Source organism: Dama dama, chromosome 3 (genome assembly GCF_033118175.1).
Source record: "Dama dama isolate Ldn47 chromosome 3, ASM3311817v1, whole genome shotgun sequence".
Lineage (NCBI taxonomy): Eukaryota > Metazoa > Chordata > Mammalia > Artiodactyla > Cervidae > Dama > Dama dama.
The window spans coordinates 63,554,067-63,698,245 of record NC_083683.1 but is presented as its reverse complement, the minus strand read 5'-3'; the positions used below and the strand labels follow the sequence as shown (position 1 = coordinate 63,698,245).

General features: G+C 40.0%; 1 protein-coding gene and 1 non-coding gene across 2 annotated transcripts; both read right to left on the bottom strand.

Annotated features, from left to right (window-relative positions):
- Positions 1-32,262: 32,262 nt before the first annotated feature.
- On the bottom strand, positions 32,263-113,254 carry WIF1 (WNT inhibitory factor 1). The gene is made up of 10 exons (XM_061123241.1): positions 112,847-113,254; positions 112,156-112,295; positions 61,784-61,892; positions 52,715-52,855; positions 51,773-51,868; positions 47,565-47,660; positions 42,965-43,060; positions 36,946-37,041; positions 36,335-36,430; positions 32,263-33,042 (listed from the first exon to the last, which is right to left on the bottom strand). The coding sequence occupies exons 1-10, from the start codon at positions 112,989-112,991 to the stop codon at positions 32,921-32,923; spliced, it is 1,137 nt and encodes a 378-aa protein (XP_060979224.1). The 5' UTR covers positions 112,992-113,254; the 3' UTR covers positions 32,263-32,920.
- LOC133049261 (U6 spliceosomal RNA) lies at positions 44,509-44,613 on the bottom strand. The gene has a single exon (XR_009691258.1). It is a non-coding gene; the product is annotated as a U6 spliceosomal RNA (small nuclear RNA).
- Positions 113,255-144,179: the final 30,925 nt, after the last annotated feature.

The window sequence follows — 144,179 nt, the reverse complement described above, 5'->3', positions numbered from 1 at the left end:
ACATTTCCCCCAGATTAATGGCTTTAGATTGAAGTGTATACCCCAGTGTATTAAATTTTTCCTTTTTTTAAATAAATATGCAAGTTTGCTAGTGTTCTGCCGTTAAAAAAAAAGCTGCAACAAATGTCTTTAGATGTACCTTCTCATGTTTTTTATTTCTTTTTCACAATATCCCCAGAAATGCTCTTCGGTGGTTTGTACTAAGAAAGCCCATTCTAGATTTCAGGAGCAGTGAAAAATGCGTCCAACAAAAGAGCCAGTGTGGGATAGTGCTTCGCACGGGGAGCAGAGTGAGAGAAGATTTGAAGTGGGTCCTGAGCCGTGTGCTGTGATTACTGTGTGTTGGGAAAACCTCCATGACTTCATTCCTTCCCTTGAGATGGAATTATTCATGCTTTCCTTGTCATCAAAATAGCTCCTCATTATTTCTGCTGTATATAAAACATTGCTTATTTATCACATATACATGATTATACGTCTAAGACAAATGACTGCTGGCTCAATGACTCCCACTCACATTTCCCCTAAACCATTTACTTTAAAAATTTTCCAAAGGGATGCTTATACGTTGCTCAGGAAGCTGGCTGAAGAAGCTTTGTGCTCACTTGCCATCACGAGGGGACAGGGGCTGACTCCAGATGCTCCATGCTTCCAGTCCTCTCAGTCCCTAAAGTCTCAGGATCTGCCGTCTGCCCTTGGGACCCCCGATGACTCTGCCATGTGTAGTCATACAAGGCTTTTCCTGAACTGCGCCCGTGACTTTCTGGCCCTCTTGTTTCTCTAACCACTAGGCCTCAAACTCAAGGGACTGGATGGAAAGCAGTCACCAAACCACCCTTTCTATTGTTGATTTCTTCTTTTGGAAGCTCTCACCTTTGCGGCAGTCTACTGATGATGTCCTGTTCCAATACAAGTTTCAGGATAAAGGTTTATAAGTGTACAAGAGGAAGCAAATAGATGCATTTAGAGGAGGAGGGCAACCTATTCCAAATGCCCTGTTACATGCATATCTACAAGGTATAACTATGTTCAGTATTCTGAAACTGAAGTATTCTGTTAATTAAATATGAGGGTTTTATGAATGATGAATAAGAAAAAAAGAAAGAAAGAAAAGAAAACCCCAAATGGAAATTGTCACTTTTACAGCACTTACACAGGTGTAGGGCTTATTTTCATATTTGGTGGGGTTTCATATGCAAATGCATATATAGTGAGAAAAGTGTAAAGAAAAAAAGTATAAGAAGGGATTTTTGAAAATCTTACTTATTTGTATTAGGAGGATAATTGTTTTACAATATTGTATTGGTTTCTGCCATACATCAACATGAATCAGCCCATAGATTTATGTATGTCTCTTCCCTCTTGAACCTCCCTCCCACATCCTACCCCATCCTACCTCTCTAGGTTGACAGCTTATTTCTGTTTAGTGCCAAATAATATCATGTTATGTATCCTGTGTGTATGTGTGTGTGTGTGTGTTAGTTGCTCAGTCATGTCCAACTCTTTGCAACCCGATGGACTGTAGCCTTCCAGGCTCCTCTGTCCATGGAATTCTCCAGGTAAGAATACTGGAATGGGTTGCCATTCCTTCCTCAGGGGATCTTTCTGAACCAGGTACTGAATCCAGGTCCCCTGCACTGCAGACAGGTTCTTCACCAATGAGCCACCAAGGAAGCCCATTCTTGGTGTACTACAGTTTCTATATCCATTCACCTACTGAAAGGCATTTTTGTTGCTACCATGTTTTAGTAATTATGAGTAAACCTACTATAAACTTCTGTGTGTAGGTGTTTGTGTGGCTATCAGTTTTAAATTCCTTTGGGTAAATACCAAGGAGTGTGATTGCTGAATCTTGTGGTAAGTTATTTGTGCTAGAAACCACCAAACTATCTTCCAAAGTGGCTGTTCTACTTTGCATTCCCACCAACAGTGAATGAGAGTTCCTGTTGCCCCATATCCTTGGCAGCCTTTGGTGTTATCAGTGTTCCTGATTTTGGTCATTCTAAAAGATATGTATGGGTATCTCACTGCGGTTGTAATTTGCATTTCTCTGATGATGTGTGATGTGGACAGTCTTTCTCAAGTGCTTATTTGCCATCTGTTTTTCTTCTTTAGTGAACTGTCTGTTAAAATCTTTGGCCCAATTTTTGATTAGATTGTTTGCTTTCTTACTGTTGAGTTTTAAGAGTTCTTTGTGTATTTTGGATACTGTCGTTTATCAGATGTGTCTTTTGCAAGTATTTTCTTCTATTCTGTGGTTTGTCTTCTCATTCTGTTAACACTATGTTTCACGGAGAAGTTTTTAAGTTTAATGAAGTCCAGCTTAAAACAGTTATTTCTTTCATGAATTATGCCTTTGGCATTATAACTAAAAAGTGTTTAACATACTCAAGGTCATCCAGGTTTTCTCCTATGTTATCTTCTAGGAGTTTCATAGTTTTCTTGTTGTTCAGTTGCCAAGTCGTGTCTGACTCTCTGCAACCCCACGTACTGCAGCACGCCAGGCCTCCCCGTCCTGTACCATCTCCTGCAGCTTGCCCAAGTTCATGTCCATTGCGTCAGTGATAGTTTATAGTTTTATGGTTTACGTTTAGGTCTATGATCCATTCTGAGGTAATTTTTTTGAAGTGTAGGTCTGTGTCTAGATTCTTTTTTTTTTTTTTGTATGTGGATGTTCTGCACCGTTTGTTGAAAAGACTGTCTTTGCCTACTGTATTGCTTTTATTCCTTTGTCAAAGTCTTCATCTATTATATGGCTCTATTTCTGGGTTCTCTATTCAGCTCTATTTATCTATTTGCCTATTCTTCCATTAATTCCATGCTGTCTTGATTACTGTAGCTTTATGGTAAGTCTTGAGGTCAGATAGTGTCAGTCCTTCAACTTTGATCTCTTTCTATAATTATGTTGTATAGTCTGGATCTTTTCCCTTTCTGTATAAACTTTAAAATCAGTTTGTCATGTTGTGAAGTAATTAGCCTCCGACTAATAAAAAAAAATAAAAAAAATAAAAAAAAAAAGAAATGAAAAGAAAAAATAAAAAAAATAAAATCAGTTTGTCAATATCTACAAAGAGACTTATTGGGCTTTTGGTTGGGGTTGCATTGAATCTATAGATCAAGTTGGGAAGAACTGACATTTTGACAATATTGACCTTTCTTATCCATAAACAAGGATTATCTCTCCATTTATTTGATTCTTTGATTTCATTCATCAGAGTTTTGTGGTTTTTCCACATGTGGATTTTGTGCATACTTTTTATATTTATACCTAAGTATTTAATTTTGTGGGTACTAATGTAAATAGTATTATATTTTTAATTTTAAATTCCACTTGTTCATTGCTGGTGCAGGCATACCTTGGAGATATTGTAGATTAGGTTTCAAACTACCACAATAAAGAAAATAAGACAATAAAGTGAGTCACATGAATTTTTTGGTTTCCAAGTGCATATGAAAGTTATATTTACAAATTACTATAGTCTATTAAGTGTGCTATAGCATTTCTTAAAAATAATCTATAAAAATACCTTACTGCTTTAATTAAAAATACTTCATTGCTAAACAAAATGCTAAACATCATCTGAGCCTTCAGTGAGTCATAATCTTTTTGACTCTTTTTGCTGGTTGAAGGTCTTGCCTTGATGTTGACCGATCAGGGTGATGAGTGCGGAAGGTTGGGGAACTTGTGGCTGTTTCTTAAAGTAAGACAGCAGTGAAGTTGGTCACACTGATTAACTCTTCCTGTTACGAATAGTTTCTCTATAGCATTCTACCAACAGTAGGGCTTGTTTCAAAATTGGAGTCAGTCCTCTCAAACCCTGATGCTGCTTTATCAACTAAGTCTATGTAGTATTCCAAATCCTTTGTTGTCATTTCAACAGTCTTCACAAGCGTCTTCACCAGGAGTAGATTCTATCTCCAGAAACCGCTTTCTTTTCTCATCCGCAAGAAGTGTCTCCTCAACTGTGACAGTTTTACTATGAGATGGCAGCAATTCAGGCTCCAGTTCTAATCCTAGTTCTCATGCTGTTTTCACCACTTCTGCAGTTACTTCTGCCACTGAAGCCTTGAACCCCTCAAAGTTATTCAGGAGGGTTGGAGTCAACTTTTTCCAAACTCCTGTTCATGTTGATATTTGACCTCTGCCCCTGAATCAAGGGAAGTCCCATAAATGTTCTTAATAGCATCTAGAATGTGAATCCTTTCCAGAAGTTTTTCAATTTACTTTATCCAGATCCATCAGAGGAATCACTATCTATGGATTCTATAGCCTTATGAAATGTATTTTATCTAAGTAATAAGGCTTTAAAGTTGAAATTATCCAACTGAATCCATGGACTGCAGAATGGATACTGTGTTAGTAGGCAGGAAAACAGTGTTACTCTTGCACATCTTCATCAGAGCCTAAAACAAAGATACTCATCTTTATGAAGTTAACATTCCTAATGAGGGGCGAACCAGTAGACATAAAACATAAGTAAATTATATAGTATACAAAAAGTTCATAAATGGTACTGAAAAGGAAGGGAAGGGGAAGTGGGGTGGGGAGTGTAGGGCTGGAAGACAGGTTGCTGGTGGTTGTGTGATGGTCACACAGCCAGGAGACCAGCCTTCCAGGGAAAGGAACGGCAGTGACTGCCCTAAGAGAGCTTATGCAAACGGGGCAGGATCACGTAATCATCTGTAATCATTTTATAGAGCTCATTTTACCATCAAATTTTTAGCTCTTTTAGCCAAAGTATATTTAATACTTCTTTTTTTGCTGGCACTGGACGCATTCAGTAAGTACTGATTTTTTAAAGTAAAAACATGTTATTGAAGTATAGTTTATTGCCAGGAGCCGGCACATGAAATCCCACCCATGACAAGGTCATGAGGGAGAAAACCTGACAGGCAAGGCAGATCAGGTTTTCAGGGATTCCAAAAAGCTGCCCCCCCACCTCCGGCGCTCACCTTGAAGATGATATCTGTCTTTCTGATGCTTGCTTCAATAGACTACTCCCTAATTTCTGTGACACACGCAGAAGGCCTTCCCTGATCTCTTCCCAAATAAGAATCAATTTAGAACTTTAATCAATAAGTTTCCCAGGTGGTGGTATCTTATGAGATTATCCAGGGTGAAAGGAGTGTTTTAATTTAAACTCCTTTGCTGGTATTTGAGTTTTAGTTTGTTTGGCAAATGCGTTTATGCCCTTGGTACTAATATGCATGATTGCTCATAATACCCTAATCATAAAACAGCAAAAAGAACCTGATCATATAAAGGCCCTAGTAGACATATAGCCCTTCAGGGAGTGAGGAAGTCCTATTAGAAAACATAAGAAAAATTATTCTAAAGGTGGCTATCGGGTTGACGTTTGCTTGCTGTGTTTTTGCTTTTAATGTGCTAAGTTTGTGTTATAGAAACCATTGTTAATATAGTTAACGATCTAGAGAAATAAGAGCTTAGCCCTAGTGTGGTAACAATGAGACGGTTGTTAATTGTCAGCCAGGAGTGCTAGGCAGAAGCTGCCTCACCAAAGTCGCAGAGTCAGTGTGGGGTAAACTTCTTAGATAAACGCAACTGACAACTTCTACAGAAGAATTAATTTTTATATTAACAAGGTTATACTTCCACTCTGTACTGTTACCCTATGAGACTGCTACCTTTCAGTTAAGGTCACCATAGAAATGGAAAATAGGTTTACATTCACCTGACCTCCATAAAATGTTAATAGGCCCCAAGGCCAGAAGATAATGTACAAGATCCTCATAAACAAAGACGTATGCAGAAAACACCCTGGTTTCATGAAGGACAAGCTGATGTAATGTTAAACTATCTTCCCCTTAGAAATGTACTAACTTAGGTTATAAAAGCTACGGTAAAAAATAAAACATTGCCAGACCCTGCGTACACCCCCGTCTGGTTACACTCTCCCTCTCTCTCTCTCTCTCTCTCTCTCTCTCGTCATCCTGAGACTTGGCCCCATCAAGGCTGGTCTCACGTGTCTTCTCTCTCTCTTTCGCCGACACCGTTGATGCTGAGGGTACCCCCTGGATCCTGCCGAGGCTGGACCCCGGCAGTTTATTTACCATAATTTGTTAGTTTCAGTTGTGTTGATTCCAGGTATACAACATGGTGACTCAGTTATGTACACACACACATATTCCCTTTCAGATTCTTTTCCCTTGCAGGTTATTACAAGATATTGAGTCTAGTTCCCTGTGCAGTCAGTAGGTGTTTGTTTATCTATGTTGTATATAGTAGTGTGTGTCTGTTAATCCCAATTTCATAATTTATCCCTCCCCTACCCACCTTTCCCCTTTTGGTAACCTGAAGTTTGTTTTCTATGTCTGTGGGTCTATTTCTGTTTTGTAAATAAGTTCATATGTATAGTTTTTTTTAGATTCCACATATAAATAATATCTATGATTCTTTTTTTCTTTTTCTGGCTTCACTTAGTATGATAATCTCTATGTTCATCTATTTTGCTGTTTTTTTTTTTTTTTTTAAGTTAAAAAAAATAAACATGGGGGTTTTATTTGAACATGGGTCTAGAGTGACAAAGTGACCAGTTAAGCTTTCTTTTGCAGTTCTACATATCTTTAAATTCTGGACAAGGGTTGCATTTTGTCTTGAATTATGCTGAAACATCTTCAGTTTCCATTCAGATACTGTGTTCTGTTGGCAGAGCCTCAATGAGTCAGGGTGGAGCAAGAAGATACTCATTCAACATTGTGCCTTTATTCCATAAGACACTCAGGGATCACATTTCAGGAGATAAAGAAGTTATCCGGTTAACATTGGCACTTAGCTCAAAGGCACAAAGGCTCATGGGTAAAATGTTTTTGCCTAAATAAGAACACTATTCTTATTTTACATTTAGGTAAAGAAGACAGCCGTTAATGGTCCTTCTGATAAATTTATTGCAGGTCATTCCTGACCTGTCCCACAGAGACACTTCAAGTCATTGATATATATTTTATATCTTTGGAATTGACATCTGTATAGCAAATCTAACAAAAAGTAACAGGTGCTAGTCCTGTCCGGTTGATTAATACAATGTCTGGCCCCAAATCCCATCTTATTATTAGAGTAGATATTACTTGTTTTCTGAAGGGAATCTACATAAGAAGCCAGGAACTGAGCATCTAAAAAGTTCCTTTTCTATATTTGAACAATTAGAGAAATGTAATGAGCATGTTGGAAAAAGAGGATTGCTCTTCAGTGTCTGTTGAAAATTAGCTGTCTTTGTACTGCATACAAGTACAATCTGTAAAATATCACATTCCTCAAAGGTGAATTAATGAAATTCTGAAACCGTCTAAATATGATACACCTCTTGGGTAATCTTACATGTATTAAAATTATTAGAGACATTTCTGTATCACTATACATTTCTGTATGACCATTTGTGTGTGTGTGTATGGAAAAAAAAGGGAAAGAATTCATAAAAGTAATATTAAGTCCTCAGTATGTGGTAAGTCCATCAGCTACATGATACATCTTTTTCAGTGCTATACTCTGTAGGGTGAGAATGCCTCTTCTGCTACCTGGCTGTCAAAAACCCAGTACTTCAATGTAAAATTGAGCTTTGCAGCAAAGCAAATTTCCAAAGGCCCCCAGTGAGCAGTTTGTTCCTTGCTGAGTACACTTTAAGGTTGTATTTTGATTTGTTTGCCTTTCCTGCCCTCGAATGCCATGAAACAGTTTACTAGAGCAGAATTGCTTTTATGTGTTCTTTCTCTTTCATGTCCCTTGCTGGCTGGCTCTTCAATAGTGTGGCCGTTGGCATGAGCCATAATGCTCGGTAACTGGGCAAGCATTTAGTCGAGTCAGACAGATCTTCCTTTTTTTAGCCAGGCTCTCCTGGCTTCTCCAAACACAGCCAGAGAAACAAAGACCCTGGGAAGCAACCAAACAGTAAGTCACTTGTTTCTTTAAGAGAAACAAACTCAAAACATCATTCATTGTTGCCATTTTGTAGTTGAGGACAAGCTGCCTTGAGGACGAGCTGCTTCAGCAACCAATGCCATGAGGGTAATGTTGGAGGGGATGGCTGGATGCCATCCTAGCCCAGACTTTCCTATGCTGACTCCTTGGTGCCACCCTGCCTCCACTGTAGCACATTGGCTTGGGAAAAACATTCAAGATTTCACATCAACCTATGGCTAGTGGGAGAAGCTTCTGGAAATCTCCACAGACATACGAGAAGCCAGCTTGAAAGGGAAAAACTGTGAGACACCTCTTCACACATTTTAGAAACAAATGCCAGATGAGTGCTGGAGCTGTTCTGAGAGCCTGAGGTTTATTCCATCCTGGAAACAAAACCAACTAGAGGAAAGGGGGAAAAAATCCAGATGTAATTTATAGACACAAAAGGAACAATTGAATTAGGAAGAGTAGGCAAGAGCTCAAAGGTAAATCGGAGCATGCATTCTGTAGGCACAGGATCAGATGAAATGTATTTTTTTCCAAAGCTTTCCAAACCTCTGTTGCTTTTGAAACACAGTTGACAAAATGGAAAAAGCATAGCTAGAAGCTCAGTTGAAGCCAGGAGAGTAGAAATTCTTGGATCTAGCAGGCTGAGCTCATTTCAGGGATGGGGAGGGAAGAGCAAAAGGAATTGTGTTCCCACATCGTCCCTGTGGAGTACACGAGAGCTGGAGCCTCACCCGTCATCTTTGTAGACACCATGTGGGATCAGTCTTGGTGATGACGATAAGTCCTTGGTGACTGACATTTCCCTTTAAGACCATTCAGATTTGACACGAGACTGGGGTAGAATGGAAGGGCAGAGAAGAGGATGGAGAGAAAGGGATCATTGGGGATGAAAGAGGGTAATGAATTTCAAACACACCGCAGAAGGACAAAAGATTGGACTCCCCAGAAAAGTTTCAACACTTCCAAGAAAAGTAAGTTAGGGAAACCTCATGAAATGTGCTGCCCATAATTTAAGGTAGTAAACGAATGGGTTCTTTTGTACTGTGCTTTCTGAAAGCTGGAATGATTCTGGTGGATACTTTCGCAAATAATGCTGTAATTCTTTCTTTCTCAACTTGCTGGTGCTTGCCACCAAGCAGCACGCCTAGGACGAAGCTGCTTTGTATATTTTTCCAGTTTACGAGAGCACTCATGAAGGGAAGAGCACTAGGTTAGGAGACAGCAGATCTGGGTTTCTGCCGTGACTTGTGCGACCTTAGGCTAGTCAGGTAGCATCTCTGAACCTGCTTTCTAATCTGTAAAATGAAGGCTTTGTGTTGGATGACCTTTCAGCACCCTCTAAGTTCCTTATGCCCTCAGATGTAACATTCTATGGCTTTATCTTATACCTTAGTCATCCCTCTGGCAGTTTCCTCAAGATTCTCTTGAAAAGGAAAATTTTGTATAAAGTATTTCTCATATAGTGATGGCATCACCACTCAATGGACATGAGTTTGAGCAAACTCCAAGATATAATAAAGGACAGGGCAGCCTGGAGTGCTGCAGTCCATGGGTCACGAAGAGTCAGACATAACGACTGAACAACGAATAACAAATATAGTGAACCACTTCCAAATATGCTGATCTTGCATATTGGCTATTTTGAGTTAATGGCATTTGAAAAAAATCTGATGGAAGAAAGGCATTCTGACCTTCCTTTTCCTTCCTGAAAAAAGGAGATAAAACTTGCACATGAAAGATGTCCTCCATATACCAGGAGGAAAGAAACATTTTTGTCACCAGGGATGGAGAGAAATTTGTTCAAACAAACCCTGCTACTGTCATCCTTAACCTCCTAGTCACTTCTCCACAATTAACTATTTAGTCCAAGCCCCTTTGCCTTGTCATATTTTCATGATATACTCCAATTTAACTGTCCAACTTAACATGTAAGCTTTCGGCTTTGGCTGTTTCTTTGGATCTTCATTTCTCTTCTGAGGGCTCCAATGTACAAGTTTAAAAAAATGCAACTTGTGTGCTTTTCCTCTATTAATCTTTTGTAATTCTAATTATTTAATTAGACCCAACTGGAGACCCAAAGAGGGCAGGGGGGAAATTTTTCTTTCCCTTCAATGGGCAGTGTATGTCTCTAGTTTTTATTGGCTAAAGACATGTGACATACATTGCCATCCATAGGCATGTGGTTCTCTTCCGTGTCTTTCTTCTGGGGGCCAGCCTTCCTTCCTTTCTGTTAGCAACTGCAAATGATGAGGTCCAAGTAGAACCCTTTAAAATAATATAGAGTGAAAGAAAGAGAAAGGAAGGAAAGGAAGAGAAATGTGAAAAGGAAAGTCTGGTTAAGATGAGAGGAAAAGGAGGAGGATACGAGGGAGGGTCTGGTGAGGGAAGGAGCTCCCACCCCGCCCTAAGGAATGGATGTGGTCCCTGGGGACCCCGCAGGATGAGAGGCTCTCCACAGTGCTGAGTCCAGCAGCTCTCCAATGGGTCAAAATTTCTACAAAGAACTAGAGATGCTTTAACTAGTCTTGTTGTTGTTCAGTCACTAAGTCATGTCTGACTCTTGGCAACCCCATAGACTACAGCAGGCCAGACTTCCCTGTCCTTCACTATCTCCCAGAATTTGTTCAAACTCATGTCCATTAAGAGAAGATGCCATCTTACACTGTTGGTGGGAATGCAAACTAGTACAGCCGCTATGGAAAACAGTGTGGAGATTTCTTAAAAAACTGGAAATAGAACTGCCATATGACCCAGCAATCCCACTTCTGGGCATACACACTGAGGAAACCAGATCTGAAAGAGACACGTGCACCCCAATGTTCATTGCAGCATTGTTCATAATAGCCAGGACATGGAAGCAACCTAGATGCCCATCAGCAGATGAATGGATAAGGAAGCTGTGGTACATATACACCATGGAATATTACTCAGCCATTAAAAAGAATTCATTTGAACCAGTCCTAATGAGATGGATGAAGCTGGAGCCCCTTATACAGAGTGAAGTAAGCCAGAAAGACAAAGAACATTACAGCATACTAACACATATATATGGAATTTAGAAAGATGGTAACGATAACCCTATATGCAGAACAGAAAAAGAGACACAGATGTACAGAACAGACTTTTGAACTCTGTGGGAGAAGGCGAGGGTGGGATGTTTCAAGAGGAATCGGGTGGAGAGGGAGGTGGGAGCGGGGATTGGGATGGGGAAGACGTGTAAATCCATGGCTGATTCATATCAATGTATGACAAAACCCACTGAAATGTTGTGAAGTAATCCTCCAACTAATAAAAAAATTAAAAAAAAAAAAAAAAAAGAGAGAAGATGCCATCCAACCATCTCATCCTCTGTCATCCCCTTCTCCCCCTGCCCTCAATCCTTCCCAACATCAGGGACTTTTTCAATGAGTTGGCTCTTTGGGGGGCTCCTAAGTCTCATGCAAGCCCCCGAATTACCATTGGACCCATGGATAAAGCTCGCTCTGCCTCTCCATTCACTTTCCCAACCCAAACAACTCACACACTCAGGGTTGCCACTAGACCTTTGTGTGAGATGGACACAGGCCGGTGATTTAGTAAACTGTCCGTCTATTTTGGTATCTCTGCTATTTTCTCATCATTAGATTTGGGTTACCATTTTGGGCAGTGAAATTGCAGAAGCGAGGCTGTGTTCCTCTCATTGCAGCAGATCAGAGGCACAAAGACTTGAATTTGTCCCATGATTGCTAATATTCACTTTGATCACTGGATTAGGGTGCTGTGTGCCTGGTTTCTCCACCATATGGTTGCTTATAAGTATTTTGAGGGGAGATCATTTGAGACTGTGTGAAACTACTCCATTGAAACTATCCCATTCATCGTCAAACTTTCAATTTATTCATTTATGAATTACATCTGTGTGGACTCATCCTTTCTGTCCTCTTTACTTAGTGGGCATTGCTATCATTGTTCCTTTAAAAGCTTTAATTTTGAGGTCCCTCAATTTGATCAGTGGGCCTCCAAGCTGACTTCGGTGTCCGTTTGACATGTGTTCATCATTCTTTGAGTACTTTCGTATTTTGGTGTAACTCTCGTTTCTTCTGGGCACATCTTGTGTTTTTTCCCCTGCTCCAGTGGGGAGTATGCCTTTTCTCCCAGAAACAAGAACAACACACACACACACACACACACACACACATCTTTATTTCTATGACTTTGTGCTGGTGCTAAGTCGCTTTAGTCATGTCCAACTCTTTGCCGCCCTATGGACTGTAGCCTGCCAGGCTCTTCTCTCCATGCGGTTTTCCAGGCAAGGATACTGGAGTGGGTTGCCATTTCCTCCTCCAGGGGATCTTCCTGACCCAGGGATCAAACCTGTGTCTCTTGCATCTCCTGCATTGGCAAGCGGGTTCTTTACCACTAGCGCCACCTGGGAAGACCCTTGTATGACTTTGTCTGTGGAAAACTACAGACAGACAGTTCACATCTGTCAACTAAAAAATATATTCAAAACCTAAAAGTTGAGAGTTAAGTTTTATTCGGCAGGAACTTCTAGGACTTCAAGCCCAGGAGGCAGCATCTCAAGTCTCCCTGAGAGAACTGGTCTGAAGAGGTGGGGCAGGGAGGGGGAAGCTAGGATATAAAGGAGTTTTGCAACAAAGGGCACATTAGTCTGAACTAAATAAAACCAGATATCTCAAGTTAAGGAATTGAGTGCTTTTCTATGTATGGGAAAATGCAAGAGTCTGGGCTCACTGAAATCATTCCTTTGATATTCCCTCAGCTTTCTGGGGCCAGTATCCAGTGTTTTCACATCCTGAGTTTCCTCAGGGTGTGGCTGAAGTCTGATGGCTGCTGGATGGCACATATTCTTTATTTTCTTCCTGCATTCCCTCAGGGCTTATGAGCTCACCGGCTCACCTTCAGTGGTGGCTGCAGTCGCAGATGACTGTGACATCCTTTGTTGACGGACAAGGCAGGAAATACTCCATGCATCATGTTCATGCCCCTAACTCTAGCCCAACACCAACATCACACGGTTCCTATCTGTAGTTTCCCTCTCCAACAGTCAGAGACTTGACTCATGAGCTTTAACATGTTTGCTTATTTGATCTATCTTCTTGAAGATAACTGATCTCCCTTCCATTCCATCTCCTCCTCTATAGGGTACCCCTCCAAACCCTCACACCCTGCCAGGAACCCCACGTCCGTTGCTGGGTCACCTCTCCACCTGGCCCTTCCTCACCCTTCTTGGGCTCTGACATCCACACTAAACCACCTCACATGGGATGCCCTCCTGTGCGACTCCATCTCTGGCTACCTCTGCTGCCCCCCATTTCACATTCTCTGCTGGACTGCCCTGCATGTGGGGACGCTCCTCACCCCATCTGAGCGATGACGCCCTGACGTAGCTGCACCCACATATGGCGCAGTCTCACCCCACCTGGACCCTGACCCTCTGCTCCGGGCTGTGCAGCTCCCAACTCTCTCCCACTGCCAGTGTGGAAGTGAGGCGGGAGACAGGCGGGCCCCCAGGGTAAAGCGATTGGAGATTCATTCTCCATTGACCAAAACTCCAAGACAAGAATAGCAGGGCAATTAAGAGAGGAGGCTGGGCCCTGCCCGGACTACATATTTCTTTTCTCAGAGCCAGAAGACCACCCGACCACACATGCACAGAAAAGGCTCCCTGGAGACCAAAGAGGAGCCACGTCAAGAGATGTTCTACCCAGATGCCTTTTTGGTTGGATCCATCTTGGCTATGAGAGGCTTGGACACACATGGGAGGATCCAGAGATATACCAAATACGGGCTGTGAACCAGACAAATCAAAATCATTGGCCAAAGGAAATCCGGAAGAAATGCCCCATAAAAGTAATTCAAACTGCCACGAGGGCGTGACTCAGTAACTCAGGGACTCTCCGTCTGAGTCCGCTTGTGTGTCTGTCCACACATACTGTGCTCTTTTTCCTCCTAATAAATACTTTGCTTGCTTCACTACTTTCCATTTTTGTGGAAATTCTTTTCTGCAAAGTTGAAGGGCCAGGGCCCTTGTCACTGACCATTGGTCCAGTGGCTAGGATTTGGTGCTTTCACCACTGCAACCCAGACCGTCTCTGGCTGGGAACCCAAGCCCCGCTCCAAGCCGTTGCAGCTGAGAGAACTTGAGATCAGACGCCCGCCTCGGTCTGCCCCACCTAATGGCTTTAGGATCGAATTCTTCAGGAAAGGAAGGAAACAGAAATGAAGGGGAAGGGGAATTGGGGAGAAGGAGCGCTTTCTCCTAAATTTTGGCCCCCCCCAAAAAAATTTAAAAATGTGTTCAGCATAATTGTTTTAACAGCATATTATATTCTATTTAGATACTGAAGGAGGAAACAGAACAGGCTCCCTCTTGAAAGCAGGACTCCATCTGGGGCCGGACTGTGGACTCTGAGCTCTGTGCCCAGTATCTATGGAAACGATACACCAACTGGAAATCCCGGCCCCCTGGATGGAAGAGCCCCAGGGCTCCTACCTAGACTCTCCCGTTGCCTAAAAGAATACCCTAATTATTGTGTAACCGAATAGAATCATAAATTCTATTATGCTTATTGGGGTATGACCACAGGCCTATTGATAATTGTCCACTGTTAACTACCTAGGCTTAAGGCATATGAATCACAGGTTAACTTTGATTGTATCTTTCTTTTCCTTTGTTAGACTAGTTTCAGAGAATTTGGGGAGGTGGATTTGAGCATGTACACTTAGGGTACGTAAGGTTTTCACAAAAACTGGTCAGGGTCCTTGGCTAAGAGGAGACTCTGCCTTGGGCCCGCCGGTGTAATAAACTGCACTCCACTATCTGCATTGTCCTTCTGAGTGAGTTTGCTTCCCGGAACACGTGGCTACAACAATACTTCACTCATATATTTTGACTTATAACTGAGAAAGAGGTATCTTTTCAGACTAGTAAGGAGAACTATCTGATTCTTTTTATCATACTTTTCAGAAAAGTATTTACCATGTAAGTCTTAACTATGATTTCAAATAATCCTGATCAATCCATCCAGGCGGAGAAAGATTGAAGAAGTAAGTAACAATTTCAGTAAGAGCAGAGGAAGATGTGGCCTTTAATGTGTGGCTGTTAATCAACAGTCTCCAGAACCCAGCTGGCCATCCTTCCTTCTCCCAGAGAGATCCTGGTCACACCACAGAGTCTGTAAGCATTGTCTGGGTAGGAAGCGGGTGGGGTGAGAATGGGGTGGGGTTCTGTTCCCCTGTACCCAGGGATTGACTTCGGGGGCATTCCAGTGGCACTGCCTTCCCACGCACCTTACTTTTCCCTGCTTCTCGATCTTGTTCTATCTCAGAAAAACCCTTCCCACCTGAAGGCACTCCCAGGAGTTTGGAGCCAGCTTTTGGGTCTTTTTTCCCATTTGAGATGCTTAATTTGGAGTCCTAAGAAAAAATATCAGTAGCAATGCCATTATCAACATTTCTTCCAGAGATCTTTTATGCCAAAGTTCTCCTGGAGACTTGTGCTAGTAAGCCAGAGGATCACACTGTCTTCTCTAACTCTCCCTGTTGTTGTTTAGTCGATAAGTTGTGTCTGACCCTTTTGTGACCTCAGGGACTATAGCCTGCCAGGCTCCTCTGTCCATGGGATTTCCCAGGCAAGAGTACTGGAGTGGGTTGCCATGTCCTTCTCCGGGGGATCTTCCCCTTGATCAGGAAAGGGTCAAACCCATGTCTCCTGCTTGGCAGGCTGATTACCACTGAGCCATCTGGGACGGTTGTAACCCTCCCTACTTTTGTAATAATCAGTAATATCAGTACTGGTTTTAAAAGATGCAGAAATGATGTAGTAAGAAATCTCACAATGAATAATAACTTCATGGAAATAATACCTGCATGGAAAAAATGCAGGTAGAATGATAAGTAGTGACCTTGTTAATGCTTATTAGTTCCTTTTCCTTTAAGCCTACACGTAACTAAAAATTGAATTCCTAACCATTTTTTTTTGGACTTATAGCCATTGCTATGCATCATCTCTCCCCTGAATAAGGTTACATTGGGTCCATCACCCTAAACTTGTTATAAGAGCTTACCTAATTATAGTCAATTAGTCATACAATTGTTTATTTAATGGCTACGTTTTCTACTAGACTTTAGCCTTCTTGAGGGCATGAATTTTATTAGGCTTATTTACCACTTACAATCCCAGTGCTTAGCACAGCACTTTGCCCATAGAACTTGGAAAAAAAATACTTGTTGAATGAACAAGTTATGTTTTCTGAGCTATGATATTGTTGCAGGAACCAGTACTGAAGAAACCAAGCACCACACTCAGAGTTGGAGGACTCAGGTTTACTACGCCGGCGGGCCCAGAGGAGTTACCATTCCAAGCTCTGAGCCCTGAACAAAGGGATTACAGAGTTTTTATAGACAGATTATAGTGGGCAACACTAGCTGTTAATAGGCTGGTTTACACTAAGGGGTTTCACGTGCACGGGAATAGCAATCAAGATGGAGGGGGGATGCCTGACCTTTACACTGACAGGCATGATTAAGCACGTTTGCAGGGGCCGGGTGATTGCAAAGAGCAGGACAAGAATGAGTGAGTTAAACTCCAGTTCCTAGTATTGCAAGTCCCCACTTTCTGAGACTACGTGACCTACATGATCTAGACTTTGCAAGGGGCAAGCTGAGTTACAGAGGCAGAAGGGGGTTATGTAAAATTTTAACTTTTCCTCTTCAATATTACTGACTTCACATTATTTAATCCGAACAACACCCAATTTTATAGATTGGTAGACAGGCTCTGAGAAATTAAGGAACTTATGCAAGTATGTGTAGATTTTAAAGAGTTGACTCTGAATTCAAACCCACTTAGAAAAAGGATAACTTGTAGTAGTTAAGAGCATGGGTTCTGTAGCCACTGCCTGTATTCAGGAACTTTACAGGCTGTTATGAGGACTGGATAAACTAATGAAGGCAAAGCATGTAGAAGAGAGCTTGGCACAGAATCAACAGTCAGGAAACATTAGAGATTAATATTATTTTGCTTCTTACCCTGTGTCTTTTCTGTTCTAACATGTTGCCTCCTCTCCTTAGTGAAGAGACTAGCCCATGGGCTAAACCTCCTCTCCCTTATTATCTAAAAGACTAATCAAAATTAATGTAAATTAGTATACCATTTATGGACAATAATCGAGAAATAATTAGAGTCTAAGCTAGAAGATGGAGGGAGCCTGGGTCCCTGAGTCACTGTGTGTAGGAAAATTGCCATCCAAAATTGCCCACCACAAATTAACTTATACAGGTCTCTAAATTTGTCAGTTTACTTGTTACAGCAACTAGTAATACCCTGATTAATACATCTTTTTTGTACAAACAATGGGGTGGGTAAACTCAACAATAGTTGCTTTGCAAAATTTATTATTTCTATCTTTATTTCTCTCTTCCATTCATTCTCTTTGTCTTTATCTTTGTCTCAGTTACTTTCCTGTGGAAATCTCACTTGAACATTATTTAGATTTTGGAGGAAGTGGAGAAAGTAAACAAGAAGTCCTATATAAATTTTCACATCCAAACAAACCCTATATTGGAGTATTGGGACTTGCATAGATTTTGTTCCAGTTATTAATTTTTTACTATTATTCCATTAGTATGAAAATTCTGCTATGAGGAAGATGGTGGTTAGGGAAGGATTTGAAATTCCTGGATCTCCATTGGTAATATGATCATAAAAACTCACCTCTAAGCTCCACAGGCAGAGAATTGCCTATAGATTCCAAAGAGGGAATTTCATATAAAAGCTTGTTGCTTTCTGTTTCAATTAACCCCACCTATAAGAATCCTGGCTGTTTGGGAAAAAAAGATTATGAGATGATCCCACTTGTAGACTAACAACTCAGATTAAGACCATTGGAGTCTCAGGCTTAGTGAACTACAAGAGTTTCATACTTAGCCTGAATTATATTTATAACCAGAGGAAGAAGCTGCTTTCATAAAAACAAAACAACAGCAGTAACAATAAACCCAGAAGTATCAGGCTTATCTTTGGAATGTCTCATGTTAGACACTGAAAATCATCCTATTGCCTTCTTTTCCATCTGTCTAACTTGTTTAGGAATTAACTTGATTGATGGACACACTTCCTGACATTCACCATAGAAATTACAAGGAATACCATGTGGTTATGGTAGGTTTTTTAAATTGATTATAAATATGATTATAAAACTAATACATTATTATTATTTAAAAAATCCGTAAATAGCCCCAAAATGCAACAAATACTATAAAAACATCTGTAACTTCACCACTTACTTAAAACCCTTTTGTATTTGATATCTCCCTGTGGTTTTTAATTTTTTTTTTCAAAATCTGTTTCTCTATTATACATCTATCATCTAGATACCTACCTATCTATTCAAAATTGGAGTCACAACTTACATATAATTTTTAACCATATTTTCTCATTTAATATGCACGAGAAGAATTTTTCCATGTCCCTGAATGGTTGTGTAATGTTTCATTATATATATATCTGTTCTCCAAATATTTTCTGAGCTCCTACTCTGAGCAAGCAAAGATTTGCTGTAATTTATTTAGTCATTTCTCTGTTGTTTGAACATTGTTCAAACTTTTAAAAACATAAGTCAAATCATATCTGTCTGCTCCAAATATGGTTCCCCATTTTGCTAAGAGTAAAAACTTATGTTTTGAGTTCCCTGGTGGTCTAGTGGTTAGGATTTAATGCTTTCACTGCCACGGCCAAGGTTCAGTCCCTAGTCTGACAACTGAGATCCTACAAGCTGTGTGACATGGCCAAAGCTTAAAAAACAGCCAACATTGCTTAGAAAGCTTACATCCTTATGATGGTCTTTGAGGCCCTTCACCATTGCCCCCAGTCCTTACCTCTCTGGCTTCTGCCCCTCTCATTGCCCAGCCACACCAAACGCACTGGACTCTCTGCTCTCTTTCTAATTGCCAGACAGGCTGTGCTCCTGGGCCTTTGCACTAGCTGTTCTCTCTGCCTGGGATGCCCAAGGCCCCACCACCCAGATTTCTCACCTCCTTAGAACTTTTGCTCAGGCATTCTCTTCTTAGGAAGCAAACTGTTCCTTTTTGTCTTGCCTCTAGCCACTCCTGATCACTCTTGCTCTCTTTTGTCTTTTTTATTTTTCTTCAGTATCTATTATTTTCTCACAAAGGATTATACTTCATTTATTCAGTTTACCATTTATTGTCTTATCCTCCCACAGTAATGTAAATTCTATGAGGGTAGAGTATTTGTCAGTTTTGTTCACCAATACATTGCAGGTGCTCCAAACACTGCTTTGCACATAATAGTTAGTTGCTCAATAAATATTTGTTGCATGAATGTATAAATGTTTTTGCATTTTTAGCTACTTGTGAACAATGCTATATAGGGCCTAAATCTTTAACTGAATCTCTTGTGATTCTGAGATTTCATGGGGTTACTGAGTCAAAGGAACAAATTTTATGGCTTTATGATATATATCATTGAATAGCTTTTTAGAAACATTCTGGTTTATGTTTTTAGCAGCATAATTGTTTATCTCATCACATTAATACATGCAAAAGTTAACCTGTGTTAATCTGAATGCTGAAGAATGCTACTCATTTTAAAATTTTACATTAAAAACTTTCACAACTATCTGACTAGTAGTAAATTTAAAGATTTAAAATTTAGCTTATTAGTTATTGATCACCTGATCACATTCCTTATTGATAGCTTGTAGCTAATATTAGGATTTATTTTCATTTTTGTTAGGCATAATATGTGCACACCAAACGAATATATTTAGGGGAAAAAATACTCTTAAACCCACCACCCAGTTTAAGAAGTAGGACATCATCAATTCTTTTGAAATCCCCATGAATGCCTCCCAGTCCCATTTCTCAACATCTTTACAGAGAAACATTGCTTTTTTTATGTGTCCCAAATGGTATATTGTTTAGTTTTGCCTATTTTGAAAATGGAGTCATATTGTACTTCAACATTGTGTTTCTAAAATGTTTGATTTCTACAACTGCAATTCATTTATTTTTACTGCTTTATCCTATTCTCTTATGTATATATACCACCATTTATTAATCCAGTGTCTTATCAATAGGAAGTAGGGTTGTTTCGAACTCTTTAGTATGATAAATGACACTTGCCAGTTGATGGACATTTGGGCTGCTTCCATTGGGGGCTATTATGAATAAGGCTGCTGTGAACAGTCATGTGTAAGTCTTTGTATAAGCACAGTTTCCATTTCCCTTGGGTATATACGTAAGCGTGGAGTTGCTACATCATATGATAAGTCTGTGTCTAACTTTTTAAGAAACTGCCAACTGGAGTGGCTGAAACATGGTATCTCATTTTGATTTAAACCTGAACTAACTTTTCAGATGATTATTGGCTATTTACCTTTCTTCTTCTTTTTATTTATATTTAAAGAGTGATGGTCACTGTTGGATGGCATCACCAACTGAATGGACATGAGTTTGGGTAAACTCCGGGAGTTGGTGATGGACAGGGAGGCCTGGCGTGCTGCAGTCCATGGGGTCACAAAGAGTTGGACACAACTGAGCAATTGAACAACAACAACAATATATTCAGTTCAGTTCAGTTCAGTTGCTCAGTCATGTCTGACTCTTTGGAAAAGTTTCACACTTTCACATCAGCCGTACCATTTTATGTTCCCTGTGATTGACTTCTTATGAGCTCTGTTTCCGTTTATAGGCTATAGTTTCTTGGGGACAGCACTTCCTGCCTGTAGCTCTGGGCAACCATAATTCTCAGCATAGAGTAGTCTGTGGTCCTTAATGATGATCGCTGTAGTGGGTTGAATGGTGGGTCCAAAGATATATTCACATTGTGATTCTTGGAATCTATGAATATTACCTTATATTGTTGCAGGAAGGGGGATCGCTTCCAGGACCTGAGAGTGGGCTTTTGTCTAAAACTTGGAAATGAATTGTCCAAGGAGACACATGTGCAGACAAAGCAAGAGGCTTTATTGGGAAGGGGCGCCCAGGTGGAGAACCGCAGAGGAAGGGAACCCAGGAGGACTGCTCTGCCGCGTGGCCACATGGACAGGCTACGGTCCATGGGGTCGCAAAGAGTCAAGCATGACTGAGTGACTAACACTTTCACATATAAAGAACGATAAAGGCTGAAATTAAAATTTTTTCTTTATTATTCTGGAAGAGCCCTATCACTAACCTCGGATCCTGTCTTGTTACCAGGAATGATTAACTGCTGTTAGAAGAGACCCATATTTAAGGGCATGAGCACCCAAGAACAGCAGGGATTTAGAAGCAAAGTGAAGGGAATTCGAGCTGCTCCACATCTTTATTAGAGTGCTTGATGCATTCAGAGCACTTTGGGCTTGAGAGCCAACTCTTAGGAATAAAGGAAGGGCCCAGAGAGGGGCATAAGTAGGGCAACATCTAGCTTAAAATGTGCCATATTGGGGATCTTGGGGAAGAATGACTACCTAGAGAGTGACAGAGCTGGAGCTTTTTGTTCCCAGTCTATTAATCTTTAGATAGACTTTTGTTCCCTGTCCACCCCCTCCACCTCTGATTTAAAGTTGACTAATTTTTAAGAAGCAGTGTGGCGATTAAAAATTGATGAATCACCGTAAACAAAGTAGCAAGGCAACTGACTTAGAGACATGTGCTTTAGCTAGGTAATTCACACAGGCTTCCTGAATGTTGGATGTTACTTAAATACCTAGAAAATTAACTCACGATAGGGATCCATTTATCCTTCTGTTGATGAAACTAGTTCTGTGAACTACAAACTTAAATCTAAAGTTTAAAAGTACTTATAGGAATGGAAGTGTCTTTCAATAATCCTTTAAATGAGTAAAGCCAGAATGCTCAATTCATTCTGGAAAACATAGTGGGAAAATAAGCAAATTACCTAAAACCAACTGATTTACAATTTAAATTGCAAGTTCTTTGTGTTGTGAGCTTAAAATTTCAGTTTTCCTTGGATTACCTTCAGACAGACAGAATAACATTAAAAATTCTGAAGGAAAAAAGGGTGTGGTAAAGAGCCCCCCTCCGGAGACTTCAATCTGTTCTAGGGTTTTGCTCCCCTAAGTGTGTGTGCTGTGTGGAATTTTATTCCTGGGAAATGCTTTAGAGCAGAAAGATCTCTGAATAAATAAGTTTGGTGACTGCCACAGATTAGTCCCCTCTTGAAGGTATACAAGGCTCATTAGTACAATCTCTGAGCGGTGCTATCATAAAGACAACTCCCTAATTTTCTGTAACTCTCCATCTCTTGGGCTTCCCAGGTGGAGCCAGTGGTAAGAAAAAAAAACCCAGCTGCCAATGCAGGAGATGCAGGAGACGCGGGTTTGATGCCTGGGTCAGGAAGATCCCCTGTGTATGTAATGACAACCGACTCCAGTATTTTTTTCTGGAAAATTCCATGGACAGAGGAGCCTGGCAGGCTATAGTCCCTGGGGTCACAAAGAGTCAGAAACAACTGAGAGTGTGTGTGCGCGTGCGTGCACACACACACACACTCCATCTCTTAGACTTATTTGACCCCAGAATCCTGTTTTCATGTAACTCTTATTAAATCTTGAGCAATCAGTGTTCTCCAGGACACAATTTTGGAACCCTCACCACTAGGATGATTATTATTGTGTCTGAGTTATTTTATGATCTTCAGCAACCCCCAGCCTCAGTTTCTCCTTTAAACTAATAACCCCCTCCCAGACATGCCGGGAACCAAAAGCTCCACAGAAAGGTGCCCTAAAAACTTTGGCATGCGGTTTCTGTGCTGGACTAAGTTCACTTACTGCAAAGCCACCCTGTTAGTTCTCCTGTTACCCCACCCTGCCAGGACTCCCAGTAATGCCCCTCTGTGGAATGTCCATCTCGAGTTGGCACCCACATAAAAAGCATGGACACACAGCAGAGGCAGGAAGGCTACAACTCGCTTAAATTTCAACCTGATGGTCCATTTCAAAGGTCATCCTTTTTTCTTCTAAAGGCGCAACCGCGGCAGTCATTTCCTTTTGAGCATTTTTAGCCACTTACATCGAGACAAGTTGTCATGGAATAACCTGTGTTCACATCCTCCTTTCAAGGGCGGCTTAAATGTGGAGCCAGGATGGCTGTAGCCTTAAGGCTCACCTCGGCTGGTTACTCTGAAGCTGCTTTCTCAGTCTGGTTTTGGTTTAGAAACGAGGTAGTACGTAATCCAAATAAACAAGCCAGGGCAGAAGATCCAAATGGCTGAAAAGCAAAACAGCTTTAAAACTCCACTTGGATCCTTGGGGTTCAGTGCTTGTGACCCAAGCCAAGGATTCATTATTCACCAAGGTGCCCCAGGGACCAGGCACCCATGGTTGCTTTGCTTCCACAGGGCCAGTGTTTGTTACTTCCCAAAGTGTGTTATATTTCAGGTTTAAATGCAAACTCTGAGTAAATATTCATCTTTACAAAGTAAGAAAAAGATCACAGATTTGCTTTTTAGTTTTGGGGTGTTCCCTCGGAGTGAGGAAAGACTAATGTGGACTTTGAGGACATTTGTCTTTGGAGTTTCCGGAGAGTGTCATACGGCTTTTCATTGACTCAAGCTTCCATGGGTGGAGATGAACTTAATTTTTATCGCAAGGCTTAAGATCTCAACTCCAGCCAGGTTTCTGCCTTCCTGTCTCCTAATAAAGAACACCAGTTAGAAGTTAGAAAACCCCAAGATTATCTTTTTGGTTAAAATGGATTATTCACAGAATTCTGAAATTCAGCTTTTCCTTGTGAGCTGTAAACTTAAAGCTATAAATTCCTTCTCAAGCAGCAACTGAGGAACTTGACTGGATTGAAGCATAAAGCAATAAGTACTTGTCCCTTAATTTATCCTCTACCTTCCTTCCTGTTTTTGTGTGTGTGATATTAATACAAGAGAAATTTAGTAAATGGTCACTGACTTTGGTTTGATAGCTACCAAGTCGTTCATTCTCAAAGCTCGGGTTCTCGAGTCGGGAGAAGGAAAGACGAAAGGAGAGCTCATTTGGTCAGTGTCTAATGAGAGGCGATGCTCTACGTTTTACTGAAACCGCCTTGTCCTTGGACCTGCGGCCTCGCTCCAGCTCAGGGCCGGCCTCCTGGGTGTGTGAATTGTGCGATTGCCTGAGGACCCACACAGAGAAGGGTCCCAGGCTCCGTTCAGTGCCTCGTCACCATCTTCATAGTGCTAACACTTTTTTTGAACAAGGGGCCCCACATTTTCACTTTGCCCTTAGCACCTCAAATTTCGTAGCTGGTCCTTCCCCTGAATTATGGTTGATTAAGGCTCTCTGCTCTGCTCTGCTCTTTTCTCTCCCTTCCCCTGCCACCATGACCCCAGTGAACAGAAAGTGTGAGTGTTAGTTGCTCAGTCATGTCCAACTCTCTGCAACCCCAGGGACTGTAGCCCGCCAGATTCCTCTGTCCATGGGATGCTCCAGGCAAGAATACTGCAGTCGGTTGCTGCCATTCCCTTCTCCAGAGACCTTCCTGACCCAGGATTGAACCCTGGGTCTCTCACATTGCATGCAGATTCTTTACTGACTGAACTGCCAGGGAAGCAGTCCATGACCCCAGATTCAGCCTCAAGACCATGCTCAAGACAGGACTGTCCAGTGTCATGTCCATTGAAGCAGGAAGCTGAGTATTCACCCTGCAGTGAATCAACTTTCATGATCCTCCTGTGGATTTTACAGATTATTTGTCATTTCAGGGTAGCTCTTCTTGGTTTGGATTTTTGATACATGCCAGATAATTTCAATAGTCATTCAAGCCAAACACCATTAGGAAGAGAAATGTGTTACCAAGGAACAATCCTGTAATGCTGATGCTTAATATAGAATATATTCCATTTGTGATTTTGATATTCTTAAGATAAACCAGTAAACAGGTGCTAAATCAATTTACATTTTAAGTTTATATTAGAATTTTTAAAAATCCTGCTGAATACCCGAATACTTTATGATGTCATTTCCTGTATATGGTTTCTATTTTTTTTTTATCTTGAGCCATATGGAGGACATTTATTCAATATGCTTATTAAACTTTTATATTTGTACCACTTGCATAAACTGCCTAAAATTATGATGATGAAACTCCTGTCTTTGGATAGTCATTTGTTTTCCTTTCTTTTCTTTTTCATTGCCTCAGGAAATTCTTCTGAAACGGCCATGTTTCTCATTTACCCAACTTAAAAATTGCTCACCTGGCGATAGCCCTTTCCTCCTTACTACTTTGGTAGAAAAGTTTTCATTAAACTGTACTTTGTTGTGACGATTTGTCCCTTCTTGAAGAATATGGAAAGAAACAATCCTATCTACTGTTACTCTGTCGATATGACTGAGAGCGTTGTGTATTACATCACATTCTGATCTCTTAGGAGAACCCGCAGGAGACATTGCTCTCTGCTCTCAGTTGGAGCTGGTATAAATGCAGGCCCATCTAGGGCTATGCGAGCATATCAGTCTCAGACTGTGTCATTAGGCACACTGGACATGCAATGAGAGAAAAAAACCTAGTTCATATGTGTCTTATTTTACATTCCACATATAAGTGACTTCATACGATACTTGTGTTCCTCTTTCTAACTTACTTCACTTAGTATGATAATCTCTAGTTGCATACATGTTGCTGCAAATGGCACTGTTTCATTCTTTTTTTATGGCGGAGTAGTATTTCATCAAATATAGGTGCCACATATCTACAAACATAAACAAACTCACAGACCTAGAGCACACACTTGTGGTTGCTGGGGGTTGGGGGCAGGCGGAGGGCGGGGGAGGGAGAGGGGTGGTCTGGGAGTTTGGGGTTGGTGCTCAGTCGCTCAGTCATGTCCGACTCTTTGCGACCCCATGGACTGTAGCCCACCAGGTTCCTCTGTCCATGAGGATTCTCCAGGCAAGAGTACTGGGGTGGGTTGCCTTGCCCCCGCAAGGGATCTTCCCAACCCAGGGATGGAACCCAGGTCTCCCTCATTGCAGGCAGATTCTTTACCATCTGAGCCACCAGGGAAGCCCTTGGGGTTGGTAGTTGCAAGCTATTACATTTAGAATGGATAAACAATGAGACAACTGTATAGCACAGGGAACTATATTGAATATCCTGTGATAAATGGAAAAGAATTTGTAAAAACCCTAATGGAAAAGAATCTGTAAAAAGAATGTATTGCTATATGCTTTTAACTGAGTCACTTTGCTGTTATAGCAGATTGGCAACAACATTGTAAATCAACTCTACTTCAAAATAGAAAAAAATCTTATAAAACTTTTTAGGAGGAGTACTGTATATGGTCAGAGGAGATACTTTGTGAAGCCACTTGCAGAGGTGTTAAGAATTTCAAGGGGTGTGATCAAGTAACAGTATGCTCAATAAACTCCCCTCTGAGTAGCAAAGCTGGACTTAACTAGAGAGTTTTGTCTGCTGGGTGGGGCACAGAATTCAACAGTCAGAGACAAATTGCCTGGGATATTGGATGAGAAGCTGAACGCTGTCAGCAACCCTTATTTAAAAACCTGTCATACATGCAGCTCCTCTGTAATGTAAATAAATGTGGAAATTTTAAAGACCATCAACTTGAAGGTGTGCCAAAAAGGAGCTTTCCCACACACCTACACATCTTGATCTAGTGCTAATATGAATTCCTTACATAGTTTAACTTCCCCTGAGCAACTAGTTCATTTTTGTGTTTATGATCTCTGGGCCTCATTACCAATAATGGTTTCTTCTTTGAGGTGCTGGAGCAGAGCTTAGAGCCATGTACATGGTCCACTTCTCTCAAGTGTGAAAAGTCCCTGTTTACCTCTGTCCTAAGCTCATCCCTGGGTCCCTTTTATTGTCTAACTTTTTTATTTCCTCTTGCCTCACTTCTCCTGATTATTTTATCTTACCAAATGGTGTACATCTTCTCAGATTGCCTTCACTCAGTCCTACTTCAGCTTTTAAATTATTATTTGCATGCTTGCTAAGACACTTCAGTTGGGTCCAATTCTTTGAGAACCCTATGATCCGTAGCCTGCTGGGCTCCTTTGTCTGTGGGATTCTCCAGGCAAGACTACTGGAGTGGGTTGCTGTGCCCTCCTCCAGCGGATCTTCCCAACCCAGGGATTGAACCCATATCTCAGGTCTCTTGCATTGGTAGGCAGGTTCTTTACCCCTTCCTCTCCCTCCTTCATTGTCTTTTTCCTCCTCCTCCTCCTCTTCTGTGGTAACATCATAAGAGTAACAACAAAAGAGCTGACCTCCACTGTTGTGATTCTACGTAAACTGACAGTGACCAAAGGGAATATAATTCAGATGAAAATTCATAATGCATATGGTAGAGGGCAAAAGGGCAGAATGGCTCAATCAATTTGCCCAATAGTAAAGGCCACATTGTTATATAAATAAACATACATAGGTAGGCAGCAAAGTATGTTAACTGTATGTAGAATCTAAAAGCACAATAAAACACAAGTTAGTCATACTGCCCCTCACCAAGTAAAGCTAATATATATATTGTTATTAAAAGTAATTCAATATATATTGAGTATCCTTCATTTATAATATGACTACTAGTCAACAAATTTTTGGGCCTAACCTCCTAGCTGTATTTCCAAATGCCTTAGCGGACAATTCCACCAAGATGTCCTAGAGGCACGTTAAACGTAACATCTTCAAAACCAAACTCAGCATCTCTGGAAAGACACATCCCTGCTCACTCTTGTTCCTCCTTACTCATTAGCATCCCTGTCCAGGTTCCTTTCTTTTCTTCACCCTTACATCCCACCAGTCATCTAGTCCCCTGTTTAGATTTGATGTTTCTTTTGAGTCTAGGCTCTCCTCTCTGATGCTAAAGCCATTTCAGGTCCTACTATCTCTTCCCTTTACCTGAAGTCTCCTATGGGGGCATGTGTGTACTCCAGGTGTATGTAAAGTTACCTTTAAGGGTAAGTGAAGGAAATAATATGTTAGAGATGCTACATATATTTTTACCTCTTCCTTTTTTTAAATTTATTTTTATTGAAATATGTTTGACTGCGTGTGTGCTAGTCACTCAGTTGTATCCGACTCTGTGACCCCATGGACTGTAGCCCACCAGGCTCCTCTGTCCATGGGATTCTCCAGGCAAGAATACTGGAGTGGGTTGAATGCCCTTCTCCAGGGGAATCTTCCTGACCCAGGGATCGAACCCGGGTCTCCTGCATTAACAGGCAGATTCTTTACGGTCTGAGCCACTGGAGAAACTCAGCCGCTGGGGAAGTACAGTGACTATAGTGTTGTGTTAATTACTGCTATATTACAAAGTGGTTCAGTTCTTCACACACATACATACATTCTTTTTAAAAATATTCTTTCCCATTATGGTTTATCACACGCTATTGAATATAGTTTCCTGTGCTACACAGTAGGACCTTGTTGTTTTTTCATTCTGTGTATAAAAGCTTACGTCTGCTAATCCTGATCTCCCACTTCCATCTCTCATCCAACTCCCTTCTCCCTGGAAACCACAAGTTTGTTCTCTGTGTCCGTGAGTCTGTTTCTGTTTCATAGTTAGGTTTGTACCGTGTTTACTTACTCAGTTGTGTCTGACTCTTTGCGACCCCATGGACTGTATGTAGCCTCTGACTCTTTGTGAACCCATGGACTTAGCCCGCCAGGCTCCTCTGTCCATGGGGATTCTCCAGGCATGAATACTGGAGTGGGTTGCCATGCCCTCCTCCCGGCGATCTTCCCAACCCAGGGACCAAATCCAGGTCTCCTTCTTTGCAGGCAGGTTCTTTACCGTCTGAGCCACCGTAGTTAGGTTTATTTGTGTCATATTTTAGATCCCACATATAGGTGATATCATATGGTATTTGTCTTTCTCTTTCTGACCTACTTCCTTTAGTATGATAATCTCTGGTTTCATCCATCTTGCTGTAAATGGCATCATTTTGTTCTTTTTTATGGCTGAATAGTATCCCACTGTATATATGTATGTATGTACCATATCTTCTTTATCTATTCATCTGTTGATGGACATTTAGGTTTTTTCCATGTCTTGGCTATTGTGAATAGTACTGCTATGAACATAAAATATATTTCTGACCAAAACAAATGATCCTTTCATATGTTAGACTCTGGGAGAGAAAAGTAAAAGTGCTTCAGAACTAGTTTTAAATATTTAATTCTTCTAAGAGCTATTTCTCCCAAGGTTTTAAAATTGTCAAATAGAGTTCTTCTGTTTGCTTAAAAAAACAACACCTTCTTAAGCAATAGATTTCTCTTGAAGGGTGTATGAATCTTTTTGAATTATAGTTTTTTCCAGATATATGCCCAGGAATGGGATTTCTGGATCATATGGAAATTCTAATTTTAGTTTTCTGAGAAACTTCCATACTGTTTTTCATAGTGGCTGCACCAGCTTACATTTCCACCAACAATGTAGGGTTTACCTCTTCCTTTTAACATTTCTGGCTTTTATAATGTACATAGTGGTACAGTAATACAAGCAAATAAATAACAGTCATATATAGGACTATGAGGGGCTTCCCAGATGGCACTAGTGGTGAAGAACCCCCTGCCAATGCAGGAGACTTAAGAGACGTGGGTTTGGAGGAGAGCATGGCAACCCACTGCAGTATTCTTGCCTGGAGAATTCCATGAACAGAAGAGCCTGGTGGGCTATGGTCCATAGCGTCCCAAAGAGTCGGATACATATGAAGCGACTTAGAACGCACGCACACATAGGACTACGAACTCAAAAATTTCTGCTGGAGTGTGCAGTCAAAATGGTTTGGAGATGACTCACCTAGACTATTGCAGTTTGTCACCATGCCTTCAGTCCAGCTTCCTTACAATTCTATTCTTCATTATGAGTTAAAACAAGTAAAGTGTTCAGAATAAACTAAGCACTGTATGTGTCAACTATTATTATTATCCTATTCCCAAAATTAACTTTCTGCTACCTCTCAGATCCTCATAATCATGCATCTGGACTTTTATTTAGAAGTCTTTAATAAGTAAGCCAGTTCTCATGTTAGGATTTCCTGGCTTCTGGTCTGCTTTGCCAAGTCTATGTGAGCACAGGCTGACACTCTGGGCTCTGGCTAGTTAGAGGAGAAAGACTGCTGTGGTCAACCACCTCAGCAAGATGTGATCACTCTGCTTCCAGCCTGTTCCTTGATCTCCTCCTCTGACACTTCCCTAAATCACACAACTGATTATGTCATTGTCCAGTGTAAAAAAGCTCGTGAACTTTAGACTATCTATAAAATAAGGTCCACATTCCATTGGGAGAATGAGGCGAATAATTGGTTGAGAAGTTGCTACCTAGGATTTGTAGAGTTTTGTGTTCTGCTCTATTTGCTGAGAAAAGGAAGAGCACAGTATTAAGGCTTCAGAGGCAAGTGGCATGAATTCAAGCCCATCCCTATTATGCGTGGTCTTGGATAAATCTCTTCCTGTCACCATGACTTGGTTTTCTTCTATGCAAAATTGCATGATGATACCTGCCTTATAGGATTGTAAGATAACACATTTCATATTCTTGGGAACCAATAGGTTCTTAATAAATGGTAGCACTTTAAAAAAAAGTTGAAGTATGGTTGAATTACAATTTATGGTAGTTTCTGATGTATAGCAAAATGATTCAGTTTATATATATATATATATATATATATATATATTCTTTTTCAGACTATTTTTGAGTATGGTTTATTACAGGATATTGAATTTAGTTCCCTGTGTTATATAGTAGGGCCATTGTTTATCTGTTTAATGTATGGTAGTGTGTATCTGCTAATCTCAAACTCTGAATTTATCACTCCTCCACCCCCTTTCCCCTTTGGCAACCAGATTTGTTTGTTATGTCTGTGAGTCTGTTTCTGTTTTGTAAATAAGTTCATTTGTATCGTACTTTAGATCCCACGTGAGTGATATAACATGGTATTTGTCTTCTCTGACTTCATATAGTGTGATCCTCTCTAGGTCCATCCATGTTGCTGCAAATGGCAGTTTCATTCTTTTTATGGGTGAGTAATATTACATACCACATGTTCATTGTTTAAATTAATTTTATATTGGAGCATAGTTGATTAATAATGTTGTACTGGTTTCAGGTGTACCCCTAAAGTGATTCAGTTATACATATACATGTATCTATTCTTTTTCAAGTTGTTTTCCCATTTAGGTTATCACAAACTGTTGAGTAGTGTTCCTGTGCTATACAGTAGGTCCTTGTTGGTTACTTTTTAAAATTAACTTTTATGGGGGTACAGTTGATTTTCAGTGTTGTGCCAGTTTCCACTGCGCAGCAAAGCAACCCAGCGATACACGTACATCCACTTTTTTCCCAGTTCTTTTCCCAGATAGATCATTACAGAGTACTGAGTTGACTTCCCTGTTCTGTACAGTAGGTTTCTCTTAGTTATCTGTCTTATATATAATAGTGTGTATATGTCGATCCCAATCTCCCAGTTTATCCTTCCCCATATTTCCCCCTTAATTTTCTATATCTGTGACCATATTTCTACTTTGTAAATAAGTTCATTTGTACCATTTTTTTTAGGTTCTCCATATACGAAATATCATTGTTTATCTTTGCCTAATTTACTTCACTCAGTATAATGATCTCTCGGTCTATCCATGTAACTGCAAATAGCGTTACCTCATTCTTTTTATGGCTGAGTAATATTCCACTGTATATCCTACATCTTCTTTCTCCTTTCATCTGTTGATGGACATTTAGGTTGGTTCCATGCCTTAGGTATTATAAATAGTGCTGCTATGAATGTTAAAATGCATTTATCTTTTTGAATTATAGTTTTCTCCAGATATGTGCCCAGGAGTGGGATTGCTGGATCATATGGTAACTCCATTTTTAGTTTTTTAAAGAATCTCCATACGGTTTTCCATAGTGACTGCATCAATTTACATTCCCAGTTGTTAACACTTTTATTTTTAATATTTCCCCACCATGAGAAAGTCTTCACTAATGGGATATTTAGCATATTCTAGTTAGAGAAGATTTCTTGAAAGAAATGACAGCAAGCTGGGAGCTGACATAAATAGGAGTGTTGCAGGCTCTGACGATAGAATATAGTGTGGCATGGCTGAAGCAGAGACAGAACTGGGAGGGCAAGATGAGGCTGGAGAGCTAGTCCAGAGTCAGGGAAAGAATATCTTCTCTTTTTCATGATATTGCAAAGTTTTAACTTCTATTCAATTGCAAAGTTTTAACTTCTATTCAATTGCAACCAACTTTATTTCCATAAACTAGCACATGCAAAGACCACTCCATACCATGCTCAGAAAACTAAAGCAGCATCTTTATTTTATACATATAAACAGTATAAAATGTTTATGTAAGAGCTGTGTTTTGTTTACAATATATTATATTGCTTCAAGCCAATGCCAAAAGTTCATACATATATTCCCTATTTTATTGTGTTTACAATATATTATATCGTTAAATGTCACTACCACAGTGTTATTTCTTTCTCTTTCTTTTTTAATACTGAATTCTCTGGAATCATGGTAAGGTCAAAATGTATTGTGAGTTTAAGGGGAATTTTTAAAATGTGACAAATGTCTAAACACATGACAAAATAAGTTGAAATGCTAAAACTTCAGCACTTTCAACTGCTTCATCCAAACCCTTGTGATTTATGCATTTTTGTTCCAGTTATCTTCTCCAATGTTGCCCAGCCCCTCAATACCGTGAATACATTGTACTTTTGGAAATGATCTGCCAAGTACACATTGAAAAGACAAAAATTTAACCTGAACAACTGACATAACATAAAGTTGGTCCCAAAGCACCGAAACAAGAAAATCTATACCATCATGCTACAGATGTACTTAGAAAACTTAAAAGGAAGAGTAAATATCAGCTCAGTGATTTATAATGAAGCTAATAAAATTCAGGCCAGTATTCTTAAGTGTAATAAACATTATTTGAACATTCAACACATGAAAGGTTAACAAAGGCTATGAACTTGGTGTAACTTAAAATGTTTCAGATGTCGGAGTTCACCAGATGTAATTGGATTCAGGTGGGTCCTGCCGCTCCTCGGCCTTTTTAACTGAAGGCGTGTGCTGCCTGAGCCGGGCGCCTGCTGGCCTCAGGGCATGCAGGAGGCTGGCTCCATACCCTGCAAAATTATTCACAGCTTAAAAGAAAAGAAACTACAAAAACACGCTCTTCAGATTCATTATTCACCATTCAAATAAAATCCATTTTCTCTTTCCAACCCAGAGTGAAAGACCACAGAGACCACAAAAAGCTACCTGAATGATGAGATGTTACAGGTTCAAGATCTCTTTTAAAAGAAATTCATTTTACTAACTCCATCAAATCTGGCTTCCACTGAATCTCTGATTCACTATATATTTTGGTCATGCCACGCTTGAAGCAAACTTGGGATGAATGTTATTGAATGAAAGGATTCTCCACCCAAGGGCTAGTAAGGATTGAGCACTGAGGTCCCATTGCAGAGAATGTTGTCATTGATCCTTTCGTTGCCTTGCAAAACCAACCTCCATTATTATTGATCTGCTTCAATAATAACAACCCCTATTCTTCATACAGATCACATGATTAGGCATGGCTATTGCATTTATAAAATTAATAGGAATTTTATAAAAATTAAGGACTTCCCTTAAGTCAGATAGAGAAGGAGAATTATTGTATGACATCCCTCATATGTGGAATCTAAAAAAGAAATGATACAAACAAATTTACTTACAAAAAAGAAAGAGACTCAGACTAGAGAATGAACTTACAGTTGTAGGGGGTGAAGGAGAAGGATGGATAGAAGGGGTAGCTAGGGAGTTTGGGATGAACATGTGCACACTGCTATATTTGAAATGGACAACCAACAAGGACTGCATAACAAGGGCTCTCAATGTTATATGGCAGCCTAGATGGAAGGTGAGTTTGGGGAGAATGGCTACATTTACATATGTAGCAGAGTCCCTTCGCTATTCACCTGAAACTATTACAACATTATTAACTGGCTATACCCCAATACAAAATAAAAATTTTTTAAATGAATCAATCTAAAAGAATTTAGGAAAAGAGAAGTGTTAAAAAAAAAAAAAAAAGTACTTCCAGTACACAGATTGGAGAAGGGTTAGGATTTGAACTGACTCCTCCTCAGTGGGCATTTGTGAGTTTTGGTCAAGATGGGTGTCTACTGATAGCATTTCCAGTTCATCATAAGAGGAGTGTAACACAATTATACAATGTCAGTTGTGAGTTACACAACTCAAGGCTTCTTTTCTTATTACTTACGAACTTCTGAAGATGCCTGGATCACTGACTCACTTCTGCTGATTTCCTAAAACTGATCTAAGACAGCAGTTAAAAATCTGCCTCCATCTTCCTGTGCGTTAGAGTCAAGTTTGGCATTTCATTTGTTCCCTGTGGTTTTTAAATGCAAGAATGCCATTAAGTCACTGCTGAGAACAGAATACTTTGTTCCTGAATGCTTTTCTTTGAATTGTCAGTATGTAGGCTAGTAGCTCATGGACCCGCCAAGACAATGAGCCAACAATCCCTACCCAGCTGCTCACCCTGCCACCCATGAAGCAGAGCCCAAGCCAGGAAGTCTGTCTCCAGTATTCTCCCTCCCAACTAGGATGTCTGGGTGCCTGGGACCTCCCAATGTGTCGCCCCACTGGGAATCTGTTCTTAGCAGAACTGTGCCTCACAGCTTCCTTGTCATCTCCTTTTAAGCAAAATTAACCTCATTCTTTCAGCCTGATTCTCTCAGCTACTGTACAAAATGGCTGGGGGGCCTCTTCTGTAAAACATGCTTGCATTTTAATCAAGCACCAAGGCATCTTCTTGACATGCATGCCTGAATCTGAAGGCGGCCGAGATGACAAAAGCTTTCAGCAGCCAAGTCTACAAGTGAGGGTGCTCCTGGGGCTGGCAGACCTGTCAGAACTGCTCATCTAAACTGCATGCATGAGGGCCTCTCACTTGCCTTCTTGGAATGGTTAATTTTCTATAGGTCTTTTACCTGAAGGAAGGTCCCTTTCTGCCCCATTTGGTACCATTCCATCATTCCCACCTGGGTAAAGGAGCCATTTTCCAGAGGAACTCCACTTGTTAAGCTATGTCCACCTGAAGCCAATTCAATCTACCATCCAGTGAAGCAACAGTGAAAAAAAAAGACTCAAATCAATGGCTCAGTGTAGCCTAGGCCAGACACCAATATACTTTAAGACAAACAAACATATAAAGCTACACATAACTGGTTTTATACATATCAGAATAGTACAATGTGAGTTATAAAATATGTACAAAAAGAATTAGAGATTGAGATATATAGCTATACATATAGAATTTCTACCTAAATGTAATAAAAGAACATAAAATATTTTTTAAAATGTCTTCAAACTAATATTTTCCCTCAGCACCCCAGATGATCATTCCACACTCACTGGGCTATATGCATCACCCTTTGGAGACCACTGATTTAGAAAAAACACCTGATATGAAAGTGATCTGTTCACTTTGTGTGCACTATTTTGGAAACAATTTGATAGGCAAAATCTGGACTTCTATTAATCAAGGGAGCTGCATGACTGAATGAAGCCTTCCTTTGCCCACAGAAAGTAGCCAGTGGATCCATCCTCAGGAGAGAGAGTTCAAGCTGCAGGATGAACCTGCAGAGATGCATTATTTATTTCCTCCACTTGCTGATCGTCTGCCCCTCCGTCTTGAATCTGGGCCCCACCAGGCAGGATCTTTTCTGTCTGTTCACTGGTAAGTTTCCAGTGCCTGGATCCATGCTTAGCACAGAGACGATATCAATCAAAACAGGATGATTGAATTTAGCAACTTTAACTTTCATTTTGTGTATAAAACAGACCAGTGGTTTATTATCCTATAGCTAGTCCATGTTGGGTGGTCAGTAAATGTGGAAAAAATACAACTCCACGTTAATATCTCTCCTGTACTTCACAGACCTTTTCTCTCCCTCGAAAGAACCCATTTAAAGCATCCCACAACCAACACAGCGTAAAGATTTTACACAGCAAAACTCATGTTCTAATGCTCCTTGATCAATCCTGAATGATAAAATGAGAACTGTGTAGCTACTGATCTACATGTGATTTAGAAATCTTACTCCTTTCTATCATAGTTAACATACCATATTACCAAACCAACCTGTAGTATTAATTTAACCTGGAAAATATTTGTGGTGATGTTTTACAGATGTAGTGGTATTTTACAGTGATGCTTTCTTTCCTCTACAGGCGAAAGCTAGAGAGTTCTGGTGGTGGGGGGGCCCACTAGAGAGAACAGGAAGAGGAGGAGAAGCTGGCTGTATGCAGCGGAAAGCAGGGCTGAGTTATGGCTTGTCTGTCCTGGCCGTTGGAGCCAGGAAATAGACGTGCAAGGGTCTGGCTCCCCAGACAGTTCACACTCACTTTTATTGCAGTGCCTCCCATGCCAGCCCTCCTGACACTGGCATTTGTTGGGTTCATGGCAGGTTCCGCGTGTACCACAGCCAGGCTTGCAGACAGCTAGAGTCAAAGGAGATAAAGAGAACGTTTCCTGAGCTGTCACTGGTTAACAGAATTACGCAGCCGACTTTCCTGCAGTTCTTTCCAATGTGTTACTTTTGGCTTCATCCCTTCATGTGTTTTTCTAAGTCAATCTCCAGCTAGAAGTCAGTTTTGGACTCTCTTGAGTCAGTCCTGAAAGTGCTCTAGACTTGATGTTTCTCATTGACAAAAGACACTCAGGAGGACATTGAAACTGTTAGGCAATGGAAGTTTATCTTCCTTAAGAAAATTCCTAATAGCTAAAAAGTTTGGTGGTGTGTACAAATGTGTCTAAGTTTTTTTTTTTTTTTTTTACATGCATGGATTTCATGTCTTTGGTCTACCTCAAGAAACATAAATGTCACTGAAGAAAGGTTAATTGTGATGCCTCAGCAACATGCAGTAGGTACAGAAGTTAGGAAGTAAGGAAGAGGAGATCCCTGCTAGTTTAACTATCCCATAACACAGGTCGGCTGCGTGTACAGGGTACTTACGCTTTGAACAGAGGTCTCCTTGGTAACCTTTGGAGCACTTGCATTTGTTTTTACCAATGCATTTACCTCCATTTCGACAGGGCTGTGGGCATTTGCCTGAAATAGAAGAATGCAAATAAGCAAGGAACTCTGTTCTCCTTTCAGAGGCAATTACGTTTTTTCAAAGGAATTGCAAGGCTTTGAGAGGATCAATGCTTTTAAGTGGCAGTTATTTCCACTTATTTCAGATCAACCCTGGCTTTGTTACTGTTTGAGCTGCGTTTTGGGGACAAATAGGCTCATATTTTTACTTATGATTTTGCATATGAATCTTCCACAATGAATATTGTTCAAATGCTGTATTTACATCACTTTTTTGACAAACAATGTTTTAACTGATTCATAAAAACTTGTAATTTAAGATATATTAAAAGTGAAGCTATGGATGGCCCCCTAAGTGATCTTTCCTCTGAGTTCTGATTTTTGTATGTCACTATTTCTGAAAGCAGACCTATACCTGGACATGATGACTTCTGCCTTAGCCTAGGATTCTCCAGAAATAGGACCTGCCTGCAGAGTTTATCTGGGGAAGTGATCCTTGGAATGAGGAATAGGGGGCAGGAAGAGTAAACAGCAGAAGAGAAAAAGCCAACACAAAAGTATGTTTGTAGGTTGTTCATCACTAAGGCAACTGGGCTCTATTCTGCAGCATCTTTCTGAGGAGTGAGGTAGATGGACTGCTCCTTCAAGTTGCCTGAAGGAAGGGAGAGGGGAGCGTTTATTCATCCGCACCTGTGTCCACTGACCAAAGGTCACCCCATGGAATAACTTTCTTGAATTTCTAGTCTGTGACTACAGATTATATACGTATTATCTGTATACATGTGTAGTTGCTCAGTCATGTCTGACTGTCAAGAGTCTTCTCCAACACCACAGTTCATCAATTCTTCGGCGCTCAGCTTTCTTTATGGTCCAATTTTCACATTCATACACGACCACTGGAAAACTATAGCTCTGACTATACAGACCTTTGTCTGCAAAGTAATGTCTCTGCTTTTTAATATGCTCTCTAGGTTTGTCATGGCTTTTCTTCCAAGGAGCAAGCGCCTTTTAATTTCATGTCTGCGGTGACCATCTGCAGTGATTTTGGAGCCCAAGAAAATAAAATCTCTCACTATTTCCATTGTTTCCCCATCTATTTGCCATGAAGTGATGGGACTGGATGCCATGCTCTTCATTTTTTGAATGCTGAGTTTTAAAAGCCAACTTTTTCACTCTCCCCTTTCACTTTCATCCAGAGGCTCTTTAGTTCCTCTTCACTTTCTGCCATAAGGATGGTGTCGTCTGCATATCTGAGGTTATTCATATTTCTCTCCACAATCCTGATTCCAGCTTGTGCTTCATCCAGCCCCGTATTTTGCATGATGTACTCTGCATATAAGTTAAATAAGCAGGGTGACAATATACAGCCTTGACATACTCCTTTCCCAATTTGGAACCAGTCTGTTGTTCCATATCCGGTTCTAACTGTTGTTTCTTGACCTACATATAGGTTTCTCAGGAGGCAGGTAAAGTGTTCTGGTATTCCCATCTCTTTAAGAATTTTCCAGTTTGTTGTGTTTTATATATATATATTCAGTACTCGGGAGTCTCTGGTGGGAAGCAAGAGACGCGTGTCTCGGCTCAGGTGCAATCACACTATGTTTGTACAGAATAGGTCATAGCAGTGATGGAGGGAAAGGCCGGCTGAGAAGGACATGAGGTGGGGCACACAAAGTCCTTGATTCCACACCTGGGCATTCTTCTGGAATGTCTCAGATCCTAATGATACTTCATGCTTTTATCTCTGTGCCAAATGAGGAGTGCTGATATTTTTACAGATCTCTGCATCCCAGGATTTTAGAACTGGATGTAGATGTAAAAATCATATTTTTCTTCTTTCTTACTTCTGAAGCCATTTATTCTCCATTTGCAATCTAGAATTTGCCATCCTAAGGCTGAAGTTTTTTCCGGGTAAGCATTATGCTTGACAGACATGAAGTGAATCCCATATGAAAATCATTTTGCTAAAAACACTTTCTTTTATTTATCCAAAATGACTTTCCTCACATATAAATAAACCAACATGTACTCACTGTGGAGATTAGAGAGACAATTGAGATGTTAGTGTCTCTCAGAAAATTGAAATGCCATTAGAGCTATAGGCTTTTCTGACACAGGGATGTTTCCCAGAAAGGTATTAAAACAACCTTAATACTTGAATGCCACCTTTCTATCAACCATTAAAATCCAAAAGAACACTTCTTGCTAGGTTTGGACACAAAGAATAGCATTTAGTCTGTGGTCAAGATCCAACTTCAATTTAAGGAAAGGAATATCTAACTCTGAATTTCCATTTGTATCAAAGGAACATCTGATCCCATCATATGCTCAAAATTGGATTGTATCACAGTACTCTGCAATGCACTGGGGTTTTTCAACTAAGCAAGATGTGGGAAAATAATCATATGGCAGAAAAGGTAGAGGATGTATTGTGAACTACTTGGGGGGCCCAAGGTTCCCCATATTCTATGAGATGTGAACTTAGTATCCAGAGAAAATGGAGAGAATGGCTGATAGAATCTTTCCATTGCCTCCAAGGATGTTTTTGTTCCCTTGGCAAGAGGTGAGTGAGGACCCTGAGACTCACTGCAGCCAGCAAGGAAGACATTCTCTCCTGGTTATCACAGAACAGAAATCTCTTTGCAGGTGACTGTTAGAAGGCCATTCCTATATCAAACCTCATGGAGCCAAAATATCATGAAGGGATGACTGTTTTAAAGTTCAGAATTCTATAAATATCTTTAGTATAGACTTCCTTTTCCTAAAACTATATTGCAAGCCAATTCTTATCATTAGACAGTGGAAACCTGAGTCAACGTGAGAGATCACACATTTTTACCCAAAGGAGACTAAGCACTGCCTGAAGACAAATAGATTTGACTAATTCTAAACAGTTTGAATTTTACCTATAACCAGTGAGGACAGTGAGATAAGGTATTGACAAAATAAAGGTATTAAACTTCCTCCACCCATCAGATTGTGAAGTAAATTTGTGACTATCCTTCACATAGAAAAAAAGATTAAAGTGGTTTACCATAAGTGCCAACAAACACCATCTCTGGGTCTTAGAATTTTACAAGTGATTTTTAACTGTTTTATCCAATATTCTAATTTTTTATGGCAAACACTTTATATAGATTACCTTTACAATAATAAAACCCATTAAGGTATTAAAAAACCCATTTATAGTACAGTATAAATAATTTGGTTTTTTAAACTGAAGGTTTGTTAAGGAATCTTATAATGTTTATGAACCTTAAAGAGCAAGAAAAACATATGTACATATATCCAGATACTTCTGATCATCGTCTTATTCGTTAAGACGTTAAGATATATTCGTTAAGATATACTTGCAGAAGTATATCTCACAATCAAATCAGAATGAAGTTTGAGAAGCCATCAACTTTGATAGAGGCCAGGAGAAATGATAATAGCGTCAGAATACATATTTTATTTAAAAAAGACAATAACAAATATTGGTAAGGATATGGAGAAATTGGAACCCTTGTACATTGCTGGTGGGAATGTAAAATGGTACAGCCACTTTGGAAAATAGTTTGGCAGTTCCTCAAAGAATTAAAGAGTTAACATATGGTCTAGCAATTCCACTCCTAGGTGCACTCAGGAGAACTGAAAACATGTTCACACAAAAACTCGTGCACAAGTGTTCATAGCAGCACTGCTATTCGTAGTAGCCCTAAAGTGGGAACAGCCCAGGTGCCCATCAGCTGATGATGGGTAAACAAAATGTAGTTGGTATATCCACACAATGGAATATTATTTAGCAAGTAAAAGGAAGTAATGATATATGTAACAATAGAGGTGAGCCTTGAAAATATGCTAAGTGAAAGAAGTCAGACATAAAAGGTCATATATTGTATAATTCTGTTTATATGAAATATCTAATACAGGCAAGTCTAAAGAGACACAAAGTACATTAGTGGATTCCAGGGGTTTGGGGTGAGGACCATGAGGAGTGACTGCTGATGGGAATAGGGTTTCTTTGGGGGATGGGAACATGTTCTAGAAGTAGATGCTGCCAACTTTGTGAATATAATCAATATCAATTGTATGCTTTAAAACAGTGAGTTTTACATATATGAATTATATCTCAAGTTAAAAATAAGGTATATAATTCAACTTTTTGTCTCTATTACACTATAGGCACTTTTCAGTACAAGGCCCATTTTAATTTTTCCTAGTAATATGGTTCTGGTGATAGAAAAAAAAAAATTTCCTAAAAGGATTTGAGTATAACTTGTGATTGCAATAATCAAGAGCTTTCAAAGACCCACATTTTTGGTGCAATTAGGGGGGAAAAAAAAAGAATAGAAAACATTATCTCTGCCAATGGAAAGGTCATAAACCTAAGGGCATGAAAGAGCATATGTCCATGAAGAGAAAGGAACCCATGAACAAAGATGCATAAACATGAACCAATTAAGTATGTGAAGTCTGAGTGTAAGTGTGTGGAGAAAATTGAGGGGAGCTAGTTCAGAGATATCTTTATCAGGGCAGGGTAATTAATAAGAACAGAAACCACATCCTGACAATTAATTACATGTTCTATGAAAACTTCAGAAGTATTTCATTTGAACTCTATAAAAAAAAATCGTCATTTCAGCTATTACTCATTAAAGTGAAAAAATCCCCACAAACAAATTAGAGGTTGAAAGTTAAAACAATAAGTCAGTATTATTTAATTCTGAACCCAGTACAACTTCAGAAACTATGGCTAGAGCAAACACAGTGGTGCTTTATGGATATAATACAGCTGGAGGTGAAAATGCCATATTCCAGAACGTCCAGAAAAGTAGGGACATGCTCACTCACATTCCTTTTGTTCCTTCCCGAGCCAGGCTTTGGTGTTATCTGTTTTCTGGGTCACAGAGCAATCTAGCGTGAAGTTGGCTCATTTCTGAGTTGAGCAGAGAGCTTCAGTGATGGGAAGGTAACAGGGCCAGGGCAAAGAGTTTGGTATCCTGATTCCCAAAACAATGATTATCCACCACATTCCACCCTTAAATTTGTATTTTTTTTTTTTTTTTTGTATACAGCATGACAAGCATCTAGAGAAGGCATAATGTGCATTGATTTTAAGTTTATCAATTAACTATTTTTTGCTTTACCATAAATAAACACTTAAGAGACACTTCCTCAATCTGGATACAGAGCATTTTAGGCACACCATAAAGTTCTCTTGTGCCCCAATCACTATTCTGGTTTCTATGATCATCTATTACTTTTGCCTGTTCTTGAACTTCATAAAAATGGAATCATGCAGCATGCATTGTCGTGTGTCTAACTTAGCATAACATCTGTGCAATTCATTCATGCTGTTGTGTGTGCTATTAGATGTTTTTGTTTTTTATTGCTCTTTGCCTTACTTCCCTCCTTTTTCTTGAGTCTATCCTTTTCTCTGAGATGGATTACTAGGCTCTGTCTGGTTGGGAAATGTGGCGGTGAGTGCCAGAGTGGGGGAAAGAAAAACTCTCTATGTCTGCAGGTAAGTGAACAAATTCCAGCTGTCCTATAGCTCTGGTCTACATTTCTAGTCTGAAACTATGGACTCTCCACAAGAAACAGTGCAACCTGGAGAACAGCGCAAAACCAGACATAACCGAGTCAGAGTGTTTAATAAGTCAAGTGAGCTGATCTATGTCCCTCCTCTATCCCACTGTTAGCCAACATGGACGGCGGCTGAACCTAGGAAAAAGAAACCACTGGCCTCCTGAGCTGATCTATGTCCCTCCTCTACCCCACCGTCAGCCAACATGGATGGTGGCTGAATCTAGGAAAAAGAAACCACTGGCCTGAGACCTCAGACAAGCTATTTATTGTTTCAGGACTTCAGATTCCTCATCAATAAAATGAAGGGGTTAGATGGTGCTTCTAATGTTCCCCACCCCAAACAAAGACATTGCAGGTCAGTACTCACTTATTTCACACTGTTCTCCCTCTAGTCCTGGAGGGCAAATACACTTTCCAGGGTAGAAACAGGTCCCTCCATTAAAGCAGGTGGCTGAGCAATTTGCTGTTAGAATGAATAACAGGGTATTGTATTAGATAGTCACTTAAATCTAACAACAACATTTCATCAAGGCTAAGTGATACTTCTTAGGCATCTGCTACTTGCCCATTTACTTATTTAATAAAATAAGCCATATCACCCAGACAGCAGTGGTAATCAACTGCTTGACCGTTTGCAGATTCAGGCAACATAACAGGATACCACACACGTGACACCAGACCCACCTCTAGGGGTTTGCCTCTAGGCTCTGTCTGGTTGGGAAATGGCAACAGTGGGTAAAAACAAATATCTTTTTAATTTTATTGTAAATATCTATGCTCTTAAAAGGAGAAGAATGCTATAAACCCAAGAAAATATTTGAGATGAATGAAGGGTAAAAGGAGAAAACCTTCTTTGGAACAGATAAAAGGGAGAGAAGTCATAAATATTAGGATTGGACAAAGGAGAAAGCAACTTTTTTCCTGGTTAAGAAGAACAGAGATGCATCTTCTATAACAGAAATTTTTGAAAAAAATAAGTTTTTATGACGTTTGCAAGAAAGAGGAATTATATTTCAGGAAAGGGCAGCCTATTCCCCTTTATGAGATCTCGTAGGCAGGGAAGTGGCAGCAGGATGAGCTTGGGGGATGAAGAAAGTGGGTATGTGGTTGTGGGAGTCCAATAAACTAGATTTTCCAGGTGATAATCATACTGCTGGTAATTCATCCTAAACCCTCCCTATTAGAGTCAGCTTCTGGAGTTTCACTGCTCACTGGCACCTAAAATAGAGGGAGGACAGAAATGAGAACGGGGGAGAGCAAGTATCTAAAAATAGACAAGCTGGCTCATTCTATAAAGGAGATGAAAATAAGAACTCAGCTATTCCAGTTTTACGGCCTATTTGTTCTTGGCCTATATAAAACAGGCCAAAATTGGCTGTAGGTGAATGAAAGCTGGAATAAGCGTCCAGGAAGAAAATCAGAAAGGATTTCCAAAAGTTCTAAGTGTGTGCTTTCTTTGTGGAAATGAAATCCAACTAAAATATTCTATGAATATCATGCTTCCTAAATGATAAAGCTTTTGTCAAAAATCGTAAGCATCTCCTAGCTTAAGGCCATGCTGTACTTGCCTTGGCAAAATCAAGCTTCCTGTCATAGAGGGTAACAACAGCACTGGAGGACAGAATTTAAGATTTAGGAGAATCAGATTTTTGAGCTTCCTCTTTGTTACTTGCTGCTAATATTGTTGAAAGTGAAGTGTTGCTCAGTCCTGTCTAACTTCGCAACCGCATAGGCTGTAGCTCACCAGCCTCCTCTGTCACGGAATTCTCCAGGCAAGAATACTGGAGTGGGTAGCCATTCCCACCCTTCTCCAGGGTATCTTCCCCACCCAGGGATTGAACCCAGGTCTCCTCATTGCAGGCAACTACCATCTGAGCCACTGAAGCTAATATTAGGGCTGGACCTTTTTTTTTTTAAATGGAATGTTTCACGAATCTGCCTGTCATCCTTACACAGGGGCCATGCTAATCGTCTCTGTACTGTTCCAGTTTTACCATGTGTATTGCCAAAGCGAGCATAGGACAGTTGTCTTTGTGAGCATGTCCTGTCTACCCACTTGTCCCTTTTTCTCCTGGGGACAATAGGAGATGAGAAAACATCAGGATCTGCGTCCACTTGGCCGGATCTCCCTGGACACTATCCCTACTAACATGTAGAATGCAGTGACCCTAGGAGTTTAATTAAAAGTGACAGAATGTGACAAACATCACAAATGTGTCAAAACTGATTGTTGAATCTGGCCACACCCTTTATATTTGCATAATACTGGAGTTTCTCTCTGTTGTGCGATGATTCTGGACTAAGAAAATGAGCCAGAGACACCAAAAGACTTTCACTGGGGCTGAAGGTGTGCTGGGCCAGTGTTTAACCACTCAACTGTTAACAGTTACAACAGATGGCCCAAGAGCCAATGAAAGTTAATCTTTAGTGTTTCTTTGAATATGTAGTGCTAAGGTCTAGTTCCATGCCAGTAATTAAACCATTTTTCAGAAGCTCTATACTCCCTCCTGGATAATATAAATGCATCTTTTGGTTGAGATAATAAAAAAACATTATTTCTTTTAATGTTCCCAGATCTCCAGTGAGACCAAGTGGAATTTCAAAAGACTTTCCAAAAGAATAAGTTACTGGAGTCTAACAAGAAGGAAAACCTTTCATCTGAAAGGTAAAATATTACAAATGTAAAAGGAACTGGAATACACAGAGATATTTTCCTTCATAGGACCATGCAGTGTGGAGACACCCTGGCATAAGAAAGACATTAACAGTTGACAGTCAGTCTATGCACACTACACCAATAATAAGCCTCACAAATGGTCTTTTAAAATCTGATAGTACCTTCGTTCTTCATCCAAATTTCTGAAGGATTGGCTCTATTGCCTAATAAATTTGAGATAATATGAATTTAATTCTGCTTCTAGAATTAAATTCTGCTCAATTCTGAAGGGCTGAATGCTAAATTTAGACAAATGAAAAGAAGCTGCACAAGAAAGAATTTTACTCACTGGCTATTATTATCAGTGCCATTAGTGATTAATCTTTATGAATATAAAATTTTTAAATTGTTTTCATTCCAATGCTATAGTTTTCAAAGACCACCTACAAATAAAAGGTAGAGATGTGAACACGTGCTCTCAGTTAGCTTAGAGATGGGGGCCCAGGGGTCATGGCTTAATTTCCGTTTACAGTTAGGAAAAGCATGGCCCACAGAGATTGGTTTCTCTACTCAGAGTCACTTGTAGAGGAGCCAGGTTCTGAAACAGGTAGCCTGAGTTACAACATGGTACAGTGGAGGGTGTGAATTTGGGTCAAGCTACTCAAGGTCTATAAACTTTATTTTGCTTATCTGGGACTATGATGAATAATTATTTACACATCTCAAAAAGATTGTTAGAATTAAAGTCAGGTAATTGTATGGAGGTACTTTGCATATCACAAAATAACAGACAACCATAAATGATTATTCTGACTCATGCTAAGGGCTCTTTCCTTTAGCTTTTCTTTCATTTTAAAAAAGTTGCTCATTTCCATCTTAATTGGTGCTATCTGTATTATCACTAAAGAGACACTTCTCAAAATTAAGCACACCATTTTATTTTGGCCAATCCAATATTTATTTTAGAAAATAGTGCCCTACTCATGCGATTGGCTTTTCTGGTGACTCAGTGCTAAAGAACTCGGCTGCCAACACAGGAGATGTGAGTCAGTCCTTGGGTCGGGAAGATCCCCTGGAGGAGGAAATGGCAACCCACTCCAATATTCTTGCCTGGAGAATCTCATGGACAGAGGAGCCTGGTGGGCTACAGTCCATGGGGTTGCAAAAGAGTCGGACACAAGTTAGCAACTAAACAATAACAACTGACACAATTAGCATTTTTGACAAAAGGATAATTTCATTAAATACATACACTTTAAGGATGTTAATTTTTTTCCATCATACACTTTACGGATGTTAATTTTTTTTCCATAAAAGACGTGAACCAGGCAAAGTAGATAGGTGTCTTGCAAGAGTATGAATCACACTATTCTACTCTAGAGCCATGTTTGAATCTACTTTCTGAGAGTAATATCTGGCTATGCTGCTACTTCATAGGAAGGAGGGACCCAAGCTCTCAGGGATGTGATCTGTGAGCAAAGAATTAAATGGGTCATCAGTGAACTTCTAGGTCACGCAATTTGGAAAAGATTGTTTTATTTTAGTCTTTGAAGCTCACCCATAAAACTGATCTGGGACATACAAAAACAGCAATGGGCCAAGAGTAGCTAACTGTTCATGAAACGTCACTCTCCCCTCGCCTAAAGGGAGACAGCTGTCCAACCAGGAATGACATTTCTCCTGCTTGCATCCAGGTAGGTCATCAGGCTAATTCCTATCCAGGGAATGTGGTTGAAAGTTTTGTGCATCACTTTTGGGCTTTTTTTTTTTTTTTAAGCAGTGCCTATTCCAATCTTTTTCTGTTTATTGGCTGGAACCAGAGCGCTCCAAAGCTCTCAGCAGGATCATAGATGGAAGGTGCCTGGGCCCCCTAGTCATTGTATGGAGAACTGCCCTGCCCACTGATCAGGTTCCTGCACTGGAGCGTTCTGTGAGTGAATGGAAACCTGTACTGTGTTAAGCTACACTAAAATTTATGGTTAATGTTAAAGCAACCAGCAAAGTGATACACCCTATTTATAAAGCTGTTATGAAGGGTATTGATATAATAAATATACTTCTTTTAATTAAAACATATATATTACCATATGTAAAACAGATAGCTAGTGGGAAGTTCTTGTATAACATAGGGAGCTCAAACAAGTGCTCTATGATGACCTAGAGTGGTGGGAAGGAGGTTCAGGGGTAGGGGACAAATGTGTCCTTATGGCTGATTTACCTGGTTGTACGGCAGAAACCAACACAACATTATAAAGCAATTATCCTCCAGTTAAAAAAAAAAGTGAAAAGAACCTTGTTCTTAAGAAGTTACCTTTATCACAATTGACTCCATAGAATCCAGGAGGACAGAGGCAGAAACCGGGAGTAACACAGAGCCCGCCATTCATGCATCGTGGTGCGCAAAGGACTAAATGGAGAGAGAATTCTAATTAAGGCCAAAAGGGTTTCACAAACAGGACCACTTTGGAAATGTCAATAATATGATAATATAACAGGTCTACATTTTTGAGCTTTGGGGTTGACTCTAAAGTGGTTGTTCTGTAAAGACAGAAGTTTGCTATATTAAAATTATTTTTGTGCAATAAATAAGGTTATTTTTTAAACCAATTTCATAGAAGAGAATTTTGGAATTGTTCCATTTGAATGGCTGATTAAAATTTGCCCAGAATCATTTTTTTTAAGTAAGATGTGGTCTTCTTTTTCTGCCTTATTTCCTCAATCTTTCAATTTCAAAATCAGTCCAGATGGAGATCAGAACAAGATGGCGGAATAGAAGGACCTTGAGCTCACCTCCTCTCATGAGAACACCAAAATCACAACTGCTAAACGATCATTGATGAAAAAAAAAAAAACACTGGAACCTACCAAAAAAGATATTCTACATTCAAGACATAAAGAAGGAACCACAACAAGAGAGTAGGAGGGGCACACCCTCTACACAATCAAATCCCATATCCACTGGGTGGGTGACCTGCAGGCTGAGAAGATTGCAGAAGTTCTCCCACAGGAGTGAGAGTTCTGAGTCCCACGTCAGGCTCCCCAGGCTGGGGGTCTGGCATTGCGTGCAGGACTTGAGTGCAGGAGCTCCGCTGGACTGTGGGAAGCAGAGACTCCACTCTTGGAGGGCATACCAAGGTCTTGTGTTACCAAGACCCAGGGCAAAAGTAGTGACTTTATAGGGGCCTGGGCTAGACCTACCTAGTCTTGGAGGGTCTCCAGGAGAGGCGGGGGGAAGCTGTGGCTCACTCTGGGGACAAGGACGCTGGTCAGAAGATTCAGGGAATTTTCACTGGCATGAGCTCTCTTGGAAGTCAGGCCAACATTTTGGCACCAAGACCTGAACCCACCCAGCAGTCTATAGGCTCCATTGCTTGTATACCTCAGGCCAAACAATAAACAGGGTAGGAACACAGCCTACTCATCAGCAGACAGGCTACTTAAAGACTTCGTGAGCCCACAGTCACCTCTTCTTGTTCAGTCGCTACGCCATGTCTGACTTAGCGACTCTTTGCGACTCCATGGACTGCAGCACAGCAGGCTTCCCTGTCCTTCACGATTGTTTAAACTCATGTCCACATGTCAATGATGCCATCCAACCATCTCATCCTCTGTCGCCCCCTTCTCCTCTTGCCCTCAATCTTTCCCAGCATCAACCACCACTAGAGACACCCCTTGACATGGCCCTCCCCACCAGAGGGCCAAGACCCAGCTTCACTCACAAGGCCCCTCTCCACAGAAAGCCTACACAAGCCTCTAGACCAGCCTCACCCATTGAGAGGCAGATACCAGATGCAGGAAAATCACAACCCCTCAGTCTGAGGACCTAGCCCACCCACAACAGGCCAGACCCTACCCTGGGACCAACTGGGCCCCAGACCTGCAACTAGCAGGCCAACACCAGCTTTGGGACACCATGGAAACAATCCCACTTACCATCACATCAAAAAGAATAAAATACCTAAGAAGAAACCTATCTGAGAAGACAAAAGATCTATACTCAAAAAAACTGTAAGACACTGATAAAAAAAAAATTGAAGACAATACAATCAGATGGAAAGATATACCATCTTCTCAGATTGGAAGAAACAATATTGTTAAAATGACCATACTACCCAAGGCAGTCTACAAATTCACTGTAATCCCTATCAAATTACAAATGGCATTTTTCATAGAACTAGGACAAAAATTTTTTAATTTGTATGGAAACACAAAAGACCCCTAGGCCAAAGTAATCTTGAGAAAGAAAAACAAAGCTGGAGGAATCAGACTCCCTGACTTCAGATTATACTACAAGGCTACAGTCATCAAAATAATATGGCACTTGCATAAAACCAGGCACAGAGATCAATGGAACATGATAGAAAGTCCAGAAACAAACCTGTGCACACCTATGGACAATTCATCTGTGACAAAGGAGGCAAGTCCATGCAATGGAGAGAAGACAACCTCTTCAATAAGTGGTGCTGAGAAAAGTGGACAGCTCCATGTAGAAGATGAAATTAGAACATTGTCTAACACCATACACACACACAAACATAAAAATCAAAATGGATTAAAGACCTAAAGATGAGACCAGATACGATAATACTCTTAAAGGAAAACATAGGCAGAACACTCTTTGACATTTGCAGCAATATCTTTTGGGATTCATCCCCTAGAGTAATGGAAATAAAAACAAAACCAAATATGACCTAATTAAACTTAAAAGCTTCTGTATAGTAAAGGTAACCATAAACAAAATGAGAAGACAAGCTGCACAAAGGCAGAAAATATTTGCAAATGATGTCACCACCAAGGGATTAATTTTTGAAGTGTTCAAACAGCTCATACAGTTCAATATCAAAAGAACAAACAACCTAATCAAAAAATGGGCAGAAGTTCTAAATAGACATTTTTCCAAAGAGATAGAGGACTAACAGGCACATGACAAAATGCTCAATATCACTAATTATTAGAGAAATGCAAATCAAAGCTACAATGAGATATCACCTCACACTGATCAAACTGGCCATCATCAAAAATTCTACAAATAATAAATGTTGGAGAGGGTGTGGAGAAAGAGGAACCTTCCTACGCTATTGGTGGGAACGTAAATTGGTGCAGTCACTATGGAGAACAGTATGGAGGTTCCCAAAAAACTGAAAATAGAGTTACCATATGATCCTGCAATCCCACTCTTAGGCATATATCCAGAGAAAACCAGAATTTGAAAATATACATGCACCCCAGTGTTCACTGTAGCACTATATATAATAGCCAAGACATGGAAGTAACTTAAATGTACATTGACAGATGAATGGATAAAGACATGGTATACATACACACACAATGGAATAATACTGAGGCATAAAAGTATAAAATAATGCCATTTGCAGCAAAATGGGTGGACTTAGAGATTATCATCCTAAGTGAAGTAAGGAAGGGAAAGACAAATATCATATAGCATGGCTTATCATGTGGAATCTAAAAACATGATACAAATGAACTTATATGCAAAGAAGAAACAGACCTATAGACATAGAGAGCAAACTTACGGTTACCAAAGGGGAAAGGAGGCCCAGAGAGGGATAAATTTGGAGTTTGGAATTTATATATTTATACCACTATATATAGAACAGATAATCAACAAGGACCTACTGTATCCTAGGAAACTATACTCAGTATTTTGTAATAACACATAAGGGAAAAGAACCTGAAAAAATAGATATATATGTATGAATAACGGAATCATCTTGCTGTATAGAGGCTAACAACATTGTAAATCAAATACTTCAATCCAAAAAATAAAGAAAAAAATCAATGCAAACAAGAAAAATTCTTATTTTTTTTGAAGATGAAAAATACTTTGCTTATTCTTGTTAAATAAGCTCAGTATATGTGAGCTTGTGGTTTATATACCTTTGTGGTTGAGAGGTGGACACAACTGAAAGACTAAACATGCATCCAGCCATGTGCTTAATAAACATTTTCATGTTCATCTCTTTTTTTCGTATAACTTTCTTAGTAGTAATTTCACCGGAACAGATACATTTACTACACAAATGATCTTCATCCTCCCTTTTTTGCCTAGAGCACCTTCGTAACTCAGGTGTAGACTTAACTGTGACTCGAGCTACTTTTAATTGGAGTAGATACTTTCAAATCGGTCACAATACTCTTTTAAAAACCCATTTTAGTGGAGGGAGAAAAACTCAAAACTTCTGTAAGATTATGCCAAAGCAGAGTGTATATAATAGTGAACCCGGGTCGGGGGGTGGAGGAGAGTAAAAGTGGCCACAGAGAATGAAGACATTGTGCCAGCTTTCTGCGCCTGCCACCACATATTGATTTAACAGAAAACCACTCCTAGGAGAAACACTTTCCAATAGCTTTCCTGTGGCTTTTTAAGACTGCAAGAATCCATATAATGTGACCAGAAAGATAATTTCAGGGGATGGGCTAAAAATACATGCGGGGCTCCCGTGTGACACCCATCTCACTAAGGAGCAAGCCAGGGGAGCCGGCTGTCCGTGTCTTTACCTTTCTCACAGTGAGGGCCGTAGAATCCATCGGGACATTCGCAGACCCGCCTTTCATTACAAAAGCCTCCATTTCGGCATCCTCCTGGGCACTCAGCTTCACCAAAGAGAAACAAGCTTTATATAGCCACTTTTCAAAACATATGGAGTGAATTACGGGGAGCATGAAGAGGTGAGCGGTCACATTTTCCCCAGCACACCGACTGTAATTTATTGAATACCAATATTTCCACTTCATTCTCTCTACATCACTTGTACTTTCTTAAGTTTTCAGGAAAGTAAGACTTTGCTTCTCTCAATCCTACTTTTGACAGTAAGGGGCTCATGGAAGAAGGCAAAGCAAGCTTTATGTTCTTCCTTCATCTCACCTATCAATTTACTGCACTGGACCTTCAATTCACACTGAGACAGAATGATGGATATTGCCCTCCATATTCATTTTCAGAGGGGGTAATGACCTTTTGGTACATCTCTAGGGCACCGAAAGCCTCCAGAGCTAAAATTCTGTGCTGGAAGAGCTTATATCAGAATAGGGAGGGGACAGGCCTTCGTTTCCCTGGTTCCCCGGGCTGTGGTGGGAGGTGACTTTGCCTGGCAGAGATCACTGGTGAGATGGCAGCGACCTCTCTTCCATGAAAGTCAGAAGGATCAAGCGTTTGGCAGCGGGTATGGGCAGTGGTAGTTGCTGGTGATGACTGGAAGGGGGAGATAAAGAGGTGGAGGACAGAGCATTTTGCAGGGTACTGGTGTCCCTAAAATTGTGAGTGGGGTCAAAGTAGAGCAAGTCTATCTTAGTACTATTCCTGGACCCTGTACTTAGCAGTCCCCCCTCCCACTGGTGTGGTTATAATTATACAAACTAATTAGCTAGCTAGCTACAATTTTTTGTCCAAATCACACCTGGAAGTTTTATGTCTTCTCTCGAGTCACCGTCACTGATTACCTTGTTGACATGTTTTAAAGAAGATGGCATTCTGAGGTGTCTGCAGGATGGTGTTGCCTTCAGAATTCATGACAATCACATTCACTTCAAATGCTGCCACTCCATCTTGTTTGCCGAGACATGGGAAACCAACTTGAACAACTAAAGAAAAAGGAAGTATGGAGAAACAGCTTATCTAGTTGATTCCAGTTTTACAGACACCTCAGTAAGAGAGCAAAGAACAAAACAAAAATGTTCCCATTCCGTTATTTGACATTCTTGTTTCTCCACTAAAGTAAGGGCTATATTTTGACTATCTGGGCATTCACCCCAGAACATGTACATCATGCTGGGTAGAGAAAGAATTAATGACCCTCATTAATTTGTCCCCTACTAATATAAAACTGAGGATAATCTGTTCATAGTCTGAACTTGTACCATCTTGAAAAAAAGATGGTAAAATTTTCTCTGAAAAGTAAAGGTGCAAATAGGTAGCTTAGATTAATTAATTAATTAATTAGGAAAAGAAACTTTGTGAGCATCTTTACCAGCCTCCATTTAATTCAAAAAGAGCTAAAAATCACATTCCAGAAGCCATTAAATAAAGCTCTATAAGCTGGTTTACTTTTACTCTCTATGGTTGAAAGTGACAAAGTATCTCCTTTGGAAATATACTACAACTCAGACTAGACCCTAGTCATTGGACCGAGTTAATGAAGTTAGTATTTCCTCAGGCTATTGGTCAATATTAAGAAGTGTTCACATCTTAGGGATTTAGAAGAGAGTTTGCTGTGGTGAAATAATCTCACAATAGACGTATATCTAATGGTTTAGGTTCCTGAATAGGAGCTACTTCTTTTCAGTGAGACGGATGATCACTTGGGGATCTGGGTGTGACTCTGCAGAGAGTGGGAACTAATGCTGGTGTACAAGGGGGCGAGGGGGCCACCAACTGTGAAGTACCCACAAGTCATTAGGCAGAAACTGGCTCAAGCCATTGGCTGAGAGGCTGACTACATAACATTTCTGAAATCCACGGGATTACCATCACACATCCACTGGGGAAAACTGATCAAGCTGATCCGCTAGATTCTAGTTCTTCCTTATGAATAGGAGAAATATTACTAAGGGACATACATATGAAATTCTGCTTCATTTTGTTTCTGTATGGCAGGTTATGGTTATTGCCAAGCTTGGGAAAATCATACCACACCGAGAAAAATTCTTTCCCTTAAGAGTTTTTATAAACTTTCTCCCTAGGTTTATAAGAAGAAATGAGCTAGAAACTGATCTTCTCTTTTGCATAAGGCACTGCACACCAGCCGGTCATAAAGTCTTCTTAACATGCTTGGCAACTGAAAACCTACTCTCAAGGCTTTGGCATTGTGTTCATTACTGTGCCCTTCTCCAAATAACATGAATTTCTTTCCTGAATCTTGAGATCTGACCATTGCAAATAATCAATTAAATGGTGGGGGTGGGGAACAGTTCAACAGAACTAAAAAGAGGAAAAACCAAAATTGTTTCTGAAGTTCCAATGTAAAAATGTCCCCATGGAAAACCTTGGTTGAATGAAATCTTATATATGAAAATGTAAGTTTACAAAACACTAAAATCCATTGTAGGGATTTCCATTTCAAAAGAAGGTGAAGGAGCTGACAGGTAATTTCTTTCAATTGTTAACTCTACAATGCATTTTCACTTTGTTCAGATATAAAGTGTTTTTCTCATGACTCTTGGACAGATGGGTAGGCCAGTAATTGTCCTGAGGCATAAAAACATAGAAGAACCTAAAAGACAGAACTTTCATAATCTGCTTGACCACACTGTTCAGATTTATCTTTTTCTTGGACCTTACTGACCTCTACTTTGTAGCCCACCTAATTCTCTTCAAGGCACTTCAGAGTTTTTTTAGCTTTCAAAATCTTCGGATGGAAGAGAAGATCCTTGTATGCAAACTCATCTTCATTTCTGTTTATCAGCATTGTTAAGTTGCAAAACATATCTTAGATATCAAATATCAGAACATGTCTTATAATATGTATGGGAAATTCACTTAAGAATAATTACTAGTTTGTCCATATTTTCCAGATGTGCTAAAAGCAAACCATTTACAAATCTAAGTTATGACTACATGTACACATGCTCCAGTCATCAGGGGGTCTTCTAGACAATCTGGAACATTCTCATGTAAATGTGTGATTAGTTAACATAGCCTCTAAGTTCAAGGTAGGTACCAAGATGCACAGAGTTCCCTGGCCCTAAACAATATGAGTGAGTGTCAGTCACTTAGTTGTATCTAACTCTTTGCCATCCCATGGACTATAGCCCACCAGGCACCTCTGTCCATGGAATTCTCCAGGCAAAAATACTGGAGTGGGTAGCCATTCTCTTCTGCAGGGGACCTTCCTGACCCAGGGATAGAACCCCGGTCTCCTGCATTGCAGGCAGATTCCTTACCGTCTGAGCCACAAATAGTCCCACCTAAACAACATGGCTCCGAGCAATCCCACGGAAGGAAAATGAGGATGTAAAGTCCAACAGAAAGAAAACATGCCATAAGTAACTTCTTTAGAGTTTTCAAGATGAATTTTTCCCTTTAAATGGATAAATACAAATTTGAGTCAAAATACAAGCAGTTTTCAATGTAGCACTAGTGGTAAAGAATCTGCCTGCCAATGCAGAAGAAGCAAGAGACTCAGGTTCCATCCCTGGGTCAGGAAGATCCCCTGGAGTAGGAAACGGCAGAGCGGACATAACTGAGCACACACAAAGGGTTCATCCATTCAGTAAACACTTCCTGATGTTACCATGTGACACCGTTCTAAGCAGGGGGGTGCTTTAGCAAACAAGATTAAAAACCCCAGGCTTTCGTGGTGCTGAGGTCTCAATGATTTATTTTGGAGATATTTTGCGACAGTTCAATATTTTAATCATTTAAAACATCTAGAAAAATAAAGCAAACATTGACACATGTTTAAAGCTACAGACCAGTTAGAATTCAAAGTACCTTAATGTTTGAGTCTGCAACTATTGGAGTCTTTGGGCCTCAATTTTTATAACCTAAGTTCAATTTGCCTGTATTGTAACTTCACAACAGATGCATAAATGTCTTAGGAGCATATTGTCTAATGCTTAAAACAGGATCAGGTGGAGAATTGCACTTGCTGTGATCCATTGATTTGGATGGATCACATGGTCTAATTAAACTTCTCAGGCCTCAGTCTCCTCCTTTTGCCATAAGATCAATAATAATACTACTAAAGTAGTTAAAAAAATTTTTTTTGTTTTGGTGTGGAAAGACCTGTCATTTGAAAGGTTAAAACTGCAATGTTACTGTTCACCATCAAACATGTCTTTCATTTTAAAAAGTTATTAAAAAAACTCACACATATAGCATAGTTCTGCAAAATTATGCCAAATGCAAACAGAGGAAAATAGTCTTTTATCTTTTTGAATAGGAAAACTTGAGGCAATCTTGGCAGAAAACTAAAGATGTGACATCTTCATCTTCTGACTAAATAAATAGAAAAGAATTTTTTTTACCAATCTAAGATTATACTCAATGAACATTAATATAACAGGAAGTATTTTCTATCTTCATCATGTAAAGGTATAATAAACTCTAGGTTTAAAATTGTGCTTATTTTACTTATATATTGTAGTTTCAACCTGACAAATTCAACTTCCAGTGAAAGATGAACAGATGAAAAATCCTCTCACCCTAGGTAAAAATATTTTCCTATGTATATTGACCTCTTTTGATATAGGAGGCACGTAAACATAACTGTTATGTTAACCTCAGTACAGAATGATTTGAAAGGAACTAGGAAATAAAGTTCAGAAGTTAGGAGGGACATAGTTTATGAGTTTCAATAAATTCACTTTTAAAGTAAAAGTAGAAATTAATGAAAGTTGTATAAATTGCACTAATTACACTTGCCCACTTTTCAGCTTTGAAATGTGAAATAGAAATTTTATTCCTTTTCTGCAAATTCTACTTGTCCTGTTTTCTGTTTATAAATTTTATCTGTAAGACCGTTCAGGTAATATGAATTATAATTGAACACCTTTTTAAACATATTTCAAAGAATTTTGCTTAGAAAAACAAAACCTGACTTTAGTTAGCCTCATTTTCAGTGACGTGTATATAACCTGTGCTCAACTCAAAATAGATTTCTTTCAGTTCCCAAACATGTGGTGCATGTCCGCAGTGCCTGACTCTGCACACCCCTTCTGCTGCCTGGAATGTTCTTTCTCTTTTCTGTCCAGAGTTCTCCCACTCACCTCTCAAGACCCAATTAAACAGCACTCGTTCTCTGTAGGTTTCCCTAACACCCCCCAATGGCATCATTTCACATATACCTCTGTATACAGTTGCATTATAATCTAATGAGATGATTATGATTCTGCATCCTTTGCTAGGCTTCCCAGATGGCTCAGTAGTAAAGAATCCACCCGCCAATGCAGGAGACGCAGGTTTGATCCCTGGATCAGGAAGATCCCCTGGAGAAGGAAATGGCAACCCACTCCAGAATTCTTGCCTGGGAAATCCCATGGACAGAGAAGCCTGGTGGGCTACAGTCCATGGGGTCACAAAAGAGTCAGACACGACTGAGCCACTAAACAACAGCAAACAACAAATCTTTTGCTAAGAATGTGATTCTCAAAGGGAAGGACCCTATGGTATGTGTTTCTATAACCTCAGCACCTACTACATTGTCACAAACTAGGCACCGACAGTAACAAAGATATACCTTATGGGAGACACATCCATATGCCTTTATACACACAGACACACACTTGCACATATACATGTGCACACCTGCACAGAAAGAGACAGAAATACCCCTTAGGCAGTGGGAGACAGAGTAAAATATGAACAGTGTGCACTCAGAAAAAACACATGCATAAAGAAAAAGACCTCAAAGGGACAAACAAGCACAGGCTCTCTATTTCCAAGGAATAACAGAAACGTGAAAGTCACCATGGGCTTTTGCAGCAATAAGCCTATGAGCAGAGAGCCACTTTTACCTAAAGCTAGAGGCAAATGAGGCCAGATGTTGTGAATTCCATGCCATTGAGGTTGTATAATCGAGACCAGGGTAAATTACAGCAACTCAGAAAAGCTCAAGTAGATTGAACATCACTCACATGGCATTCGAGGACACTCTGATGTGCCACCAACTGCACATAAACTAACTCTTCTATAGACGTAAACAAGAAACTCATTCTGATTAAACGCTCTTCTACACTGAGACCGGCGGTGCTCACACAGTCTCAGCCTTGGTCATGCAAGCCACTGCCTCCCAACAAAGGAAGAAATGAGAAAGGCAGGCTAGGCCAGAGTTCATCCTCAATATCACATGATTATATGCTGCTCCATGAATATAAGGCATTCAACACAAGTAGTCATCCATGCTCCATGCTGTGCTGACAACCATTCATTCTCCCCGCAATACTTACTGAGCATCTACTCTGGGCCTCACTTTCTGCTCAGAACGGGGGTCACCGAGAAGAAGATGGTCCGCCCAGCATGAACACCTATTTGACAATTCCTACGCATTGGATTTCTGATGGTCTTGGTTGAGAAGCATTCCTGCTGCCTTGGTTTCATGGGATGACAGAGACAGTGTGTTCCAACAGGCCAAGCCTTGGCTTGATGGAAAATGTTTTTTGTTATCCAACTCGGGCATTTTACTGAACCACCCTGCAGTTTGTATTTCCTGTTTTTGTTCCCTTCTGACGCCAGAAGCCAGGCACTTCCTAACTGTTAAAGATCAAGAGTTTTCTATTTCATGCAATGCTTAGGCACATAGGAGTCTGTAGGATAAAAGAACACCTTAGCAGCTTGAGGATATTAAATAGGCCAGCGGAGTAACAAATGCTACCTGGATGCTTAGGAGCAAGACACACTGATTTGATTACTTTTTAATAATTCAAGTTACCCTCATGGCTCAGGCTGGGGGTACTGAGCTTAATGAGGCAATGAATAACTGCCCTGCAATGGACCAAAATTCCCATAAACTTCATGCACCTGCGTTTCTGCAAACAAATCCTACATCTGCTTCCGAAAGCCCATGTGGTAGGAGAGGAGGTTATCTGTGTAAAGTGTATGTGTGTGCGTATGCACACATATGCATGAGTCACCTCATCCCAGAAGGTTTGTTCTTTTTAGTCTTACCTTGTTTAATGCATCATCCACTTTCCCCTCGACATTTGATTTATAAAGATTCTAAATTATTAGTAAATGATGTTTTCTCTAAATGTAACCAATTGAAATATATTGTATATTCAAAACCTTACAGTTTCAACATCCCAAGAAGTAGATTTTCAGTAAGCTTTTTTTCCCCCACCAGACACAAAAAATTAATAAAGCTGGGAAGATTTTGGAGACAAGCATTTGATTAGAAATCCAAAGATACAAGATTAATTTTAAGTTGAACAGGTGTCACTGTGCAGTTAATTTAATTAATGCATTTTCAAAGGGTTAAATGAGTTTGCAGTTTTTTAATAACAGGAAAAGATGAAAGAGAAATTCAAAAATATAAAATGAAAATTGAGAGACACGTTGTATACTTCTTATTCCTGACTACTTCTTAAAAGAGCAAAAAATATCAAGAAAAATTTTATAGAAAATTATCTTTGACCAAAAGAGAACATCAACTGACAAGGCACAAGACTGAGTAATGTCCTATTCTAAGAATTTGGTGGTCATATTCTAAGAACTTTCTTGTCTCCATGATGCAGCAGTATGCAATAGTACAAGCATGATCATCTGAGCAGAATTGCGGTGTCCCTATATTTGGAAATGGATATCACATCCTTGGGGCTATAAACCTCAGTTAAGTGTATCTCCGGAACCCAAGGCCTTTTCCTTCATGGGAGCTTCCATCTCGATCAGAAGCAAATCCTCTGAGAGGGCTGTGAGTCATAGCAGCGGCATTGGGATGACCCACGAGAAACTCAGATTCACTCTTCCTGTCTATATCACATGGACACCTAAGCCAGAAGATTAGAAAAACTCTGTGCTTATTTAGTCCCCAACTCTTAGAGTGCTGGGATGTGTCAATACAGATACATCTGGAAGTAGTAGATAATCACAACCTGAAAACGGACTCTGTAAGGGTGCCTGATTTCCTGTTTCATCAATTTAAATGAGCTCCGTAGGGAGGAAACCATAGGCAAAATGAAAGGGCAACCTATGGACTAGGAGACAATATTCACAAATGATGTGACTGACAAGGGGCTAATCTCCAAAATATGCAAACGGTTCATACAGCTCAATATCAAAAAAACGAACCACCCAATCAGAAAATGGGCAGAAGATCCAAACAGATATTTCTCCAAAGAAGAGATGCAGACAGCCAACAGGCACATGAAAAGATGCTCAGTATCACTAATTATTAGAGAAACTCAAATCAAAACTAAAATGACATACCACCTCACATTGGTCAGAATGGCCATCGTTAAAAAGGCTACAAATAATGAACGCTGTCCATCACAAATGAAAGATAGTTTTGACCACACAGGATTTTAAACCCTCCTCAAAAAAAATAAAATGTAAATGATAAGTTGAAAAAAACTACAATCAACAAATACTTTACAGTGAGCTTTGCAAATTAATGAAAAGAACCACAAAAAATGAGTAAAACACACAGACATTTTACATTGTCTAACAGATACAAGAAAATAGACTCCTACCTCCATAGGCATTTAAAAAATCAAATCAAAAGAACATTGAGAAACCACTTTTCACTTTTTAAGCCAGCTAAACAGTTAACATGATTAATAACCCATGTTGATGAGACTGCAATAAGTCAGGCTCTCTGCCACACTGCTAGCCAAGGTACCAATGGGTGCAGCCTTTGCAGAAAGCAATTTGGGATTTTGGCAATTTGTTCTAAGAGCCTTTAAAAAAGTTCAAGTTCATATCTTGTGACACAATAATTTTACCTCTAAGAAACTATTTTAACAAAATAATGAGATGAACTTTAAGATTTTGCTACACACATTAATTCAATAAGAGTTTTCTGAATGCCCATTCTGTGCAGGGCCTTGTATTGACAGTCGTGAGGTATTGTCCATCTATTACCTTAAAAAAGGATGGTTACTGTGATGTTTTTAGTATACAAAACCTAAAAACAATCTAAGTAACATACAATAAGGAAACATAAATTATGGTATGTTCATAAAATAGAATATTATAAGGGCAATTAAGAACTTTTGGAAAAATCTGCAATGACATGGGAAAATGCTTATGTTAAAATATTAAAAGCCAGAAAAACATTATGTATAAACAATATATAGTATAACTACAATTATGTAAGAAAAATAGGCTCAAGGCAGAAGGAAATATTGCAACATGTTAACATAAGAGATCTCTGTATTTTTCTAAAAGTCATAAAACCTGGGCTCCAGTTTCAGCTCCACCACTCACTACTAATATATGACTTTGGGAAAGTCAGTTAAACCTCACAAGCCTAGATTTTCTAATTTGTAAAATGGAGATGTAATTCAAGCCTTGACTCTCTCCCAGAACATGAATTAGATAATGCATGAATTGGTGCTTTGTAAGCTGAAAAATTCTAAATACCTAACTGCATACTGTACTTTCTAACTAGAGAAGGATGACTAGATCTGAAAGACTGAACCCTTTTCTACCATTTTGCATGTCTCTTCTCTACTTCAAATTCCTATTAAATACAATGTTCATTTAGGGGAAGTTTTTCTTGATTTATCCCATTCCCTCTCAACCACTTAGTTTGTATCTTTGCCACATTTATATGCATTACATTAATTAGCACTTGTTGCCAAGTATATTTCATACGGTGACTTTCTTTTTTTAATCTGGAATCATTTATGAACTGAATTTTTAGGAAATTCTAAAACTTCCATTTCTTCACGCCTATCCTAATCTTTTGTCCAAAGGAAATTGGGACATAACAACTGATTTGCCCTAAAATCAACAGCTCTCTTCAAGAAAACATCCTGTAATCTCTCTGATGGATGACATCTGGATCTAAAATAGTATTCCCACCACTATTATATTTTAAGCATAAACCTTCCTCTGAGGCAAAGACCACCCACCTGACGCCTTGTGAGGCACTGTTCCCAGAAGAGGGACATTGACGGTTGGGTCTGCCATGATGCCTTTATCCAAGGAGCGCAAGGACAGGAATTCATAGAAGTATTCTGCCTACAACAAAAGGCATTGACCATCAGTACCATGGAAACCACAGAGAGTGGGAAGGCACTTCTCAATTCATCATCCCTCTGATGGAATACTGACATTTTTCACCATAGGAATTCTGGAACACACGACACCTAAAATATTGTGTAGGCATAACTCTCTCTTCTGGGTTTTAGAACTCTAGAATTAAGACTGCTTGGAGAGAAGTGATTCTTTCAAAACATTAATAACACATATCCAAGATATTTACAAGGTAGTCTTTTAGCTTAAAAGGATTGAGAAAAATGCTCTGAAGGAAATAGGTGATGTCAAAACAATCTTCAACTAGTCCTTATAAAACCCATCTGTTTCTTGGGTCATTCTTTAATTCTTTTCAAATGTGAAGTGAGGTTTTTTTTTATCAGAATTTGGAAAGACATAATAAATAAGTGATAGTGAAAGCAGAAACCTACGTACAAAAGAAGATATGAAAGTCCAAAATTTAATGATCTTGGTGTTAACATTTATTTTTCAGTATCATTCCCTTTGGAAGGTTTATATAACATCTCAATTTAATTATGGAGAGAAAAGTCTAAAAATGTAAAAACCACCTCTGCAATATGACAATGAGCCATAAAACTTTACATTGTAAACATTTTTCACTTTCCCACTGAGTCTAGTTGAGAAGATGATGCTTGTTACTTGAATGGCCACGAACTACTGAAAGTAGTAATGTATAATCTCACTGTAGAGCTTCGATGCTTAACTGATTCTCATCTGGGTTATTAAAAGGACTTGTAATGGAAACAATATACTCTTGCTTAGGAATAAAGAACAATCAATAAATCATACAGATACCAAAATGAGAGTTAGGCAGACTAAGTGGTTCTGCAGTTATCTGCAGAGATATCCAGAATTTGGATCGGTTAATTAAGCTGATTACATAAACATGGGCTAGGAAGAGGTTTTTAAAAAAAATACAGCCTTTCTTACATGCAGTATAAAAAATTTACATGCATTATGAAATTTATTTTCCAACATGGAAGATATGAGAGATACATGGTAGACACTGGCACAACTTTCTGCTGTAAGTCACAATATCAATGAATTACGCATTAAGAACTTCATGAGTAAGATAATGTAAAAGGTTAACCTTAGAAGGTAATCTGTAGGGATACTGTCTACACCTGTATCAAGTTGGAAAAGCACTTCAAGGTTTTACCAGGTCAAAAGGAGCACCTTCATTAACCAAAATTCCACTGCAACTGTTTCTTTGACTTGTGTCAGTGGTTCCATAAGACCACTGTGAAGGGTTCCCTGGGTGGGTAAAAATGTTGTGTGAATTAATTTTACTAAATTCATTCATTAGGAGGGCCTTGAGGATAAAGGCTCATCAAAGAGTTAATTCCTACCTTGTTTAAGGGAAGGCAGAAAATTGCAAGAAGTCTGATGAAAGGAGTATCATCAGGAAAGGTCATTCAATTGAATGAATTCCTTTGAAACCAAGACCATTAATTATGTCCCTTCAAGAAAATCAGTGATTATCAAAAATGGGCTACTTCTTAGATGGCATTTCATGAATTCAAGTGTTTTAAATGACTGCTACCAGCTGTACTTCCCTCTACACTTAACTAGATAATATCTATCATTTCACATTTTGTTCTAAAACATATCTTGGTTGGCATTATAAAGGAGTTGATGCTGTATGCCTTTATAATTAATAACTTTTGGTTATTTATATTACCAAGTACAGTAATAATAACTAGCAACAATAAAACAACAATCACTCATGAACTTCATACCACAAGCCAAGACTTACTCGAAATATTTGTATTTGTAGTACATTTAACATTGGAAAAGGGCTGGGTGAACAGAGTGCAAATATGTTGAAAATAAAACAATTCAGTTTTATTGAAAATAAAACAGTTTGAAGCTATATTGCTTCGAATACTACATGTTATCATCTGCTGCTCCATAATTATACCTTTGAGCTTTATCACGTTATACATTAAATCTATGTTTATGTGGATGATATGTTTTAAAATTGCATTTATAAAAACAAATATAATTTCAGCAAGTTTTAAAAATGATTTTTTGGGTTAATAAGAAAAAGGATGAAAGACAAGAGATGAAGATTAAAACAATGACTGCATAGGATTGATGGTAACTGATTTTTTGCCTTTTCTCTCTCTCCCAAATTTTCTACATGTGGTTCCACGCCTCTCATAGTGAAATAAATACACTTATTTAACAACAGACATAAATCATATACCCTGCTTTCAGTTCTGTGTGGCTGATGATAATCACCGGCTCTGCTTGTATAAATCTCTGATCATAGACGAAATATTCTTCTTAGGTTTTTATTTAGCATGGCTGCGCTCAGGTATTAGTGTATTCAAATCTCTTGTTCTTCTTCCTGAAAGTGTGCTTCAAGAAAACAACACTCAATGTTTAAGCAGCTTCTAAATGTCTCTTTCAGAAGCTTTTGATGATGTTCACCCAACGTAGGACAGAAAGAATTTCACCCAGTCCAAAAACGTAACTTCACAGAACCTTTGGGTCTCCTGTTATTATCGTTTCATAACAAACAAACACGACCTTTGCCGGTTCCTTTTAATCTTTTTTAAATTATCATTTGGCATGCTTCAAGTCTTAGTCATGGCATGTGGGGTCTTCGTTGCATTCTGCAGGATCTTTCCTTGCGGCGTGTGGTCTCTCTTGTGACGGGCAGGCTCAGTAGTTGCAGCACGTGGGATCTAGAACACACAGGCTCCGTGGTTGTGGCACACAGGCTTAGTTGCCCTGTGGTATGTGGGATTTTAGTTCCCTGACCAGGGATTGAACCCGAGCCCCCTGCATTGCAAGGCAGACTGTTAACCATTGGACCACCAGGAAAGTCCCTCCTGTTGTTGCTTTTTCAGTGTGATTACGTAAGGTGGGCTGGGAAGCATAAATGTGCTATATTCAGTCCCAGCGAGTTTATAATTAGCGTTGGCATGACCTCACTGCAAGATGTAGCTGGGTTTAATGGACTCATCTGGCCAACCAATACTCTGATCTAATCAATCACAAATTTCACAGTAGGGTGACCCTTTGATTTCTTTGAGAATCAGTAAACATCATGGCTTTTCTGCTGCAATTCTAAGACTGTATCACAAAGCAGGAACTGGTCAAAACAATTTCTTCTTTGGATTTTATCAGCAAAAGACAGTTGCCAGAGAAAACCATTTTTATTTGTTTGGCTTTCTTTTTAGAGATATTGATGCTCTAATCTCTAAAATAAACAATTTTCTTCATACATGGTATATTTGTTTTTAAAAGAAGTTTGTTTATGTCCACTGCCTTCTTAAAAACTCTAAGTTGAAAATCACTTAGAAATTGACCAATTCTTTGTCTGATAGTGGAACAGACTTCTTTCAAAGTTTCACTGTCATTATAAAGCAATCTACCCAAACCACCAATACCATATAAAGGTTTTTACAAATAAATTATCATCACCATGAGATCAAGATGAAATATATTCCTCATTTAAATTAAAAGCTTAAATACTTCCCTCAAAGTTATAGAAAATGGTTGATGAAATAAGTGATAGATTTATTAATGTTATAACTCCTAGATAGGACGTTCTGCTTTTACTTTATTTATAATAAAATAAATATTCTTAGTCCCAAACTCTCTCCTGGAAAAACTTATCTGGGGGCAAATAAAACCTAAATTCTATGCCAAAGGGAACAGAGAGCTAGCTTTAGAGTTTGGGAACAAGTCTTACAAATTTCAGATTTATTACTAAGATAAAAGGAGCCCAGAGTACGAACTGTAATAGGGAGGGGGCATGCTGGAGAGCATAAAACCTCTATTAGGAAAAAGTACATTTTGTTATACTAAGTGACACTAGTGGAAACTCAGGTAGAAGTAACTAGGGTGCTTATTTGGGAAACACATGAAAAGACTGCCTTGTACTCAAACAAAGAATGGGTCTATTCAGAAGAATAATTCACTTCTAAATTAAGTTGCTGAGAAATCTTGCTGGCCTGGTTTGCCACACAGTAAATTTTCTTTTCATAGAGAAGTATAAAAGACACCCAAATATTATCAAGAAAGGAGTACTGGAGCCCATTTAACTTGCTTCCAAGCAACTTGGCTGAATATTCAAGTTGTTCCTTCCAGAAGAGATGAAGACATCATTTAAGCAACAAATGGGACAACTCAGAAGGCCTTCACTCTGGCACTTTTTTTCTGGTAGACATAGAGAAAGGAAGCAGAGAATTGCATTAACCATTGGAGGGAATGGAGAGAATCCAGTATTTCTTTTTCACCTTTGAAGTTCTGAGTTTATGGTGTACACTTAATCTAATAAGCACAATAATTGCAGGAACCTCTGAGTTAAGAATCAAAGGTTCTTCATAAAACCATGGCTCTCAAACCCCTTTCAACTTCACGTATTATGATGTTGGCCTAAGCATTCATGGGAAAACACTAAAACAGTAAAGGCACCATATCTGTCCCCCCTAAAATTTCAAGTAATTAAAAAATACAGAATATAGTACGTAAAGTTTGAAATTTTACAAATAATTTTTGCTAAGTGTTTACTGTACTCCAGTCACTGTTCATTTAACTCTCACAACAAGCTACTACTATTATAGCATACAAGTATGTTCCGATGAGGCCCTGAGCGGGAGAATTACTAAAGGAATATAAAATAGCTCCTATACAGTATGTGAAAGGCAAGAAGAAATCTACTAAAATAAGAAAGGAAAATAGTTCAATGTTCAAGTTCCAAACAAAACGAATAAGCATGCCTGATGTTTAAAATAATCTGACGCCTGAATGTCTAGACCCCAAATTGCCAGATCTCACATTCTTTCTCAGCATTCTTCTTGTCACCTCTCTGCAAAATTTCATCCTTCAAATTCGCAACTTGTTATCCTTGGATTCTGTGACAGTCTGCTGATTCTTCTCCGACATCTTGCTTTTCCTGCATTTCCTTATTAAGGCTCCTATCAGCTCACAATCTCAGAAAAATCACTAGGACCCAAGCCTCAGCTCTTCAGTCTTTAGAGTCTGTCGTAAAACTCCTGCACTTTCACAGACTGAACTTTTTCCCCTGAGCAACGAGATGCTCGGTGTGAACAGTTCACACCACATCATGGCTCTGCTTGTACACACAGGGCCTCATTCATCACCCTCCCCAAACAGCTTCCCCACCTGATTTCTTAGTTTCTGTTGACAGTATTATCATTTTTTCATGAACTTCAGAGTTGCCATTTCTTGCCTCTCCCTATAGCCAGACACCAAAATCTTATCCTTTGTCTCTCCATAATATCTTCTGTCTCTTCCATTTCCATTGCTTCCATCTTAACTCAGACTTTGTTTTCTCAAGGTGGCATTAGTGTAAAATTTCTGAAATATCCTTCCTCCCTGCCTCTTTAATGCCATAACATAAGCTAATATATCTAACTGAAACATCACTTTTTTAAACATCACTTTTTTACTGAAGTATAATTTACACTATTGTGTTGTTCAGGTATACCATATAGTGATTCAGTATTTTTGCAGATTATATTCCATAACAGATTATTACAAGATAGTGGGTATAATTATCAGTGCTGTCCAGTATATCTTTGTTGCTCATCTATTTTATATATAGTAATTTATATTTCTTAATCCTATACTCCTAATTTTTTCTTGGGGATGGTCTTGATCCTTGTCTCCTGTACAATGTCATGAACCTCCGTCCATGGTTCATCAGGCACTCTGTCTATCAGATCTAGTTCCTTAAATCTATTTCTCACTTCCACTGTATAATCATAAGGGATTTGATTTTGGTCATACCTGAATGGTCTAGTGGTTTTCCCCACTTTCTTCAATTTAAGTCTGAATTTGGCAATAAGGAGTTCATGATCTGACTATACCAAGGCCTTTGACTGTGTGGATCACAATAAACTGTGGAAAATTCTGAAAGAGATGGGAATACCAGACCACCTGACCTGCCTCTTGAGAAATCTGTATGCAGATCAGGAAGCAACAGTTAGAACTGGACACAGAACAACAGACTGGTTCCAAATAGGAAAAGGAGTATGTCAGGGCTGTATATTGTCACTCTGCTTATTTAACTTATATGCAGAGTTCATCATGAGAAATGCTGGACTGGAGGAAGCACAAGCTGGAATCAAGATTGCCGGGAGAAATAGCAATAACCTCAGATATGCAGATGACACCACCCTATGGCAGAAAGTGAAGAAGAACTAAAGAGCCTCTTGATGAAAGTGAAACAGGAGAGTGAAAAAGTTGGCTTAAAGCTCAACATTCAGAAAACTAAGATCTTGGCATCCGGTCCCATCACTTCATGGCAAATAGATGGGGAAACAGTGGAAAGAGTGGCTGACTTTATTTTGGGGGGCTCCAAAATCACTGCAGATGGTGACTGCAGCCATGAAATTAAAAGACGCTTTCTCCTTAGAAGGAAAGTTATGACCAACCTAGACAGCATATTAAAAAGCAGAGACATTACTTTGTCAACAAAGGTCCGTCTAGTCAAGGCTATGGTTTTTCCAGTAGTCATGTATGGATGTGAGAGTGGGACTATAAAGAAAGCTGAGCACCAAAGAATTGATGCTTTTGAACTGTGGTGTTGGAGAAGACTCTTGAGAGTCCCTTGGACAGCAAGGAGATCCAACCAGTCCATCCTAAAGGACATCAGTCCTGGGTGTTCATTCGAAGGATTAACGTTGAAGCTGAAACTCCAATATTTTGGCCACCTGATATGAAGAACTGACTCATTTGAAAAGACCCTGATGTTGGGAAAGATTGAAGGCAGGAGGAGAAGGGGACAACAGAGGATGAGATGGTTGGATGGCATCACCAACTCAGTGGACATGAGTTTGAGTAAACTCCGGGAGTTGGTGATGGACAGGGAGGCCTGGCGTGTTGTGGTTCATGGGGTCACAGGGAGTCGGACACGACTGAGCAACTGAACTGAACTGATACTCCTAATTTGCCTTTCCCTAATTCCCTCTGCCTTCTAGTAATCACAAGTTTGTTTTCTCTATCTGTGAGTCTGTTTCGGTTTTGAAGATAAATTTTCCCTGATGGCTCAGACAGTAAAGAATCTGCCTACAATGCAGGAAACCCGAGTTTGATCCCTGGGTTGGGAAGATCCTCTGGAGAAGGAAATGGCAAACCACCCCAGTACTTTTGTCTGGAGAATTCCATGGACAGAGGAGTCTTGAGGGCTACAGTCCATGGGGTCACAAAGAGTTAGATATGACTGAGTGACTAACAGCACTTGTTTGTATTATTTTTTCAGATTCCAGAGGTAAGTGGTATCATATAGCATTTTTCTTTTCTTCTCACTTCACTAAGCATAATATTTTCTAGATCCATCCATGTTGCTGCAGATGGCAGTATTTCTTTCTTTTTTATGGTGGAGTAATATTCCATTGTGTTAGTTGCGCTTTGTGACCCCCATGAGCTGTAGCCCACCAGGCTCCTCTGTCTATGGAATTCTCCAGGCAAGAATACTGAAATGGGTTGGCCATTCCCTTCTTCAGGGGATCTTCTCAACCCAGGGATCAAACCTGGGTCTCCTGCATTGCAGGCAAATTCTTTACCATCTGAGCCACCAACGAAGCCCTGGATTTAGAAAAGGCAGAGGAACCAGAGATCAAGTTGCCAATATCTGTTGGATCTTAGAAAAAGCAAGGGAATTCCAGAAAAACATCTACTTCTGCTTCGTTGACTACACTAAAGCCTTTGACTGTGTGGATCACAACAAACTGTGGAATATTCTTCAAGAGATGGGAATACCAGACCACCTTACCTGTCTCCTGTGAAACCTGTATCCAAGTCAAGAAGCAACAGTTAGAACTGGACATGGAACAGTGAACTGGTTCAAAATTGGGAAAGGAGTACATCACAGCTGTATAGTGTCATCCTGCTTATTTAACTGCTATACAGAGTCCATCATGTGAAATGCCAGGCTAGATAAATCACAAGTTAGCATCAAAATTGCCGGAAGAAATATCAACAACCTCAGATATGCAGATGATACCACTCTAATGGTAGAAAGTGAAGAGGAACTAAAGAGCCTCTTGTTGAAGGTGAAAGAGGAGAGTAAAAACCTGGCTTAAAACCCAACATTCAAAAAACGAAGATTATGGAATCTGGTCCCATACTTCATGGTAAATAGATGGGGAAAAATGGAAACAGTGACAGACTTTATTTTCTTGGGCTCCAAAATCACTGTGGATGGAAACTGCAGCCAGGAAATTAAAAGATGCTTCCTCCTTGGAAGAAAAGCTATGACAAACCTAGACAGTATATTAAAAAGCAGAGACATCATTTTGCCAACAACGGTCTGTATAGTCAAAGCTACAGTTTACCAGTAGTCTTGTACAGATGTGAGGGTTGGACCATAAGGAAGGCTGAGCACTAAAGAAGTGATGCTTTCAAACCGTGGTGCTTGAGAAGACTCTTGAGAGTCCCTTGGACTGCAAGGAGATCAAACCAGTCAATCCTAAAGGAAATCAATCCTGAACATTCATTGGAAGGACTGATGCTAAAGCTAAAGTTCCAGTACTTTGGCCTCCTTATGAGAAAAGCAGATTCACTGGAAAGGACCTTGATGCTGGGAAAGATTGAGGGCGGGAGGAGAAGGGGGTGACAGAGGGCGAGATGGTGGGATGGCATCACCGAGTCAACGGACATGCTGCTGCTGCTGCTGCTGCTAAGTCACTTCAGTCGTGTCCGACCCTGTGCGACCCCATAGACGGCAGCCCACCAGGCTCCCCCGTCCCTGGGATTCTCCAGGCAAGAACACTGGAGTGGGTTGCCATTTCCTTCTCCAATGCATGAGAGTGAAAAGTGAGAGTGAAGTTGCTCAGTTGTGTCTGACCTTTCGCGACCCCATGGACTGCAGCCCACCAGGCTCCTCCGTCCGTGGGATTTTCCAGGCAAGAGGACTGGGGTGGGGTGCCATTTTCTTCTCCAGTCGATGGACATGAGTTTGAGCAAACGCCGGGAAACAGTGAAGGACAGGGAGACCTGCCGTGCTGCAGTCCATGGGGCCACAAAGAGTCGGACATGGCCGAGCAACTGGGCAACAAGAGTGTGCTGTTGTATGATGTACCACACCTTTATTCACTCCTCTGTTGGACATGGAGGTTGCTTCTATGTCCTGGCTATTGTAAACAGTGCCGCTATGAACGTAGGGGTGCGTGTATCTTTTTGACTTAGTATAACTTTTGTCACATCACCATTCCCCTATTTCTCCTTATCTCCAGGATAAGGCCTTTAGCCTGTTTGAATGCTCTCCACAATTTGGCTCCATATTTCTCTTATTTCTTAATATTCTGCAACAGGGACATGCTGCTGGAGCTCAACTGGCCTGCTTTGAACATACCAGAGCCTGCCTGTATTCCAGTGTTTTCACTTACACTGACCCATGTGTGTGTGTGTGCTAAGTTGCTTCAGCCGTGTCTGACTCTTTGCGAGTCAGACTGTAGCCCACCAGGCTCTTCTGACTGTAGGATGTCCCCGGCAAGAATACTGGAGTGGGTTGCCCTGCTCTTCTCCAGAGGATCTTCCTGACCCAGGGATCAAACCTGCGTCTCCTGCAGCTCTTGCATTGCAAGTGGATTCTTTACTGCTGAGCCACTGGGAAGCCCATTCTGACCTGTGATAGGACTTAAACCAATTTGGCCCTTAAACATGTATCACCATGTATTATTAAGAAACTTTTCACATGGGTATATCATGTATTCTCACGTACATCTTGGATTCTTTGTGTTAAGAATGGGATTATATTTTTTTCCAGCACTCTACTGGAGATTCACTCAGCCTTGTACACAGCACAAGGGATTGAATAAATATTTGCTGAATGAATGAATGACCTACCTGGAAGCATTCAGATGTGTAAGCCCAGGGCATCCAGAACACTCTGTTGTGGTGAAGTGGCATTAGCCTCTGATTCTACTCACATGTGGCAGATTCTCTGTTTTGGCAACTGGTAAATTACTTTTACTGGTTGAAAGAGTCTCTTTTATTTTGCTGTCTGGCCAGTCACCCCAGCATACATAGAGAATAGAGAAGGTTTTGGAAGAAAAGATCAAACAAACATTGACATTTGATATCCAGCCAATCTGGGCATAGTTTGTAACTGTTTCATGCTTGTTTAGGGACAAAACCTTGGCAATCAGGCTCCTAGAAAGAATACAAGCAAATAATGTAAACAAGGTCCAGTTCTAAAACACAACTTTGCCCAGTGCTCTTCTGGTTTATATTTTCCACTTGCGTCTCTTCTATAAGTGACATATGTATAATTATAAAGACAAGTAATTTGTATAATTTTAAAAGTTAATTAAATTTGTGAAAGGCACTCAGTTGTGTACAACTCTTTGCGACCCCAAGGACTATACAGGCCATGGAGTTCTCCAGGCCAGAATCCTGGAGTGGGTAGCCTATCCCTTGGCCAGCGAATCTTCCTCAGCCAGGAATTGAACCAGGGTCTCCTGCATTGCAGGTGGATTCTTTAACAACCGGGCTACCAAATTTGTAAAGTTGTATAAATTTACATAAACTTTATGTTCTTAAATTACAATATGCAATTGCAATGTCACTAAAATATCAACAATGACTTTTCCTGCTTTCTTTTGAAACTGGCCCTAAGAGGAATTTGCTTCAAAAACAAAAAGAAAAAGCACCTTCTCATGCAGGGTAGTTATTTCATCATGTCGCTGACTTGGATTAAATTGACACTGAGCTTAACGAGGCTTAAAGAAAGAATTTCAATCTGCCTAGTTTTTTTATTCTAGTAATCATTTTTTATACACCCTAGACTAGACCACAGTCAGTGGACCGGTTGAGGGAGTGAAGTTATTGGAATATAATGGTAATACTAAAACTTAAAGTCCAAGTAAACACACCCGGGACCACAAGAGTTTTGTAAACTAAAACTGGCAGGAGATCACACGGTTTGGCTTCACATGAATCTGAAATATCTAAGACATTTTCCATTTTCTCCTCCTAGGGTTTGGAACTATCCTTGCTCATGCAAACCAAAAACAGACCTGGTTATCCAACAAATCCCTGGCTAGTCACTCTCTTTTAAGAGTCCTAGAGATAGGAAAGCAATGCAATAGAGACTTAAATTGCTATTTTGTATTAGATAAAACCAAAAATTAGGATTGTTTATTTTATTTTTTTTATTTTTTGTGGGAGCATTAACAAGGAAGTAGAAAAGCAAAGCATTAGACAATGAAAAAGGTTTTCTTAAGTGCTTTTGAAGACAGAAAAAATGGATATCAGTGTAAAGACCATGTCCGGCTTCCCTGGTGGCTCAGTCGGTAGAAAGAATATGCCTGCAATGCAGGAGACCTGGGTTCGATCCTTGGGTCAGGAATATTCCCTGGAGAAGAAAATGGCAATGCACTCCAGAATCCTTGCCTGGATCCCACGGACAGAGGAGCCTCCTAGGCTATGGTCCATGGGGTTGCAAGAGTCGGACACAACTTAGTGATTAACTATCACTACTATCACCATAAAGACCGTGTAGGCGCTAAACGAAATCCCGTTCAGCACACATTCATCAGACTCCCAAAATTTTCCTTGGAAAGAGCAATGGAGGTGAAGTAAGAAATAGATGGGTCCCCAGACTGAACAGCTGGTCTTTGTCAAGTAGAATAAAATTGAAGATTTGTTCTCATTCAGACACTCGAAGGACAAAGCTAATGGCAGAAAGCTGAGCTCTGCTAAAGAGATAAGATAACCTCTCCTGAGGTCAAGGAAAACTTCCCTGTCTAGCACATGTGCAGGAAGGCTCCTTGGGGACTAAAAAAGGAGGGGTCACCAGCCCATAATAAGTGTGGACATACTCCAACAGGCCTCTGCAGTGGGACCCATCTTAGCAAAAGGTTGCACACGTGTGTTGGGCAGGGTCTATGAATCAGTCAGGTGTGAGAAAAAAAATAATTGGCCAGAAGTAAACAAAGGCCCAGAAGTACTATCCTATATAAGTGATTTAAATCACTTCTTTACCATGCCCCTTCTTAGAGAGGAGGCCCCTATTCTTTCTCTCTGGGTGCGCCTCTCTGCCTAGCTTGACTTAGCTGTGCTTCTTCAGGATGCCCACACTCCTCTCTGGGTGTGTATTTCTGCCTTGCTTCTTTCTTAAACAAACTGCTTCTGTGCTCTCACATGTTACGCTGTCTCCGAGGACAAACTTTGGGCCTGTCTTTGCAGTTTTTGCCTCTATGAAACATTCTGGCTTTCAAAGGAGGTAAGAGCCAGGGAAACTTTGCCTCTAGCCCCTGGTGGTCTAGCAGCTAGGATTCCTGGTTTTTGTCTAGGTTACCCAGTTCAACTCCTGGGCAGGGAACTAAGATCCCACTTTAGGACTGTTCACTGCTGTCTTTCTGAGATCACAGGCAGCAGTGGGGCCTCTGACCTTGAGGCTTCTGGGACAAGTACCTCCTTCTTAGAATAATCTTGCCCTGATTCAAACATTTGCAAAGTTATGGGTCACTGCCAAGCTAAAAACTGGGCCCTAGGAAGGAGGACTGTTTTGGGCAATATTGAGTGGGGTGAGGTAAGGGATTGAGGAAAGAAAACACCATTCCAAGAGGTGCAGATGGCACTTTGGAGGCTTGGGACAGTCTGTAACTATGGGGGGAAACAGTGTGGAGGAACTCAGGAGCACAGCTACAATTTCTCCCAAGTACTAAGAAAAGTTATTGGAGACCATGGAAGGGCTAATAAAGCAGTCTGAATGCAGGTGTCCTAGAGGAGATGGGAGAGGGAGGGTTCAGTTCTAACAAAGAAAAAGGAATACTTTTTCTATTTTTTCCTTCACATCTCAGGATTTATATTTCAGTATATTTTTCTTAAAGCTTTAGAAGTGTCATTGGGTATTCATGCCTTGGATAGGGTGGAGGGAGAATGTACTAAGAGTTATTTCTTCAATAATTATTTAAACTGAGCAATCACCCTTTTATCTCATTTATTCTTCATCAGCATCTCATCTCCTTGTTCTCTCCTTCACACAATTCACATGGTAGTGGATTTCAGCACATCACATTTTGGGGGGACATAATGACACTTACAAAATGTACCAATAAATTTGGGTAGTACATATACATAGCAAAGTTAATACTGCATTTCTTTCAGACTTCTTTATAATATACAGTTATCTCTAGAGGTATGCATATTTCATTCTATTGATAAAAAGTGCTAAAATTTTTAATGGGCTTAGAAATATTAGGAGATATTTTCAATGATGCCTTGTACCATATTTAATTTTAGGTTGTAGTTTCAGCTTCAGGTAATTTTCTTCAATTATTTCATATATTTTTCTTGAATCCACATGGACAGTATTAACTTCTTTGATAAAAATCATAAAAACCAGACATTCCCCCTTAACTTTATGTTTTAAAAAATGATGCATTAAACTACCTTGGTAATGGCTGTGAGATATGCCTTAATTTCACTTCTTTGTTCACATAATTTCAATTTCATATCCTAGAATACTATGTGATAAGATACCCTCCAATGGTTCCTACCTAAGAGTCAAACAGAAAAAAAAGAAAATCTGTAATCTCATAACTAGATTTTCAGAGGCCAAAATTTAAAGAACTAGTCGAGTAATCAGTTCAGTTCAGTTTAGTCACTCAGTCGTGTCTGACTTTTTGTGACCCCATGGACTGCAGCATGCCGGGCCACCCTGTCCATCACCAAATCCTGGAGCTTTCTCAAACTCATGTCCATCAAGTTGGTGATGCCATCCAACCATCTTATCCTCTGTCATGCCCTTCTTCTCCTGCTTTCAATCTTTCCCAGTATCAGGGTCTTTTCCAATGAGTTAGTTCTTCACATCAGGTGACCAAAGTATTGGAGTTTCAGCTTCAGCATCAATCCTTCCAATGAATATTCAGGACTGATTGCCTTTAGGATGGATTGGTTGGATCTCCTTGCTGTCCAAGGGACTCTCAAGAGTCTTCTCCAACACCGCAGTTCAAAAGTATCAATTCTTCCACACTCAGCTTTCTTTATAGTCCAACTTTCATCTATACATGACTACTGGAAAAACCATAGCTTTGACTATACGGACCTTTGTTGGCAAAGTAATGTCTCCGCTTTTTAATACGCCGTCTAGGCTGGTCATAACTTTTCTTCCAAGGAGTAAGCGTCTTTTAATTTCATGGCTGCAATCACCATCTCCAGTGATTTTGGAGCCCAAAAAAAATAAAGTTTGTCACTGTTTCCATTGTTTCCCCATCTATTTGCCATGAAATGATGGGACCAGATGCCATGATCTTAGTTTTCTCAATGTTGAGTTTTAAGCCAACTTTTTCACTCTCCTCTTTCACTTTCATCAAGAGGTTCTTTAGTTCTTTGCTTTCTGCCATAAGGGTGGTGTCATCTGCATATCTGAGGTTATTGATATTTCTCCCGGCAATCTTGATTCCAGCTTGTGCTTCATCCAGCCCAGCATTTCTCATGATGTACTCTGCATGTAAGTTAAATAAGCAGGGTGACAATATACAGCCTTGATGTACTCCTTTCCTGATTTGGCACGTCTGTTGTTCCATGTCCACTTCTAACTGTTGCTTCTTGACCTGCATACAGATTTCTCAATAGGAAGGTCAAGTGGTCTGGTATTCCCATCTCTTTCAGAATTTTCCACAGTTTGTTGTGATCCACACAGTCAAAGGCTTTAGCATAGTCAATAAAGCAAAAGTAGATGTTTTTCTGGAACTCTCTTGCTTTTTCGATGATCCAGTGGATGTTGACAATTTGATCTTTGGTTCCTCTACCTTTTCTAAATCCAGCTTGGACATCTGGAAGTTCACAGTTCATGTACTATTGAAGCCTGGCTTGGAGAATTTTGAGCATTACTTTGCTAGCGTGTGAGATGAGTGCAATTGTGTGGTAGTTTGAACATTTTTTGGCATTGCCTTTCTTTGGAATTGAAATGAAAACTGACCTTTTCCAGTCCTGTGGCTACTGCAGAGTTTTCCAAATTTGCTGACATATGGAGTGCAGCACTTTCACAGCATCATCTTTTAGGATTTGAAATAGCTCAACTAGAATTCCATCACCCCCTCTAGCCTTGTTCATAGTGATGCTTCCTAAGGCCCACTTGACTTCACATTCCAGTATGTCTGACTCTAGGTGAGTGATCACACCATCATAGTCATCTGTGTCATTAAGATCTTTTTTGTATAGTTCTTTTGTCTATTGTTGCCACCTCTTAATATCTTCTGCTTCTATTAGGTCCATACTGTTTCTGTCCTTTACTGTGCCCATCTTTGCATGAAATGTTCCCTTGGTATCTCTAATTTTCTTGACGAGATCTCTAGCCTTCCCCATTCTTTTGTTTTCCTCCATTTATTTTCATTGTTCACTTAAGAAAGCTTTCTTATCTCTCTTTGCCATTCTTTGGAACTCTGAATTCAGATGGGTATATCTTTCCTTTTCTCCTTTGCCTTTTGCTTCTCTTCTTTTCTCAGCTATTTGTAAGGCCTCCTCAATCATTTTGCCTTTTTGCATTTCTTTTTCTTGGGGATGGTCTTGATCCCTGCCTCCTGTACAGTGTCATGAACCTCCATCCATAGTTCTTCAGGCACTCTGTCTATCAGATCTAGTCCCTTGAATCTGTTTGTCACTTCCACTGTATAATCGTAAGGGATTTGATTTAGGTCATACTTGAATGGTCAGTGGTTTTCCCTACTTTCTTCAGTTTAAGTTTGAATTTGGCAATACAGAGTTCATTATCTGAGCCACATGATCTGAGTCAGCTCCCAGTCTTATTTTTGCTGAAAGATAAGACAATGAAAGATGAACTCCCCAGGTCGGTAGGTGCCAAATATGCTACTGGAGAAGAGTGGAGAAATAATGCAAGAAAGAATGAAGAGATGGAGCCAAAGCAAAAACAACACCCAGTTGTGGATGTGATTGGTGATGGAAGTAAAACCTGATGCTGTAAAGAGCAATATTGCATAGGAACCTGGAATGTTAGGTCCATGAATCAAGATAAACCGGAAGTCACCAAACAGGAGATGGCAAGAGTGAACATAGACATTTTAGGAATCGGTGAACTAAAATGGACTGGAATGGGTGAATTTAACTCAGATGACCATTATATCTACTGCTGTGGGCAAGAATCCCTTAGAAGAAATGGAGTAGCCTTCAAGAGAGTCCAAAATGCAGTACTTGGATACACTCTCAAAAATGACAGAATGGTCTCTGTTCATCTCCAAGGCAAACCATTCAACGTCACAGTAATCCAAGTCTATGCCCTGACCAGTAATGCTGAAGACGCTGAAGTTGAACTGTTCTATGAAGACCTACAAGACCTTCTAGGACTAACACCCCCAAAAGATGTCCTTTTCATTATGGGGACTGGAATGCAAAAGTAGGAAGTCAAGAAATACCTGGAGTAACAGGCAGGTTTGACCTTGGAGTACAAAATGAAGCAGGGCAAAGGCTAACAGAGTTTTGCCAAGAGAGTGCACTGGTCATAGCAAACTCCCTCTCCCAACAACACAAGAGAAGACTCTACACATGGACATCACCAGATGGTCAATACCAAAATCAGATTGATTATATTCTTTGCAGCCAAAGATGGAGAAGCTCTATACAGTCGAGTAAGAGTCACCGCTATAAATGTTCTTTATACTTCAGGAAAAACCATTGCCTATAACATGTAACACAATTAGCCTTTTTAATTTTTTAGGCTCCTCTGGATATTTGCTATTTTAAATTGTTACTTATACATAACACCAATCATCCCTCTTCAAGAAAGAGAACCAAAGGAATTTCCTGGAGAATACTGGTGCTGAAAATCCATAGTCTGAGGACTGGCTAAATCTATGTGGCCAACTCCAGTAGTCTCCAAGGACCCCTGAGCAATTCTTTTAAATGTCTCTTCTCCTACACACAACAATTCCATAGACTCCTTGAAGTCCTCTGCCCATTCCTACTGTCTTCACTCAACTGATGACAATCTCTTATCCACAACACTGTTAGACAGGAATACTGTCCACTTTCCTCCATCCATCTACAAACAGGCACATCCACTTTCCATCTTGCTTCCTTCCCACATCCTCTGAGTCTGGCAGCATCAATAATGTCATCTTCTCTCATTTATATTAATGTAATGAAAAGGTTAAAAACCCAACCCTGTCTCTACCAGGCTATCTTTCTTCCTTCCTGTCATTATGACGCTGCCAGAGGAGGCTTGGTTTTCTTGCCCATCAGTTTTCTGCTCACTGCAGTATGGCTTTTGCCCTCATTACTCATAGCATGCTTTCCTAAAAGGTCACTGATGACTTCCAAGTTGTTAAATCCACTGAGAGCTGGACCTTGCTCCTTGGAAGAAAAGCTATGACAAACCTAGGCAGCATATTAAAAAGCAGAGACATCACTTTGCTGATAAAGGTCTGTATAGTCAGAGCTATAGTTTTTCTAGTAGTCATGTAAAGATGTGAGAGTTGTACCATAAAGAAGGCCGAGCACTGAAGAATCAACACTTTTGAACTGTGGTCCTGAGAAGACGTTTGACAGGCCCTTGAATAGCAAAGAGATCCAACCAGTCAAACCTCAAGGAAATCAACCCTGAATATTCACTGGAAGGACTGATGCTGAAGCTTCAATGCTTTGGCTACTTGATGTGAAGAGCCAACTTATTAGAAAAGAACCTGATGCTGGGAAAGACTGAGCAGAGAAGGGGGTGATGGAGGATAACATGGTTGGATGGCATCCAAATCAATGATATAAGTTTGAGCAAACTCTGGGAGATAGTGAACAATGGGGAAGCCTGGCATGCTGCAGTCTATGGGGTCACAAAGAATCCGACAAGAATTAGTGACTGAACAAACAAAAATATTCTCTTAAATGTTTTTTATTACAATCAATTTCTCTTTCTACCTTTTTTTTTTTTTTTTTGGACCTATACATTGCAACAATTTCTCTTCTCTCTCTCCTTCTCTGATGTCTTTCTCTTTTTATGTCTTCTCTGATGTCTTTCTCTTTTACGTGCTTCTCCTTTTATAACTGCACCTTACAAAGAGTTCAGATATGGGCCCAGACACCATTAGACAATCCATAGCTTTTGTGTTTCCATAAATATGACTGTTTCTCTGGGGAGAGTAGACCCTTGCTTTTATCACATTCTTAAAGGAGTCCCTGACTCAAAAAAAGGGTTAAGAAGCACTGCCTTCAAGGTTAATGTTTCCAGGATACAACTTCTGGGCTCCTCTTCCTGCTTTTGCTTTCTTCTTGGGGTATCTTATCTGTTTCTCTGTCTTCAACTTACACCTATGTTTCCGTGATCTCCAAATTTTTATCTCCAGTTTTTACCCTTCTTCTGAGTTCTAGATTCATATCAACAACTATCTACAAGACAGCTCCCCTTGGACTTAGCATGTTTGAACCAAACTCATTATCTTCCCAATGAACCTCTTCACTTTTATTTCTTAAGATAGCAAGCAGTCCATAACCGATTGTCCAACCTATAAATATGTTAGTCTTTATAAACTATTCTTTCACCAATCACCTCCACAAATCCTCATTGATTTTTCAGATCTATCCTTTTCTTTTCCTTTCCACTGTTACTACCAAAATTCAGACACTTCTCACCCATGCGGCTTTAACTGTCCCTGACCTATCTCTCTATTAATTAATGACTCCCAGATTTATCCCCTCCAATCCACATTATCATCCAATTTTTCCTCTTTCATGCCAGCTGGACCACATCACTGTTCCCACTTAAAACTCTTAATGATTTCTGATCACAAGGAGGGGTTCAGCTACAGCTTTCCATCAGGCTCTGCCCACAACCTCATCTGTCATGTCTTCCCTCACAAGGCTTTGATCCAGTAACAGCAAGTGTTGAGTCCATTAAGCTGCACGCTTTCACACAAACACTGCTCCCTTCTCTATGTTTGAAATGTTTACCACCTGCCCTTGTAGACATGATTGAGTGACTGAGCATGCACACTTTTGTCTACCAGGCAAACTTTGACTCAACCTTCCAGACTCAGGTAAAACGTCACCTCTTTAGTCAAACTTCTCCATTCCAGATGAATCTTTCCTGTACTTTCTCTTATCTTTACTATTGTATGTATACTAACAATCCATTTACTTGTCTTCCCACTCTCCTCTGTGGAGAGAACTTTGTCTATTGTCTATTTTTATTTGAATCCCCAGTGACTAATATTAGGTCGGCCGAAAAGTTCATTTGGAGTTTTTCAGAACATCTTACAGAAAAACCCAAATGAACCTTTTGGCCAACCCAATATATATGTTTGTGGCTCAAAAACTATTCTTATTTGAATCTCCAGTGACCAATATATTTTTGTGGCTCAAAAGCTTCAGGTCCAATTAGTTATATCCTTAAAAAAAAATAGGTAAATCATGTCTTACCATGTCTAGTCCAAATCATGAAATTTCTGATTTTAAAGGAAACAGAAGCCCCAGTATACTTGTGAAGCTTTCATTGAGAGAGGTAGACTGGAATTCCAACCACAACTTAGCAGGAAATGGGTGACAGTGAGGCCACACACAAGGAACCTATGTTGGTCCTGAGCCTGCTCTCCATGGAGATAGCTAGCAGTTCAAATAATAGCATCCAGAGGCGGGCGTGAACTGGGGCTACAGTCAGACCAACTTGGCTTGAATCCTCATCCCACTGCTTACTAGCTGGCCTGGGGCAAAGTCTTAGCCTCTTATCCTTTCAACCCATGTTCCTGAGTGTGCCAGGCACTGGGCATTGTGTATGCCTACAGTGCCGAGGGTAAGTCAGAACAAAACCAGTATTTGTCCTTTTGGAGTTTGCAGGCTAGAAGGGAGTTGATCACATAATTAAGACTGTGATAAAGTACTTCAGAGGAGAAGTGTGTAGTGCTTTGAGAATATGTAATTTGACTTTGCTGGGCTTTCCAGGTGGGACTAGTGGTAAAGAAGGCATGGCAACCCACTCTAGTATTCTTGCCTGGAGAATCGCATGGAAGAAGAGCCTGGCAGGCTACAGCCCGGGGGGTCTCACAGAGTGGGACACAACTGAAGACGGCACGGACACACGGCGGGTCAAGACAGGCTTGCCTGACTTCTGCTGCATGAGGGGAAGTTAGGTGAGAGAGGGAATGGTGCTCTTGGCAGCGGAAAGGTCAGGTGAGGAAGCTCTGACAGAACTTTGGCAAGCATGAGGAACTGGAGGGAGGCCAGCCCCCACTTCACAGCACTGTTGCAAGGATTAAAATAAATGTGTAAAGTAGGTAGCCAATGCTGCCACATAGTAAGCATTCAACAAATATTAGGATCTATGCAAGTCCCTTATGGATGGGGTGTGGCAGCAAAAGTTTCCAGATTGTGAGAGAACCCACAGGTAGAAAGAAGCAATCTGGAGGTTTCTGGACGTTTGGGGCTGGAGGAATGAAATCAAACCATCCTGAAGGACATCAGCCATGAGCTTTGGTGACAGAAGAGTTCAAAAGGGAAGCAGTAGCTGAGAAAATAGTCTAAAAAACTTTTCCTTTTTCTGCTTATTGCAGACATGTATTTATAGTCCATGTTATCACACATGGCAAAATTGCAATTACCTTATTTCTTTAGCTTAAAAACAAGTTAGAAATGCCTCATCAAAGTATTAATGTAGAGATGGTTAAAATAGGATGTTTTATATTTTATGTGATGTTTACCACAATAAAAATTTTTTAAACTTTTTTCCTACAAATTATACTGTATCTGTAAAATGGAATATTATGTTTCTATTAAACACACTGAGGTATAGCTACAAAAAATATTAATTTAGAAGACAGAAGAGCAAGTGAAACTACACCACAAAGATGTAATCTACAAAATCTAGGTTATGGGAACCTCTATAGGCCAAAAACCTAGTCTCCTCAACAAAGATTTGAAGCAATTTAAAAAAAGAGAGCAACGAAGGGCAAACACAGATTACAAGAGACCTAAGACTTAGTCCAACTCTCACATCCATACATGACCACTGGAAAAACCATAGCCTTGACTAGACAGACCTTTGTTGACAAAGTAATGTCTCTGTTTTTTTAATATGCTGTGAGAGTTGGACTATAAAGAAAGCTGAGCACTGAAGAATTGATGCTTTTGAACTGTGGTGTTGGAGAAGACTCTTGAGAGTCCCTTGAGCAGCAAGGAGATCCAACCAGTCCATCCTAAAGGAAATCAGTCCTGGGTGTTTATTGGAAGGACAGATATTGAAGCTGAAACTCCAATACTTTGGCCACCTGATGTGAAGAGCTGAATCATTTGAAAAGACCCTGATGCTGGGAAAGATTGAAGGCAGGAGGAGAAGGGGACGACAGAGGATGAGTTGGATGGCATCACCAACTCAATGGACATGAGTTTGGGTAGACTCCAGGAGTTGGTGATGGACAGGGAGGCCTGGCGGGCTGCAGTTCATGGGGTCACAAAGAGTCAGACAATGACTGAGCGACTGAACTGAACTTAAAAGACTTAACCAGTCACAATATGTGGACCTTATTCTGGATCCTTATTAAAATAAACAAATCTTTAAAAATGTATGATGTTTCTGAGAGATAGTAGGAAATGTAAACACTAACCAGATGTTTGTCTATATTAGAGAATTATTTTTACTAGTTTTGTAGGGGAGTTGTAGTTATCTTTATAGCTACATACTCAAATATTTGTGGATGAAATGATATACCACCTGAAATTGTTTCAAAATACTATGGGGAGAGGAAGTAGGTACAGAGTATAGATAAAATAAGACCAGCTAAAGTTAATAATTCTTGAATTTGGATGATGGATACGTAGGTGTTCATTTTACTATTCTGTCTATATTTGTATATGTTTAAAATTCTCCATGATAAAAAGCTTTTTAAAAAAGAAAACAACATCTCATATTGACATCTGTGTGGAATGAGTAAGCTTCAATTCACAGAGAATAACACATCCCAAGTGAGACAGCAGTTTCCCTGGCAGTCCAGTGCTTCCAATACAGGGGGCACAGGTTCGATCCCTGGTTGGGGAAATAAGATCCCACACATGGCGCGGAAACACACACACACACATACACACACAAAATGAAACTTCATTCCCAAGTGCTACAGCAGTGCTAACCCTCTGGCTCCCCACCCACTCTTGTCCAGACACACCAGCTTCCTTGCTATTGCCTTAACATGCCAGGTACCTTCCCGCCTGGGGAGCTTGGCACTAACTATTCCTTCTGCTAGGGTGCTTGCCCCCCAGATATGCACACAGTTACACCCTGAATTTTATTCTGGTTTCAAGTAAAATGCCATCTCATCCAAGCAACCTTGCTCATACCTCCTCTCTGAAATAACAACTCCCACCATGCATATTCTTATTTTCTGCTTTAATTTCCCACGTAACACTTATCATTACTTTACCTATGTCCATTTAAACTTTTTATAATGATATGCCCTATTCACCACATGGACAGTCAGCCCCACGAGGGCCAGCACTTTACCTGTCTTCTCTGCTGCATCCCTACCACCTCGAGCAGCGCCTGCCGCATTGCAAGTGAGAGATGGAATGAATAAAGATCAGCTACATACAATGACCTATTCTTCTGTTTATGTTTCAATTTGGAAAAGATTTTGTTATTAATTAACCAAAATTAATTTACTTTAAAACCTTTGCCATCATCAGAGCTGTTGGCTGAAACGGAGCTGTAAGATAAAAGGCAAGATCTAGGAAAATCAAACGTGCTTTTGGAAATATACACACAGTATAAGTTAACCACAGTATCATTTTTACCTGTTGTGTGACTTCTTTCTGTTCAAACTGAAATATAAGAAATTGGACACATGGGAGAAAACATTACATTTAGTTTAAGCAGAAGCGAGACAATCGACCCTCTGCATCCATTGGTTTTGCATCCATGGATTCAACCAACCACTGATGGAAAATGGATAAAGCTGCAGATATAGAAGGCCAACTGTGTTCATTGCACGGTGCCATCATATATACTAAGGGGTAGAACATCATCAGATTTGGGTGTTCATGGGGGCTCCTGGATAATCCCCAGGTGGCGCTAGTGGTAAAGAACCCACCTTCCAATGCAGGAGACACAAGAGATGTGAGTTCAATCCCTGGGTTGGGAAGATCCCCTGGAGAAGGGCATGGCAACCCACTCTAGTATTCTTGCCTGGAAAATCCCATGGACAGAGGAGCCTTGTGGGTAGTAGTCCATGGGGTCACAAAGAGTCAGACATGACCAAAGTGACTTCGCACATGTAACCAACACCCTGTGGATACTTATACCTCTTAGGTAAATTCAGTCAAGTAGTAGTTTCTTGAAGACAGAGGCAAAGACGACTTCCGTTGTTCTTACCTTGTCTAACACTGTACTATATAGACAATACAGGCAATAAATACTACTGACTTAAACCAGTACTTTATATATATATATATCTGTTGTTGTTTTTGTCAGAAAAGTGTCTGTATCTATACAAGTAGGCGACTATGAGGATGAGAAATCTTGTAAATAATTGAACAAGTATCTGGAGAAGAGCACGCCAGCACAAGGAAAGGTTAGTGCCAAGTCCCTCACGCGGGATGGGACACGGGACAGTCAGGAAACAGTGTGGAAGACGACGTGGCAAGACCAGAGCAGGCTGGGCGCTGTGATTATGAGCGCCCAGGGGGGAGGGAAAGCATTGCCCTGGCAGGCGAAGGTGCCAGATTCTCCCAGTGGAGGGTCTCGGGAAGGCTGCCCTTAATAACAAGGTCAGCTCTGACCGTCCTCTGGGGGTTAATCGTGTTTGGCTGTGGGTGACCCCAACACCCTGCCTCGCATCTCGTCTCGCTCTTTTGTGGCCCTCCACCTGCATGCTGGTCATCCAGCCCCGGGGGAGGTCTGGTGAGAACAGTCAGCCATGGTGCCTTTCAGGTCCCAGCGAAGGGTGGGGAGGAGTTTCAACTATGAGTACATTTTTACTACTACACAGAAATGGATATTTTGATTACTGAAAGGAGAACAGTTTTAGCACTAATCAGAAGACATTTTATTATTTCTGGCTGACGAGCGAAATTCCAGGATCTGCCTGAGGATTTGTCCAAAGGTCTAGCAGAAAGAAGCCCACATAGTAGATTTAGAGATGCTGTTGTGAAAAAGACTGCTCTATGGTGTTTTGCTTATTTGCTGTAATAGTTGTAAGTCCTTAGATCCTTACAGGAGGATTTTTAAGAGCCAAAGACAGGACAGCACCTTTTCCATTTGAGTGTAAGCCAACCTCACAGCCTCTCATTTTGCCCACTTAAAACATGTCAGAAGATTAGCACCATTCTGAACCCTCCTTTATTACTATCTAATTGTTATGTTATACAGTTGCTTTTTCATTTCTGAAAGTTATTTCCTATAGATTACTTAGTAATAAGCACTGTCTTCCCAAGCACAGTGAGTGACCGTGCTTTACAGGTAAAATAAACAGTTATGAGGCAGATGCAAGCAGACACCACAGTTAGTCAAGCTGATTCATTTTAAAAAAAAGCACATTAAAGCTGAATCAACTGTCATCTTTCCATGATGACTGCTGATCTGATGTGATGAGAGAAAGTTCACACACGTGGATGAGTCCATCGGGCTCCCCGATGGTCTGGGACATCGTTAACTTGTACAGACTGATTCTGGCCCTGGTTCAAACTTCTAAGCCTTTGTTCTTGGGGCTCAGAGGATGGCTTTGAAGTCCAGGATAAAGCTCTTCTAACACACCATTACCAAAGAATAACCTTTTGATTATGATCTCATGAAAGTCTAATCAATAACTTACATAAGTTAAAACCATGGCAAACAGTGACGATCCTGTAATTGGACCTTTATGAATTCCATATGTTACAATCTCGGCATTAGCTAGCAGTCTTGCATAATACATGTAGCTCTTCCCCAAACATAGCCGCTGAACTTTTTTAAAAGGCTATGAAACTTTTCACAGCTACCGAAAAGAGTTCAGCCTTGAACTCTCTGGGCCCTTAAACAAGGGTGTGGGTACCTAACGGGTAGGAATTTGGGGAAAGCTTAAAAGGCTACTTCCTCCAAATCCAACAGACACTCATTTGTGTAAAGCAATTAAATCAAAGCCAGTAACTTTTTACTTAACTGCATGGCTTGTGTGCTTTGAAAAAATATTATCAGGGGAATAAAAGACTTCAACAAATCACTGTTAAAACATAAATGGAAACTATATTCATTCAGCAAAAGGCATGCTCTCACGTGAAGTTCTCAGATGACATGGACCTGGCAAGGAAGCCACTATGTCATTATCTATAGCATCTAAGATTTATATTTACTTCTAGCTCTCTCTCGTTACACTAAATTACATTATTACTAAATTATAAAATGTGGGTGTTCAGTGTAGATTCACTAGCTTCACTTTGGGCAGAAGGGCAGTAGCAAATGAGAGAAGATTTGGAAAGGAAAGTACCTAATCCAGAGCCATGGGAGTTAAATACAAACAAAACAAAACAAATCCATGGTTTTCTGATCTGTGTAAGGGGACAAAGAAGTCTAAATTGAAGGAACAGTTAATGACAGAATTAAAAATATCCAAAGATCAGTCCTACCTTTTTGGACTAAACATCGGATCTTTAAAGAGAAATGAGAATATAAAGTCAAAAACAATAGTAAAGACAGGACATGTCAAAGGAGTAACTTTTGCACGTTGGCCCCACCCTCAAAACTATTACTACCCCCGCCCAGGGTCACCAATTCAGTTTCCTTACCTGTAACCACGATTTTTTTCCTTCTGGAATATATTTTAAAGCTGCCAAATCTATTTCTTAGCAAATGTATATATGCCTTTAGATGCTTTAGTTCAAAACAGCACTGTTAAATCTTTGTAACTCTATTGTATAGAATGTCTCCACTTGCAAATATGTTACTAGCTTTCAAATTAAAATTTGAATTACTAACTCACAATGCATTCACTGTACCCATCTACAAAGAAATATGATATCTGGCTTCATATCTCCTCTGTTTGATTATAATTCCTAAAGGCTGAGACCATAATTTTTAGCAATCTCTTTTAAATGGTTTAATGTCATTTTATAAAAGTAAATTCAAATATCTTGTGCATGCACGCGCACACACACACACACAAAGGGATGATCAAAGAAGACCATAACATCAAATGGAAGAAGGATCAGGCTTTTAACGTCTTCAGTTTGATTTTTTTTTTTTTTTTTTTTAAGAAAATATCAGTGAGCTGATTTTGGTCCAGGTTCAATTCCTGGGCAGGGAATTAAGATCTCGCTCCACGCCCCCTCTCATTGCTGCCTTGCTGAGATCAGTCCCCAGTTGTGACAGAGGATAACAGGTTACATAAAGAGGAAAGAAACAGACCAATGGGAAAACTGTATGTATGCAAATCAGCAGAGCTTATACGATCTGAATCATGATTTGTGTGAATGTGTGGAAATCCAAAAATACTGAAAAAATGGGTCTCCTATATTCAGGAGGGGCTCGATTAGCTTCAAAGATGTCCTCGGTTCTGGGCTCCACTTCTGTGGCATTAGGACAAGGCCTCTCACCTGTTGCCTGGGGGCAGGACTCAACATTCTGGGACTGCCCTGGGGTCCAGTGGCTAAGAGTCCACGCTCCCAAGGCAGCGGGCTTGGGTTTGAGCCCTGGTCAGGGAGCTAGAGCCCCACGTGCCACAACTAACAGTTTTCACCCCACAACTAACAGATCCCACGTACTGTAGCTAAGACCCTTTCAGGAGGGGAAAAAAAGGATGGCTCTGGAAATCACAAACACATCGGCATCAATATCTCTCTTTTAATAGCTAAAGGGAGAACCTAGACATCAGCGTAGAGTCACAAGACACAAACAGTGCCTGACCTAACTGATGGTTTTCCTTAAGAGAGAGAATAGGAAACAGTGGAGAGAGTCTACCCGTATTTCAAAGTCACTATGGATTCCTTCCCACAACTGAGACATCTAGCCTTTTTACCATGCTATGGAATGGTGACACAATCAAACTAAGAGGTATGCCCAAAGCATAAACCCACAGAAGGCTGGTCTGCACACTGGTGTTTCATTCAGACTGATCTTGGAAAGCCAACCACTTAGATATTCTTATTAGTGGCTTTTAGAAACAAAATGTGAAGTTGCTCACAACGGCTGTAGACTTTCTTAAATCAAGTAGATTTTAATACACTGCAGGACAGAAGTGTCCACATCTTAACCTATTTTATTGGTTAAATTAAATAAAACATTGTTAAAACTAGAATAAAATATGCCAACCACTAAAGCATAATGGGGCAACTGAAACTAGGCAAATCAATCTAGAAAATCATAGCTTATCACAACCTGAATTTGAGTAAGCAATTTCGTGCTATGCAAAAAGTCAACTTGATTCTGAAACCTATTGTGTGCAAAAATCCTTTCGTGCCATGCATTAAATATAATACTACTATTTATATAAATGATATGAATCCAAAATTTCAAAGAAACATACAAAAAGCTTATTAAAGCTATTTAAAATGGCTTATGAAAGCTGCTTTTGAAAATTAAGTATTACTTTTCTAATTTTGTTTTTTGTCTTTAATTCTTAGTGGGCTTTTTTTCTTTCCTTTTTTTTTTTTTTTTAACATATCAGTATGGGAAACTAGTCTCTGATGTCAGTGACTTTTTGCTAAATGACTGTTCTCAAGTCCTTCAGGGTACAACAGGGTACGTGAGATTTCATTGTAGCAAGTGAAATTCTGGATGGATAGGTAGTGTGGGCCATCAACATGACGAAAGTCTGGATAGCCAAAATGATGGGGGAGTTCTTACAGAACGCACTTGAAGATCCACCCTGCAATGCTTCCTGTGAGAGGCTGAGCTCCCTTCCAGCTCTGCTCACCTATGGTTGACCTTGAAAGTGTCTTGTTCACAAGCAGCCTCTCTGTCAACATTTCCTCCCCACTCCTGTCTGGACTGGTGCACTGGCTCCTTCTTGTTTCAACTTTTTTCCACTCCCAAACTTTGTCATTTGTTCATGCTACTCTTTCTGAGCCCCCCAAACTGCTTTATTCTGAAAAAAAAAAAAAAAAAAAAATCCTTCCATACATTTATTTCTAAGTTATCTCTCTCCCACAGAACTCTTTCCATCAGCTTTTTTTTAGAGTCATTTTGGCATTATCCCTTATATTTCTGTCTTAAGTGTTTTCCCTCAATTTGCTTTGGTTGTGCAGTATCACTTTTCATACTATTAGAGGAAATGAAAGTGACAGAAGTCCTAGTGCCATGGGGGAAAATCATGTTTATTAAATGGAAGAAGGAAGGAAAGGAAGAGAGGCTGTAATTCTAAGATTGGTGGGTTCTAGGGGAAAGAATTTAGCCCCAAGAAAAGCCAACATTCTAAAGTGAAATGAGAGAAGGACAACAGAACATAAAGGTCACTACATGTTGTGCTGACATAATGACTTTCTTCCTTCTTAGGCAGTGGACAAAAGACAAAGCCAACCTATGAACCCAGGTCAGCTTTTCAAAGTCAAGTAAAAACAGTGCTATGTCTAAAGATATATATTATCTGACTATTAAAAACTTTTCAGCTCTCATTGAAAAATCTATATCTATAGTTTCTTTTGATGTTGTTGGAAACTCCACAATTCAGGATCTCAGAGAGCTCTGTAAACAGGTCAGTCTTCACAAAGCCCCTCTAAGGTAAAATGGTAAAACATGGTAGCTTTGAGCTGGAAGAATTCTAGGAGATCATGTGGGGAAATTGAAGGTCATAGAGGTTAGGTTATATTTCCAAGGTCAGCACTGGCAGAACTGGATGAGCATGTTTTCCATGATATCACACTGCCTCCCTAACAACCATTTCCATGATGCTAACGTTGAAATGAAAGGGGGAAAACCCACACTGATACTCGCCTGGGATTTGGGGGACTGCTATCATTAAATATCCACCGTGTCCTAGGCACTGTGCTGGGTAAAACATACCATGGCCAGAGCTGAGCAGCGTCTGTAAGGATTCTATCCAACTGCTGCCCCCAAATTGAACTTTAAAGTGCGTGTGGGTATGTGTGTGTGTTTATTGGACTGGATAATACAAGAACAGATCAACAGACTTCCTTGACTCCATTCCAGAAGAAAAATTGTAGGCAACTCTTTCCTTCCACATTTTATGGGGCCACTGAACTGTGATGTGGTGATGCTACACCTTTTCACAGCTTGAAGATTCAGACCAAAGCAAAGTGGAAAGCTCTGCTCTGGCTGTCAGCAGATGTGTGCTCTTTGGCCAGCTCTGTGGCTAGCTTTCTCTGTGATCCTCAGAAAATCAGTCCTCATCTCTGGTCTTGAATTTTCTCACAGAAAAATAAGGTGTCTGAGGGATCTTTAAGATTCCTTTTCCTTTTAAGAGTTTGTCATTCTAGGTGGAGGCAGCCCTTGACAAATTCTTCTAAGGTTTAACCTAGAGTCTGAACACTTGGGAAGAATGTAGCTCATCCTGCATAGATGACTAGATGGAGAACTGGGCTCAGTGAAGAGTTAGCTCTTGAACTTACAGTTACCAGGGGAAGGACGGCAGGGGGAAGGGATAGTTATGGAAATTGTGATGAACATGTACACACTGCTGTGTTTAAAATATAAACCAACAAGGTCCTACTGTGTAGCTCAGGGAATGTTGCTCAGTGTTATAGGCAGCCTGGATGGGAGGGGAGTTTGGGGGAGAGTGGATACATGTTTATGTATGGCTGATTCCCTTTGCTATCCACCTGAAACTCCCACAACATTGTTAATTGGCTGTGCTCCAATATATAATAGAAAGTTTAAAAATACGATGTATATATATATTTTTTAAAAATAGTTAGTTCTCAATGTTAAACCATGGCATATTAGCTCTGTGCTCTTAGTGATTGGAGACTCATGATTGATTAGAGTCATTCTTGCAGACCATATGGAAACATGGATATTTGACACACAGACATCCTTGTTTGCACATTTTTGTCTTTATCAATGTCTGAGTTCTTCAAAGTGCAGAGATACATTTTGATAAGCAAGCAAATAGATGACTTAGAGCGAGGGAGCCAATGGGACAATGCTTACGCTCCCTTAGACCTGCCCATTTCTCTTCAGTTCATCATGAGTTCACACAGGAGATCTCAGAGGAACATGGGAAGGGCTCCTGCCTTCGAAGTGGCTGCAGAAGATGCTCACAGCAGAGAGGCCAGCAGTTTATAAACAATCGTTTGAATCTACCTACCAGATTTTAGTTCCCCTCGAACACTGTATTCCACAGACAGCACATTCAGCAGAAGTTAACAGGCGCTTCAAAGGCTAACATGCAGAGTATTTACTCAGATATCAAGACTGCTGAGTCAAGTGAAACCAGTTCTTTAGCTGCCTGAGCATTTTCTCTTAAATACTCCCCCTTCCACTCTCCCCTTCTACCCACTTGGATGTTCAGCTCTGATTAGCAAATTAATTTGTCTTCTCTGTTACCAAACACCCATAGTGAAGTGAAGTGAAAATCGCTCAGTTGTGTCTAACTCTTTGTGACCCCATGGATATAGTCCATGGAATTCTCCAGACCAGAATAATGGAGTGGATAGCCTTTCCCTTTTCCAGGGGATCTTCCCAACCCAGGGGTCGAACCCAGGTCTCCCACATTGCAGGTGGATTCTTTACCAGCTGAGCCACAAGGGAAGCCCAAGAATACTGGAGTGGGTAACCTATCCCTTCTCCAGTGGATATTCCCAACTCAGGAATCAAACCGGGGTTCCCTTATTTTGATAAATGTAGCAAACTATGACATTCTTCCTCTTAGAAAGTGCTATCTTCTAGCCACTGATGACAGTAACTCTCTAAGCTTTGAAGTTGATCTAGTTGCTAATTCTTCTCTGCCTTGTCCCAATCAAAAGTGACAAAACTTTACTGCAGAGTGTTGGGAGAAAAAATTACTTAATATCTTTTTAGGAAAAAATTTAATGAGTATACATGCAAAAATAAATGTTTCAATCACTATTTAAAAATATTTTTGGATAAATATGTCTAAATATGTATATGAAACAGGCAGAGAAACTCATAAATATTTATTCATAGTCACTGAAAATTCGTGGAAAATGTGTTTTGTTGCTATGTTAAAGGAATTACCTAGTTTATTCTTTAGAAATTACCTACTAGCTTTGTATTTTTTTAGAAGTATAATTTTAATTACTATCTATCTGAAGAGTTATTTCCACAGTCAATAGCAGTGTTTACCTTGGAGGGCTTCACATCCCTGTGTGGAAAGGAAAGTTGCTTACTACTGTCCCACTGCCCCCTACAGCAGGAAATTCCCACTGAGGAGAACTGGTTAGAACTTAGCAAAATGCAGGCTAAAATCAACCTCCATCAGTACCATTTAGAAAACTTCATTTGGAGGTTTCGAAATAAGCCACCAAAGGATACTGAAAAGGACACCCCTGCCTGATTGTGTTTGAAATGTGTAGCTATGACAAGCTCTGTCTTCCATCCACAGCCACAGTGTATGTGCCAAGAGCCTGTCCAAGGATACCCCAGGTGCTTTAACACAGAATTCCACTTGTGGAACTCAGTCCTAAGGGACAATTTTATTCATACTATTAATCCTAATATGGAAAAACTTTTATACATCAAGATGCCCTTCACAGAGTAATTTTTGTAGTGAAAAACTGTCTAGAGACATAATCAAAATAGGAGAATATTTAAATAAACCAGAGAATAAACGTAATAACATGCGACACTGCTCCCCCTTATCCGTAAGCAGACAACAAACAAGTGAAAGTCGCTCACTCCTGTCCGACTCTTTGCGACCCCATGGACTCTACAGTCCGTGGAATTCTCCAGACCAGGATACTGGAGTGGGTAGCCTTTCCCTTCTCCAGGGGATCCTCCCAAACCAGGGATTGAATCCAGGTCTCCCACACTGTGGGTGGATTCTTTACCAGCTAAGCCACTAGGGAAGCCCAACAACAAACAAAAAAGGACATAAATTGTTACTTCAGTGCAAACAACTAGATGAAAAAAAGCAAAATGTTTTTATTTGTTTTTATAGGCGTATAGTTGCTTTACGATGGTGCGTTAGTTTCTGTTGTACAGCAGCGTGAATCAGCTGTACGTGAACACATATTCCCTCTTTTCTGGATTTCCTTCCCATTTAGGTCAGCAGAGAGCAGAGCAGAGTTCCCTGTGCCGTAGAGCAGGTGCTCATTAGTTATTGATTTTATACACAGCAGTGTATATACATCACTCCCAATCTCCCTATTCATCCCACTCCTTCGCCACTTAGTATCCACAACTTTGTTCTATAAAAAACACCAACATATTCACATTTCTTAACACAAGTTAACCATACATGACTTCCCTATTCTTCTTTCTCTTTTTCTATATTTTCCAAAAAAATTTACAGTGTACTAGTTTATGACGGAAAAAAGTAACGAAGTTAAAATAAAACTATAAGCATTCATAAAAGAAATAGTTACACCCGGGAAATAAAGTACTACAAACTCTAATGAAGTCTAGTTTATGTTCCTGAGTATTGGGTTTTGCAAGTTATAATTATTATAAAGACAGTTTGCAATGAAAAAAAAAAATCTCAATTTGTAACAGTGAGACAAGATCTGAGTTGATTCTCTATTCTTTGTAAAAAGCCAAGCCAGGAATAAATGTTATGATTTGGAGAAGCTCTTAAAGGATAATCAATAGTAATACTATAGCTGCCCTGTCTTACCTGCCTCTGAGTTTAGCTCTCAAAGTCAGTTTATTAGTCAAACTGAATGGACTAAAACCAAGCTAATAAGAAAACCAGAGAAAAGTTGTCTAAAATAGATTTTAGGAGATTTGATCTGCATTCTGAAGGCAAACAGGATTTTGAAAAGTTAATGCTGCTCAAAATTTATTTTTTTGTTGTTGTTGTTACAATTAACTGAACAGTCCAAACTCTTTTTTCTTCCTATGATTTGAATTCAGACATAAAGCTAAGAACAATGCGGAAATGGTAATGATGAATAATAAATCACAGACATTTTAGAACTGAAAGGAACTCTTATTTTACAGATGAGAAAGAAAATGAAATACTTGTCTGAGGAACCAGATAAATGGTGTTGGGGCCAGGCCGGAAGCCAGGTCTCCGGAGGCCGGCTCAGTATGACTCTGAGTTCAGAGAGTGAGCTGCCATGGCTTGGAGTGGGATCTGGGCACCCCGCCAGCACGCTCCCTGCCTGGGATCTGGCCGAATACCTTCCTTTGGCTTCATGGCTCCCATTAGCACTAAGAGCTCATTAATACAAAGGGAAGAAAAGGCCTTATTTTTTCAGTGTCCACTACGTGTCAAGTACTTTGTACACATTATGCAACTGCATCTTGCTGCCACAGTACAAAGTAAATTAATTCTTTTCTTTTAGCACTTGAAGAAACCAAGGCCCCAAGAGTTTAAGTCAATCAGGATTTGGCCGAGGTTGTCATTTGTCTCTTTTTGATGGTAACTTCTCCCATTGTTAGGCAGCTGACATGGAAACCCAGATGTGTTAAGAGTTCTCCAGAGAAAAGAAACCAAGAGGATAAATAGATTGACTTGCTATAAGGAGTTGGTTCATATAATCATGGAGGCTGACAGTTAGTAAGCTGGAGACGGAGGAGAGATAGTGGTGTTATTCTAATCAGAATCCAAAGGCCTGAGAATGAGGAGCATCAGTGGTCTACATTCCAGTCTGAAAGAAGGCAGGCTCAAGACCCAAGAAGAGCCATTCCTTCTGTATGAAGGCAGCAGGTAGGAGGAGTTCTCCCCTCTCACTCCTAAGAGGGTCAACCTTTTGGTTCTATTCAGATCTTCAACTGATTGGATGAGGCCCACCCGCATTAGTCCTTAGTCTACCAATTCAAATGTCAATCTCATCCAAAACGACTTCACAGATAAAGCAAGAATAAAGTTTGATCAACTGTCTGGGTACCCTGTGACCTGGTCAAGCTGACACATAAAAGTAACCAGTATACATCGTATTCTTCGGTATGTTGAGGACCTGGACTAGGGAGAGGTAAGCAAGGCACCCAGATCACAGATTTACAGAGGAGCTCACTCCCAGGTTCAACAAGCACCCTGGAAGCCTTGCCTGTCCCACCCTAGTCCTGGCTCTATGCTCCACTGAAAAGGGCAGATTCAATTACCTTTCTAAAACTGAAGTGTTATATTATGAAACAACTTTCCAGAATCATGTAAACACCATCCTAGAAAAGTCTTGGGTAGGCAGAATTTCTTAAGGAATTGAAAGCAAAAAATATCTGGAATACCAAAAGAAAACAGATCTGGGGGAATTCCCTGGTTGTCCAGTGGTTGAGACTCCACGCTCCCAATGCAGGAGGCCCAGGTTTGATTCTTGGTGACGAAACCAGATCCCACATCTGCCACTAAAGTTCCTGCATGCCACAACTAAGGCCCAGCACAGCCAAATAAATTAATATCTTAAAAAGGAAAACAGATGAAAGGTAATTATTTCTATGCTTACTATGGAATGGAATGATAACCCACTTATATTTTCCATGGAAAATATTTCCTTATAATTTAAACAGTATTCTGCTGCACAGATCCTAAAGCCTTTCTACAAAATCACAAACACATAAATCTGTGCATTATAGAAAAGTGCATAGCTATTCAAGATTATGCTTGAATTATTTTACTTTTGGCTAAGGCCACTCCCTGTAAATTATAGTTATCCCTCATATTTAGTTATCTGCAATTACATTAATGCATGATTTTTTTCACAGTTATTGGAAGGACTGAATGAACCTAATGAGATCATATAAATGAAAATGTGCTTTAAACTATTAAGTGCAATAAAGAAAGGCATCACTGCTATTAATGGGATGATAGAACAATCTCTTACCTCAATTTAGGAGCGTGTGTGTGCTAAGTCACTTCAGTTGTGTCCAACTTTTTGTGACCCTACAGTCTGTAGCCTACCATGGGATTTCCCAGGCAAGAATACTGGAGTGGGTTGCCATTTCCTTCTCCAGGGGATCTTCCTGACCCAGGGACTGAACCCACATCTCTTATGTCTCCTGCATTGGCAGGCAGATTCTTTATCACTAGCGAGAGAGCTGTACTAATTTATACACTATCCTTCCGTTAACAAGCAAATGTCCTCAAACTCTAGACACCATAGGACATGCAATGATAATTCTCCAAACTCAAGCCTGTGGGTATCCAAGAAATCAGATTAGTTTAATAATCATACTTGGGGAACCAAAGACAGTCAGTCAGTCTGGAGTCAAGTTCTATTTGGCATTTGAAATAAGTCTTGACTTAGACGATTTGTTATTTGCCTTGTAAAGTAAGACTCTAAATGACATGGGTTGCAGAAACTCAATATTGATGTCTTCAGTTGGGGTCAGGGTCTTAAGCTGTGCTGCATTAGGTATCAAGTGACAGAGTTCAGTGCTAAACTTTGGACAGGGGCAGACTTATTTTTGCACAGAACACCAAGCTGCTTTGAGGCAGTAAGGCTTGTGAAGAACATAGCCCAGCTTGGCCTCTTGAGTTTGTATAGCTTAGGAAGCAAGGAGAGGCTGAACCTGGCCCTGAGGAGGCAGCTTCTCTCGGCGCCTCACTGCAGCAGCAGAGGTCAAGACAGTCCCCTCCAGGACGGTGTGGGTACGGCCTTTCTAAGAACTCACAGAAATAGTTGGTCTTTGCTAGAGAAGAAGTAGGAGGAAATGAACCAGAGGCCCTCCATCAGCAATGGAGGGGACAAGTCAGTAAATTTAAGGGTACAAATGCAAAGTAGGACTCACCAAATGTGAGTGACAGACTGGTGGCGTCTTGGAATATTAAAGTTACAACAGGAAGACACGTTTGGGACCATTAAGAAGAGCAACTGTCTGTGATTAACACGATCAAAATCACTAAATAAAATCTGCCATAGTAAGTTCACTGCCATGAGCATGTTCAGCTAGAGGTTGTGTGACCATGATCAGGGATGCTTCAAAGAAAGGTTGGGATTCATGGGGTAGATGAACTCTGAGATCTCTTTCAACTCTGCTAGTCTGTGACCTTTAAATAGAAACCAAAGAAAAAAAAACTGGATGAACATGGAGAGATAACTCAAGGCTTGACACGTGTCTGAAACTGAGCAGTTGTTTAAAAGGAAGAAACGGGTAATCAGTGTATTATGAAATCATTCACATTTTTAGTTACTTAGGATGAGTTCTCAAACATCTGATGAGTTTTAATGTGTACAGTGACACTGAATTTGGGAAAGTTGTTGTTTTCTAACTTGCTGAATATATGAATGGTCTAATGAAATGAGTTACATAAAGATCACAGTACCCACAAACAGGTCTCTGTGAGATAGAGAGCACCCCTACAGCCTTTAAAAATGCTGGGGTGGAAAACTCCACAAAGAAGTAACCTTTACATTGCCATCTGCTGGCTATTGCTCTAAGTGCAATATAATACAATCCTAAATATCCTAATCAGATCCAACTGGAAATAATAATACTGATTGAACTTACAAATGATAGGAATGGCTTCACTAAGTACTCAAATGCCAAATAAATACTAGAATACTTTCATAAGTCTGTTGGAGACCCACCTGGTTATTGCCTTAATTAGATGTCCTATTTGACTTGTGAATTCTCCCAGTGCTACATCCATGACCAGTACTGAAACAGCCCTTGGAAACAAGGCATCCTGACAAGTCCTACATTGGCAGTTTATTCAGGCCAATCTTCAGCTCCCAAAGATAGTTTCCTTTGGGAGAGCTGACTTACTCTATCCCCTAGTAGTATAGTGACATTTGTTATATTCATTAAAAATAAAAATAATAAATATATATATATATATATATATATGGCAAGTGTAAGGCAGAATACATTAGGGCAAATTATCTCAGGTACATAAAAGTCATGAAGTCAAGCAGAGAAGCTGTTCCAAATGCACATATCTTAGTCTCACAGGTCATAGGCTAGGCCTTGAAGAACACAGGGCCCCTATGCTGATAATTCACTCCTCTCCCAACAGATGTAATGTGCCCTCTTCGGTACTTTCATAGCATCTTGTTCATTCTGCATTTAAAACATGGTTGTTACTGTATTATTGTTATTTTGGTTCATATCTACTCCTGTACTAAATTGTAGTCTCCTTGAAGGCGAGCATCATATACAATTTACATTTAATTTTTTTTAGCATTCAACACATGCTTTGTCATTAGATAGTCCCTCAATAAATATTGATTGAGTTGAGGTCAAAAGAAGGAAGAAAGAGAAGAAGACAAGAAGGATCCAAAGTGTTCAAAATCAGTATTTCTATTCTATACCTCATGCCTTAGCTCTAGACTCTAGTTTTCAAATGCATACCAGACTTTGCCATCTGAGATGTTTAGCAGAAATTTCATCTTCGGCAATTTTGAAATGAACCCGACTGTCATTGTGCCTCAAACTGTTCCGTAATTAGTTTACCAGTTAAGACCTAACTATCTTCCCAACCATGTAAGTCACCCTCTATCCCCCCATCTCCAGAACACCCACATTCAATAAGTTCTGCCAATTACGCTGACAGAGACCTATCAGTGGTATCTTCCTACGTCCTCCCTCTTTCTCCCAATTACCTGCCTTGGTTCACATCCTTGCTACCTCTTGTGGCATCTTAAATAACTTCCTAATTTGCTCCTGTCCTCAGCCAGCTGCCTCATCTACCCTTCATCTGCCACCAAAGTTATCCTCCATACAGATACATCATCTACTTTTAAACTCAATGGCTTGCCACTTTTTATAAGACAAGCCAACAGTGGCATACAGTAGTCATCATAATCCTCTCAAACTTACTTTTTGAGATATTCTGTTCCATAAACCCTAACAATTCTGAACAAACTGTCTTTCTCCAGCCGCTCCGATGATTCTCAATCCTGTGTGCCTTCCCACAGGTCATTCAATAGACCTAGAATGCCCATCCTAACCCCACCTGCCTTGGTCACTGTCTGCCTATTGAACAGTTGGTGACCCAGTTTAGATGTTACCTCCACTGTGCTGTTTACTCCAGAAGATAAGCAATTGCAAATTTACCTGATCAACGGCAAGATCCTCTGGTTTTATATCCCCCGAGCACTTTCCTTAGTGCATTTGATGGGGGCAACAGCTAGCCCATAGGAAGGCTCTGTGCAAATTAGGTAGAAGTGTCCCCTCTGGGCAGAGGCAACTCTGTGTCAGGCTGTAAGACTTGACAAGTGAAACATGGGCTGGATTTCAGCTTAGTCAGGTTGAACTTGCCGCTTTGGTCAGATTCCCTCAAGCAGTGAAAGACCCTGTCCAACTGAACGTGGTAGCCCAAGAACTTACCACAACGACTACGATTGCCTTTTCGTTTTGGGTTTGTTTGTTTTTTTTTAATATTTATTTATTTGGCTGCACCAGGTCTTAGCTACAGCATGTGGGATCTTTTAGTTGTGGGATGAAAACTGTTAGTGGTGGCACATGGGGATCTAGTTCCCTGACCAGGGCTCAAACTCAAGCCCCCTTCCTTGGGAGCATGGAGTCTTAGCCACTGGACCCCAGAGCAGTCCCAGAATGTTGAGTCCTGCCCCCAGGCAACAGGTGAGAGGTCTTGTACCAATGCCACAGAAGTGCAGCCCAAAACCAAAGACATTTTTGAAGCTAATCGAGCCTCTTTGTAACTATGGCCAAAAGCCCCTGATCATCACCAGTAAGCTTCCCAACTCCAAATTAGGCAAAGATGCCCACTCCAGTAAACACCTTATAGCACTCTAACCAATCACCTAACACTAACCTTCCAGCAGGAATTTTCTTTGTCTTGAGGCTATAAAAATTGGTTATTAACCCACGAAAACTGTTGACTCTCCCTAGCCTGTGAGGAGGTCACCCGCTGTGCTCATAATACCCCTTTATCTCTGCTTTTTGTCCTTAATAAACTCACTTTCTTCTAAAATGCTCTATCTGTGGAAATTCTTTAGCACCCAGCACTTGGATTACCCCAATACATAATGGCCTTTCTGATGCCAGTCTTGACCACCAGCTAATGAATTCCGAGAAGGCAGGTATAGATCAATCAAAATTTGTATTCTCAAAACCTAGGCCATGTAAACATTGATAAGTATTGTTTGAACTGCTATTTTTTGGCATGAGGAGGTATTCCAAAAATTATCAAAGCTGTCTTAAGTATATAAATGTGTACATAAGTGTTCTTAGTTGTGTAGTCTTGGGCAAGGAATTGACTTTCTTATCCCCTGGTTTCCTCATCTACGTAGTGGAGATAAAAGTAGTACCTCCCCTAGGATTGTTGTGAGGATCTGATGAGATAGTATCTGTAAAGTGCTCAGAAAAGCACCCAGTCCAGAGTATGATTTATTAAGTACTGACTGTTACTTAATAATAATATACTATGTATAACATAGGATAAAAAAGAAAAGATTCTGAGATGAATCTTTTTAACATTGACAATGAGACAGTTCTGGAGGAAGAATTGCTCTGCTTTGATTGAAAAAATATAGAGACATTGCAGTTTATATAAAGATATTACCATTAATATTAAATGATTAATGATATTTTAATATTAAGGTATAGAATACTAATAGTTCAGAATTTGGAAGGAGTTTGGAGGTAATCCAAACAGCTTTTCTTACAGATATAAGAACCGGTCAAGTGACCTTTCTGTGGGTTCTAGTGTTTCTCCATCTGACCCTTACCAAGTGTCCAGCATCATTTCTTCATCTCCCCTCTTCCAGAACCCCCAATATTCTCCCTTCCACTCAGCTAGCCTCAGTCTCAGATACCATTAGCCTTGCCCAGAATGCATTTTCACAACGTTTTTTGCCTCTGCCTGTGATACCTCCCTTCCTGTGCCTTGCTCCCATCTCAGAGGATCTAACCCCTCATGCACATTCTTCAAGTCCCACTTTGATAGTTAGATCTTCTCTAGGGAAGCCTTCACCTGCTTCCTCCTCTGTGTTCCTAGAGCTCGCTGTGTGTTCATACACCTATTTAGCACGAATCAGAGTAAGGCCAGGACTTCCCAGGTGAATCAGGGAAAAAGAACTCATCTGCCAATGCAGTAGATGGAAAAGACACTGGTTTGATCCCTGGGTTGGGAAGATCCCCTAGAGAAGGAAATGGCAACCCACTCCAGTATTCTTGCGTGGAGAATATCCCATGGACAGAGAGGAGCCTGGTGGGCTACAGTCCATGGGATTGAAGAGAGTCAGACACGACTGACCAACTACACACTGGAGTGCAAGGACTCTGGATCCCACCTGTCTAGGTTTAAATCCCAGCTCTGTCACCCTTCTCAGGTGTTTTCTCTCTCAAATGGGAACCATAATGTATCCATTCATTCAACAGTTCATTATTGATTGCCTGTTGTGTGTCAGGAGCTGTTCCAGGACCTAGAATTGTATGGCAAATAGGTCAAAGTTCTTGCCGTCACAAACATTTATGGGGAGAGTCAAATAATTAAAAATGAACAGTGGTTTGACCAAAAAGTTTGTCTGGGTTTTCCATAACACTATATGGAAAAACCCAGCTCAGAGGCATCCCCCATTCTGCTGACAGGATGATCTAAACTCTAACTCTGCCTCTGTCATACTCTGGTGGGTTAGTCGCTAAGTCGTAGCTGACTCTTGCGACCCCACGGACTGTAGCCTGCCAGGCTCCTCTGTACATGGGATTCTCCAGGCAAGAATACAGGAGTGTCTTGTCATTTCCTTCTCCGGGGGATCTTCCCCACCCAGGAATCGAACCGGTGTCTCCTGCACTGCAGGCAGATTCTATTGTACTCTTTCATACTTTTTCATGGACTGACTCAACATTACCTATAGAGTAAGTTTCAGGTGCCTTGACATGAAGGATGAAGTCATGGAGACCTAGCCCCTGCCTTCCTCTTCACTGCCTGCCTGGCACATACACTCCAGCCACACCAAAGTGCTAGTTCCCCAGATAATGCATGTCTGGTCTCTATGCCTTGCTTTATGTTGTCTCCCTTCCCTGAAAGTCATCCCCACGTCCACATTTGTGCTTGTCCAGTTTAGACTCAGGGCCAGAGTTCTTTCTCCTATGTGATCTCATTCTAAACTGGGAATGCTTCAGTACTTCTACAACACCACTCACCAGGAATTCTTAAAACGATCTGTTTCTAGATAGCTGCCTCTCCAGTTGGCTTTAATTTTCTCAAGGGCGGGGACTGGGTTCTTTTGTCTTTTTGTCTTTGTTGTTTCGTTCTGGTTGTTTGTTTGTTTGTTTGTTTGTTTTTTTGGTATTCTATTTTTAAAAACATTTATTTTTAATTGAAGGATTACTGCTTTACAATATTGTGTTGGTTTCTGCAATACATCAACATGAACTGGCCTTATGGGACTGGGTTCTTAATTACATTTTGTACCCACGGCATGATCTGAGTTATGGCCAAGAACAGCTAAGCAGGGACTGGGTTCATGTCCTTTATCCCACTGTCCGCTAAGAATTTACTCCCTAAATGTGTCTCTTTGTCCCTGGCCCATAACACACTGCTGCCTGGGAGGTCTATTCAGGTGAATAGGTTTCAAAAATGCCTGATATTTTCCAAGTGTCTTTCATCAGATTCATCCATAAAATCTAAAAAGAAGATAAAATATCTCTCTCAGAGGCAGAGACATTTGTTCCTTGATCCTAGAGTTTTAACTCATAGGTTTTGAAAGAAAATTGAATACTTGAAGAAGCAGGCATAGTTTGCATTCATCCATTTACAGTGTTCAACTTCTCATTATTTCAACTACAAGATCACCTGCCAAGTATAATTTCTATTATCTTTATCATACTTTTTCTTGATACTTGGAAAGTTTTTCTTGATAATTAGAAATGTAAGTATGGGAGTTGAGAATGCTAAGTCAATTCCTCTTTGAACATTATTTTCTTTACTCAAGCATCCTTTACAGTAAGTTCAAAGTTCTAGATTCCATTAGAAAATTGTTTTCCTATGCACTTACATAAAGTGATTTTTTAAAATAAAGTGATTTTCTTTAATAGTTCTATGCTCTAATCACCTAAAAAAATTTAACCTGGAGCTGCGACTAATTATCACAAACTTTCAAAAGTTTAGGAAGAAAAACAAGAGCTAAATTATAGTTGTAGAAAAGCCACTGTCATGTCATCTAAAATATGACACAAATGAATTTGTCTATGAAACATGCAGACACAGAGAACAGGCTTGTGGTTGCCAAGGGGGAGAGGGTTTGGGGAAGGGATGTTTTAGGAGTTTGGGATTAGCAAATGCAAACTATTACATATAGAATCAATAAACAAAAAGGTCCTACTATATAGCACAGGGAACTATATTTCAATATCCTGTGATAAACCATAATGGAAAAGAAAATGAAAGTGAATGTGTGTGTATCTGTGTATTTGTATATCTGAGTCACTTCGCTATACAGTAGAAATTAACACAACGCTGTAAATCAACTATACTCAAATTTTAAAAAACAAAAGCCACTGTCTACTTAACAGAGAAACCAGATTTACTTAATATGTCCCTGGGACAAAGCTGCAACATGTTGAGTCCATTCTCTTCATGGCAGAAAAGAAAGAAACCTCCTTAAACTGTTTCTACCTTCTTCTCCCCCAAAACCCTTGTCCATTGTTTGACCTTGCCATCCCCTTGACCGAATTTCCATGACCTCTCAGATGAGATACAAGGTCGATCATGATCACCTAGAAGATGCCTTCCCCTTTAAGACCTCCATGCCCTTGAACAGCCTGAGTTCTTCACTTGAAAAGCACTTTCCTCTCTTGCTGGTCTGATGAAAGCTTACTTATCCTGCAGGAATTAATTTGGAAGTCACCTGCTCAGCTCTTGGCTCCCTTCCTCCTCCAGACAGGGAAACGGGTGGCCTTCTTTGCGCTCTAAGCCAGTCCTGAACTTTCTAACCTCATCTGCCTGGGTGTGATGGATATTTGTTTCCTAGACTATGAGCTCCCTGAGGACAGGGATGTGTTTACGCCTCTTCATGTGCTCTAGTGACTAACCGAGTGTCTGTATCTGTTGACTGAGTACCAGAGGCAGAGGGAAACACTACATGGGAGAACAACTCCTCATCCACGAAGTGTTCGGGGGAATGTAACCAAGTTCATCCCAGGCTGGCAAATGGAGAAAGCTGGCTAAAAAAACTGCAGCAAAAGAAGCCCTGATCTGATAATACCTCTTCCAGAGATCTGGCTGAAGGATGAAGGGGAAACACTAACTGAAACTGTATTCCACCCTGGCTAGGCACTGTAGTAATTATCTGCGTGAATCATCTTACAACAGGAGGTCCTGGTAAGGAACATGGAACTAACAAGCCACCACCAACCGGAAGAATTTGGGAAAGGTCAAAAGGAGATGCCACATGTCCTACCAATCTCCCAGAACCTTCCTTGCTGGAATCCCTCCTGGCTGAGCAATGCATGTGCCACGAGAAAGAACCCTCAGTCAGAATGACTGGCTAGAGACAACCCAGAAACTAATGCCATCACCATAAAACCCAAGACAGCAAGCCACGTGGCAGAGCAGTCCTCCTGGGTTCCCTATCCTACTGCTTTCCACCCGGGCGCCCCTTCCCAGTAGCTGTGGCTTTGACAGCACGTGTCTCCTTGGACAGTTCATTTCAGAGTGTTAGACGCAAGTCCACTCTCGGGCTATGGAAGGTGTCCCCCTTCCTGAAACACTCTCAATCCTCAATTCTTTCAACACTCATCCTACTCATCAGGGACATTTAAGTTAAATGAGTTTAATCCAAAACAAAATGCTTTATCGAACATCATTCCTTTCCACCCAACCACAATGATTTAAAAGATTTCTATTGGTGCAAACATTCAAAAGTCAGGAATAAACATGGAGGATAACAGCAAAGGGTTTGTTTATGTGCCTTGACACCACCATGTGAGGAAGACACAGCAGGGTTTACCTTTATGCCCTGGAAATTGCTCTAGAACCAGATGAGGCTTACAAAGTACCTTGCAACTCATCTCCTCTAAGTTATAAAGTCTTTTTTTTTTTTTCCTGGCAAAAGTTTGAGAAACTTACTGCTGTTTTCTATCAGCGGATACAACAGATGGCTGGCACATGCCTGCTTGCTAAATGAAATGGGCCCTCTGCAGAATTACTCTTTGATCCCTGGTGGCATGTCCACAACAATGCAAAATACCACAGTGTAGCAGAATCTAAACACTAAAGGTTTAAGTTGTGCTTTTGATATGAGTATCTTCTTTTTTTAAAAAAAAAAATCATGCCCACAATATGTAAACATTTCCACATTCTCACTTGGAAACCATGGAACAGGGGTCAAAAAACAAGGCATTTCCTTCATCTGGTGACATAAAACAACTGCAAAGGTATGGCAGCAAACTCCAAGAGCGCAAAGGGATGCAACCACTTGGGTTGTAAACTACCAACACAATCATAACTCCATCAGGCAAAAAATGTGGATGGTACACATTAAGGGATTTAACTAATAACAATAAGTACTACCATAACTTCAGAGTTGGGAGGAGGTGTTTAAGGGCATTTGGCAGTTGCTTTGAAGAGGGAGAGGAAGTATTTGAATGAAAATTCACTCTCTATTGTTTCTCTTTGATTTTTGTCAAGGGGAGAAAGGAAGGAAAATACCGTTTTAATACAGGTCTTCTTAACTCAACCAGTCCAAGGGGAAATTTGAGACTTGGAATTGCAGCCAATTTAAGGGGCCCAGTGTTACATCATATCAACCACCACATTGCAAAACAAGTTCTCTAGGGGATGATCCAGTCGATCTTATAGATACCTGTCAGTAGAGTGATCCTATTAAAAAAAAAAAAAAAACTAGCAAAAATGTGAGTCAGTTGTCAGGAAAATGGTCTGTTTCCGACTTTTTTTTCCCCTCAATGGTACTTTCTTCATTTTAAAGCTGAATTTGGATACAAATACACATATACGGGCTTTCCAGGTGGCACAGTGGTAAAGAATCTACTTGCCAACAAAGGAGACACAGGTTCGATCCCCAGGTCAGGAAGATCTCCTGGAGAAGGAAATGGCAACCCACTCCAGGATTCTTGCCCGGAAAATCCCATGGACAGAGGAGCCTGGCGGGTTATAGTCCATGAGATCACAAAGACACACATTATGCATGCACACACATCACGTTACACACTATTATATATAAAATAAAAAACAAGGACCTACTGTGTAGCACAGGGAACTATATTCAATATTTTGTAATCTATAATAGAAAAGAATCTGCAAAATATATATATACATGTATAACTGAACCATCTGAAAAATAATATATATATGTATAAATGAACCACCTTGCTGTCCATATAAAATAGCACAACATTCTATAATAAAACAACAACGCTTCACTTGAAAACAACCCAAAAAGGCTAAATTTGGGTGCTAACTGGAATCATTTACAGAGACACAACAATTTAGGCAAAGTTCTCAGGCTTTCCTTATATTTGGCTTTGTATTATTGTTATTACTTCTGGCAGTTTTCATAATTCAAGAAGTTTTTTTAATTGGAGAGAGCTAGTAAAAGTTATGAATACATTTATATATTTAACCTTATATTTTGGAAGATATTTCACTTTATACACTATATCTTCAGCATATCTAATATTTTCTATTTTCAGTGATCACACATTGAACAAAGCAGCATGTTCCTGCAGTTTAATCCAATAAAGTAAAATTTCCACACCATACACATGTCCACCCACTTCCCCAGGGCAGCAGGTAAAATGTTCTTCCTTTCCTGTACCCATAGCAATATTCTAAACTTCTATTTTTAAACATCCTAAAACTGAGAAAAACAAATATTTATATATGTATATATTAGTGACTTCTAGAGGTTGCAAGAATCATGCCCTCTATTCATGACTACTATACAGGGCTTCCCTGGTGACTCAGTAGTAAAGAGCCTGCTTGCAATGTAGTAGATGTGGCAGGAGCCTCGGGTTCAATTCCTGGATTGGGAAGATCCCCTGGAGAAGGAAATGGCAACCAACTCCAATCCCATGGATAGCCCATGGGGTTTTAAGAGTCGGACACGACTCAGCAACTAACCAACAACAATACATGACGAAAAGCTTACTCTAAGATCTGGACCTGTTGGTACAGATCAGCAGAACTTGCTTCATAATCCAGGTGGTGGATTTAAAGTTAATATTGGCCCATTGTCTTCATCCAGGTGATTTCTCTTCCATAGATACCAATTTCATTCTAACCCTTGCCAAACATCATGAAGTACAGGCATTCGATTGTGAGAAGATAGGAAAACTAGTATAGATGGCTCAACATAAATTTATCACCACTGCTAAAAGAAGCCAACAGAAAAAGGGATGCCCTATTAACTAGGGACCAGAGTCATAGTACCTTAGCATCTTTATGCAGGTGATAGAATATAGTAAAGTGATTAAGATCAAGTCTATATAATCTTTATAAACAAAGATTTATATGATTTCTAGAAATAAAATATTTTGCCTAACACCAAATTTCTTCATGTGGAAATCAACAGTGGTGTCTCAGCATTAGAATTCAGATTTGTCTAACAAAACTTCTCATTAAAGTTTTATTTGAAAGCCTTTAGGTTTAGAAAGGGTTATTTTCCAAATAAAATGTTTAATTAGTGTGTAGTGTAGAAAACCAAAGTAGTTGCTCTTGGCCTCTACTTGACTCAAATTTAGGGAAAAATTAGAATAAAGAATGCCTCATTGAAAAATATCAACTATTAAAAGTTATATACAGTAATAAAGACTATTTTCCCTTTAATTACCCCAAATCTTTTAAGCTTAAGCCTCTTTAGTAGAAATTCTCTCATCTAAAAGCCTTGAGAGGGTGCATGTCAGAAAATGAATGAATATTTTAGATGGGCAATCAAGTAGAGACAGGATTTTTCATGGATAATATGAATTTAAGAGAGAGGAAGAAGTCAAGGAATCTGATTTCAGGCAGGAAAGTTTAGCAAAGTAGACTTTTGAAGATTTCACAAAAAACTAGTCGGTGAGGATCAGATACACATAAGCAAATTCTTTGGGCTCCATAGGTTAAGAACAGCCATGGAAACAAACTCTTTCACCATTTTGTTGAGGGATCTGCAGTGCAAAAATGAAACTGGATAAAAATATAAGTAAATTATTTGTAATACAGAACATTATCCAGTTTTAGATTCTGAAGTATAACTTTTTACACATATTTAATGTAAAATAATTTTTAAAATTACAAATCAACACACATTCACTGTGGAAAAACCAAAACATAATAAAGGTAGATATAACTAATGTTAACACCTTGGAGGATTAGACATTTATCAGACATGTTTTTCTACAACTGTCTACATATTTTGTAATAAAACTAAACAGAATATACTATTATAGGTTATTGCATAATATGTCATGAACATCTTTCCATGGCATTGAGTAGATGTCTAGATATTCTTATTAATGCTTCCTGCCATTATCACAGACTTCTAGGTTCTGCCCATTTTTTTTCTTTTATTAATAGCATGACCATGAATAGGCTGGCACCAAAAACTTTTATTCATAGCCATGATTATTTTCTTAGGATGAATCTCCGGGAGTAAAATATCCTAGTCAAATGATCTATGTCAATTCTTTTGCCATCAGAGTCAAATCGCCCTGCAGAAAGGCTAACATGCATCAGAAACAAATCAGTATGGATAATTCTCCACAAACTAAAAATACTTTTAAAAACTTGACCAATGTAGTATGAAGAAATGAATCTCACTGTAATTTTTATTTGCATTTGTTTGGAGTCGAACATGAAAGTAATTTTAGATGGCCCCCAAGAATATCTTGGGTTAGTGAACAAATACTTTACTGGAAGTAGATAACACCTACTGAATTTTCAGTCCTAAAATTCTTAATTTTCCATGGGTTATCAAAACATTTAATATTTAATTTTTAAATTTTCATTAATCAGTTATGTGTCTTGCTTGTGCTGAAATCCCTAGAGGTTTGCTATTTTGAATGAAATAACTAGATAATGGAAGGAACTCTTTATTTTTCCATGTAGAGGTTTTGATGTGGTTTGGATTTAGCCAAAGTTGCCTTTCAAAAATCTTAAAGTATTTTTTTTGGTATTGAAGTCATATTTTTTCCATATTCAAAATTTCCATGCACTCAAATATTATGGTGCTGGAATCACAGAACTTTATTGGCATTAGTCACATCTAAATAATATTTTAAAACATCTTGCTGTTTGGCATCATGTAGATCTTTTCCCCTTTCTCAGTATCCCCAACTCCCCCAAGAGAGCAACATAACAGATTTTACACAGTTACATATGGTAACTGTCTGGAGCAAACTGAACTGAGGTGCTAACATCAGCCAGCATAATCCACAAGAGGAATCAACACCTAAACCAGAGAGAAAAAGACTCTCGAAGCTTCATCTACATACCAGTTCCACCACTCCCTCTAATCCTCTATGAAAAATATTCCTCAGATTGTTTGACATGCAATCCATTTTGTACTCAACAATATGCCAATGTTTGCAAAGGGGAGAAAGCATGGAATTTAAGCCTTTGCTTCAAGTTCCATTCTTCAGAAGACAAACTCATGGGAAAAATAAATAGACTGATAAACCAATCAAATCAATTAACCAGAGCTATTAACATTTTCTACTTTGCCTGAAGTTACTGAACACTTTCAGCTAGGGAAGGGTGCAAGTCAAAGTAACTAATGGTTCTTTGTTGTTGTTTGGTCACTAAGTTGTGTTCGACTCTTTTTTTGACCCCCATAGACTGTAGCCTGCCAGGCTCCTCTGTTCATGGGATTTCCTAGGCAAGAATACTTGAATGGGTTACCATTTTCTCCTCCAGGGGATCCTCAGCCCAGGGATCAAACCCTTGTACCCCCACGTTGACAGGTAGGTTTCTTATCACTGAGACATCAGGGAAGTCCCTAATGGTTCTTACAAATCTATAGAAGTAAAGAAAATGTTCTTTTTAAAAATCGCAGAATCAATACTGATCCCAGCTGACAAGTGATCAAACACAATCGATTCAGGTGAAAAATAAAAGGTGACAATTAAAGGCCATTCACTGATTTATTACTGGGTTTCACAATAATTCAAGATTAGCTGTCCATAAAGTATCCATGAAGAGGAAACTGGAGGGGGGAGGAAAGGAGTACCCTCCCCAGAGGGCAGCAGGAGCCTCAGTGAGCTTATCTGCAAAACGGGGGTATTAGAATAGATGACCCTCCTGTTAGGAACTCTGGTGGACCCAAAACCTCTATTCCTTTATGACAGTGGAAGTGTTGAAGGATCTAGAGTTGAAAGGAAAAACGAAAGAACAGACCTGTGGAAAAGGCAGCTTAAATAATCATGCCTATCCCACAGCAGGGAATTAGAGAGAACCGAAGTGGTGTCTCAGTTCAAAGTAACTACTTTTTAATAAAGTGTTTTCTGGATCACATTCTTTATGAAAATAGCCATTTAAGCAGCTTTAGAATAAAAAGACCTAAAATGTGATTTTAATTACAATGATTTTCATAAGTAGACACATTTTACCCACTAACAAGCAGAAGAATTTATTAACTTACCATTTGTCCTCTAGAGTAAATTCTCCAACTGAAGAAAAGAAACTAAGCTTACATTTTATCCTCCCTTTCTTTTCCAAATTACAGGTCATTTATGTAATACTGAAACATAAAAAAAAGATGCTAATATGCTAAGAAATAAAAGAACTGCTTCTTCATAAAAATACAGTGTAGTTTTGTTTTTCCATGTGAAGGTATTTAAAAACCAAGAGCTTCCAATATTTTACAAACATTCTTTTATGACACGTTGAGTCTGTGAACTTGTACCAGAAAAATATAGTGTTATCATTAGTGAATAACACTCAATATGCCATTTTTTTCAAAGGCACAATGTCAAAAGTACTTACAGACTTTAAAAATTGTTTTAAAGTATAAACAATGTCACAGGTGGTTGCTATATATCAATACTATGGGGAAAAGAGTCTTGAGTATTACGTTAAATTTTACTGTCAATGAGCACAGAAAAAAGTAATGCTGCTATTTGAGGTCATTATATTTCCAGCAGTCTGAAGACACTGAGACTTATTAAAATAATGATCTGAGGCACTTTGCCTAGCTTTTTCTTTTGGGAATCTTCAATTTATGTGACATATTTAAATAAATGGGAGTTAACTCTTTATTTGCTTTGGAGATCAGATGAGAAATCACTCTGGAAAATTGTAAAAAAGAAAAATGTAGCCGACTACACACTATATGGCCTTATTTCTACCTGCCATCAGGTGCTGGAAATATTAAAGGGTGATTTTCTCCAGCCCTTCCAGTTAACGGGACTCACCTGCCCTGCAGCTTGCCAGGTGAAATTCATGGAATGGATATTGACAGGAATAGCTGGCATTCTCTGCTGTGCTCTTCTGAAATCATGTGTAAAGGGGGCCATTTTCCCCTCTGAAACAATCAAGATATCTTCTTCAAGTCCTGGTTTAAAACACACACACACACAAAATAAAGCTATCAAACTAGCTGAACTTAGAAGAATCCAAATCAGAACTTGCGTGCCAAAAGAACACCGAAGAATTAGTAATGGGTCGTTTCTTTTCACAAAGCACCTGCCCTCAAGTACCAATTAGTATTCCTGTGGATGATAGGAATGATAGCAAAGACGTGTGCTCTCAGTGAAACGGAGTGAACTGTGGAGTAAACCGATGCCAACAAATGCTCGGTCCACTGAAAAACGCTGGATTGTAGAAACCAACAACAGCATGATCAGAACATTAGAACAGCTTAAATTTATGGAGAGAAGAGTTTAAACTCTTAGATGGAAAAGCGATAGTCCATAGGATCGCAAAGAGTCCGACACGACCGAAGAGACTTAGCAAGCACGCAGCTAACTAAAAAGGGGACAATCTTCCTTGGAAATTAAGTTTTAAAAATATTCTAAATGGATGTATCTCCCCTTTAAGAGAAGAGCTAGAGGGAGTGAAGACCCAGGCATCTGGGAACGAGCAGAAGCTCCCGCGAAACCATACCTATGAGCACTCTCGCCTGGTGAGCGTCGATCCACAGGTACAGGCTCTCCGGCTGCTGCCCGACCTCCGCTCGCAGCACCAGCAGGCACGGGAGGATGCTCCAGAGCCAGAGCGCGCCGGCAGGGAAGGCGCTTTTCCGGGCCATGCTACTCCGGACCTCCGGGATCGTGGTTCTCGCAGCTGAAACTCCTCCCGTACCTCCCCAACCTGCCGCCCTTAAGTTGTCTCCCAGCCCGGGCAGTTCCCCGCGTAGACGGCTGGGCGTGTAGCCTCTTGGCTCTGGGACGCGTGAGCCTGGGTGAGCCGGCGGAGGAGTAGCAGGAGGGAGAACCGGCGAGAGCCGGGCAAGGGAAGGGGGCGTAGGTGGGAGAGGAGGGAGAGAAGGCGCAAGACTGGCAAAGCAGGAGATGCCAGCCCGCCGAAGGAGACACAACGGTCGGAGGGTTAAATACAGCGGGAGAGTTAGAGCGGGAAGGGCAGGCGCAAGTGAGGTGCGAGCTATGCGTGACGGTGCCCAGTCGCCGCCACTGGGGGGCGCGCGGGGGTGGGGCGGCGCGCAGCCCCGGAGGCCAAGTCCACCCGCCGTGCGCCGCGTGGGAGCAGACGCGGAAAAGGGCGCTCCAAGAGACCCCAGGGACGTCACTTGCCTCCGCCTCTGGCCAGACGAGGCATGAACGGAGGGAAATGCGGTGAGCTGACTTATTACGGCTTGACTGAACCCAGATGATGATGACGATGATGTTAAGTTCCATTGGTACCCCGGTGTTAAATAAAGGCTCAGATTCCTCCACTTTTCCCACTGTCCCACTTCTCCCATATTCCGCCACTGTCATTCTTCACATCTGCAAACACTTGGCGCATGCCCATCCATTTAAAACCCGAGAGGCCAACTGTCTAGAGGCACCCTGGTTGCTGGCGCTGGGGCTGGCCGGGGCATGGGGCTTTCACTCCTCGCGGGTCTGACACCGCGGGGAATGCTTCTTACAGCTGCGGAGGCCCTTCTCCCTGCTCACCGGCAGCACCCTGAGCTCTGACCTGCTGGGGTCGGGCTTCCAAAAGTCATGACCATCTTCATAGTTGGGGGTATATCGAGAAATTTGGAGGCGCGCCGCGCTGGTACTGAAATCGCAGGCGCTTTAGAGCAAGCCAAGGCTCTGGCCTTGCATAGGGGAAGAGTAGTTGGCTGGCAAGGGGCTCTGGCCAGCCGCACCCATTAAACCCCAGGAGAGATTTGATTTGCCCCCTGCCAAATCCCTTGGATGTGATGAAAACGGAAGCAAAAGGGGGTTTCTTGTTTTAACTTAGATTTCAGACTCAGAAAAAGGTTGTTTACTTCTGTTTTTTTGGCATCCAAATGCTGCGACCGAAGTCCCAAGGATTGAGCCTGTGGGGTTTGGCATGTTGTTTAACTCAGTCCCTTGTGGGGAGGGCTCAATGGTAAAGAATCCGCCTGTCAATGCAGGAGAGGCAAGAGAGGTGGGTTCCATTCCTGGGTCAGGAAGATCCTCTGGAGAAGGAAATGGCAGCCCACTCCAGTATTCTTGCCTGGGAAATCCCATGGCCAGAGGAACCTGGCGGGCAACAGTCCAGGGGGTGACAAAGAGTTGGACATTACTGAGCACACAGGTACAATGTGGGAGAGCAAACCTGGAGTGGAACAGGTGCATGCATTAAGTATTGGGTCATGAGTTCCTAAAGAATATGCATTTCTAATTATGAAATATTTTCAGTTGTACAACTGTTGATCTTCGAAAAGAACAAGCGTTTTGCTGAAAGTTTTACTTTGATTTTAGGTTTGAAGGATTTGTTAACAAAAGAAACCACTGGTCACACACAATAAACAATTTCAATATTTAATCGAGGATTGACTTCATTTCAATTATACAGTCGTTAAAAGAAAAGACAAAGGTCCTTCTAGTCAAAGCTATGGTTTCCCCAGTAGTCATGTATGGATGTGAGAGTTGGACCATAAAGAAAGCTGAGTGCTGAAGAATTTATACTTTTGAACTGTGGTGTTGGAGAAGACTCTTGAGAGTCCCTTGGACTGCAAGGAGATCAAACTAGTCAACCCAAAAGGAAATCAGTCCTGAATACTCACTGAAAGGACTGATGCTGAAGTTGAAACTCCAATACTTTGGCCACTTGATTCAAAGAACTGACTCTTTGGAAAAGACCCTGATGCTGGGAAAAATTGAAGGCAGGAGAAGGGGAGGACAGAGGATGAGATGGTTGGATGGCATCACCGACTCAATGAACATGAGTTTGAGCAAGCTCTAGGAGTTAGTGATGGACAGGGAGGCCTGGTGTGCTGCCGTCCATGGGGTAGCAAAGATTTGGACATGACTGAGCAACTGAACTGAAAAGAAAATAAACAATAAAGAAAAGTAAAAGCACACACATCACCAAATTGTGCCAACCAACATCCAGGCTTGAACAGCCCTAGGAAGTCCCTCATTAATAGCAATCTGGAGTCCCATTTGGGAAAAGGTCCTGGGCAATGCACCCACCCCATGGGTGAGACTTCAAATTACAGTTTCCAGGGCTCCCATTTATAATCCTGGGCTACAAACACATCATCAGTTTGCACACAAAAGTGCAGCCCTGGTTCTTTTTTAAACTTCTACAGTGCTATTTGTTTTATCTTGTGAGTCATAGGATTTTGTTAGATCTGGGGTTTGGATGTGGGGATGCTGGCCAGACCCTCAGGAGCTCAAGAATTCCAGCCCACCTCCTTTTTTTATCTGTAGTGCCGCCTGACCTGTGTTTGCAGGCAGGCACGGAATCCAGGCAGTGGCCAGGCCAGTCAGAAGCAGGTCAGAACCTGCTCTCCTCCTTCTGAAGCCAGAACAAGACCTCCTCCATTTTAATTTCCCTAACAACAAGAAATCTCCAATGGATTTGAACTTCTTAATTGTAAAAGTACTTTAAGAGCTTACTTAATTCTCACAACACTTTTAAATAGGTAGGTGCTATTATTATTCCCATGTTACTGATGGAGAAACAAGGCTCAAAAAGGTCCAGTAAGTTAGCTGACTATGGTTACCCAGTGGTAACTATGTACCTGGTCAGTGGCAGAGTCAGGGTTCAAATCCCAGTCACTCTGATTTCAAAGCCTATTCTCTTAACTACTATACCTCACACTGACAAGTAAATCAGTGTGATTTACTTGTAAATGATTAAGTAAATGATTAAGTCTATGATTAAGTCTGTTTGCAACCAAAGCTTCACAGCCATTCTACCTTTACAATAAAATTCACGTCTATTCAAAGATTTCACTATTTTTTATTTCAGTGAATATTCATTTATGTAATGCAGTCATATACATTTAGCAATATTTAAAGCACTTTAGCATTGTAATGCCAATTTTTAATTGTGCCCCAGTCGAAGATAATAATTTCACAACACAGTGGACATTCTCTTTACTCCAGAAAGGTGCAGGTTTAGTTGAAAATATTTTTTTCCCTCAATAGTGGTCTAACCCCTACAGCTCTTGATGTAAGGACGCCCTCTACAGGCTGTTCTAATCAAATAGTAATTGAGAAATAACCTTCATAAAATTTACTTTTTGGTAGAGAAAAAGAGGCACTAAATTCCCTCCTACCTCAACTTCTTCTGAGGGAGGTTCTTCTGCAACAGTTGAATCTGGTACTGGTGATACTGGTAATATATCGAGCTGTAAGGAATTTTTTTCTCTGTTTACTTCTCCCCAGCAGTTGACACTTAGAGAAATTACATTTTATGACAGAGAAAAGTGTTATTTAAAGATATTGGATTTGCTTTCGTTTGGTTTTTGAAGGGAAGGAAGGAACAGATGTTATATGCCAGTCAGCTATTTTCAAGAGTAAGAGGGTGTATTTTGGGGGAAGAAGGTCCATCTAAGACTGAATCAGGCTGGACTCTTCTGATGTTAAAGAGCACAGAGGCTTTTTCACTCAGAAAAAAAGTCGTATTTTAAGATTTCTCTGCTCAAATAAAAATGTAATGTAACAATAGTTACTGGCACAGGATAAAATTCTGGAAATGATGTGCTAGGAGGTATTACAAGTCAACTTCATTTAGTTTGAAAACTCTACCATTTATTTTCCAGTCCATTATCCTTGCTTTCCTTGTGTAACTCACTCTCATCAATTGCATTTGTGGGGAGCTTCATATATTTGTTCACTCATTTACGCATTTGACATATATTTATTAACATCTATTTTGTGTAAGAAACTGTCCTAGAAGCAACAGGAAAGACAAAGGCAATGAAAAATATCATGAAACTACATACTCTTATGTAGTAAACATAATCCCAAGCCTCAAAGACCACTGGGGCTATTAAAACGAGTAAGATAAGGACCCAGTAACCATAATTCAAGGCAGAATATAGTGATTAGTGATGAGACAGGATCGGAAATTCAAAGGAGAAATCTCATATCTGGGATTCTGAAAGATTTTTGGTTCATTCATTCAGAAAAAACTGTGTGTCTGACGTATGCACTGTACAGGTACAGAGGATAGAAAGGCAAGTTAAAAGAGCCCCGGCTTTTGATCTCAGTCTAACGGGGAGGTTGTTAATGAACAATAGGGAGGAATGAGCACTGTGATGGGTTTGTGCACAGGGTAGTCTGGGACTTCAATAAAGATTCCCTAATGCAGACTGGAACAACAGACTGGTTCCAAATAGGAAAAGGAGTATGTCAAGGCTGTATATCATCACCCTGCTTATTTAACTTACATGCAGAGTACATCATGAGAAATGCTGGGCTGGAAGAAGCACAAGCTGGAATCAAGATTGCCGGGAGAAATGTCAATAACCTCAGATATGCAGATGACACCACCCTTATGGCAGAAAGTGAAGAGGAACTAAAAATCGTTTTGATGAAAGTGAAAGAGGAGAGTGAAAAAGTTGGCTTAAAGCTCAACATTCAGAAAACTAAGATCATGGCATCTGGTCCCATCACCTCATGGGAAACAGATGGGGAGACAGTGGAAAGAGTGGCTGACTTTATTTTTTTGGGCTCCAAAATCACTGCAGATGGTGACTGCAGCCATGAAATTAAAAGATGCTTACTCCTTGGAAGGAAAGTTATGACCAACCTAGACAGCATATTTAAAAGCAGAGACATTACTTTGCCAACAGAGGTCCGTCTGGTCAAGGCTATGGTTTCTCCAGTGGTCGTGTATGGATGTGAGAGTTGGGCTGTGAAGAAAGCTGAGTGCCGAAAAATTGATGCTTTTGAACTGTAGTGTTGGAGAAGACTCTTGAGAGTCCCTTGGACTTCAAGGAGATCCAACCAGTCCATCCTGAAGGAGATAAGTCCTGGGTGTTCATTGGAAGGATTGATGCTGAAGCTGAAACTCCAATACTTTGGCCACCTCATGCGAAGAGTTGACTCGTTGGAAAAGACCCTGATGCTGGGAGGGATTGGGGGCAGGAGGAGAAGGGGATAACAGAGGGTGAGATGGCTGGATGGCATCACTGACTCGATGGGCATGAGTTTGAGTAAACTCCCGGAGTTTGCGATGGACAGGGAGGCCTGGCGTGCTGCGATTCATGGGGTCGCAAAGAGTCAGACACGACTGAGCGACTGAACTGAATGCAGACTGGGATGAATGATGTCCAGCAGTAGCAAGAACCAAGAGATGAGAGAAAGAATGGTACGATCCAGGCCCTGCAGGTACTGATCTGTGGTGTGATGAGCCTGGAGTTGGGGAGAGAGGGATAGATGAAGCCAAAAGGGTAAATAGGAGTTGCTTATGGAAACTGTGCTGAGAAGAAGTCTCAATAATTTATGGAGACACATTGTCCTCAAGGGCTTCCCCGACGGCTCAGCAGTAAAGAATCTCCACGCCAATGCAGGAGACCTAGAGACACCGATTTGATCCCTGTGTCGGGAAGATCCCCTGGAGGAGGGCATGGCAGCCCACTTAAGTATTCTTCCCTGGGAATCCCACGGACAGAGGGGCATGGTGGGCTACAGTCCCAATGGGGTCACAAAGAGTCGGACACGACTCTCCTGCTGGCCACTCTGCCTCGTGGTCTCAGCCAGAGCTATTTTGGTGACCACAGGGATGAGGACTGAGAATAGGGCGTGTCAGCTGCACTGTGAGCTGCGTTTGGAGAATGGGGAGCAGGCGCCTCTGCAGCGCACTGGTGTGGAAAGGGAGCCACAAGATTGTAAGTGAAGAGAGCAAGTTGCCAAAGCATTATTCTTAAAAAATGTTTATTGACATACAGCTGGTTTACAATGGTATGTTAGTTTCAGGTGTAGAGCAAAGTGAATCAGCTGGACATACATATACAGCCACTGTTTTTTAGATTCTTTTCCCACACAGGCCATTATAAAGCATTGAGTTCTTTATGCTATTCAGTAGGTCTTTATCAGTTATCTGTTTTATATATGGTAGTGTGTATATCGGAGAAGGCAATGGCACCCCACTCCAGTACTCTTGCCTGGAAAATCCCATGGACGGAGGAGCCTGGTAGGCTGAGGTCCATGGGGTCGTGAAGAGTCGGACACGACTGAGCGACTTCACTTTCACTTTTCCTTTCATGCATTGGAGAAGGAAATGGCAACCCACTCCAGTGTTCTTGCCTGGAGAATCCCAAGGACAGGGGAGCCTGATGGGCTGCCGTCTATGGGGCCGCACAGAGTTGGACACGACTGAAGTGACTTAGCCGCAGCAGCAGGGTGTATATGCCAATCCCAGCCTCTTTAAATTAACATCATGCTCTAACCAGCTAGCTAACCCGCCATGACTGTTCACACCCTTTTTTTAGATTCCACATATGATAGCATATGATATTTCTCCTGGTCTTACTTCACTCGATATGGCAATCTCCAAGTCTATCCATGTTGCACCAAGCATTATTTTAATGCAGTCCTGTTTTAAAATCCAAACACGGTACCTATCTATCAAGTTAATGTGCATATAAAATCAAACATAGAAAATATCTAAAAGATTACATACCAAAATATTTCCAGGGGTTACCTATGAGGAGTGAGACTTGGACTAGGGAATAATTTTCACTTTATGCATATTTTCTGATTTTTTACAAAATGGGCAGATGCTCTTGTAATTAAAAAGCAATTTTAAAGAAGAAAGGTTGTTTCTCTCCTGCTTCAGTCAGTTTCTCTCGAAATAGGCAGCTGTCACCACCCTGAGCCAGCACCTCTTACGACACTGCTTGCATACTTGATCACTTCAGAGCTGTACATCACAAACAGGACAGCTCATCACTGAAGCAGACCACAGCTTGGGGACTCCTCACCGCCGCATGTAACACGCTTGCTCTTCTTCCCTCCCATGATGGCACGCAAGCAACCTAGCATATCTTGTCTTCCACAAACCATACCCATTATTTTCTCTTCATCCATGCTGTCTCATCCCTATGACATTGAACACTGCTTTTTTTTTTACTTTTTAAAAATGTTTTAGTTGGTGGGAAATTGCTTCACAATGTTCTGTTGGTTTCTGCCATACAACAAAGCGAATCAGTCATAATTACATATATATATCCACACACACATATATCTATCCACACACACACACACATATCTACACACACACACACATACCCACACACACATATATATATCCACACACACACATACATATCTACACACACACACATATATCCATACACACACATATATCCACACACACACATATATCCACACACACACACACACACATATCCACACACACACATATATCCACACACACACACATATATCCACACACACACACATATCCACACACACACATATATATCCACACACACACACATATCCACACACACACAATATATATTCACACACACACACATATATATCCACACACACACATATATCCACACACACACATATATATCACACACACACACATACACACACACACACACACACATATATCCACACACACATATATATCCACACACACACATATATATCCATGCACACATACACACACACATATCCACACACACACACACATATCCACACACACACATACACACACACACACACACATATATATCCACACACATATATATATCCACACACACATATACATCCACACACACACAGACATATACACACACACACACACATATATATCCACACACATATATATATCCACATACACATATATATCCACACACACATATATCCACATGCACACATATATATCCACACGCACATATATACACACGCACACATATATATCCACACACATATATATATCCACACACATATATATCCACACATATATATATCCATACACACACACACACACACATATTCACACACACACAGACATATCCACACACACACATATATATCCACACACACATATATACACACACACACACATATATCCACATACACATACACACACACACATCCACACACACACATATATATCCACACATATATATATCCATACACATACACACACATATCCACACACACACACATATATATCCACACATATATATATCCATACACACACACACACACATATCCACACACACACATGTATCCACACACACACACATATATCCACACACACACACACACATATACACACACACACATACATATATCCACACACACACACATATATCCACACACACATATATATCCACACACACACATATATATCCATGCACACATACACACATACACATATATATCCACACACACTTATATCCACACACACACATATATCCACACACACACACACACACACACACACACACACATATATACACACATATATATATATCCACACACACACATATACATCCACACACACACAGACATATACACACACACACATATATCCACACACACACATATATATCCACACACACATATATATCCACACATATATATATATCCACACACATATATATCCATACACACACACACACATATTCACACACACACAGACATATCCACACACACACATATATATCCACACACACATATATATACACACACACACACACACATCCACATACACATATATATCCACACATATATATATATATATATACCCATACACACACACACACATCCACACACACACATATATATCCACACATATATATATCCATACACATACACACACACACATATCCACACACACACACACATATATACACACACACATATATACACACACACACACACACATATCCCCACACACACACGTACCCTCCCCCTCCGGGGCCTCCCTCCCCTCCCCGCATCCCCGCCCAGGTCATCGCGGAGCACCAGGCGGGGCTCCCTGTGTTACCCAGCAGCTTCTCGCTAGCTCCCTGTGTTACACATGATAGTGTATATACTTCGATGCTACTTTCTCAATTCGTCCCACCCTTACCTTTCCCACTGTGTTCACAAGTCTGTTCTCTACTAGGTTCATCAGTACCATTTTTCTAGATTCTATATATAGAAAAATGGTACTAACAGTGCTATTTTTTATGATAGAGAATAAAAGGAAAACAATTGCATTATCCAGTAGTAGAGAAATTGGAAAACAAATTTCAGTAAGATGAATTAGTAAGATGAATTATTACTGAACTGTTAAAAAGTTCTGACCTGTGAATTCAACCATGAAATTACCATCAGTCAAGATAATATCCATTAACCATCACTCCCAGAAGTTGAACAAATCATATACGCTTTAAATATGTGCAGTTTATTATATGGCAACTGCATTAAATTAAATAAGTTTAAACATTTTTAAGAAATAAAAAATATTGACGTTTCATCAGGACACAAACACTAATCATAAAAGAAAAAAATTGGTAAATTGGGTGATATTAAAGTTAAGAAGTATTTTTTAATCAAAGGGTAGCATTGGGAGTGAAAAGACAAGCTATAAAGTGAGAGAAGGTACTTGGGCATACATGACTCTTATCCAGAAGATGTAAACAAGTTCTATAAATTAGTAAGAAAAAGGTCAAACAATCCAGTAGAAAAATGGTCAGAAGGCTTGAATAAGCACTTCACAAAAGGGCATACCTAAGTGGCCAATTAACACAAGAGAAACTGTGTTCAATCACAGAATTAAAACTACAATGAAACCAATTCATGTCATCAGAATGGTTAAAATGAAAAAAAAAAAAAGACTACGTGAAGCTGGTGAAGAAGTGAAACATATTGCTGGTGAAAGTATAAATTAGTACAATCATTTTGGAAAACTTTTTGGAAATACTAGCAAGGCTCAGTGATTGCACTTCTATGGAGAAGCCCAACAAAAAAAAAGTGCACCAATTCATCCAAAGACATGCAGTATTCTGGGCTTCCCTGGTGGCCCAGTGGTTAAGACTCTGAGCTTCCAATACAGGGGGCATGGCTTCCATCCCTGATCAAGCTCCTACATGCCACAAGGTGCGGTATGGCCAAATAAACAAATAAATAATAATAGTAAAAAAAAGACATGCTCTATTTATCTTGGTCCCCAAGTGAAAACTCAAATATCAACAGTGGAATGAATTAATAGGCTATTTTGTTGGTACAATGGACCACTTACACAGCAATGAGAATATGCAAACTAAGATCATGGCATCTGGTCCCATCACTTTATGGCAAATAGATGGGTAAAAAATGGAAACCGTGACCGATTTTATTTTCTTGGGTTCCAAAATCACTGCAGACTGTCTGCAGTCATGAAATTAAGACACTTGCTCCTTGGGAAAAAAGCTATGACAAACCTAGACAGCGTATAAAAAGCAGAGACATTACTTTGTTGACAAAGGTCCATATAGTCAAAGCTATGGTTTTTCCAGTAATCGTGTATGGATATGAGAGCTCATGTACAGATGTGAGATGTGATGTACATCTCACATGTACATCATATGCGATGTGGACCATAAGGAAGGCTGAGCGCCGAAGAATTCATGCTTTCAAACTGTGGTGTTGGAGAAGACTCTTGAGAGTCCCTTGGTCTGCAAGAAGATCAAACCAATCAATCCTAAAGGATTTCAGTCCTGAATTCATTGGAAGGACTGATGCTAAAGCCGAAGCTCCAATCCTTTGACCATCTGATGCGAAGAACCAACTCGTAGGAAAAGGGCTGATGCTGGGAAAGATTGAAGGCAGGAGAAGGAGACGACAGAGAATGAGATGGTTGGATGGCATCACTGATTCAATGGACATGAGTTTGAGCAAACTCCAGGAGATAGTGAATGACAGGGAAGCCTGGCGTGCTGCAGTACTTGGGGTTGCAAAGAGTTGGACACGACTGAGCAACTGAATAACAATTACATGCAACACAGATGACTCCTGCAGACCTCAGGTTGAGCTAAATAAGTGCAAAGGGTACATACTGCATGGTTCCATTTACTAAAAATTTCAAAATAGGAAACACTATCCATGATATTAGAAGTCAAAACAGTGAAGGGATTAACTTTGGAAGGGGGTATTGATTGGAAGTGGCTATAAACGGTGCTTCAGGGTGTTGCTAATGTTTTGTTTCTTGATCTAGATGTTAGCTACATGGGAACGTTTATTTTGTAAAAATTTGTTAAACTGAATCCTTATGATTTGTGCACTTTTCTATGTGTATATTTCAATAAAACATTTACTAAAAATTATCATATAAAAACAAAATTATAAAATATCTGGTAGAATACATACATGGGTGCTAAGTCCCTTCAGTCATGTCTGACTGTGACTGTAACCCATGGACTGTAACCCACCAGGCTCCTCTGTCCATGGAATTTTCCAGGCAAGAATACCGGAGTGGCTTGCCATTCCCTTCTCCAGGGTATATTCCAGTTTAACGGGTACAAAGTTTCAGTCTGGGATGATGAAAAGTTCTGGAGGTGGATAGAGGTAGTAATTGCTCATAACGTGAATATGGTAGCTCAGTTGGTAAAGAATCCACCTACAATGCAGGAGACCCCGGTTCAATTCCTGGATTAGGAAGATCCCCTGGACAAGGGATAGGCTACCCAGTCCAGTATTCTTGGGCTTCCCTCGTGGCTCAGCTGGTAAAGAATCTGCCTGCAGCACAGGAGACCTGGGTTTAATCCCTGGGTTGGGAAGATCCTCTGGTGAAGGCAACAGCTACCCACTTCAGTATTCTGGCCTGGAGAATTCCATGGACAGTCCATGGAGTCACAAAGAGTCAGACATGACTAAGCAACTTTTACTTTCAATGTGAATATATTTAATGTAATCTTAAAATGTTGATAGTAGCTCTCTCAAGTTTTTAATTTCTCCACTTATGTTTCCTTTCTTCTTTTTGCTTGTTTTAATTTTATTTGCTTACTGTTATGTTCTAACATTTCTATAACAAAAAAAGTTACTTAAATATTGCAAATTATTGCTGAAACAGTAGCTATGGATTCTTGAGAAAGAAATGGAGGACACTGTCACATTAGTCACTTCTATGTATGAAGCATTTGTTTTACTAATTTACTCCTCACAAAAGTTCTGTCACGGAGTCACTATGGATGTTTATAGAAGAGGCTCAGTGAGGTTAGGTAACTTGCATACGGTCAAGCAGTAAAAACTCCACAGAGCCAAACAACCTCAGGAAAGTTTAATTCCCAAGTCTGTTCATGTCACATAGAGCTCATGACTATGGCCTTTTAAATTATTAAAGAATCAGGTCCCAGTGAAAATCCTAATTGAAACTCCACCCAGTCTGTAAAGACATATCCTGTATGAGAAATCGGGACAGGAAGGAAGGCGCTGAGGTATGAAGTCGGAGCTGGGAGTTGAGTTTGAGATGGACAGAGAGGTCGGACCGATCCAGGAATGCAATTTTCTCAGGTAAGAGACAGAAGAGCTGAAAAGGATGACAGAACACAAATACGTTGTTTCAACAATAACTATATAGTTCATGTGAAAGCACTTCGTAATCTGCAAAGCCCCACTCATAGCTAGTATTTTATGAGCTCCAGCAGCAGTGGCCTGAATAACTAAGATGCATGCCTGCCCTCACCTGTACGTCTGAGGCAGTTCTCAGGACAGAGGAGTGGGAGGATTTTCTTGTGATCACTGATCTCTGAAGTCTCCAGAGCACTATGAACCTTCCTCCCTTGATTCTTCTTTCCAGTTTATTTGCTAATCTTATTAAATTCTAATCTCATCTGAAAGTCATCACAGACACAGGCATCCTAGAACACAGACTCCTGAAGCAACAGAAAATTCCACAGGTAACAAATACTATATGAAGGAGCTCTTTTCAAAATGAGCCTCAAAAAAAAAGAAAAAGCAACAGGGCAGTTTTGACACAGAACTTTGATGAATTCATTTGGCCTGGAGCAGGAGACACACCACTTTCACTCATCCTCTTGAGACGGTTGTTTTGGCACCACTAAGAATGGTACAATTACCACCACAAGATAATCCTCACTCCTTCCTTCCTGGAGTCTTTCTGTTTAGTAAGGTTGGGGGATGGCAACTGACAGGTTGGGTGAAGACATCTAGTTTGCACACCACTTGGGAAAAGAAAATCTTGTGTCTGACAGTTTGTAAACATTCTAGAAAAAATATAGGTGAGCATTTGGCAATCTTTCTAAACTAACACTCCAAAGATATGCATGGATATATATCACATATATGTATGAAAGATACATATATAAGATATACATATGTATTTTTACCTATATAGATACATATATATACATACAACCATATCTATATCTACATCTCAGGGATATAAGAAATAATATTAAAAGGTAAATGATATCCTGAGGGAAATGCTGGGTTAAAATCCTTCAGTTCAGTTCAGTCACTCACTCATATCCGACTCTTTGCGACCCCATGGACTGTAGCATGCCAGGCTTCCCTGTCCAGCACCAACTCCTGGAGCTTGCTCAAACTCATGTCCATTGAGTTGGTGATGCCATCCAACCATCTCATCCTCTGTCATCCCCTTCTCCTGCCTTCAATCTTTCCCAGCATCAGGGTCTTTTCCAATGAGTCAGTTCTTTGCATCAGGTGACTAAAGTATTGGAGTTTCAGCTTCAGCATCAGTCCTTCAATGAACACCCAGGACTTATCTCCTTTAGGATGGACTGGTTGGATCTCCTTGCAGTCCAAGGGACTCTCAAGAGTCTTCTCCAACACCAGAGTTCAAAAGTATCAAATTTTGGCACTCAGCTTTCTTTATAGTCCAACTCTTATATACATAAATCCTTAAAAAAGACAATTCTTTCCAAAATTTTTAAAAAGAGATAACTTTCCAATAGAAAAATACCAAATATGGGCAAAAGTCCAGAGAACTGACATACACATACAAATAAATTAAAAACTATGGCCATTTAAAGACATGGAGCCAAGCGAAATATTCACACACAATGGAATATTATTCAGCCATAAAAAGAATGAAATAATGCTATTTGCAACATGAATGGACCTAGAGATTGTCATACTAAGCAAAGTAAGTAATACTAAGCAAAGTAAGTAAGACAGAGAAAGACAAATATCATATGATCTCACTTCTATATAGACTCTAAAATATGACACAAATGAACATATCTACAAAACAGAAACGGACTCACAGACATAGAGAACAGTCTTATGGTTGCCAGGGGGGAGGGGAGGTGAGGGGGATGGATTGGGAATTTGGGATTTGCTGATGCAAATTATTATATATAGAATGGATAAACAATGAGGTCCCAGTGTATAGCACAGGGAACTATACTCAACATGCTGTGATAATCCACAATAGAAAAGAATATGAAAAAGAATATATATAACAAATCACTTTGTTGTACAGCAGAAATTAACACAACATTGTAAGTCAACTAAACATCAATAACATTTTTTTTTAAACGATAGTAGTTTAGCATTTTAAGATATCCAACTTTGCTGGTAATAGCAGAAATGCAAATAAAAACAATGAGATATTCCCTTTAACCTTTCATGAGAGGAAAGATGAAAATGACTGATAGCATTCTCTGTTGTGAGGGTTAGGAATTGGTGCAGTCTTTCTAGAGAGTTATATGGTATCTCATACCACGTTTGTTTATTTATTTAAACTTTTAATTTTGTATTTGAGTATGATTGGGGGCAGGAGGAGAAGGGGACGACAGAGGATGAGATGGCTGGATGGCATCGCCGACTCGATGGACATGAGTTTGAGTAAGCTCTGGGAGTTGGTGATGGGCAGGGAGGCCTGGCATGCTGTGGTTCATGGGGTCGCAAAGAGTCAGACATGAGTGAGCAACTGAACTGAACTGATGGCCAGTTAACAATGTTGTGATAGTTTCACATGAATAGCAAAGGGACTCAGCCATACACATGCATGGATCCATTCTCCCTCAAACTCCCTACCATCCAGGCTGTCACATAACATTGAGCAGAGTTCTCTGTGCTATACCGTAAGTTCTTGTTGGTTATCCATTTAAAATACAGCAGTGTGTACATGTCCATCCCAAGCTCCCTAACTACCCCCTCCCCCATTCTCTCCCACCCTACCCTGGCAGCCATAAGTTTGTTCTCTAAGTCAGCGACTCTGTTTCTCTTTTGCAGATAAGTTCATCTGTATCATGTCTTTTTAGATTTAATATATGTCTTTCTAGATTCCACATATAATGATCACATCAACTTTTTTTCTTTACTTTTTAATTTTTATTTTTTTAACACCAAAGACATTTTGTACTAGGGTATAGCCAAAAAACCCGTGGCTGATGCATGTCAGTGTATGGCAAAAATTGTGATGACAAAATTGTAATTAGCCTCCAGCTAAAAAAACAATGTGATGGTTTCAGATGAACAGTGAAGGGACAGCCATATATCCATGTATCCATTCTCCCCCATGTATCCATTCCCACCCCCCAGTATCCATTCCCCCCCCCATGTATCCATTCTCCCCCAAACCCCCGTCCCATCCAGGCTGGCACATAACACTGAGGAGAGCTCCATGTGCTATGCAATGGGTTTTTGTTGGTTACCCAATTTAAACATAGCAGAGTGTATATGTCCCTCCCAAACTCAACTATCCCTTCCCCCCCATTCTTCCCCTGCCCCGACAACCGTAAGTTTGTTTTCCAAGTCTGTGAGTCTGTTCTGTTTTGTAAATAAGTTCCTTTGTAATGTCTTTTTAGATTTCACATATGTCTTTTTAGACTCTGCATGTGATGATCACATTAATGTTTTAGATGGGCGTATTCTTTTAACAAAAATTTTTACTTCTGAGAATTGATGAAATAATTAGATATGAATGAGACATACATGAACAAGAATGTTCTTGACCAGCTTTACTATATTAAAGGACTAGAAGCAATTTTCATCAAAACTGAACAAATGACCACACAGTAGAATCCTTTGGTGCAAGTTAAAATGGGGTCTGGGATTTCACTGAAGGTCCAGTGGTTAAGGCTCCATGCTTTCACTGCATGGGTTCCATCCCTGGTGGGAGAACAAAGATCTGCATGCCGTGGGTGGTGTGGCCAAAAAAAAAGGGGGGTCTAATGGAATTTGTTGACATAAAAAGAAGTACTCATTATTTTAAATGAAAAAAGCATGAGTGATCATGGTATTCTCAACAGTATAATTACAGAATGGTTTAAAATATGTCTATGCATGTTAACATATTTGTGTATATCTGGACACTACTTATGTTAACAGTGATTAAATGATTACTTTATCACAGATTTTCACTTTCTTCTTTATCTTGTTTAGTTTTATTATCTAAGGCTTTTACAATAAAGGTGTATTAAGAAGAAAAAGCAGTAAAACTATTTCACTGGTTTCAAAAATATTTAATGGGTTTTTTTGCCCCAAGCAAAGAGATTGAATCAAAATGTCATGTGCCTCTGCAAATGATGACTATTTGAGAGTCTGCAATAGCATCATTTGAGGTTAGCTATCAACAAGCTTGATTAAAATCAGGTTTTACAAGACTGTTCTCATTTATGCAAGAACACCAAGGGACTGAATGCTGTCTGGAGCCTTGTTTACAATATATTTATAGTCCCACAAAATTTCACCTTCTCTTTGGGCTTTTAGTATTACTTGAGAAGCAATGTGGAGTAATGAAAAAAATACAGATTGTGGAAACAGGACAGAGTCCTCCCTTCCCTACACCCCATCAACTGAATATTTGAGGATGCTTTGTTTGATTAGCTACTTCAACTCAGATTTAGTTTAAGGAATGTTTCTAGCTGTAAAGTGTCTGAAATATAATAGGTATTTTGTAAGCATCTGTAAAATATACATGGAAAGATTTAATGCAATATTTGGATCCAAATGGCTCTCTCCTGTAAATTACTAGCTTCTTCCAAGTTACTACAGAATGTCTGCAAAACCTTACTCTCAACAGAGGTTATTTTAATGGCATAAATGTCTTAAATATTTATCACCAATGTATATGAAGCTATATAGCTTGGGCCCCAAGAAGAAACTTTGCTCTGCCCTTTGGTTATTGCAATAAAAACTGTACCACTAATAGACAACAGGGATGTAGGTCTAGCTTCAGAATCTGCAAGAATTTAGCAGTATCAACTAGTATCTCAGAAAACATCATGACTCTAAAAACTCTTCTCACCTATGAAAAAACTCTCTTCATAATTAAAAAACATTTACCAAGGCTTTTATAAAATATATTGTGGAAGTTGCCTTATTGATGACCATAATAAGGGTTGAATTCTCTCTTGCATTCATTCCTGAGAATACTCAAGCCTCCTGAGGCATTTTTCTCTGGATCATTTGAACATGACACCTTTTCTTTCCATTCATGGAAATAATCACAAGCAAACAGTGCCAGTTTATGTGACTGGCTTCATTTATGTAACATCCTAAGGCAAAAAAAAAAAAAAAATAGGGTTTCCCAGGTGGCTCAGTGGTAAAGAATTTGCCTGCCAAGCAGGAGAGATGGGTTTGATCCCTGGGTCAGGAAGACCCCCCCTGGAGAAGGGGATGGCAACCCACTCCAGTATTTTTGCCTGGGAAAATCCCATGGACAGAGGAGCCTGGCGGGCTACAGTCCATGGAGCCACAAAATAATCAGACATGACTTAGGGACTAAACAACAACAACTAAGGCAAAACAGATTTTTGCATGTAGTAACCTTAAAAAATATGCACTTGTGAAGTTTTGAAAGGACACATTCAAAATTTTCAAGGGAGATTAGCTAATTGTGAAAGTAAGACCTATTGAGGAAAAAATACTTTGGCAGAGTTAGGTACAAAATAGGAAATTAATTTTGTCACTTTCAAGTTAATCAGGTCTTCAGAGACTGTTTCAGGCTAAACAAAAACTCAAAACAGAACTGGGATAAACCAAAACGATAATCTGTTAATCTCTAACATGGGGAATCTATTTTTGGAGACTAAAATATAAAAGTCAGCACTCCAAGACCTCCCTTTCCTCGTATGAAGGTGTCTGCAGAATTCACCTGGCAATCAGAAGATCTGTGAACGGTGATCTCCACTGAGAGTCTTGGCTAGCATGAGTTACTTCACCTTGGCCAGCGAGTCTCCACTGCCATCCACCGGGAGGCATTTTAGAAAGGCCTTGTGGGGATGCTTTTGGTTGGTACAACAGTTGGAGGGCACTTCGGGCTCTTAAAGGGTATGAGCAGGGATAGCAGATGTCCTGCTATGCACAAGACAGGCCCACACATGAACTGTCCCAGAGTCGACCTATCTTTTGATGACTGCATTGGAGATTCATGTAGATGAAAACCTCTTCATAATCATCTGAACCTAGAAACCTAGCTCCATTCTACATATAAACCTACAGTTGTTAATATATACTGAATTTCCAGAAGTGCAACTACTGGCAGTAGTGAGATTCCGTGAAAAGTAAGACTGTGTTTGGTTTTGTTTGGATCTTTACCAAGAATTACTCACCTTTTGGAAAAATCACATCACACCTCTGCTTTTTTCATTTCCCTATACTTTTATATATAATACCTTCTTATCTTCTTATTTCCCTTAAAACCAAACTTTTCATTAAAGTAGATGCAAACATCCATTTGGATTTTATTTAAGGATCATAATGGGGGAATAACAAAATATCTAAAGCATTGGATTGGCAAAAGTTCACTGGGTTTTTCCATAAGATGTTACAGAAAAACCTGAATGAACATTTTGGCCAACCCAATAAAAAGGCAACTTTGGGTTAGTCTATCGAGGCTATATATTATGTAATTCCATTTATGTGACATTCTAGAAAATCAGGAATACATCAATGGTTGCCAGAGGCTAGGGGTTCCCAGGAAGGTTTAATTACAACCGGGCATCAAGAGGGAATTTCTTGGGGACAATGTTAACTGTTTAGAATCTTGACTGTGGTAGGGATTACTGTATGACTGCATGCATTTGTTAAAACTCAGACATGTACACCAAAAAAGGTTGAATTTTACTGTATGTGAATTTTTAAATGTTTAAAAACTGGGGGGGAGAAAACCACAAACAAAACACAGAATATAAACAACCAAAATGGTCGTGTTGGGCCTTAGTGTTGAGAACCACTGAACTGAGCCACAGACACCCTGATGCTATTTATGTTTCCACAGTTCACATCTCTAGTGACTAAACTACTTATTCTCCTCAGTCTTCTGTATAGTGTCAGATATGTGGAGAGATATATACTCCTCTTTATAGGATTCACGACAGTGAATGAACTACATCTCAATCAAAGCTGGCAAGTTATTGGCAGTCAGGATTAAAATCTAGCCACTTAATTCTAGTGATAATTTACTACATCACACGGCCTCACTAGTTTTGTGCTCCAGTGGAAGAATTCTGTGAATTCTCCAGCTTTTCCACTCACTGCTATGTTACAACTCTAAAGTAAAATAAAATAAATCACCAGGACTCACATTACACAACCGCATGAGTTTACTAAGAAAGCAAAAAAAAAAATCTTTTTTTGCTAGAAGAAAAGTGTACTATAATATTACTTCTACAAGAGAAAATACAAGTCTCTTGTATTTTTATAAGGTGTTTACAATTAGTCAATGTTTGGATTGGGGTGTTAAAGACCTTTTGCCATTTACAGTATTTATTCTTCAGCCTTCTGAAACTGCTTTGGGAAATTTTAACATGTAGAAATGTCTAGTTCACTTATTGTAGGTGATTAAAACAGTTAAGGAAGGAACATTGATAAATGCCTTAATTTGGATAATATTCAAATAATAGATGTCAAAATGATGAATTACTAGCTTTTTACATTTTCTTATCTAATGATTTAACCAATTAAGTTATATGAATATGTAATAAGGATATATGGTTCAGATAATCATTAATTGGTACCTGTGCTAAGAATTTGTAATTCATATTCAGTATGTTGGCTTTCTAAAAGAAGAATCAAATAAATGTCACTTTATTAAATTTGCTTACAATAATTGACACTGGGATTGAGTGTGAAATCAAATGATTTAAAAATTGAAAAAACCAAACTGTACTTTATTGACTGTAAGTTGAACCATGGATTTGAAGGCAAGATGAAGGCTCCAATGCTGATACCGTACGTTCTATTATAGTATTTATTATAGTGGCACATCATCAACCTTCAGGTGGCACTCCTATTTTACTCACATTTGTAGTTGTGATTGTCCCATTCACCATCAATTGAAAATTGGAGGGGTCAGAGTGGAGGTGGAGGTATAGATGAAACACAATTGGCCATGAGTAGATGATTATTGGAAGTGAAACTTCCTCTGCTGCTATGATGAAGTTACTGGTGCTAGACTTGTCCTATTGCAAACAATGAGAAAAGTAGACAAAATATAAGAAGCAACTGTTTTAAGACATTGAATGATAGGAATTGTTAAGTTTGTAAACCCTAAAAGAAAGCCCAAGATTGCTCTGGATATTCTTCTGAAGGCACTTTCCTGACTATGGAGTAGAGAGAGGGAATTCAAGCAGAGCAAGTTAGTCTCTGGGGAGACAGAGATGGGGACACCAAGGCAGATCGAATCTGTGAAGCAAAGAACTTAGAAGAGAGATTGTGGGGTTGGGAGGAAGCTCAATAAGTCTTTGCAGAAGTTCCCTTACTAAGCTGAAAATCCATAGGGAGGAACTTCACAAGGCTGGGTAAGGATCTACTCAGAAGCAATAACCTTAAAAGTTCCTGGAGCTGATACAGAGCAGGGAGATATTTGAGTTCCAATCAACCAAACTGTAGAGACTTCACTGAACGCCTGAAGCACTTGGTGGAGACCCCAAAAGGATAATCCTTTAACAGCAGGGTTAAACTAGCTCTAGAATATATATCACTCAGATCCACTCTAATGGCTTCCCTTGTGGCTCAGCTGGTAAAGAATCTGCGTGCAATGCAGAAGACTTGGGTATGATCCCTGGGTTGGGAAGATTCCCTGGAAAAGGGAAAGGCTACCCACTCTAGTATTCTGGCCTGGAGAATTCCATGGACTCTATAGTCCATGGGGTCACAAACAGTTGGACACAACTGAGCAACTTTCACTTTCACTTTCCATTCTAATGAAGCTTAACAACAAGATTCAAATGGATCGAACTAATCTGCAAGTTAACTCTCTTCAAAAACAAGATTCAACCCTTTAAAAAGATTTTTTTTAAATCCAGACATTTAAAACCTGAAATCCATAATGTCTAGCATCCAATAAAAAAATTACTAGATGTGTGAAGAAGCAGGAAAAGGTAATACATAAACTAGAAGACAAATGAATCAATAGAAAAAGAGTAAAATGATAGAAATGATGAAATTCACAGATAACTACTTTTAAGCACCTACTTTAAGCATGCTCAATGGTTTAAAGGAAAACATAAATATAATGAGGCAAGAGATGGCAGCTATAAAAAGGATACAACTAGAACTAATACACTGAAAAGTGCAATATCTAAATAAAAACAATTCACTGAATAGGCTTCAAATAAGATTAGACATTATAGTAGTTTTCTATAAACTTGAAATACCACTAGAAACTTTCTAAACTGAAACACAAAGAAGGAAAAAGACTGAAACAAAATACAGCCTCAATGTCTGTAGAACAATATTAAGCAGATGTACATATATGTAATTGAAGTTTCAGAAAGACACAGGGAATGGAGGAAGAAAAAAGTATTTAAAAAAAGAATGTCTAAAATATTTCCAAATTAGATGAAAACTGTAAATGAGCAGATTCAAGAAGCTCAACAAATCCCAAGCAAGATGAAGAGAGAAAACTACACTAAAGCTCATCTTAACCAAACTGCTGAAACCAAGTGATAAAGAGAAGAAACTTTAAAGCAGGCAGAGAGTAAAAGACACATTACTTATAGAGGGATAAGCTTAAGGCTTCTTCTTAGAAACAATTCAAGCTAGAAGAAAATGGATTTTACAGTGCTGAAAACAACAACAACCTAGAATGCTATATTCATTGGAAATGTTCTTTAATAAATTAAAATGAAACAAAAACTTTTTAAAGAATAGTTGAGAATACTTGTCATCAAAAATCTGATACAAAAAATACAAAGGAAGATTAGAAAAGATGGAAATCAGAAAAGCTAAATATGAGGATAAATACAAAATAATCTTTTCTCCTTTAAAAATTTCCTTTAAAGCAACTGACTCTTTGAAGCAAAAACAGTAATAAAGTGTTGCGAAGTTTATAATATATAAAAGTAAGACATATGACAGCAATAGCACAAAGAATGAGAGGGAAGAAACTGAAGTATGGTCTTATTACTTTCTTTAGTATACGTGGACAGGTACAGTATTATTTGAAGGTAGACTGCATAGTTATAGATGAATGTTGTACATCCTAGGAAAAACAGTAAAAAAAAAAAAAAACAAAGAGGTACAGTTAATAAAATAATAGTGGAGATAGAATACTAAAAATAATCTAAAAGAGGGGGGAAATGAAAACAGAATAGATATAATAAGCAGAAAACAAATAGCAAAATGGTAGACTTAAACTATCTAACGGGCTTTCCCGGGCAGTGCAGTGATAAGAAAAGAATCCACCTGTCAATGCAGGGGACACGAGAGACGGGGTTTCGAGTCCGGCTTTGGGAAGATGGCTTGGAATAGGAAATGGCAAACTTGCTGGAAAATTCCATGGACAAAGGAGTCTGGCAGGCTATAGTTCATGGGGGTGCAGAGTCATACGCAACTGGGCAACTGAATACAGCGCAAAGCTAACTATATCTTTAATTACATTAACTATAAAAAGTCTAAATACCCACTTAAATAGCAGAGATTGTCAGACTGGATCTTAAAAAAGGAAGACTCAACAATGCTGCTTACAAAAAGAAAGTATTTTAAGTATGAAAACTCAGGTAGGTTAAAAGTAAAAGGATAGAAAAAATGAAAAATGTATATCAAGCAAACATTAGCCATAAGAAATAGAGGCATTATTAGCGTCAGAGAAAACTGACTTCAAGACAAGGAATATAAGCAGAGATAACTGTTGAAGCTGGGTGATGGATATATGCCAGTTCATTATACTATTCTCTTTAGTTTTGAAAATGCTTGGCATTTTTCATAACATAACATTAAAAATTGAAAGACGAGAAACATGTGTTAAAACAAAAAAATTTTTTTTTTCTGTGTAGACTGAATATACTATACTCATCCTTATTTCATTTACCCATTTTGAAACAAAAATAGCTTATGCTGTGGGTCTGCATTACCAGCCTTAGTACTATAGAAACCTACTTTTTCTTTTTTCTACTATAATCATTTTAAGAGAAATTAAAGTAATACATATTCTGAAATCATACTTAGGAGCTTCCCTGGTGGTTCAGACTGCAAAGAGTCGGCCTGCAATGCAGGAGACCCAGGTTTGATCCCTGGGTCAGGAAGATCCCCTGGAGAAGGAAACGGCAAACCACTCCAGTATTCTTGCCTGGAGAATCCCATGGACGGAGGAGCCTGGTGGGCTATAATCCATGACTAAGTACACAAGCACACACAGGAGTATTAGAGAAGGTTAATAATTCCCTTGATGGATGTGGATATTAGGTTCTGGAAAGCTGTGGGTGGATTTCAGCTTTATAGAGTTCCCAGAGTTACTACATATTTGGAACACTGTATTGCAATTCACATTTTATAGCTACTTTTTTTAAACTCTCCTGAACAGAAAAGAATGTTTTCCATTATTAACAGAATATTTTCTTTTCTCTTCTTTTTTTGCAAAAAAAAAAAGCAATTTGAAAACTGCCAGATTGAAAATGGCATATAATTTACATGACAATTTACACGGAGAATAGCCATACATGGCATTTAGCCCAGTTTAAAAAGATTTTGTCATTTAACTTCCATCTTCTCCTTTATTATTTACCATCCTTACTAGAGTTTCAAACAGTTTGCACAGATAAGCATAATTTCCAATCTCAGACAAGATTTTGTAGATAAGCTGTGCTTCTCATATACCGAAGTCTACGCATATTCTTCCCTAATTCACTAGGTAACATTCAATAAACTTCCAACAGAAACTGAAAGATAATGTTTAACAGAATTTTACCAAAATACACCGTAAACATGAAGCATTTTTTGTTATAATATTGATATCTTCTATTTTTATAACACCGTATTTATATACAGGGCTTCCCTGGTGGCTCAGTCAGGAAAGAATCTGTCTGCAATCAAACCTGGGTTTGATCCCTGAGTAGGGAAGATTTCCTGGAGGAGGGAATGGCAACCCACTCCAGTATCCTTGCCTGGAGAATTCCATGGACAGAGGGACCTGGTGGGCTACAGTCCATGGGGTCACACAGAGTTAGACATGACTGAGAATGCAGGCATGCATAGGTTTCAAGAAAGATTTAAAAAAAAGAAAACTTAAAAAAAAACCAAAAAACCTTTTTATTTTGTATTAGGGTATAGCCCATTAACAATGTGTAGCTTCAGGTGAAGAGTGAAGGGAGTCAGCTATACATATACACGTTATCCATTCTCCCCCAAACTCCCCTTCCATCCAGGCTGTCACATGACATTGAGTAGAGTTCCATGTGCTGTATGGTAGGTTCATTTTAAATATAGCAGTGTGTACATGTCCATCCCAGACTCCCTAACTATCCCTTCCCCTCAGCCTTTCCCCAAACAGCCCTCACCCTGCCCCGCAACCATAAATTCATTCTCTAAATCTGTGAATCTCTTTCTGTTTTGTATGTAACTTCATTTGTAACACTTTAGATTCCACATGTAAGGGATTTATATGATATTTCTCCTTCTCTGTCTGACTTACTACACTCAGTATGACACTCTCTAGATTCATCCATGTGACTGCAAGAGAGATTTCAAGTGGTTTAAAAGATACATTGAATATAACTGGATGGCATACATTTTCAAGACAGGGATTCTTAAAGTTTAAATCAGAACATATAATTCACTCTGCTGCTCCCTCCCCTCTCATGAAGAAGCTTTTCAGTTGCTTACATGGTTCACATTAGTGGTTCTCAATCCTGGCTGCATATTCGTGATCTCGAGTGGCCACGGATCGGAGCTTGGGTTCCCAGGCAGAGATGGAGGCCGGGTCATGGTGGTGAAAGCACCAGATCCTAGCCACTAGACCAGTGACAAGGGCCCTGGCCTTCCGCCTTGCAGAAAAGAATTTCCATAAAGATAGAAAGTAGTGAAGCAAGTATTTATTAAGAGGGAAAAAAAGTACAGTACATATGGATAGACACACAAGGGACTCAGAGAGAGGGAGAGTTACTAAGTCACCCCCTTGTAGCAGTTTGAATTACTTTTATGGGGCATTTCTTCTGGGTTTCTTTTGGCCAATCATGTTGATTTGCCTGGTTCACAGTCCATAGTTGGTATATCTTGGGATCCTCCCATGTTTGTGCACACATCTCTCAGCCAAGACGGATTTTACCGAAAAGGTGTCTGGGTAGAGCATTCTTGACATAACTCCCCTGTGGCCTCCAAGGAGCCTTTTCTGTGTGTGTGCCGTCAACCGAGGTCTCCTGACTCTGAGAAAAGAAATATGTGGTCTGGGCAGGGCCCAGCCTCCTCCCTTAATTGTCCTGCTATTCTTGTCTTGCAGTTTCAGTCAATAGGGAATGAATCTCCTCAACTGCTTTACCCTGTCAAGGGTTGAGATGGGGCGCGGGATGGGCATCTGCTTCCTACCTCATTAGAATCTCATGGGGCTCTTTGGAAACCTACCCATGCTAAGGTCCTAACCAAGCCCCAATACACCAGGACTGGCAGCATCAAGCTGGGGCTTTCGTGGTGATTCCAACTTGCAGCCAGTGTGTTGAACCTATGCCTGTCCTCACACACACACTCTCTATCTCTCTGACTTCTACAACTCTTCCCGAGATCATTTCACTCTAGCCACACAGGCTCCTCACCAACTTTCCCTACTCAAGGCTTGGGTGTCTACTCTTCTCTCCACCTGAAATGTTTTTCTCCCAGACAGACTTGCTCCCTCACCTCCTTCAGGCCTTTGCTCAAACTCGTCTTTGCACTGAAGTTTCCTATCCCTCCTATTTATTTTTTTTTCTTTTATTTACTTATTTATTTTTATTAGTTGGAGGCTAATTACTTCACAACATTTCAGTGGGTTTTGTCATACATTGATATGAATCAGCCATAGATTTACATGTATATCCCTCCTATTTAAAACCATACCCTCCTCCACCCTGCTCCAACATTTCCTGTCTCCCCTCCCTGCTTTATTTTGATCGGTAGTCTTTCTCGCCATCTGACATATCTTATGTACTTTTATACACTCTCTCATCTCTACACTCCCCAAAACTAAGTTCTGCGAGCTCTGTTCTGTTCACTACTATATCCCCAGGATCTGGGAGAATGCCTGGCACTTATTTAGCACTCTATGCATATTTGTTGAATCAATTAAGAGAGAGAGAAAAAAAAAAAGGCCTCATATAGGACCCCCAGGGCTTCCCAGGTGGCTCAGACGGTAATGCGGGAGACCTGGGTTTGACCCCTGGGTTGGGACGATTCCCTGGAGGAGGGCATGGCAACCCACTCCAGTATTCTTGCCTGGAGAATCTGCATGGGCAGAGGAGCCTGGCGGGCCACAGTCCATGGGGCTGCGAAGAGTCAGACACGACCGATCCAGACAGCACAGCACACAGCACAGGAAGCCTAAGTGTGACCCACTGGGTTGGCCAAAAAGTCCCGGAAATATCTGAACGTACTTTTCGGCCAACCGGGTATTTTACAGTTAACCATTACCATGACATTAGGAAAAAGATATCTGTAATTTTTTCCATGGCTTCCCTCCTTCTAAGGTCACCTTCCTGTAATATGGTACCGGAGAGATGCTTCTCTGGGCCACCATGTATTTTTCACCCCTCCCTGCCACCTGAAACTTCAAATCTCTTGTCATTGTCACATGACGCTCTGAGCCCCACACAAATATCAGAAAAAGTGACTGTGGGGTAGACCTCACTGTCCATGCTGGTCTTTTTCAACCCATTGGACTGGTCTTTGCTTTACGGCCCAACCACTCACATATAAGTACAGACAGGTGAGATTTTGGTGAAATCCTCGGAAAGGCGGGTTAAATCAAAGACATGCAAACACAGACTTAAATATCCCTTTTCCTTCAAGTTTTTTATTTGTTCACCTTATAGTTCCCACTGGCAAGCTTTCTCCCCAGGTTCCAGACTTGTCCTCGCACCCTTTTTTCTTCTCTTCCCTCCCACACATTCTCCCTCATCTCTCAGCTGTTTTTTTCTCCACTAAGCACCATTTAGGTAAAATTCCCTCTTTCAGTGTTTGCTCTGTGATCCCACTTGCACTGCCCACTTATTGTTAAGATATTTTCCTAAATGAAAACAGCTCTCCCCCACCTTGGAAAGAATTATGGTGAAGGCTGTAGAAATCATTTCTCTCAATGAAAAAAAAATGTATATACAATGAAGGGAAAGAAAGAGGTTAATGACTGTCCAAGGCAAAATCTCCAGTAATCGGGATTCAAACTCAGGTCCTCTGTGATACCTTGTGTCTTACTGTGAAAATGATAAAAGAATCTTGTGTTAGGCAGAGATTAGTGTGACCACATCACAGAGAAAGACACTAGCTCATAGCAATAGTGCCTTGTTCATTCAGACGTGTTTATAAATGTGGGTCAAACCATTAGACTGGTCTTTTTATTACATTATAATAGCAGCTGTACTACTTTATGCTAAGAAACCATAAGTTTAGTTAATATAATTAATAGAACTGTATTAGTTAATATAGCTAATATATCTGTAGCATTTTATTTTGAGGAAGTAAAAGTTTAGAGAGCTATATAATTATAGCCAACAATTAAATGGCATTTACCAGGTGTCAAGCACTCTTGTAAGCATTCTACATGTGTTAGTGTATTTAACTCATAATCTTGGTGAGGTCTCTAATAATGATGATGATGACTGCTCCCCCTTGACAGTCAAGGTCATTCAGCTAGTTAATGACAGTGACCGCTGGGATTTTAAACCAACTAGCCTGACTCCCTCCAGAGTGTTTGCGCTTAATCGTTCTGCAATATAAGGAAACCACCCGTCCTTTACATTCTGACACTCCACCCAACACATTTGAGGACTGACTTATTGGCCAGGCTATTCTACATGCTTTACATGTTATCTCATTTAATCCTTACAAAGTCCGGTAAGGTGGGCACTCTTATCCACATTTTACAAATGTGGAAACTAAGGCTCATAGTTAAATGATTCATATAAGATCATGGAGAAAATAAACGGTAGAGCCAAGATTTGATCCCATGTCTTATTTACTACACTGTATTCTCTTTTCAGAATGTATAGTACCTATATAAATGAACATATACAAATACATACATACCACATGGAATCGAAGAGCTCAATGAGCTTAAGAAAAAAAGCAAACATATGACCTTCGGATTTCATTTCTGATTTTAAAAATATGATTGGAACCACGTTTTCCCCTTGACCTTGAGGGCAAAAATGTCCTATTTTTGTTTATATCCCCAACACTAGGCACAGTGTTAAGTGGGTAAAAAAGGAAACGTTCGTTCCCATGAATAGTGATTTACTTCTTAAATCAAGAATATTGGAATATGATGGACTCCTGTAAAAATGACTTTTTATGCTTTTAGTGTGATAGAAATTGGAAATGACCATAAGTATAAGAGACAGTGCAATACTTGGCAGATATTTGGCTTCAGAAATAAATTTCACTTTAGATATTCAATATAGCTCATGGGATTCAGACAAATGGTAAGTCTGAAATAAAACCAGCTATGAATAAGTGGAATTTGGTGACTGAAACTGCTCTTTGGGTTATGGAGAAAATTGCCACAGTCAACAAGGTACTTTAATATTCTGTGGGTGATTTAAAACAGAAAGGGGATAATAAAACAGTTTTTGAACAAAAAGGTAATTTGAACCTGGTAAGCACGCTTGAAAAATATTTTTTAGAGAGTAAGGGCAGTGTACCTAGGTAGGTTTCTACACTGGACCATGCTGGGCAAGAGAATGGGGTGGTGGGAACTGGGGTAGGCAGAAAAACGGCCCCCAAAGATTTCCTTTGTCCTAATCCCCAGGACCTGTGGATATATTACCTTGTGTTGTTGTGTTAGTTGTTCAGTCATGTCTGACTCTTTGTGATCCCATAGACTATAGCCCACCAGGCTCCTCTGTTCATGGAACTCTCCAGTCAAGAATCCTGGAGTGGATTGCCATTCCCTTCGCCAGGGGATCTTCCCAACCCAGGGATCGAACCCAGGTCTCCTGAATTGCAAGAAGATTCTTTACCTTACATGGCAAAAAAAAAAAAATTCAGGTGTGATTAAGTTAAAGATCTTGAGGTGGTGAGATTATGGTGGATTATCCAGGTGGTCTCAATGTGATCAAAGGGTCCTTCTAAGGGAAAGCGGGAGGCAGGAGAGTGAGACAGAGGAGATGGAACAACAGAAGCATGGATTGAGTGATGCGCTTTGAAGATGGAGAAGAGAACTACAGGCCAAGGAAGGCAGGTATCCTCTAAGAGCTCGAAGAGGCCAGAAAATGATTTTCCCTCTTGAACCACCAGACACAACACAGCCTTGCCTACACCTTCATTTCAACCCAGTAAGACCCATTTTGGATTTCTGACCCCCAGAACTATAAAATAATAGATTTGTATCATTTTTAAGCCACTAATTATGCAGCAATTTGTTACTGCAGTGATAAGAAACTGATAAAGAAGCCAACTTATCCATCATTATCACAGTTCAAACAAATAATTTTTAAAGAGCTAATCAAGCAAAAAGAATACATCATAAAGAATAAGATTAATAAATTTGACTATGTAAAATTTCCATGTATCCAAAATAAAAGACTAATGAAAAACTGAGAAAAATACCCAGAAACAATATGACCGAGAGAGAAGAAATCATCTTTGTATTGACAAAAGAACTCTATCGAACTAGAAAATTTCCTAATGGAAAAGTGGGCAAAGAACATAACTAGATAACAACCAGGAAGAATGCAAATGGTAAAAAACATATTTTTTTAAAAATTATCTCATTTTTAAGGAGAAAATGCAAATTAAAACAAGACTAAGATACTATTTTTAATTTACAAAATCTGAACAGGGGACTTCTCTGGTCGTCCAGTGGTTAAGACTCCACAATTCCAATGCTAGAGGGCACAGATTGGATGCTGGTCCAGGAACTAAGATCCCACATGCCCCACGGCCAAAAAAACCCACAACTGGAACCCTTTCAAAAATTCCTATTCAAAGTTAGCAAGAGTTCCACCAGACAGGCAGTCAAAACCAATGCTGGTAAAGGTGTTTATTTATGAGTACTTTACCAAAAAAAAAAAAATTGCTAGCATGTATTAAAAGGTCTGGGGCATCACTGGTAACTCAGCAGTAAAGAATCCACCTGCCAATTCAGGAGAAGCAGGTTTGATCCCTGGGTCAGGAAGATCCCCTGGAGAAAGAAATGGCAACCCACTCCAGTATTCTTGCCTGGGAAATCCCACAAACAGAGGAGCCTGGAGGGCGACAGACCATGTGGTCACAAAATTGTCAGGTACAACTTAGTGACTAAACAACATTAAAAAGTATAAAAATGTTTACATTTTTTCTCCAGTGGTTCAGGTTTAGGGAGTGGCTGGTTTTTCTCTTTCTGTTCCTCCATGTCACCACTCCACTGTTCGTGGTTCTACTACATGCTGTCCACGGAAAGATCCCTGGGCTCCCTTGCTCTCGAGCATCTAGTTGGGTCTAGCCAGTGAAGGAGAAGACAGCAGAAAAGTGGAGGAAATTTGAGGACATTTACCTCCCATCACTCGATCCCTCCCCGCTGCCATAGCTTGTGAACAACTTTGTTCCTTAAGCCAGTGAACTTCAGAGCATCAGAATCATTTGGAGGCCTTGTTTCCAAATTGGTAGAATGGGCCTGATAATTTGCATTTCTGATAGATTTCCAGGTGTTGCTGATACTGCTGGTCTGGGGACCACACTCTGAGAAGTACAGATTT

What these genes read in the sequence shown, in the direction of transcription:
- WIF1 (XM_061123241.1), bottom strand. Translation starts at nt 112,991, where the DNA reads ATGGCCCGGAAAAGCGCCTTCCCTGCCGGCGCGCTCTGGCTCTGGAGC. An exon ending in TGGAGTCAATTGTGATAAAG is followed by an intron (nt 43,061 to 47,564) that starts GTAACTTCTTAA and finishes TCATTCTAACAG; the next exon opens with CAAATTGCTCAGCCACCTGC. An exon ending in AGGAGACCTCTGTTCAAAGC is followed by an intron (nt 36,431 to 36,945) that starts GTAAGTACCCTG and finishes CTTTGACTCTAG; the next exon opens with CTGTCTGCAAGCCTGGCTGT.